General features: G+C 39.7%; 1 protein-coding gene across 5 annotated transcripts; it reads left to right on the plus strand.

Annotated features, from left to right (window-relative positions):
- Positions 1-29,325: 29,325 nt before the first annotated feature.
- Positions 29,326-96,194, plus strand: LOC124555591 (asparagine synthetase domain-containing protein 1). 5 transcript variants are annotated; one of them, XR_006968568.1, is made up of 9 exons: positions 29,326-29,735; positions 37,697-37,894; positions 49,299-49,590; positions 56,068-56,684; positions 72,036-72,212; positions 77,077-77,318; positions 91,942-92,044; positions 92,136-92,297; positions 95,983-96,119. XR_006968568.1 is itself a non-coding variant. In XM_047129557.1 (8 exons), exons 1-8 carry the CDS (start codon positions 29,637-29,639, stop codon positions 96,019-96,021), a joined length of 1,767 nt encoding a protein of 588 aa, XP_046985513.1. In that variant the 5' UTR covers positions 29,326-29,636; the 3' UTR covers positions 96,022-96,156. The 5 variants fall into 5 exon arrangements, 4 of the variants coding, with proteins under 4 accessions (XP_046985513.1, XP_046985511.1, XP_046985512.1 ...); XM_047129557.1 differs by lacking the exon at positions 92,136-92,297 and having other exon boundaries at positions 95,983-96,156; XM_047129555.1 differs by lacking the exons at positions 91,942-92,044; positions 92,136-92,297 and adding an exon at positions 90,796-90,986 and having other exon boundaries at positions 95,983-96,112.
- Positions 96,195-127,337: the final 31,143 nt, after the last annotated feature.

Here is a 127,337-nt window from a genome sequence, read left to right on the forward strand (position 1 = left end):
GATGTTTCACTATATTGACTCCATACTCTTTTAGTTGGATTGCAATGCCACTTACTTCTAATAATCCCTCTTCACTACATTGCTCAAGAAATGTAAGTTTCTTAGACTAAATATGTTCTCCCACAAAGATTGCCACACCTTCACCCTTATGCTGTTTAGTACAATAACTGTTTGCAAGTACACACTAGTATATAATAGTTGATTTCATTACATTTTACACCACGTTCAGTTAAGACTAACACTTGTGGTAAATGCTCATTTACAAATACATGTAGTGCACTGAGTTTCTCTATAAGGTACTGCACATTCAGATGTATCATACTAAGTGATGTTTGGGTTTTTTCACTGTTTATTTATCTGTTGATGTTGTAGTGTTTGGTGAGAATTGAACCAAGAATATCTTCGCTGTTGTACTTACCTTCTATATGTGTGATTATACTGAGTGCATAGGGTTCACATACATCTAGTCTGTAGGTTAATCACTGTTGTCATAGTTTTTTCCTCCAAAAAAGGTTTCAAGATTATAACCTAGTGCTATCTGTTCATTCTTGTTGGTGAATGGCGCACAGAGACAGCTCATGCTGGATGTTTTCATCTCAGTTCATTTTGCTATCATCTATTAATTTTACATAGCTGTATTTTTCACACAACTTTTGTAGCACTTAATTGTGATTTTTTTATTTCCCCATTAACACAAGAGCACTGTGGAAGGTCGTATCATACTAATACATTTGTTGTGATGACATTGGTGTGCTGTAATTGTGGAAATAACTTTCTTTAACTTCTCAGTGCTGACTAGCTTTCATTTTTGTATACATCATTGGCGCCACATATACTCACAATGCAGTCACTTTTGTTGAGCTCGTTTATTTTTCTATGCTTATTTCTTTCCACCACAGAACTGAATGTAGCTCCAGGTTTGAGCTTAGCAGACACCAAATAATCAAGTTTATATTTTAACGAAGGGAAACAGAAGCTTTTTCTGTGACTTATCAGCGAAAATTAGAAGTTTTTTGTTTTTTATACACTAGAACATTTCTGTTTAGACCTTTGTTGGATATCTTGTTGTGTGTTGTTTTGACTGCACTAATAGTTGCTTCACAGTCTGAATCTTGGGCTGAGTTCTTAGATAGCACAGGTAAAGACATACGACTTGTGTGTTCTGCTTGCTTGTGCATTTTCTTCAGTAAATCCCACTTCACTGCGATGAATGGACGCTGTAAGCTTCACTGTCGTGGGTGTTATTGGTTAAAATGTTTCTTACACGTCTGTTGTACTTCTCGCCAATTGCAAGTGATCTGGTCCCCTTTGCAGCCAATCATGACTCTGAAGTGTAGACACTTCACTTATGTTTCTTTCACGTCTTTGCACATTGTTTTACCGCGCCATTTCTGCGTAGACCGTCCAGAATTGCTGTTAGAGATTATTAAATTTTCTGCTTGTACAATACGAGAATCACGAGTGTCCGACTTACACGGATTTATTTCGTATTTCTCGTAGAGTTTTGTCATTTACTATTGTAAGACTCTAATAATTGAAATAAACTATAGGTTTTCCTTTTTAATACTGTCGAACGTCATCGCTGACTCACAGGTACACATTTCTTCACCATTAACCGTCGTTGCTTTCTGTTTACAATCTACACATTCCCCCCCCCCCCCCACACACACACAGTCGCATAGTTATCGCCACTTCTCATTCAAGGGTCGACCTTTCCTCACAGAAAATGAAATTATTGATTACACTGAATACATACTAAGTTACTTTTAACACTTTTCACACGAATGACACTTCATAACACTATTTTCGCAAAGCTCTAAATTCAAAACATCCGCTACTGACGCCATATTCTCTATACTCTGACTGTGATCTGTAATGCACAGAACACTAATTAGACGGAGTTCTGTGTATCTCTGTATCCAAGACTTTGTGACTGATGAACGTTTTGGTGACAAACGGAAAGACTTTTGTTGGTGTAATCTGTTTGATTTCTGGTACTGGTCCTTAAATTAAAATTTGAATTACTTAAGAGCATTTTTATTACATCACTTATCTCATTCCTGTTTGGTAGGGATCTGTCCACAAAGATCATCTGTGTGGGAGCTTGAAGTCTTCTTCTGCGTTGTTGGAATCCTAACCTTTCCTGTGATTGACGTGTGCACCACTTCTGTGTAAGAAGGAGATGGCTGCTGTGTTGGTGAACGAAGAAGTGTTGACAGAACATCAAGTGTGTCTTGGAGTGGCAGTCTTTCACTGACAGCAAATAACACACCAGATTTTCCTAATAATATGTAGTTCTTGTCCTTGAGGTAAATGACTCTTCAGGCTTCACAATTAACATTTGCTTTCGTATTTGCTACTTCTAAAATATTGACCAGGTAGCATCTTTGGTTGGCGGGTCGTACACATTCACAGCGCTCGTAAAGACAAGTGTGTGATTGAGTAATAACAATTAATTAAGGCAATATTACATCATAATTAAGTAAATAGATACCTATTGTAAGCTATCAATTGAAGGTTTCACATTTTGTGCGTATTTTCTGAAAAAAGAAAACATTTCATAGGCTGAGTTCTGGACTAGGATTTATTTACAATGACATATACTGTAAGTTACATGATTATTTCAATAAAGTAAAGTCTGTGCTGTTAGTGTATTCTTATACGCTATCCATTTGATTCTCTAGTAAGTAGTGGAAGCGAAAATCTCTGAAATAAGTGAAACGTTTATATAGTGTAGGCTTAGTTCTTAGTTTACTTTTTGTTTTGTCACATAAACAATACAGTTATATCGTTTTTGTTTCTCTAGAAGTTTTGAATTAGTATCTGAGCTTTATTAGGTTCCTCCCCATTAGAAACAAATTACCAGTTCATGTCACTGATGTGAGTGTGCAAAGTGTAAAAATTGTTAGTTCACCTAAACAGGTCATTCCAAAGGATTTAAATATGCATAATTTCATGTTAGTAAATTGTCGAAGTGTCTGTAGCAGGATCCCCAAGTTACTCTCCGAAATAAACAGTTGCAATGTCAATATGGTATTAGGCACTGAAAGCTGGTTGAAACCAGACATAAACAGCAGTGAAATTTTGAACTCGGATTGGACAATGTTTAGGAAGGACAGGACTGATGCTATGGGAGGTGGTGTGTTCATTGCAGTTCAAAGCTGTTTAAACGCAGGTGAGATCGATACTGGGTCGTACTGTGAAATAGTATGGGTAAAGCTGTCAATCAGATAAGGATTGACCATTGTATTAGGATGTTTTTATAGACCACCAGCATCCGCAACAAATGTCGCAGAATGTTTCAAGGAAAGTCTTGAGTACATAGGAAATACATATCCAAATTATCCATTAGTTATAGGTGGAGATTTTAATCTGGCATCCACTGACTGGGAAAACTACACATGTATCACAGGGGGCAGAAGTAAAGATTCGTGTGAAGTTATTTGAAGACCACTCTCAGCATACAACCTTGAGCAATTGGTGAGAAAACCAATTCGAGATGGGAACATATTAGATATCTTGGCGTGAAACAGACCTGATCTTTTTGAGGAAGTTAATCTGGGAGAAGGTATTTGCGAGCATAATGTCGTTATGGCTTTTATGTCAGTTGCAAAAAAACCAAAGAAACAGCGTAGAGTTTTCTTGTTTGGGAAAGCAAATAAAAGTGTCATTAATGAATATCTTCATAGTCAGCTCCAAGCATTCACCGTGGGACACAAATATGTTGAGCATCTTTGGTCGGTATTTAAAGGTATTGTCCACCATGTGCTAGAGAAGTATGTGCCTAGCAAAAAATAGCGGAGGGAAAAGATCCACCTTAGTGCAACAAACATATTAGGAAGCTGCTGAGAAAGCAGAGAATTTTGCACAGTCGTTTTAAACGTAGTCACTGCCCCGATGACAAACAGAAATTATGCTAAATGAAAGCAGCTGTCAGAAGGGCAATGACAGATTCTTTCAACGAATTTGAAAGCAATATTTTATCTGCAGATTCTAAAAATAACCCCAAAAAATTTTTGTCGTACGTAAAATCTATGAACGCTACTTATAATTCAATACCTTCTCTTGCTGACAGTATGGGTAATGTAACTGATTATGATAAACAGAAGGCCGAAATTCTAAACCTAGCTTTCAAAAACTCGTTTACGGTAGAGGACTGCAGCACCATTACCTCTTTCAATTGTCGAACAAAAGGAAAGATGACTGACATAGTGTTTAGTACAGCCAAGATTGTAAAACAGTTAAGATCCTCAGACGCCAGGAAGGCATCTGGCTCAGACGGTATCCCTGTAAGATTATATGTTGACTATGCTAGAAATATAGCGCCATTCTTACCCATCATCTATCAGTGATCATTGGAACAGTGGAAAGTTCCGTGGGACTGGAAGAAGGCCCAGGTCATAGCAGTATATAAAAAGGGTAGAAAATAGGATGCACAAAATTACCGGCCAATTTCACTGACATCGATTTGTTGTAGAATCATGCAACATATTTTGTGTTCAGACATAATGACCTTTCTAGTCTCTGAGAAGCTCATCTGCAGAAACCAGCATGGTTTTAGGAAACAGCAGTCATGCGTGCATGATATACAACAGGCTCTAGTTACCGGTTCCCAGGTTGATGCCATATTTCTGGACTTTCAAAAGGCGTTCGACTCAGTTCCGCACTGTCGCTTGCTACAAAAAGTGCTCGCGTACGGTCTATCCGATGACATATGAGGTTTGATAGAAAGTTTTCAAACAGACAGGGAGCAGTATGTCGTCCTGAACGGGGTGTTCAACAAACAAGCGTAGCTTCAGGTGTACCCTAGGGCAGCGTAATAGGTCCTCTGCTTTTTACGATTTACATAAACGATCTAGTTGATGGTACTGACAGTGGCCTAAGACTGTTTGCCGATGATGCTGTAGTCTACAGGAAAGTAGTATCACACGAAAGTTGTGAACAAATCGAGGAGGATTTGCAGAAAATTAATGGGTGGTGTAATGACTAGCAGTTATCGTCAATATTAGTAAGTGTAACCTACTGCGTATAACAAGGAGAAAATCCCCATTAATGTACAAGTACAAAATAAATGCCCAGTCTTTGGAAGCGGTAACATCCGTCTAGTATGTGGCTGTGACTATTCGAAATGATCTCAGATGGAATGATCAGATTACACAAGTAACGGGAAAGGCAAGCTCTAGATTGCGGTTTATTGGTAGAATCCCGAAGTGATGCAGTCGTTCAACAAAGGAAATAGCTCACAATATTTTAGTTCGTCCAGTCTTAGAGTACTTGTAACGACAACTGTACATATAATAATTTTTTTCTTTATGAATTTAGATAAATTAATGTAAGCAATGTTTTGAATTTTTTTTCGGTTCGTATCGTTATGTTAAAGAGACTGTGAGCAACTTTTGAAATGAATATTATTATTTATGTTAGATTTCAAATAATGTGGTAATCAAAGGAAAGTGTATTTAATGTTAAAACTATTGTAAGATGTGAAAATTGTAATTTATACACTTGGTCCATACGTAGGTAGTGCATTAGGATATGTGTAGTAGAAAACCTGTGGTGAATACCCTACCTGTAGGGGAGCGGGAAAAGGTGGAGGCAGGCGAGGCGGGAAAACGCACACTGGCGCGGTTCGGCACAACGGGCACAGTATTACATTCGGAGTTGGGCATCGTTCGGAAGTACACGTACTGTACCGAGGAGGCTACCCAGGAAAAGTGGATTCCATTGAGCTTCGGATGAACCGATTCCGACAACTACTTGGCATGGTTATATTCTGAGGCACAAAGTTGGAAAGATAACGACGCTAAGAAGAAGGAAAGTGCCGCTGCAGAGAGAGCCTTAGCCGTGCTTGCATGTGTGCCGTGCTTCCCGCTATCTCGGTGCCTGCCATCCACCGCACCGACTTGCACAGGTCAAACATTTATTTCATCTTTAGAAGTGTATCTGTGTGGACCAGTGTCGAAAATGTTTCTGACTGTTCAATAATAACGTGACTTTTACCAGAATTGCTTCAGCCATGACTTATCCTGATCACTGACCTAGACAGGATCCTTACCTCGTATTGTGCAACCCGAGTATCCTGAACTGAAAGTTTAATGTTAGTGTTAACGAAAATTATTAGCAGATTAATCTATGCTATAAAGAAGTTTAAAGTCCTGTGTGTTATTGCAAATGTTGGTAAAGAACAAAAGCATGACTAAATTGGAAGAGAGTTTTTTTGAATTGAGTTAGCGATGTTATTTAATTAATTTGAGACAGAAATAATGACAGTTAAATTATTCAGAAGTAAGACAAAAGAGTAGTTATCCATAGATTGCTAAATTTGAGTGTAAATTTGCTTTCAGTACTTAATAGTTTCAGTATAACGACCATAACAGTTTCAGGGCCCCCCCCCCTTCTCTAGTCCATTCTTTCAAACCTTGAAGTGTACTGATCAGATTTGTCCAGTAAAGCTAAGTTCTATATTAATCCTAAGTGTATTAGTGTTTTTCCATCCTTAATAGTGACATTGTGTGTGCACTTTCAAGATTGTCGATGCTAGGGCAATCTATGCCCGATTTCAGTCTGCTCAACATACAAAATGCAGTTCGTAGTAATCATTACTGTGTGGTGTTGTGTAAATTTAGCTCGTCCAAATTAGTACAAAAAGAGAAAACTTTAGTTCAGTGGATTTTTCTGGTTCCAAACTTTGCCATATAACGCATCATTACTACGTGTTACTATGCTTGTACACGCACCCACTTGTACAAGGAAAAACTTACTCATTGCCTAAGTAGGCTGGCGACCGAATTGTTAATTATAGGTAGCATCTACTGTGTGTACTTCTTGTCCATGCGAAAGAGTAATTATACTTTACATTTGCTTGACTGCATCACTGTAGTTATTGACTGAGTATAAGTCCGATCTTGCTTCTATTAGGTACACGCGGTCAACTAATGTACTAAAATCCTTGTTTATAAGGTGAAGCCCGTGAACTTATTGCAGTACAGGCTTTATAGAGCTAACGTACGTCCGAGCAGGGCGGTAGCGTTACAAGTGGCTTCCCGGTGACAGGACATCCAGCTGTTGTCGGTTACAAATTAAAGTAAATATCGAACAGTGGATGTTCAGTGGCACGAATTGCAATAAAAGTCAGTAAAATAAACTGCAGTGTGAGTCAAGTACGGTAGTGTGGTGTAGCGTACATTCAGTGTGGACGGGAAAGTAGACGGGGTAGATGTGCCGAGCGAAATGGAGAATGCGGCTGGCAGTAGCCGGAGTTTACGCGGCCAGATAACAGATGGCGTTAGCGGAAGACAATTGGCGTACATACAATACCACGAACATGTCAATGAACAGATTGAAAGGTTGAAATCGCCTCGGACACAGCAAGGAATAAAACAGGAAGTAGAAGGTGACTTTGTAGATGATAGTGGTTATGTGAATGAATCCACTGACATGTTTGATTCTCCACAGATAAAGAAAGAACCGAAAGAAACTTTTGAAGTAGGATCGGAATACACCGATTCCGTAGAACAAAACAGTGTGAAAATTTTAAGCATAAACGATTTATTTGAACAATTAACCAAACAAATTTCAGGACAGAGTGAGCAGATCAAAACACAGAATGATCAGCTTAAAACACATGTTGATCAGCAGCTCAAAATACAGAACGAGCAGCTTAAAACGCACGTTGATGAGCAGCTCAAAACGCAGGGCCATCAGCTCAAAACACAGAATGAACAGCTTAAAACACACGTGGATCAAATTAAAGCACAGGTCGAAGGACAGGGAATTAAAATTAGTAAACAAATAGAACAGGTAGAACGAAAAATGGGTAATTTAAGTTCTGTGGTAAATACACTGAAACTTGAAATTGATACCATTAACAAAAATATGGATACTATGCAGGAGGAAATTGGAAACATTAATAGTAGATTCGATGTTGAAATTCTCAACATCCAAGAGAAAGTAGAACCTCTGGTTGAAACTAAGGTAGACGAAAAAGTTTTCGGTCTTAAAACTGAGATCGTAAACGAATGTCAACACGGGATATCACAATTGAAAAAGGTAGTTTTGGGCACTGAAAGTGATTTAAGTAAAAAAGTAACCGGATGTGTTCAAAATTGTGAACAAAATACTATGAAAATTCAAGGCAGAATTTTCGACCTGGAGAGCCAAATTAAAGATAGGCCTGGTGTTGTCTGTAATGGCACACCAATTACGAAGCTATTAGAAGGCGAGGAACGCTTCGATCCAGCCAAGAAACATAACGGGTGGCATCCGTTAGATTTTATCAAAAATTGCGAGAGAGTATTTCCTGAGCACTTGTCTGATCAGGAAAAGATAAACGTAGTAATTAGCGCCTTAGCAGGTGACGCTAAGCGCTGGGGGATAAATTTAAATACCGAACGAATGACGTTCGAAGAATTCAGGCAAACATTTACGGAAGAATATTGGTCTGAACAAAAGCAGGACCATTTATGGCGGGAGTTCATCATGGCCAAACAGCATGATAACAGGGGCAGGAATTCTTTGAAAGATTTCTGCGAGCATTGGTACCGGACATTGACGCATTTAAGAGGCCGAAGATCAGATTCAGAAATTATCTGGGAGTTATATAAAAAGCTTCCAGAAGATTAAAAGAGGTATGTAGGAAGCAATCATCGCAGCTTCCAAGCATTTCTCGAAAGAGTCGAAGACGAAGATCATTGGCGCGAAAGTCGTGCCAATTATCAAAATTTTGGTAACCGTAATAACCGACACAATGACGAACGAAATGACGGCGATGGATTTCGCGTCAATGTAATACAGAGAGGAAGAGGCAGAGGAAGAGGCAGAGGAAATTATCCAGGTCGCGGTCGAGAGTATACCGCGCAAAATAATAACAACGCGGGAAACTAATTACCGCGAACGTTGCGGGCCAAACGGAAGCGGACAACACATACAGGCCCCGATTTAAGAAAAGATATCGGACCGACCGTAATGTAATGAGACAGGATAGGGACAGTCATGGAACGCCGCGACGTGTTGTGGCGAAACAAGCGTCAGGTGCGAGCCAGAATGAGTCATCTCTGCCGCACAGAGCGCTACACGTTAACAGGCGAGTGGAGCATCAGAGGGCAACGGCCCAGCCTAGCAGAACATCTGTTCGGAAAGAAGCCGCTAGCAATACGGCAGCAGTAGGTACGAACGTAGCCGTAAGAGCTGAGGAAAATTTTACGAGTGATAATTCCGTGGCAAAGGAAACAATAAATGAAACGGTGAATACACCGAGAGGTGCGGTTAGCAGTGTTTGCAATGAGATAAAAGGCGAGGATGAATTAGCAAAAGTAACTGATTGGCGTGTGCAGATCGATGATCTGTACAAGGGCCTAAAGCAATGTGAGTGGGAGGATTTTAAAAGGGAGTATGAGGCGAAGAAATTAGTTGGTGGAAAGAGAGACAGTAGGGACGTCCCTAAAGTGACGTGGCCCAAATTTGAAGAGGGGAGAATAAATAGCGCCGCGCAAAGTACGCGTGCTGCCGATAGGAGGAAGGTTAATGATAGGAAGGATTTGGAGGATGAAATCCTCAGCATTGACGAAGAAATAACTTCTGCTAACAGTCCGCCAATAGTACAAGCTGCTACCGAGAGGTACCGTGGAGAAGGGGTAGATGATTACCTGAAATTAATTAAAGTCCACGAGGATTACACTGAATATGAAGTCACAGTAGATGTAAATAAAGCTGATGATGAGGCCGTTTTGCCAAAAGAGGAGATTGAATTAAAATCCAAGCCTGACGACAATACAGAGGAAGAACTTAGTGCCTGTCTCAGAAAAGCTTTTATGTTAGAACCTGAAAGCGATCCGGAATGGTCGGATTCCGACGATAGTTCGGATGATGAAAGATACACAACTACAGACGAAAATGAATGTACTAACTCTCCTTATTGTGCAAAAGTAGCGTACTTAAGTGAATCTGATGTTGAGGAAGAGAGTAGTGGTGATTCTAGTGAAGATGAATTTTCAAGTGTAAAAGAAAGTGAATATACTTTTACTGAAAGAGGGTATGAGAAAATCAGTGAAAATAATGGGGATGCAGTTAATTGCGATATTGTACCTAACGATGACGACGTATCAAAACAGAATCCAGTCGTTGAAACAGAACAAAGAAAGAAAGAACCACCAGACGACTCAGGGTTTATTTGTCAAAGAGTTCAGGTAATTAATAACTTTGAACTTCCGGAACCCAAGAAACCGCCAGATATATGTGAATTGAATGTTAAAAGCATATCTTGGGACAATGTTATTGTCGACCCAAATTTGCTCAAGGAAGACCACGGTAATGAAAAACATTCGACGGTTAAACAAGCTATAAAACCAGTTGAAATTTATAACGTGAAATTGCAAGTACTTCTTGATACTGGGTCTCAGATAAGTGCAATTTCTCAGTCATTTTTCGAACACATTTGTGATAAGCCTGGGCTAGTAATTATGTCAGTGACAGGTGTAAAAATTGTTGGTGCAACTGGTAAGGCTAGTAAGCCGGTAAAGAACCAGATTTTGGTTGAATTTAGTATAAAAGGACAAAACTTTGAACACGATTTTTTGGTTGTGCCAGACTTGAGTACTGAAATGATTTTGGGAATAGATTGGTTGGATAAAGAAAAGGTTATTATTGATTGTAGCCAGGGAGTGATCAAAATAAATAGTACATTTAGGAATTTGGAATTAAATTTTGAGGAAAGTGGGAAAGTGTTTGATTCAGAAATCGATTCTTTGTTGTTGGAGATCGACCAAGGGAATGATGGATTGACAAACAAGTACGAAGTGTACCATGTCCAGAGATTATTAAATGAGAGTGACGAGCAGGGGCAGGAATTTAAGGGAATGGTGGAAAATTTAGAGGGAATATCTCCCGAACAGAAAGCAGAATTGCTTGAAATTTAGATAGTAACCGCCCCGTATTTTCGGACAAACCTGGCCTAGTTAAGAATTTTGAATACCAGATTGAGACCATAGAGAATAAACCTTTCTTCGTAAGACCGTTTTCGATACCCATATCAAAGAGGCAGGCTGTTCAAGTGGAAATAGATAAAATGATAGAGTGGGGGGTAATCGAACGAAGTAGTAGCGAATATAATAGTCCCCTTATCATAGTGAACAAAAGGGATGGGGGAGTGAGAGTAGTTATCGACGCCAGGACTTTGAACAAAATTGTAAAGAAGGAAATAGACAGACCTGAAAATCTGGACGAAATGCTCCAAAAATTTTATAACGTGAAGTATTTAACCAGTCTGGATAGGACAGCCGGATACTGGCAAATCCCATTAAGTAAAGAATCCCGTAAATATACCGCTTTTCTATTCGCCGGGAAATGCTATTAGTATAAAGTAGTGCCGTTTGGGCTTAGCACTTCTGTGGCAGTATTTATTAGGGCACTGGACTTTGTGTTAGGGAGAGAACTGAGTTCCCTGCTAACCATTTATGTAGACGATTTACTGATTGCTACAGAAGCATGGCAAGAGCATTGCGAGTTATTGCGGAAAGTTTTTGTTGCTCTACAAGCAGGGGGCATGACACTTAAGTGGAAGAAATGTGAATTTGTGAAATCAGAAATAAAGTTTCTGGGGCACAATATTACTACAAATGGCATTGGCAAGGATCCGGAAAAGTTAAGTGCAATATCAGGATGTCCAGCTCCTAGAAATAGAAAACAGTTGAAAGCCTTTTTAGGTTTATGTGGGTTCTATAGAAATTTCGTCAAGGGGCAAGTTTTTAATAGTCCTCATCTGAATAATTTACTTAAGAAAAATAGTGCTTTTGTGTGGACTGAAGGGTGCATGAGAGATTTTGAAAAATTGAAAAACGAACTTTTGAATGACAATATTTTGCATCACCCCATACTATCAGAACCTTTCCATAAGAGTACTGACAGCAGTGCTTATGGAATTGGTATAGAAGTTTTCCAAGAAATCTGTAAAGGAAAAGAAATCGAACACAGGACTATCGCATTTGCAAGTAGAACTCTAACAAAATACGAGAGGAACTACACTATTTCGGAAAAGGAAGCTTTAGCCATTATATGGGGGCTAAAGAAATTTAGAAATTATCTGTGGGGCCATAAGCTCATTATACATACGGACCACAAAGCTTTAACTTTTCTTAAAGATTGCCGTTTACTTAATGGTAGGCTAACTCGTTGAGCTTTGTACCTACAACAATTTGATTACGATATTTGTTATGTTAAAGGTACTGAGAATTATGTGGCAGATGCTTTATCTCGATTGCCTAATGGTATGAGTGAAGTGCCAAATGAAAATGGTGAAGAGGGTACTTTTCAGATAAGGTATATGAAAGAGGTTTCAGGAAAGAGGAAAATGGAGCAGATATGTAAAAATATGAGATACCATCAGAATGAGGATTCAACCTGGAAATCAGTGAAGGTAAATTTTGACAGTGTACAGTATCCTCAAATTAAGAAATATTACAAAATTTATAAGAGCATTTTATATAGGAAGAAAGATTTAGTTACTGAGGAATGGAGGGTATGTTGGCCAAACCAGTTTGACACTGATGTCATAGATTATTTTCATTTAGCATTAGGGCATAGTGGGCTGAAGAAATGTTTGGATAAATGGAATAATGTAATAGTGATTACTGGTAGTATAAGTAAGAAGGTAAAGGAACGAATTAAGTCATGTGATGTCTGTCAAAAGGCCAAAGTGCCGAACAAAACTAGTAGGGGACCAATGCAAAGTACGTTGCCTGAAGACACCCTAGACTTATTATCGGTAGATTTATATGGTCCCCTCCCAAAGACTTCGGGAAATTGTGCATATATTTTGGTGATTTTGGAAGTATTTTCAAAATTTGTGAAATTATACCCCTTGAAAAAAGCAACAGCAAAAGCTGTATTTAGTAGGATGGTCGAATACTTCAGGACCATCGGGAAACCCAAAGCAGTACTATCTGACAATGGACCCCAGTTCATATCCAAAATTTGGAAAGAAGGAATGGAGAGAAATGATGTGGAGGTTAAATATATCTCAGCTTATCATCCTGCTAGCAACCCGGTTGAAAGGTACATGCGAGAAATCGGGAGATTGTGTAGAACATACTGCAGTCACAATCATAGAGCCTGGGGCAGGTTTATATCGGATTTTGAGAATGTCATGAACACATTACATCATGAAACTACAGGATTTCCACCGGAAGAAATTTTGTTAGGCAGAAGTAGTAAAAGTTTAATTGAAGAAAAATTAGAGTTTCCACCTTGTACAAGTTTGGGATTGGATCAAAAGAAAGAATTGGTGATAAAAAGGGCAAAGCAAAAAGCTGAATCTAGATCTAAAAGACACAATAAAAATTTAAAAGTTTCAAAATTTAAAATTGGAGATTATGTTCTTTTAAAAACCCACGAAAAGTCTAGTGAACTAAACCATGAAATTTCAAAATTTAAATATATTTATAATGGACCATATATAATACAGAATATTCCACACGACAATGCTTACTACCTGATCTACGCAAAATCCAAAAGACCTTTAGGTGTAAGAAATATTGTGGACCTGAAACTGTATGTTCCTAGGAACGAGTAAATGTGCTGTATCTTATGCTGAACCCAAGTTATTCTAAATGTATCTAATCTTTGTAAATGTCTGTATACCCTTGAAAGTGTGCTAATGTAGTTATATGAGTTTCAGATTACCAATTGTACTGTAACTGTAAAAATGTATGGAGAAAAGGACTGAAAAGAAAGTATAAATGCTATCAGCCAGATAAAAGATGGGACTGTCAAAAATGAAAATGGGCAGTGTATGAACCATAATATGAAGGACTGCCAAATACCAATGAGGGAAGATAAATAATCGATGGAAAATTGTAAATGTGATCCAGGAGATGTGACAATATGAAGTAAAAAGGACTGCCCAAATCCGCATAATAGGCAGCAAATATGTGTAGTTAATTTTCTGAATATATGTGTGTGTGTTTTGTTTAGTAAGTAAGGAAATGGACTGCTATTCAAAGCAAGCAGCGACAAATTATCTTATAGTGTATACAAAATATGCAATTGTTTTTTGCAGTTAAATGTTTGTATTCCAGAATTTGAAATTATTTCTTCGAGAAATTTAGAAAAAATAATTAAATTGCTATTTTAGTGATGTTATGATGGGAAGTTGGACTGTGCAAAAGGCATTTGAGTAAATGACAAGTAATTATTCTTGATGTGTTAAAAAAGTGTAAACCTATATACAGTGAGTAAAAGGAAATATGTAGTGTAAATCTTTTTGGACAATTAAGTAAAGATTCAAAACCACTGTATAATTGTAAGATTTAGTGTTCCCATAAAATTTGGACTTAAGAAAATTTTCTGGAAACAGGGGCATGTGTAACGAGAACTGTACATATAATAATTTTTTTCTTTATGAATTTAGATAAATTAATGTAAGCAATGTTTTGAATTTTTTTTCGGTTCGTATCGTTATGTTAAAGAGACTGTGAGCAACTTTTGAAATGAATATTATTATTTATGTTAGATTTCAAATAATGTGGTAATCAAAGGAAAGTGTATTTAATGTTAAAACTATTGTAAGATGTGAAAATTGTAATTTATACACTTGGTCCATACGTAGGTAGTGCATTAGGATATGTGTAGTAGAAAACCTGTGGTGAATACCCTACCTGTAGGGGAGCGGGAAAAGGTGGAGGCAGGCGAGGCGGGAAAACGCACACTGGCGCGGTTCGGCACAACGGGCACAGTATTACATTCGGAGTTGGGCATCGTTCGGAAGTACACGTACTGTACCGAGGAGGCGACCCAGGAAAAGTGGATTCCATTGAGCCTCGGATGAACCGATTCCGACAACTACTTGACATGGCTATATTCTGAGGCACAAAGTTGGAAAGATAACGACGCTAAGAAGAAGGAAAGTGCCGCTGCAGAGAGAGCCTTAGCCGTGCTTGCATGTGTGCCGTGCTTCTACATCTACATCGACTACATCTACATCGATACTCCGCAAGCCACCCAACGGTGTGTGGCGGAGGGCACTTTACGTGCCACTGTCATTACCTCCCTTTCCTGTTCCAGTCGCGTATGGTTCGCGGGAAGAACGACTGTCTGAAAGCCTCCGTGCGCGCTCTAATCTCTCTAATTTTACATTCGTGATCTCCTCGGGAAGTATAAGTAGGGGGAAGCAATATATTCGATACCTCATCCAGAAACGCACCCTCTCGAAACCTGGCGAGCAAGCTACACCGCGATGCAGAGCGCCTCTCTTGCAGAGTCTGCCACTTGAGTTTATTAAACATCTCCGTAACGCTATCACGGTTACCAAATAACCCAGTGACGAATCGCGCCGCTCTTCTTTGGATCTTCTCTATCTCCTCCGTCAACCCGACCTGGTACGGATCCCACACTGATGAGCAATACTCAAGTATAGGTCGAACGAGTGTTTTGTAAGCCACCTCCTTTGTTGATGGACTACATTTTCTAAGCACTCTCCCAATGAATCTCAACCTGGTACCCGCCTTACCAACAATTAGTTTTATATGATCATTCCACTTCAAATCGTTCCGTACGCATACTCCCAGATATTTTACATAAGTAACTGCTACCAGTGTTTGTTCCGCTATCATATAATCATACAATAAGGGATCCTTCTTTCTATGTATTCGCAATACATTACATTTGTCTATGTTAAGGGTCAGTTGCAACTCCCTGCACCAAGTGCCTATCCGCTGCAGATCTTCCTGTATTTCGCTACAATTTTCTAATGCAGCAACTTCTCTGTATACTACAGCATCATCCGCGAAAAGCCGCATGGAACTTCCGACACTATCTACTAAGTCATTTATATATATTGTGAAAAGCAATGGTCCCATAACACTCCCCTGTGGCACGCCAGAGGTTACTTTAACGTCTGTAGACGTCTCTCCATTGATAACAACATGCTGTGTTCTGTTTGCTAAAAACTCTTCAATCCAGCCACACAGCTGGTCTGATATTCCGTAGGCTCTTACTTTGTTTATCAGGCGACAGTGCGGAACTGTATCGAACGCCTTCCGGAAGATAAGAAAAATAGCATCTACCTGGGAGCCTGTATCTAATATTTTCTGGGTCTCATGAACAAGTAAGGCGAGTTGGGTCTCACACGATCGCTGTTTCCGGAATCCATGTTGATTCCTACATAGTAGATTCTGGGTTTCCAGAAATGACATGATACGCGAGCAAAAAACATGTTCTAAAATTCTACAAGAGATCGACGTAAGAGATATAGGTCTATAGTTTTGCGCATCTGCTCGACGACTCTTCTTGAAGACTGGGACTATCTGTGCTCTTTTCCAATCATTTGGAACCCTCCGTTCCTCTAGAGACTTGCGGTACACGGCTGTTAGAAGGGGGGCAAGTTCTTTCGCGTACTCTGTGTAGAATCGAATTGGTATCCCGTCAGGTCCAGTGGACTTTCCTCTATTGAGTGATTCCAGTTGCTTTTCTATTCCTTGGACACTTATTTCGACGTCAGCCATTTTTTCGTTTGTGCGAGGATTTAGAGAAGGAACTGCAGTGCGGTCTTCCTCTGTGAAACAGCTTTGGAAAAAGGTGTTTAGTATTTCAGCTTTACGCGTGTCATCATCTGTTTCAATGCCATCATCATCCCGTAGTGTCTGGATATGCTGTTTCGAGCCACTTACTGATTTAACGTAAGACCAGAACTTCCTAGGATTTTCTGTCAAGTCGGTACATAGAATTTTACTTTCGAATTCAATGAACGCTTCACGCATAGCCCTCCTTACGCTAACTTTGACATCGTTTAGCTTCTGTTTCAAAATGGTTCAAATGGCTCTGAGCACTATGGGACTCAACTGCTGAGGTCATTAGTCCCCTAGAACTTAGAACTAGTTAAACCTAACTAACCTAAGGACATCACAAACATCCATGCCCGAGGCAGGATTCGAACCTGCGACCGTAGCGGTCTTGTGGTTCCAGACTGCAGCGCCTTTAACCACACGGCCACTTCGGCCGGCTAGCTTCTGTTTGTCTGAGAGGTTTTGGCTGCGTTTAAACTTGGAGTGGAGCTCTCTTTGCTTTCGCAGTAGTTTCCTAACTTTGTTGTTGTACCACGGTGGGTTTTTCCCGTCCCTCACAGTTTTACTCGGCACGTACCTGTCTAAAACGCATTTTACGATTGCCTTGAACTTTTTCCATAAACACTCAACATTGTCAGTGTCGGAACAGAAATTTTCGTTTTGATCTGTGAGGTAGTCTGAAATCTGCCTTCTATTACTCTTGCTAAACAGATAAACCTTCCTCCCTTTTTTTATATTCCTATTAACTTCCATATTCAGGGATGCTGCAACGGCCTTATGATCACTGATTCCCTGTTCTGTACATACAGATTCGAAAAGTTCGGGTCTGTTTGTTATCAGTAGGTCCAATATGTTATCTCCACGAGTCGGTTCTCTGTTTAATTGCTCGAGGTAATTTTCGGATAGTGCACTCAGTATAATGTCACTCGATGCTCTGTCCCTACCACCCGTCCTAAACATCTGAGTGTCCCAGTCTATATCTGGTAAATTGAAATCTCCACCTAAGACTATAACATGCTGAGAAAATTTATGTGAAATGTATTCCATCTTGGTGCCCGCCATCCATCGCACCGACTTGCACAGGTCAAACATTTATTTCATCTTTAGAAGTGTATCTGTGTGGACCAGTGTCGAAAATGTTTCTGACTGTTCAATAACAACGTGACTTTTACCAGAATTGCTTCAGCCATGACTTATCCTGATCACTGACCTAGACAGGATCCTTACCTCGTATTGTGCAACCCGAGTATCCTGAACTGAAAGTTTAATGTTAGTGTTAACGAAAATTATTAGCAGATTAATCTATGCTATAAAGAAGTTTAAAGTCCTGTGTGTTATTGCAAATGTTGGTAAAGAACAAAAGCATGACTAAATTGGAAGAGAGTTTTTTTGAATTGAGTTAGCGATGTTATTTAATTAATTTGAGACAGAAATAATGACAGTTAAATTATTCAGAAGTAAGTCAAAAGAGTAGTTATCCATAGATTGCTAAATTTGAGTGTAAATTTGCCTTCAGTTCTTAATAGTTTCAGTATAACGACCATAACAGTTTCAGGGCCCCCCCCCCTTCTCTAGTCCATTCTTTCAAACCTTGAAGTGTACTGATCAGATTTGTCCAGTAAAGCTAAGTTCTATATTAATCCTAAGTGTATTAGTGTTTTTCCATCCTTAATAGTGACATTGTGTGTGCACTTTCAAGATTGTCGATGCTAGGGCAATCTATGCCCGATTTCAGTCTGCTCAACATACAAAATGCAGTTCGTAGTAATCATTACTGTGTGGTGTTGTGTAAATTTAGCTCGTCCAAATTAGTACAAAAAGAGAAAACTTTAGTTCAGTGGATTTTTCTGGTTCCAAACTTTGCCATATAACGCATCATTACTACGTGTTACTATGCTTGTACACGCACCCACTTGTACAAGGAAAAACTTACTCATTGCCTAAGTAGGCTGGCGACCGAATTGTTAATTATAGGTAGCATCTACTGTGTGTACTTCTTGTCCATGCGAAAGAGTAATTATACTTTACATTTGCTTGACTGCATCACTGTAGTTATTGACTGAGTATAAGTCCGATCTTGCTTCTATTAGGTACACGCGGTCAACTAATGTACTAAAATCCTTGTTTATAAGGTGAAGCCCGTGAACTTATTGCAGTACAGGCTTTATAGAGCTAACGTACGTCCGAGCAGGGCGGTAGCGTTACATACTGTATGGGACCCTTACCAGTTGGGTCTGATTCAAGAAACTGAGAAGGTCCAAAGAGGAGCGACAAGGTTCGTGACTGGTACATTTAGCCATCGCGAGAGCGTTACAAATCTCATATAAAGTTTGAAGTGGGACACACTTGCAGATAGACGGCGCGCTAAACGGAAGAGGTTGCTCACAAAATTACGAAACCGATCTTCAGCGAGGATGTAGAGCATATTTTATTATCACCAACTTTCAAATCGCCCAATGATCACCATTGAAAGATAAGGGAAATTAGAGCTCGTACTGAGGCATTCAGACAGTCGTTTTTCCCTCGCGATCGCGAGTGGAACAGAGGGGTCGGGGGGGATTTGACTTTGGCGCTAATTGTGACCTCCGCCACACACTGCTTGGTGGCTAGCGGAGTATATACAGGGTGTTACAAAAAGGTACGGCCAGACTTTCAGGAAACATTCCTCACACACAATGCTAGTACTGTAAAGCAATGAGTCGCATGTCAACACAAGCACCAAAGTCAACATTACCTTCCATCAATTGGGCCAACTGGCGGTGAATCGAGGAAGTATAGTACATACTGACGAAACTAAAATGAGCTCTAACATGGAAATTAAGCGTTTCCGGACACATGTCCACATAACATATTTTCTTTATTTGTGTGTGAGGAATGTTTCCTGAAAGTTTGGCCATACCTTTTTGTAACACCCTGTATATAGATGTAAACGTAGGCATAAACTTTCTAAGAAATTTAATATATTAATTGAGTAGTCTGGTAAGTTGATCTTGTTTGGACTTAGAATAAAACTAAAATTTATTTGCCATGAGTGAGAGGAGTATGACTTGCCATAGGATTGTTAGTTCCAGGGTGTGCAGTTTCTTTCATGTGGATGACTGTAGCGGCTTGGGAATTGGGGAAATAAACAAGGCTCATTGGTTGTGTAGGATTTTCTGTAGAGATGGGAAGATAGTGGAACAGGAGGAGAAGATTGCTGCCCTTCAGGTGGAAATAGATAAAGCGAAACAAGATCTGGAAAGGTTAAGGGAGGAGAAGGGAAAAGAGAGGTGGGAAGTAACAACAGATTATAGAAGAAATAGGAATAGGACGTTCTCAGAGAGTGTGGTTGTGAATGTGGAAAATAGGTTAGATCTGTTGTCACAGTTGGAAACTGATGAACCGCAAATAGATGTAGGAGTAGACAGGGCACAACAAACTTTCAAAAAGTATTTGAAAAGTAAGAAGTAAGAAAAAGTTGTGAAAAAAAATAAAGTTTTGTTGCTAGGTAGTTCACATGGTAGAGGTGTTGGCCAACTGTTGCAGGATGAACTAGGGTGAGGTTACCAGCTCACAAGTTTGTTTAAACCTAGAGCGAGTCTGGGTCAGGTGATAGAGGATGTAGGTTCACTTTGTGAAGACTTCACAAAGGAAGACATTGTGGAAATAGTGGGTGCGGCAGGCAACAGCATAGACAGGAACCCTAATTATTCAATTGAGAGTGACCTGGTAAAGATAGCTTCAGCAACAAGACCTACTGGTGTTGAGTTTGTGTCTGTTCTGAGGCGCCGTGACCGGCCTCATTTAAACTCTTCTGTTAGAAGAGTTAATTTAGAGGTGGGACGGCTGCTTGGATCAGATATGGGGTCTCATCACAGTGTGTTTCCTGTTGACTCTATCAACAAGTGAGACTATACTATGCATGGCCTTCACCTGAGCAGGAAAGGGAAAGGAGAACAGTCGGGGCTAATAGCAAATAACTTAATGGGGGGCACTGTAACAAGTGATAAATCAGCAGTTTTTTTAGGGTAGGGAGGGGAGAAACAAAAGATGTTCAGAGACCGGTTGAAAATGACATTCACATTGGTAAAACAGGCAGGCAAATTTTAATGTACACAGTTCATACAGACAGCCTCTGATTAAAACTACTCAAAACCGAGGACCAATGGGTAAGCTTAATGAGTTGCTTAGTTGTGTTGAATAATTAAAGTTGAGCAAACCAGTTGATATAATCTGCCTCTCTGAACATCATGTGACCACTGGTACAGATATGTTAAATGTTACAGGATTCAAGTTAGCTTCTTATTTCTGTAGGGAAAATATGAAGAAAGGAGTAGTTGCCATATTTGTCAGAAACTGTTTTGATTTCAAGAATATTTATATTAATAAATTTTGCTCAGAGCAGCACTTAGAAGCTTGTGCAACAGAAGTAGTATTTCATAATAAGTCCTTTATTATAGTGGGTATGTACAGATCATCTTCAGGAAATTTTAACCTCTTTGTAAAAAATATGGAAGCTCTGCTGTCCCATCTCATAGCAAAAAACAAGGAAATAGTGGTTGCTGGTGATTTTAATGTGGATTTCTCGAAAAGCTCTGTCAGCGAACAATTATTGCAGTCAGTAACACTATCATTCTATTTAATTCATACTGTGAATTTTGCTAATAGGATATGTAAATGCTGTCAGACTGCTATAGATAATATCTTTGTAGACAAATCTAGGGAAAAAAGTCATATCACAAGATCAATAGTAAATGGGCTATCTGTTCATGACATGCAGCATCTTGTTTTACACGTTAAAACTTGTCAGGATAAAAAATCTATTAAATCTGAGCACAGGAGGGTAATAAACAAGTGAAAAATTTTGTTCCATCATCTTTCGACCGTGCACTCGGGACAGCGACAATTCTTCTTGCGATATTTCGGCTAGAAACCTCCCAGCCATCTTCAAGGCGAGTCGGAGACTGAGTTCATAGCGTTTGTGCATGCCTATTTATACGGAGAGTCACGTGATACAAAGCTGCTGAGGATTGAACTCAGTCTCCGACTCGCCTTGAAGATGGCTGGGAGGTTTCTAGCTGAAATGTCGCAGGAAGAATTGCCGCTGTCCCGAGTGCACGCCCGAAAGATGATGGAACATTATGTCCACCGGGAAAACTTCAAGAATCACAAGTCGAAAATTGATAAATTCAGGAAATTGCTCAAAGACATGAACTGGATAGATGTTTACAATACTCCTGACTCAAATGGAAAATACAAAGCTTCATTAATAAAGTTACCTCCACTTTTGAAAATTGTTTTCAACTAAAGGTAACCCAAATCACACATGAGTAAATAAAAAAAATAAACCGTGTGTTACACAAGGAGTAAAGATATCATGTGGGACAAAAAGGAGATTATCTAGGAACAGCTCTGATGTTAGAATTGTAATGTATTACAAAGAATACAGCAAAATATTGAAGCAAGTAATCCAGAAATCGAAGCAACTTTATTATGAGCAAAAGATAATTACATCAAGCAACAAAATAAAAACTGTATGGGATATAGTGAAGACAGAGACAGTTGGGCCAAAAAGGAAGAGGAACAGATAGCTCTAAAAATAAATGAGACTTTGGTAACAAGTACATGTAGTGTTGCAAACCTTTTAAACAAGTACTTCATTTCTGTTACTAACAGCTTGCGGTTTCGGGTTCGGCGAGCAGTGGAATGGAGTATCTGAGACCAGTCTTTAAAAATAACGCCAGTAAAATGGAAATGACACTCACATCTCCCAAAGAAGTAACATCCATCATAAAATCCTTAATATCTAAGTATTACAGTGGGTATGATAACATATCAATGAAGTTAATCAAAGAGTGCTCATGCGAGTTGAGCTCTATCTTAAGTTATTTGCGTAATCAATCTCTTATCAGCGAAACATTTCCAGACTGGCTAAAATATGCTGAAGTTAAGCCTCTTCACAAGAAGGGGGATAGAGAGACACCATCAAACTATCGACTAATTGCACTTTTACTGGCTTTCTCAAAAATATTTGAAAAGTTTGTGTGCAAGCGTCCCCTTCAGCACCTGACTGCAATTAATATATAGTCCAAGTCACAGTTTGGATTTCTTAAGGGTCCTGATATAGAGAAAGCTATTTACACTTACAGTGAGAATGATAATAAATTATAGGCTACTGACATTTTCTGTATCCTGTCAAAAGCATTTGACTGTGTGATCCACAGCAGTCCCTCGAGTAAATTAGAGTATTATGGTTGTCACTGGCAAAGCTGCGAAATGGTTTGAGTCTTATCTATCTAACAGGAAACAAAGGGTGCTGTTGCGAAATACCTGTGTAGTGAGCAGTCAGTCTTCATCTGATTGGGAATTAATTACATGTGGTGTTCCTCAAGGTTACATCTTGGGTCCATTGCTATTTCTTGTGTACGTTAATGACCACTGATCTGTTACATTGCCAGGTGCTAAGTTTTTTTTGTTTGCAGATGATACAAACATTGCAATAAGTAGCAAGTCTAGTACAAATTTAGAAATAGCTGCTAATTAAATTTTCACTGTTATTAATAAGTGGTTTAAGGCTAAGTCACTGTCAAACTTTGAGAAGACCCACTATATGCAGTTCAGAACCTGTAAGAGATTTCCTTCCAGCATGAGTATAACATGAAGACATGTTGATCGAAGAGGTTGACAGTGTTAAATTTTTGGGATTACAACTTGATAATAAATTCAGTTGGGAAGGGCATGCCACAGAATTGCTTAAGCGCCTAAACAAGTCTGTATTTACTGTGAGAATGATGTCAGATGTAGGAGACATCAATATAAAAAACTTACATACTTTACTTACTTTCATTCTATTATGTCATATGGGATCATATTCTGGGGCAACTCATCAAACCGAGCAGAAGTTTTTAGAGAGCAAATGCGTGTGATAGGAATCATTTGTGGTGTAAATTCAAGAACATTATGTAGAAACCTGTTCAAGGAACGTTGTATTCTTGCTTCTCAGTATATTTATTCCTTAATGAAATTTGCTGCAAGTAATACATCTCTATTTGGATTGTATTGGATTGTTTAGGGGAAGAGACCAAACAGTGAGGTCATGGGTCTCATCGGATTAGGGAAGGATGGGGAAAGAAGTCGGCCATGCCCTTTCAAAGGAACCATCCCGGCATTTGCCTGGAGTGATTTAGGGAAATCACGGAAAACCTAAATCAGGATGGCCGGACGCGGGATTGAACCGTAGTCCTCCCGATTATGAGTTCAGTGTGCTAACCACTGCGCCACCTCGCTTGGTCATCTCTATTTCCAACTAATAGCTCAATACATAGTATCAATATTAGGAATAAAAGCAATCTACATAAAAACCTAAAATCACTTACCTTGGACCAGAAAGGGGTCCAATATTCAGGAACATCCATTTTCAATAAATTGGCAGCAACCATTAAAAACTTGGTTTCAGATAAAGCGCGGTTTAAACAGATTTTGAAAGAATTTTTGATAGGCACCTCCTTCTACTCCATAGATCAATAGCTTAACAGAGACTGTTAGCCAGCTTAAGTAAAAATATCTGTTAGATTTCAGTTTTGACAGCACTTGGTCAAAACAGTGAAGATTAGGTATTTTGTGTATGATAAATTTATTCATAGCGCATAACAGTGTGTCATTCTGACAGCATGTTAATTCTGTTAATATTAGCTGTTCCAGTTTACCGCATTGTATTCACCTTTTTCGCCAATCTCCTGACAAATGATCAGGGTACTGAATATTATATTCAAATGTTTTATGTTTTTATGTTATATTTTCTGACATGTCCCACATCCACGGCAATCATCTCATTTTTTGGGTCTATGGAACAAAATCAGAATCTAATCTAATCTTATAAGGTTTTCTTCCTAATCTATTTACATGGAAACCAAGTCTTGTATGAAATCTCTCTCCCAGTTCGCTTATATCTACAAAAGTCACATTTTCAAATCACCTATATATATTTTGCTATCTCACTATTCGCACTTTCCATTTATTTGTTAACACAGTATCATTCTGTCATGTTGTGAGCTTATGAAACCGAAATGACGTTAACATTAGTTCTTCTTAGTTCTAATTTAGCACTCCGTCTTCAGGTCACGAGTGGCCTACCGGGACCATCCGGCCGCCGTGTCATCCACGGTGGAGGATGTGGATAGGAGGGATGTGGGGTCAGCACACCGCTCTCCCAGTCCTAAGGTGGTATTCCTGACCGAAGCCGCTACTAGTCGGTCGAGTAGCTCCTCAATTGGCATTACGAAGCTGAGTGCACCCCGAAAAATGGCAACAGCGCATCGCAACCTGGATGGTCACCCATCCAAGCGCCGACCACCCCCAACAGCGCTTAACTTTGTTGATCTCACGGGAACCGGTGTATCCACTGAGACAAGGCCGTTCTAATAGACATGGAAATCACCACTTCATTTGTAATGGTTTTATTTTTAGATTCATGAGCAGTTTCAGGCTAACAAATGCCCATCATTAGATGCAGTTACTTAAAAAAAATTACTCCTTACAGAATATAATCCATTATGGAGTCGAGGTAGCAGTTGTCGTTATACTGGTTATCACTGTTAGCATTCAACCGCAATTCTTATACATATATTTTAAAAACGCGTTTCAAGAGACAATGCTCTCATCATCAGGCTGTAAAGTCTATGTCATGAAATTAAACGGACTAAAAAGACAAAATACCATCACAAATAGTTGGGAAGTCCATAGAGTAAAACAGAATTAAAAGTATATTGGACTGTGGGTCCTCGTCTTACATTGAAGTTGTTGACACAAGTCGATGGCCATCCCATAGCTACCAAGTATGCTGTCGCACTGTGCCGGCTCGGGAGCTGTTGTGGACTGCAGCTGGGCTAGCTGTAGTGAAAAGTGAGAAAGGAAATTGTTTGCAACACCATGGCGACAACTAATAACAAAACAGAGAGACCGCCTAGATGAAGAGACATGGCATACGACGAAAGTCGGATGGACGTCTCAACCACTGTGTGTACCGAAAGCCGATGCACACTGATTTATATCTTAGTGCCCAGAGTTTATGTCATCCAGTCCACAAACATTGGTAAACAGAAGAAAAATTGTTTCTGATGAGGACCACTTGGATTCCAAAATTAATCATATGAAATGCGTGTTTGAAGAAATGGCTGTGGTTCACGTGATATCAAGTTAGGTTTCTCAATGAGAGGGGACGTGAAAATTCATGTAGTGAGGCACTGATTGTATTCGTTCCTTTCTGGAGCGCTGCATCCAGCAAAATAGACATATTCTTGGGAAGACGAGGTATAAGACCTATTTTCCGACCTCTTAAGAAGATAAAGGAGATGCTACACCCTGTTAAGGACAGTCTCGGCCTCAGAATCCCTGGGACTTACAACATTCCTCGTGAGTGCAGAAGCAATTACATTGGTCAGTCCATTCGTACCGTTTCTGATTGCTATGCAGAACACCAAAGGCATATTAAAAATCGAGAACTCGACAAATCTGCAATTGCTGAGCACTGTTTCACAAACACAAAATATTGTTTGACAAAACAAACGTTTTGTCCCAGGCTCCTACAGCCTGTGATTCTGTAATTAAAGAGGGACATAAGAATGCGTGAGAAAAAATTCAACTGTGGCAGCAGATATAATCTTAGCATTGCTTTGTAATTAAAGAGGGACATAAGAATGTGTGAGAAAAAATTCAACTGTGACAGCAGATACAATCTTAGCATTGCATGGAAGCAAGTTCTTGATACACAGAACAGGCAGAGATATTTGTCGCAATGTTTACGCTACTACAGAAGCGGTGGCGACACCAGTGCGGACACTGAGTTTTTGCAATAGCATTTCATAATTACTGACCAATCAGAAGCCGTCTATGGGCTACACAAGGCCACCACAGTAGCAGTTTTGACAGTCACTCGCTCCTGACAAATACGATGGAGGTAATCGTCAAAAGCTCGGGGTTTTACCCTGAACTGACGCGGCAAGAAATCCGAGAATGGTTTATACAACACCGCCGTCACAAAAGACTTCGTTGGTCAACTTTGGTGTGATGATACTGTGGCCATCTGTTAAGAGGACTGGAGTGAGTGACATGAGACCGACTAGCCTCACTGTTCACATTCAAATTGACAATTTTAAGATCAGAATAGGAAAGAAAATGTTATAAAATGATGTGAACAACACGAGAGACATAGATAAAAGTATACTATGACCATCTGTTAAGACGACTGGAAGTGAATGGCGTGAGACTGACTAGCCCAGCAGCCATTAGAATTTTATAAATGGTGGTCCTCATTTGCTTTGTTTTATATGTACAAGCATAGGTAAGGATTATTTTTTAGTGCACTTCTCTTGTTTTTTCAGTAATAGCACCTGATGGGCGTTTGTTAGCCCAAAATTAGTCGTGAATTTAAAATAAGAGCCTTACAACTGAAGCAGTGATTTCTGTGTCTATTATGATGCTCAACTGTGGATGTTCTCCCAACAGAATTTTTTGTACTTCTTATTCCATATAGTCTTTCTTTAAGCGAGCACAGTGAATCTCGTTTTTTGTTTCTTGCAACATCTTTTGTTTCTGAAAGGAAACTGGAACAGCCTTTGTTGCTTAATGTGCCATTTTTTCGTGACTTTCTTGCCTTCTGCAATATTACCATCAAGTTCATTACCCTTGTGTAGCCCCTTCAGAATTCCTTCCACATTTCAGTGCTCCCTTCTTTGCTTAGTGCTGGTTTTACACCTGAGCTCTTGATATTCATACACCTGCTTAACAAAATAATGAAAGAGAGAAATTTCATATTTTTATTTCCTAGCTAATGTTTGACATTTGTTAGGTTGTGTGTCTCTCTTAATAGTTCTTCAGTTAGAAATAGGCCTAATGTTACTAAAATGATGACATTTGACATTCTACATATAAAGGAGAGTCAAGTGGACCAAGACAGATGAAAAAAGTAAATAATCTGTTTATTATTTCGGAAGTAATCACCAAAACCTTTAATACATCTATCCCACAGCAAGGCAAGACGGTCAATGCCTTCATGACAAAATGTTTGCAATTGCACATGGAATCATGATTGTGACCTGCCATGCACCTATTCATCCAAAACAAATTGATGGCCATGAATGACTTTCTTCAGGGCTCCAAAAATACGGAAATCACATGGCCAGAGATCGGGACTATATGGAGAATGTGTACAGGCTTCTCACAGGACAACCCTGGCAACAGAGCCCTGAAGAAAGATATTTGTGGCTATTGAATAATTTGGAGGACAAGGTGCATGCCTAGGTAAAGTCATTGTTTCTGTAGGCAACAACAAACATTTTCCATGGAGGCACTGTTATTGTCTCACAGTGGGATAAATTTATTAACAGTATTAACAATAATAACAGTTATGACGATTACTTTTGAAATAATGAACAGTTTATGTCCCCTTTTTCTATCTCTCTTATTTTCATTTGACTGCACCTTATAATATTGGCCCAATAGATCATGTTAGTAATTTCATGGACAGTGTTGGAGTTGGTTGTGAACTCAAGCGAATGGTATGGCATGTAGTGTTTGGTGGAAAATATTAAGTTATTAATGCGCTGTCCACAAAAAGGTCGATGAAGATTTCACAGAATGGAATGGATCGTCAAAATGTTCCACAATGCATTTCAAATGGCACGATTTACATAGACTTTCAACAGAATGGGACATCAAGGGTTGGGTTGTTTGGGGGAAGAGACCAAACAGCGAGGTCATCGGTCTCATCGGATTAGGGAAGGAAGTCGGCTGTGCCCTTTTCAAAGGAAGCATCCCGGCATTTGCCTGGAGCGATTTAGGGAAGTCACGGAAAACCTAAATCAGGATGGCCGGACGCGGGATTGAACCGTCGTCCTCCCGAATGCGAGGGACATCAAGGTCAAGGTTTTTTGGGAAGAAAGTTTACTCATCTTTAACATGGAAAGTTACGCCTCTCACCCATGTAAGCTATGGTGTAGTATTTTACTCCATGCTTTTGCATCTTTCTAGATTTTATTTCATTATTTTGTTCTGTTTTCGTGACACATTTCAAATGTTCAACGACGACTGACAACTTGGAACATAGTCGTGTATAAATAAGAACATAAACTGATGAAACAGTTTACATTACTTAAGAAAGCAAGTTTTCTTGAAGGAGAAATATAAAATTATTGCTGGCTTTATTTATTATGTATAAAAAACGAGCACAGTTGATAAGGTAAACAGGCTCTATGTATTTCCTTATAAATATTGTTGGCTTAACACGTATGGCAAGAAAAATTTGTTTCATTCAGCTGTGATTAGACAGATCTAAAGCAATAATTATCAACATGAAATTGTTTGATTTGTTTATATCTACATATTTTCATTACCAAATAAATATCCATATTATGAAACTTTTTTAATTTCTTAGAAGTTTAATTGTATGATTGGTAGTTTCTTCAGTCTGATATTGCATTCTGTCTTTTTGTATCTCGGATGATATCTATAACTTCACCGTTCCGTGCTAGATCAGCGAATTGACATTTATGTTGACGCTCTTCGACTGCTTGACCATGGCCTCGTGTGACTTTCCCTTCCGTTGACGTCTAGTGTGAATCGACCTGGACGGTTCTGTAAATGACATGGTCGTTTTCCTTCCCTATTCTTACCCAGTCCGAGATCGTGTTCCATGTGCGATGCCGACTTCTTTGCTAATCGGTCACTATTTCTTCCTGCTACTGCTTGTCTCACAAAGAGGAACCGTAGCGCGACTCTCGTGTCTGTTGGCTAACCTGGAGCAACAAAGATGTACTGTATTGGCACTCTGGCAGTAATTAGTGTTTGGATGTGGTGTGTGTAGGGAAGAATGAGATTAAAATGATTGGCTATTTCAATTTCGATGTTGTGTTGGTATTATTTATGTGCGACGGTCATTTCATATGTTAAATGCAATCAGGAGAGTGGAATGTGTAAATATTTGGGCATTGTGTGGGCGCTGATGACCGCGCAGTTGAGCGACTGACAATCCAATCATCATCAAACAGTTTTGACGGGCGCTTGGGGTGCGACGGAAGTGAATATTACGATTGAAAACACTTTTAAAAAATGTGTGGTATATATTTCGCTGTTTACAGAGGCAACGACGTGTATCAATGCCAGCGGTCCAATTGTGACCATAATCAATGTGATGGATCCATATATGAGGTAATAAATAAATTATTACTTTAAAATATGTAACTGACAAGTTAGTGTCTGGGAACTGTATATAACTTTTCAGCTTTCTGAGAAACTTGTCGTTTTACATGGGTTTTTGATACAATTCACAGTTCGTTTTAAATGTGCTGAGCTGCTGTGTGAAATACATTTAGTTGCGCATGGTGGCAAGTTACATGAAAATCATTTGTTATTGCAGATAGTGACGTATTATGGATGGGGTGACGTCCTTTGTTGGGCCTCATCAGTAGAATTTAAAGCATTGATATGTATTCTGATAGTACTAATGCTTCACGCTTAAGAGTTGTAATAGTGTTGAATCTGCATATGCAGATGTCTGTAATGTAGCCAAGCATTAGTGCAAACTGGAGGCTGCTACCTGTATCTTGCTTAAGGGAATTTGCTGGAAGCTAATATTCTTACAGGGCTGGCAGATTTCTCTTGCGCATGAAAAAGAAAGTACTTTTGCTTCCAATCATGTTTCTGCACTCCGTAATAGAAAATGTTCAAGATTTACTGATATTGCAGTTTGATCTTATGCTTACATTAGAATTAATCAGACTTCCTACACTTACAGTTTGGCTCCTCTTTAATAAGTTAAAGATTCAATTCTTTCTTCTCTCCTGCCATTTATAATAATAATAATAATAATAATAATAATGACGATGATGAAAAGATAGAGGTCTGAAACCTTACAGTCCAGTGAAATTTTATTAAGTTAAAGCTTTCATTACATAAGAGATATGCAGTAAGGGTTTTCAGGCAGAAAATTTATGAGCCTGCCTCGGAAACTTTTTAATTCCTTACGCAGTTTGTCAAACAGTTCTTGCATATTGCTTTTGGTGACATGAGGGTACAGGAACTGTAAATTTCATCACCATGTTACTTACACTTATATGCAGTACATAGCCACATATTTCATTAACTTGTACCAAGTAAAAACAGGAAGGAAGGTTGAATACAACAAATTGTACCATGACTATATATATTAATTTTAGAATGAGTTTAGGCGGATAAAGTTAACATGAAGGGCTTAGTCAGAAATTAGTATATAAGTATGAACTTTGTAATATCAGTATAAAACTGGAATTAACGTTAATGTAAATATACCTACAAAATTAATGTTTTCATCCGTGGGATACAATCATGTTACAGTTCATGCAATCCAGATAAAACTTAATGATCTTGGGAGATTAGTTACTGTAAATGAACAAAAATTATCATTATTAGCATAAGGTGTAACAACTGGGTTAGTAAATTTGCCACAATACCTGAAACCTAAATTTCATTAAGTTACTTAAGTATTGGGGCAGTGCTTTATTTTGTATTGAAACAGATAGGAGCAGCTGGAAATTACTGCCTGCTGTGTTATATTTCATGATGGATGGCATTATAAAGAGACTGATAACTTAATCTGTTACTAATAGTGGAGTCCTATGTTGTTATATTGTTCAGTCTAAAAGGAAGTGCAAAAAATCTACATACTAAAGTAGACCTGTGTAGTCTTATAATACACTGTTGTAGCTTAAAACGTAAGAAGTTTGATCCTCCGACATTCATGCAACACTTCTTTTGTAATGTAAACTATTAATATATGAATTTTTTTTATTTTTGCATTTAGCATTTAATACTTTAAACAATTCTCTAACTCAACATCTTTAATGCCAAATTTTTTCAGAAATGAAATGGATTGTGTATTTAAGAAAAATACCATGTTTAACTTACAGATATGCGGCCTCTTGCTATTTGAGGTAAATCTCAAGGAGGAAAGGAAAATAATAATAATAATTTTTCAGTTTAGCAGTAAGTCATGATTTCCATAAATGTTAGTTTTATACGATATTTAGCATTGTATAAAATTATGTAGATTACAGGAAATTTTAATGAGTCTGCAGTACTGTGATACTGTGATATTGCAAAGCAGTTGATATAATACTTCATATGCAGTGGAGGGAAGTCAGTTGATTGCTTAGTTTCAATAACAAAAAACATGTAATGAACTGTTCCGGTGTCATGATCGACTACACCTTGATGGAGCTGTGAGGCGAATCAATGTGTAATTAGGGATGGCTGTGAGGACAGCCAACTTTGCTCATGTTTCTCTGCTGCCCATCGAGACTATCAACAGATGGGGTTTCACTAGGCGTGGCCTACACCTAAACACGACTGGGAAGGGATGTTTGGTACAGTTGATTCATGAAAGTGTAGGGGGTGGATCTCGGGCCACACATGGTCAAATACCTGTTGTCGTAGGTAGGTAAAGTAGGTCTTTTTTAGGATAAATCCAGACAACATGTTCCCCTGCCTAAAGAGTATCTCCAGCAGTTTAAAAAATACTGAAACAATCACTCGGAAAACAGATTTTAACACTTCTAATAACACATATACCAGATGTCACAAAGAAAAACAAACTGTTGGAAAGAGTAACATGGGGCATTTCACAGACTTAAAAATCCTGCATCAAAACATGCAATCAATAAAAAATAAAATAAAACTATTAGAATTTGAGCTCCAATCTTTGAACTACACAGTAGTTTGTATTACTGAGCACTGGCGCAGATACAGAGAACTCCAACATGTAGTATTATCATTGTATGAAAAGGCAAACCCTTACTGCAGAACTACTTCAAGAGGTGGGGGATCATGCATTGATATCAGAAAAGAAACACAGTTCAAATCAAGACATGACCTCAGTACAGTAAGTGAAGACAAACACATTGAAATATCAGCTATTGAATTAACAGGGCTTGATATCACCAAGAAATTAATCATTTTGTGTGTGTATAGATCTCCCAGTGGTAGTGTGGACACTTTTTTCAATAAGTTAACGGAAATTCTAGATAAAGTCTCACGTACAAAGGTCAACATAATTCTGTGTGGGGACATTAACATCAACACTAATATCACAAATGAATCCAGCAGCACCTTAAACATCCTTCAAAGTTTTGGCATGTCCCTATTGGTCAATAGTGCAACAAGGGTTACTACGATGACTGCATCAGTAGTTGACCATGTGATCACAAATATGGGCAGGGAAAAATGTAATGTAGCTGTAAAATATCTTGGACTATCAGACCATCTCTGTCCAATAACAACAGTAAAATTAGGCATTGAACCATTCCCTAAACCACAAGCCTACAAATGGCATCTATCAGATACCAAAATAAAAGATTTTTCAAAATGTTTCAAATGGCTGTGAGCACTATGGGGCTTAACATCTGAGGTCATCAGTCCCCTAGAACTTAGAACTACTTAAACCTAACTAACCTAAGGACATCACACACATCCATGCCCGAGGCAGGATTTGAACCTGCAACCGTAGCAGTCGCGCGGTTCTGGACTGAAGCGCCTAGAACCGCTTGCCCACTGCAGCCAGGTAAAAGATTTTTCAAAATAACTATAAAAACAAACCTGGGATGAAGTACACAAGGAAACCAATGTGAATATGAAATTCTCCACATTGTTTAATTTGAACTATGAAAAGGCATTTCCAAAAGTATGCATGTCTGTATCAACATCTCACAAAAACAGATGGATAACAGCAGGTATTAAGAAGTCCTCCCAAACACTTATAGGTTAGGTTAGGTTAGGTTGACCTCAGTTCCATGAAAAAGGTTCACAATAATCCAGAATTATTAAATTCCTGTCATAGGTACAAAAACATCTATAGGAAGTTGCTGCTTGCTGCAAAAAAGTCATTTAATGACAAAATAATATATAATGCAGAAAATAAAAGCAAAGCAGTCTGGGATGTTATAAAAAAGGAAACGGGGAGAGGCAAGCAAATGCAGAATAACATTCTGCAAAGGGAGGGGGATAAGGAAATAAATGATCCATAACACTTAGCAAACTATGTAAACAAGCATGTTTCAAGTATCACAGTGAAGTTACAGCAAAAATTCCCCAAAACAAATATAGCACCTGTAAATAATGTTGCACTAAATACAATGTTGTTACGTCCAACCACAGAGAATGAAGTCAATAAAACTGTTCAAAAACTAAAAAATAAAAAGTCTGTAGGCTTAGATGAAGTACCAACGTGTGTGTACTGAAATGATGCATAGGAATTATACAAGGCCTCTTGACAAATATAATAAATGAATCCTTCACATCAGGGACATTTCCGAAGCAGTTAAAACAGGCAAGAGTTGTACCTTTGCTTAAGAAAGGTAATGCAGAAGACATAGAAAATTACCGGCCCATCTCCCTGCTGTCAGCATTCTCAAAAATAATAGAAGCAACTATGAAAGACAGATTAATGAATTACCTGAATAAATAGGCTACAATGTTTTAAGCGAATCACAGTTTGGTTTTCGAAGTGGCAAAAATACAGAGTCAGCCATAGTAGAATTCACATAAGTTGTACTTGATGATCTTGTTGAAGATGAGTTTGTCACTGGCATATTTTTGGATCTTTCTAAGGTGTTTGATACAGTCTACCACAAGATTCTATTAAATAAATTAGAAGCATTAGGAATAAGAGGGGTAGCCAATGACTGATCTTGATCATACCTAACAGATACAGTACAAAGAGTAGAGATAAGACGTACTTCAAATAGATCCAAACATTTAGTATCAGCAAAATACATTAATATAGGGGTTCCCGCAAGGTAGCATATTAGGACCAATACTCTTCCTCATATACATCAATGACTTTCCCAGTAGTGTTACTCATGGTGAAAAAATTTTTTCGTTGATGGCATGAGTATTAAAGTCGCTGAGAAAACGAGAACTCCTTGCTGAGAAAGCAAATGAAACTGTCAAGGAAGTTTATGATTGGTCAATAAGCAATAAAGTGACAATGAACATAAAGAAAACTAATGCCATGAATTTCAGTTTGAAGAGGAAAAATGACAAATGTTAAATAAAGTGTAGATGGTACCTCTATAGACTGTGTAACACATGCAAAATTTGTAGGAGTGAATATTGAATCTTAGTTGAAGTGGTGTGAAGACACAAAGGTACTTGCAAACTGAATGTCATCAGCATGTTATGCCCTTGGAATCCTATCATCAGTGTGTAACATGCAGTGTCTTTTAGTTACATATTATTCATATGTACACTCAATACTTTGCTGTGACATTCTTTTTTGGGGAGCAAACGCACAAAATATGAACACAATTTTCAAACTCCAGAAAAGAGCCATAAGAATAATAACAAAAAATACTAGTTGAGCTCATTGTAAAGATCTGTTCAAAACACCAGGGATTTTAACTGCTCCATGTGAATAAATTTACCAGTCAGTTGTACTTATCAAAAATGAAATTGGTAATTACTGCTCAAATAGCTCTGTCCATGACCATGCAACAAGAGATAAGCTCAACTTAATTTACCAAGAAAAAATAAACATAAAACTCAAAACAGCATTTTCTATCAAGGAATAAAACTGTACAATAAATTACCAAAAGAGATTAAAGAAATTGCAAAAATACACTTATTTAAAAGGGCAAGTTATGCAAGTACCTGTTATGCAATATATTTTATACATTGAAGGAGTACTTAGATAAAACAGAGTAGGGGTGTCATAAAAAAAATTTGTGCAAATAATAATAATAATGACAGCTATAAAATATCCAATATTCCACATAACACCTTTACTTTGTTTTTTCCCCTTCTTTTTTCCTTTTTAAAAATACTTACCCCCAAGCTATGCATAGCACAATACTAACACCTCTTTCTGAGCTCAACATCTCACTCATTATGGAGGGACGCTGACTAAGATTTTCAGGGTAGCAAATGGGAAGTTGTGTTGCGGTACAGAAAATGGCCGAGAGATCACATTTGTGTGTGTGGGGGGGGGGGGGGGGGGGTGAGTGAAGTGTTGTCAAACAATGTCTGTATAGTGTGTACAGTGGCTGATAGTGAGATATGAGTGAACAGTGTGGAATTACATTATTTAATGAGTTATTTGCAAAAAAGTATTGTATGCCAGGAGTAAATCTGATGATTATCTCTAGCTAGAAGTCTGTAAATATATATGTGTATGAATTAGCTTATTTTAAATTGCTCTAACCTTGTAAATACTTTGGTATGTCCCATGTCCCAAGAGATCTACAGATGAATAAAGCTGCTACTACTACTACTACTGATAAGAATAGATTGTTTGTATTAAGTTGTGGAGTTGCTTTGAGGGTAATTGTTTTTAATGCTACCTACAGATGGGAAATACGGAAGCGTCCGATCCCGCCCGTCTGCTTTGACCCATGACGTCACAAATATGGCGGAAACAAAAACAAACACACACACTTTCCACAAGAAGCCTAATGACACTAACGGGACAAGCGCGGAAAATGGGGTGTTTTGGGTGGGGGGTAAACTAAATATAAACAAATTTATACGCCTTGCGTAGCTACAACGTGTAAGTGAAGACAGCCATGCATGAACACCCACCCACCTCCCCAGGGGTCGTAACCCCTGCAACCCATAGAAGATAAAGATGCTTCAGTAACTGATTAGTGTTTTTTGTCTTTAAAAAAAAAAAAAAAAAAAAAAAAAAAAACTCACGTGATAGAACGAACAGATCAGAAAGATAAATATAATAAACTAAAACAGAAATTGGAGGAAACAGATAATTAAAATAAGTAATAAGTGTTTTTAAATTTTAAAAAAATCTCACGAGATAGAACGAACAGATCAGAAAAGTAAATAAAATAATATAAAACAGAACTGTAGACAGCCACACTCAAACCAAACTCCGCACCGTCATGACGTCACACATGACAACACCCTTACGTCACGGGTCAAAGCCGACGCGTGGGATCGGATGCTTCTGTCGACCCTACAGATGTTATTTGAACTGTAGTTATAACTGCTAAAAATAATTGTGTTTTAAATTTAATAATTCAGGAGACACTGCGTGAAATTATTTTTACAAAATTACCATCTACTAGCAACAGATACAGCGTAAGTACATTAAATATGTTTACTGTAAGTCTATCACATAAAGGGTACTTTTTAAGTGGGTATTAGTTGAATTAGGCTTCAAGCTTGTATTAATGGAAGTGTCAACTGTCTATATTTCAATTTTTATTGACATATGCATATTTTAGAGTTAAAGCATTAGCTTCAGGGTTCAGAAATTTCAGTTTCTCCTCTTTGCCCTGGTGAACCAGTCTTGTTGGATGGTGGTTATTGATAAGAAGTGGAAAACTTATACGAAACTGTGTGAAACAAACTGTACTGCCATAAATATTTGTATTTTTGTGAAATTTTCTTCACTTTTTGTGGATGATGAATACCTTCTGCATGTTTTATCTATAGTACACAGCTGTTACTACAACAAATTATTGTAATGTTTTTTTCAAGGGTGATTTGTTGCTAAAACTATAAATGAAACTCTGTTTAATTTTCACTCTTTTTGTATCTTGCTAATGATGCATATTTGAAAGTATCCATTAGTATTCTTGGAAAATAACACATTTGTGTAGTGTGTACTCTATTTTTGTAATATAAATAATTTTTAGAACCAGAGCGAAATAAGTAGCAAGGAAGAAATCCAGAATTAAGAGCAACATGTATGTTATTTTGAGAATTATTTCTTCTGTGTTACTTACCATTGCTCCTCTTATTTCCAAGTGCAGTCTTGTAACTGAGAGTTGTCAACAGTTTATTCAGACTCATAGCAGCACAAGGTGCTCAGAATATTCCAAGTCTGTTTTTCTTCTCGATTTGTTCTATGAAGTGACTGAAAAATTCAGATTAGTACAGACGCAATGGCAATTGCTCTGAATGTCAAGAAATTTATAGAGAAGATGGTGCAGGATATACTTGAATCTTAAGTAAAAGAGTTATCAATCATTTGTAAAATTTCACGATGATCCACTGTGTGTGCACCTGCTTCATTGCACTAAATTTGATTTTGTTTGTTCTTGTATATATGTTTAGTAGCGTTGTGATCAGTTTCCCAGTATACATTTTCAGGCTTGTATTTAAGTTTATAACTGGTGTTGTAGGTTCATGTGAAAGACCAGTTGGAATCCAGAGGCCCTGACACAACTTCGGTAGTCCAGAATTATGACATGGATGGCTGGGCTGTATTCAGTGCAGCAAGTGTATTGTGGATGCAAGGGAAGCACCCCACACCTCAACCATTGGTTGACAGTGCTGGTAATATTCTGCTGTGGAATGGGGATATCTTCTATGGATCATTGGTAAAGTGAAATATCACATTTTCAGTGTATTAAGTATTTTAAAAGTTTGGCTGCTCGAAGTGCCACAATATTGTACCTTTAGATAGACAAACTAAATGTATGGTTGTTTATATGCCATCATTACAAGTGGTGAAAAATTAGGCTCCATTGCTTTCTGAGAAACCTCATTTTAGTCAATTGCAGTGTGAAACACTTATTTTTCCCTCCATCAGAAAATCTTTGTTCAAAAGCAGTTGTTCCAATTTTTTGTTTTAAGTTTTGTGGAACTGGTGAAAAGTGGTATTATGGAAGAAATATTTCAACTCTTTCAGTCAACATGACATGTAGTCTGTTTATACTAATACGATTTTCCCATAGATGAAATTTTCAAAGCAGTCATAAAATAAATCGAGACCCACACACAATGCGCTTGTGGAAACAGAAAATACGACTAATGTTGTAATGTAAAGACTGGAAAAAATCATCTTCAGAATTAAAGAAAAAAGTATTTCTCTGATGGTGGTGAATTATCAGTAAAATCAGTTTGGGTATAACAAAGCATTAGCATCAATATTCACCCACAAATCTCTTATTGAGACTTCCTGGCAGATTAAAACTGTGTGCCAGGTTGAGACTCAAACCTGGAATTTTGCCATTCTCGGACCAGTGCTCACTGACTGAACTATCGAAGCATAGCTCATGACACGCACACGCACACACACACACACACACACACACACACACACACACACACACACACACACACACTACTTCCACCTGTACGAAATACGAAGAAATTAATAAATGATTGGGGGGGGGGGGGGGGTGAAGGTGAATAATGTGCTCTGTGCAAGTACAAGCCACATGAATGTACCCCATTTTTGAAACTGAGGGCACATCATGAGTCATGCTTGGAGTCAGTGAGTATTTGCCCTTGAAAGACAAAGGTCCCAGATTTGGATCCCGATCTGACAATCTGTCAGGAAATTTGAAATTGACTCACATTCTTGTGCAGAAGAAAGAAATTCATTTGTAAATGCCTTATTGTTAAATAAGACCATTCATGTTCCGTTGTATACTTCATCTTTCTTTAGAACTCTTGTTCTGGCTGTTTTGTAGTGTTGAACAAATTACATTTTTCCATGTAACATTTATAAAATGACATGATAGTCCATATTGAAACTGTCCAAATAAAGAAAGGAAAAAAATCTACATGTATGGCTGCAGACTGATAAATGCACAAAACTCCCGCATTTATTACCCTTTAAAACCCAGCATTCTTGTGTCTGTTGTTATGGGAAAGGATTGTAGGACTTCAGGGTGTGGTAAAAGAGCAACCTAGGATTGTACCTCACTTGATCCAGGACAGGAAGAGAATATAAGCAAATAGGGTAATGGAAAACTTGGAAGTTCAGTTTACAGGACATCTTTTGAGAAGTCAGAAATAGGGGAAACAGACACTGAAAAGAGAAGCACATATGTGGCAAAACACCCTAAAGAAAGTGAAAAAGGACAGAGCCAAGTAATGGAGGGGGAAAATTAAAACTAACAAAAAGAAACAAAGTTACTCAACATGTAGAAATACGAAGAAATTAATAAATGAATTTTTTTTGGGGGGGTGGGGGGGGTGAATAATGTGCTCTGTGCAAATACAAGCCACATGAATGTACCCAAAGTAATCTGAAGAGTGAGAGAGAAGGAAGTGAAATAAAAGGAATTGATCCAGTGAGATATACAAGTAAAAGCCTGTTCAGAGCTGGGGGCAAGTTGTTGCTATTGCTATGGGAAAAAACTGCCACTTGCAAAGCCCTGAGGAGATGGGGGACAGAACAGAAAGTCTAAATTATCTGATGATGGCCATTGCTTTTAGCCATGTTGCATGTTTGTCAGTGTGATGTTTATACAGATCTTGTACTTCGTTATTTACCTGTACTAGTAAGCACAGCAACGTAGATAGTTAAACAGCACTTGTGTGAAGTATGTAAAATTTGGATTAGGACTTCGGGGCAAAGAGACTTGAGGAAGAAAAGGTAAAAGTGCTCATAAGACTAAAACATTGCTTTGGGAAAGATCACAGATATGTAAATAATATGACAAGAATTTTCATTATCATTGCAAGCTTATCGTAGTCCCTAGATGGAGAAAAAATGAAATAAATTAATAAATGTTACAAGCACATTAGCTGACAGGGAGGAAGATGATGCCGTTGAGCTTGCAATTAAATTATATTCTGGATTGAGTGGCAATAGTAGTGGCCAGGGTGATCTTCTTTTCAGGGAATGATTTAAGAATATTGTGGTTCAAGTTGAGAAGCTGATTGTTTTGTTCCAAGACAGGAAAGAATTGTGTGATGAGGTCTAAACTCTATTGTTTTGACGTAATTCATAAATTTTAAGGTGGGCGAGTAATCTTAGGAAATGTGCTTGTGACAGCAAATGTTGGAAGTGAAGATTGATACGGTAAGGGTTTAAGCATAAAATTACTATTGGAACATAGGAATTTATAGATGGCAGTGATGATGTGGGTAGGGATGAAAACTATCAAAATAAAAGTAATAGTCAATAACTTACAGGAATGCAGCCAGATAATATCTCCAAAGTTGCCAATATTTTGACAGGTGTTCATCCTGTCATTTTCAAGGCACAGAAATGAAACGAAATTGCCCTGCATGGCAACTTTTAACCATTGATTCGTGGAACTAAGTTAACTAGGAAGGCAAAGCTGGTTCAAGATCAGTAAAGGCTGATAAGAGTTTGGAGTACCACACACACCTACTAGCTGTCTGCAGTTAACATAATGAATGAACACTGTGTGATACTAAAAGTGTGTGGATGAAGCCTAGGTCTACAAATACTGCTACAAGAAATTCCGTCAGACAGGTACCAAACATATTCCATATTCGCAGTGTACACTTGAGAATTTAGCTGATGCATATTTTGTAAGCATGTAGACTTAGTACAACACTGGCTTTTTACTGTTCAGTCATCTTTATCACAGTCCAAAGACAATGGGATCATGACATGTGACTTGACGTGGTGGATGAGGGTGTGTCTCCAGCCTGTTGAGGTTGCTAAGCATATGTGGTTCTGTTGGCTGTGGGAGCAAGTGAAGTCTCTCAATCTTATTCACTGACTACAGCATCCCTCCCAACCCCACTGAGACAATACGGTCACAAACAACTCGGATGAGGAGCTAGGGGCAATGCTTGAGGTTGGGTGTCCATTTTGACGTACTGTACAGGCAGCTGAACAAGAAGAGACTCCTGTCACTCTGAGTGATCGCCCTGCATCAGATTGAGGTTAATGCTGTGGTACATCAGACATGATGTGGTCAAAAGAGCACCATAGTGAGGCGTCGGGATGAGCTGCATGGGAATAGGAGTGGGGGTTACCTCCATGGTCCCTGCTGAGTGGATGCGGTCATTATGATCATCCTTCTGTGGCTGCAGCTGCTGGAGTGGCAGGGGAGGAGGCAGAGGTGGCAGCAGTTATTGCATTCCTGGTGACAGCTGCAGGTCCTGGGGCATTTGGCTCAGGCGGAGGCCAGCACTGCGGACATTAGTGTGGCACTACAAGTGAAGCACGGTTGTCTCCCGTACAGAAGATATCAGTGTGGCAGAAAGCTGCTGTCATCGTTACCAGTGGATGAGTGGAGTGGGGTTAAGGTGGTTAGAGGTTGCCTGCCCTGTATGTACTGTAAAGGGTGTGGATGTGCTCTGGTGGAGGTTGATGGGTCAAGGTGAGTCATAAGTAGTTCAGAGGAATTGCAATCCCTTTATTACTCACGTAGTTCATATTACAAGCTCAGTCCCACATCTAGCAGCATTGGAAAGTAGGCTTTGATGCAATGGGCTGGACAGTGGAGTGTTGTAGAAGATCAGTGACCGTGCTATGATCAGCACAGCCCATTTGTGTTGCAACATTGAGTAGGCAACCACCCCAGCTGCCAGCCGAGCTACATCAGAGTTGATGCAACAGGCTGACACTGCCTGCTGAGTGCAATATGGCTGGCTGGTGGAAACTGGTGCTGGCAGGCGCCCCAGTGGCTTGATGAATAGGAAGGCCACAGTTCAAACCTCGGCGCATTGAGTGTCGGCTTGACACTCTGGCAGATGGTCCTGTCAAGGTGATGGTGGAGCAGAGTGCCCTCATGGCGGACTCTGGTTTTGTAATTATCTGGGCACTGACTGGCTGGTGGGCTGCGATACCAGTACCAATGTATTGCAACAAGTTGTCCTCTTGCCTAGAGCTGTGCTGTAACAGTTCTAAAAAACTGAGAGAGTATCTATGCTAGAAAAATACTGGGTTTGTCCCTTCATGTTTTCCTTAAAAATGCTCCACCTAGCCATTTAATTAAAGATGAAAAGAACCAATTAAGAGCTCCTGTATGCCATGAGAGTAAAAATCTCCACAAAAGGGGGGGGGGGGGGAACCTACCCTGCAAACAATTTGGCAATCTTCAGTGCTGCTGGATCTGTCTGTGAGTGGCTGTGTCCTGCTAACCAGGCCATACTACGCTGCTGTGTAAGCTACAGCAGTTGACAATTCTGGGTGCTAATGTTATCCTGCGATAACTGGTGGCATGCCACAGCCATGCGCTGCCCTCACCATGCGCTGCAAGGGATTGTGGCTGCCATTGTCACCAAGATGCTGCCACTGTAGTCAAATGAGTGCCAGTAAAATGTTTTGCCTTTTGGTGATGTTTGAGCTACCAACTGCTTGTTCTCATGACCTCGCCATACTGTCAGAATCCAACTCTCCTACACCCCCAAACTGCTATAATAATTCCCATTTTAGAATGTGGAACATGTCACTTGTGGGCGACCAAACAAAGTCGGCTCCCTCCTTTCAGGGGGCATGGAGGGGTTGTGCAATCTACACTATTTTTGCTATAAACTTACCAGAACGGTTCACCTTTCCCTTGAAAGATTTATAGTTATTTTATGTTGTGGGTGTAGGCATGTTGTCAGTAGCATGTACATGGTGTTAATCTGAAGTATCCCAGGTTTGTTTACAATGAAACTCAACTGAATATAAAAAATGACTTCTTGAAATAGCATGTTAATTTGATTTTCTATAAGGCAGAAAGAAATGAGTGCAGGTTTCAAAGATGTTCACGAGTGTTAGACCTCATGAGAATTACATCATAGAAATAGTTACAGTGAAATGTGATAGAATCACTAGGATCAGTTGTCCATTAATTTTTTTAAAAAAATGGGAGGTGCACTAGAAATGCCAAAATGGGGCTGCTGTTATTGACCAGAGTCAAACAGGGTGTTTTTGGAGTCCAGATACAGAGATAGTTGTATACACATATCTGACTGATCAATTTTACAGTGACATTTCCCACCTTTTCATTGTGAAAAAAATGTCATTGTTGTATAGAATAACATAGGTGTCAACCACTGTCAAATTCACTGCTTTAAAATCTCTCTTCATTCTGATTGAGCTGTTTGGTTTATGTAACACTATTAAAGGGAATGCCTTCAAATAGATAAGACAGGTGAGATAGCATGTCATCTTTGCAGGCAGATGAACTCTGTTTTTAATTTTCTCAGGCAGACAGTGGTGTAAAGGATGTTCTGCACAAAGTGGGAGATAGCATTGGGTCGGAGGTGTATCTTGGCCTGTATGTCAGTGGCACAACCTAGACGTAGAAAATAACTCAAAATTTTTGCAGCGGTTAACAATGGCTCGGAAGGGAACTCTGGCAACAAGCTGTGCTCTTACATCGGTGGAAATATAAACTGATTAAATGTGTTGGGACCAAAACTATTGTCTGTTGCAAGTGAACTAATAACAATAAGGGTGATGTGTTGTGGAATTTGTGTGTCACTTCCAGTTGGAAAGTTCCTTGAATCGAAAGTGTGTGCCCACTGTACAGTGTAACTTTTGAACAAGTTTAAAACACTGGTGTACCGAGCTCTGTGTATATATTCCAATTTATCAGGAAAGCTGAAGTCCCTGTGTCAACTTGAACCACAATCAGTTTCTCAGTTTTTTGATGGTTTCAATTTTATTTACAGAATCTTGTTCCTGATCATTTGCAGTCGATCTACAAATGGAGGAAATTCAGACACTGCCTATATGGTGACCGTGACACAAAAAACACTGTTAATCTTACAAGGGCCATTGGCAGTGAGGATAGTGTCAAAAACAATTGGGGGAGGACAGCAGCTGCCGTTTGTAGTTGTATGAAGAGTGTTAGGATACCTCTTGAGCCAGTTCGTCTGGAGGTTGTTTGCTTATGCCTCTGCGAGTCTCATGAGGGTCGGGGTTGGTTATTTGGAGCAATACATGATGTCAGCTGTTCTCTCACTGAGCAAGCCAGTTATATGTCTGTCCCTGTCAAAGTCAAGGAGAACATTACAGAGTGTTTTTGCCACTCTTATTTGTTTTCCTGTGCAAATTCAAAACTTTGTGCAAAAAGGATCTGAACTTTTAAAAGCCTGCTTGCAAACCTCAGAGTCTGGGGCGTACCGAATAAAGCAGTTTCAAATGAGTGTGCCTGCCTAGGATCATTTGGATTTCTTACTGGTTGATATGAAATTGAAAAGCCAACTTAAATCTTTTAGTTCTGTGATCCACTCCCGATATGACTTGGAAGTGATTTGTGATGCTGAAAAAATTCAAACTTATTGAACACTGTGTGGGTCTTGCAATTATGTAATCTCTCAACAGTTTCCACATTCTACAAGATGAAATGCTATCCACGTCTTCTAATCAATGAAGCTTCTGAAGCAAATTCAAATACATGTGAGGACAAGAACAAAAAGATACTTTGGAATTTCTACATTATTATCCTTAAACATCGTGAAGTGGTAGCATAGCTGTCGGAATTGTACATCAGTTGTTGCCCTTGCCATCTTGGAATGATGGTAACTGAGGCATGGCTGATTTCACTGAGGATGACCCAGACATGCCATTGGCTGCTGCTGAGATGGATTGCTATTACATGGTGTCACATTGGTGTTGCACTGTTATCATTAGCATTATAATTTCATCTGCTGTTGTCATTCCTCCAGAGATTTGAGGAATTTCAGGAACCCAAGATCCATCATACAACACTATGTGTACATATAACCTTCCTTTTCACTACTGGAGTGGTGCTTCTCTTTCCTTTATTTGATCAGAAACACTAATTATGAGTTTGGTACAGATTGAGTGCTTGGCACAACACAAATTTCTGGCAGTCTGTGGTTACACAAGGAATGAAAACTGTGAAATAATACAAGTCCATGAATAAAGCTCAAGTCTGTTGTACTGCTAAGAGAAATTCAGCCAAAGACAAAAGCCTGACATAGTCCAGGCTCACGATGTGGGTCATCAGCAGAGGGTAAAGGGCGCATATGTTGCAAACATGTAATGGGTAAGACGCTGAGTTGTTGGTACTGTGTGGACAGCTTTATGCTTGTCTGGAGATCCGGCATCAGGGTCGCACCACATGCTGTGTTTGGTGGAAGAGGGTGTGTCTTTGTTCCATTTTGGTGTTGCTGCTTGCTGCATGTATGTGATATCAATGATTGTGGTGAACAAATAAATATTCTCCTTATCTGAGTCGCTGGCTGTAGCATAACTGTCATATATTTTTTATATTCATTTAGTAACAAACAATAAATGAGAACTGCACTATCTCTGTCCCTCTGTTGTTTGACCGGGGGAGAACGGGAGTCCAGGCAGATTTTAAGCATAAAATTCTGTGTCTGTCTATACTACTATGTAAAGACAAGACTTTTAACCTTGTTGCCAAAAATCCCAAAAACTGCTTGACAAATTTACTTCAGATTTTTGCTTGATTCTTTAATGAACATTTGAACATGCATAGGTAATATATTTTTAATGTATGTGATGTTGTTAGCAAAAAGTTGTTGACTAATTTACTTCAAATTTTTATATAAATTCTAACAAACGTTGAGGCAGACATGGACTATATTTGTTCCTTATCTGCTGATGATTGGGATACTACTACGGAACATGAATTTGCAATAACAATAAAGAAGTCTGAAAGCTAGAGAGAGGGTGCAAGAGGAGATAAATGGAGGGAGAGGGGAGGAGCAAATAGATAGAGAGATGGGCAGCGAGGAGATGGACAGAGAGAGGGGGGGACAAGAGGAGATGTGGGGGGGGGGGAGAGGGGGGGGCAAGAGGTGGTGTGGGGGGAGAGAGGGGGGGGGGAAGAGATGGACAGAGAGAGGAGGAGAAGAAAATTATGATCTACATCCAATTCCTATCTATATTTAGCAATTGCAAAGCACTGCCGGGTTCACTAGTTTATAATAAAGATAGAGGTTTTTGCTGAAATTCTGCATGGAATCTTGCTCTGTCCCTGGTCGAACAGGATGACAAGGTTAGTGCTAATTGTTCACCCATTGCTAATAGATATTTCACTTTCAATGTCTTATGTTGAATGTCTCTGTGTGGTGGCACCATACATTAAGTGTGTGTTTCCTTCCTACGTACACCATTTTTTTTTTGGTCTTGGTTGACATAACTGTGTCAACTGTCAGTTTAAGTTGCCATGTGCAGTGATACCTTGTTTCATTTGAGCCTAGAAAATGATTGGGTATTCACATGTTGAAATATCATCGGTTTGTTGAGGATGTTACACAGCTGTATCCTGTAAGTTATTTGAACATTCAGTACACTGATATAAGCTCAACTTTCATTGTGAGATATTTTTCAGTAGGCATAAAATGTATTGGAGTTTAGAATTAGCTGTGAGAAAAATAGAAGTCAACATTGAGGAAGTTAAGGGGTACGGAAAGCATGAAACAAATCATATCTCGGACAATGTCTTCAACTTCCAAGAATGTTCAATATCTGCTGACAAGTTTTGGTGGTGAAATGTCATCATTGTATTTGAGCAAGATAATTAACCTACATTTCCTTAACTCTGATGATATTATATCTAAGTAAGCAAACCATGAAAAGATTGGCATGACGTGTCCACTCTCATTTACATGGCTGTACTCCTGAACTACTTGCATATGTGCTCCTCAAAGATTGAGTAGGCCATAGTAAATGATAACATTATTCCACAAAAGCTATTATTAAATGGAAGAAAAATTTCTTTTTACTTCATTTTCATTTACATGACAGAACAGTTATGGCTGTGAAGCCATTTTTGAGTTGGAAACCTAGAAATATATATCAGCATAACATAGTAAAAACCTAAAAAATCATATGTTGTATTATTAGGTTTGTTATTTTTCTTTTTTTTTTTTTTTTTTTTTTTTTTTTTTTCCTTTCTTTCAAAATGTGGCTTGTCGGCTTGTTCCCGACATGAATACCAGACCATTCTGCTGCTTACAGTATGCTATGTCAATCATGCAGCCTGCATCACTACAAGCAACACATGGCAGGTGGTCAAAGGAACTTTCATTCGTCAGTGCCATCTACCGTGGCAACTTTGCATTTCTGGACATGTGTTCATATGACGTCTTTTCCTCCATTTCCAGTGGGGACCCCATCCCTGCGGTTTTTCAATTTTATTAATGTTCACCCTGTATATAGTGCTGAATTTTGAAGCCGGCCGAAGTGGCCGTGCGGTTAAAGGCGCTGCAGTCTGGAACCGCAAGACCGCTACGGTCGCAGGTTCGAATCCTGCTTCAGGCATGGATGTTTGTGATGTCCTTAGGTTAGTTAGGTTTAACTAGTTCTAAGTTCTAGGGGACTAATGACCTCAGCAGTTGAGTCCCATAGTGCTCAGAGCCATTTTGAGTTATTTTGAAGAATGGGGAACAAAATTACAGAGCAAAGACTAGCACGTTGTCACAGTAAGAAAGACTTGAGATCCACATACATGATCCTCCATTTATGCTGTAGTGAACTATCAAAAAAAAAGAAAAAAAAATATTTTGCATTTGTGTCATGCTTGTAGTTTGCTAGAAAATGTGAAAAGGAAAACTTTTCTGCAATTTTTTACCCCCTCAAGAGTGAAGAGGATAATGCAGCTTCATAAATGAACAGAGAGTTCAAGTACGAACAGAAATAATGCAACTTGAGCTTGGATTGGAAAAATATAATGATATAGAACAAGGCTTTTGAAATAATTTAATGCATGCTGGAATATGACATTATCATGATAAGCAAAATGAAACACACAAACAGTCTACAGGATGATTCTAGATGTTACAAATTGAAAGGCCAGGAATTATAAAAGGAAGATAACAAGTAGTAGATCTGTCATGATTAAATTGCACAATCCTACTGTAAATTGAATGAGCTTTGGTGGATGACTAGCACGAAGGTACGTGAAAAGTGAATGCCTTAAGTAGAAACAAGGTATGCCACTTTGAGGCGAAGGAGTCGGGCTTTGTGCATTGAGACTGCAACAGGATTGAGAAGCACGATGAAGACCTAAAATTGTATTGGAACTAAGAGACCAAGCTTCTAAAGTGTTAGGCACTACATAGTATTTGACTCTCCAGGAATATTTCCTTCTTTACCTCAGTTTCTTTCAGAATGCTGTACTGTTATATGTGAAAGCAGTTTTATATTTCAGTGTCTTCAAAAATACTCATAATTCTTGCATTGCTCAGATTTTGGAGAATCTGCATCACATTATCTATATTGGGGGTGGGCGCTGGTTGAGATACAGTGTACATGCATAATGGCTGTCTGTAAATATCTGAAGTTTTTAAAGTTTAAATTAAAAAAGAAGCATTTTCAATATTTTAATTCTTCATATTCTTTTGGGTAGTGCTGGTAATACTGCTTCTTGGTATATTTATTTGGAGCCACAATTATGTGTGTTTTATGTCTGTTCATAAGTATCAACTAAGAAATGACTGTAGATTTTATGTTTTGTTGTTATTGTTGTTGAGATTCAAATTTTGCCTCCAGTTTGGTGCCTATATGTGTGTGTATAGATGTTGTTATGTGCAAGGTTTCAAGTCACTTGTTAGCTGTTCTGTGTTACTCTCAGTAAGTTACTAATAACGTTGTTCTATAATTACGTGTCATGCCTGTATTGTCACTCCACATCTCAACAGCATGGTGTAAATGAGTTGTTGAAATTTACATATGCATCTAGAATTGTAGAAAATAATTTTTTGTTATTGTTAAGTTATTGTTGTTTGTTATTACATACAGTTTTCAAATGAGTAACAGTTGCTTTGGAAAACTTCATATGCAGTGAAAAAGATGCTGAGCCTTCCTGTGCTAACTTTCTATTTCCTATATGTTTAGTAGTATTAATTTACTTGTTTAAGATGTAGCAAAGGTTTGTTAGTCCCGTTTGGACACTCTCTCTCTCTCTCTCTCTCTCTCTCTCTCTCTCTCTCTCTCTCTGTGTGTATGTGTGTGTGTGTGTGTGTGGAGAGAGAGAGAGAGAGAGAGGGGGGGGGGGATGTGGCTGCATGCACACTCTTTAGTCCATTCTGTTACTAAGCTTGAATAACAGAATATTATTGCACTTTTTTCAGGCACCTGATGATTCAACTTCAGATACTTTAAGTGTTGTCGAAAACTTGAGCAAGTGCCACAACAATGAAATGATCATTCAAACAATAAGCAAGTTCAGAGGTCCATTTTCATTTGTGTATCTGAATCCTACAACTAGACAACTCTGGTTCGGCAGAGATGTTCTGGGCCGTCACAGCTTACTTTCACACAGCAGTAACAACTCGCTTGTGATAACATCAGTATCAACAAGAGAACTGGATTGTCAAGAGGTTCCAGCAGTTGGTGTTTTCCTGGCGGAGATGACTGACAAAGGTGACTTAACCAACCAAGATAGTTTCATATTACTGGTTATAATTAAGAAAATAATATGCTAATACAGAGTCAACAGTTTGTAATGAATTTATGAAAGATTAATTTTATGCATATATATCTACATCTACATCTTTACTCTGCAAGTCACCTTACAGAGGGTACCACTAAGTTTTCTTTCTTTCCCTGTTCCATTTGTGAATGGTGCAGGCAAAGAACAATTTTAGTTAACCTCCATATGAGCTGTAATTGCTCTTGTTTTGTCTTCGTGATCATTTTGCGAGACATATGTTGAAGGAAGTTATAAGTTGCCCAACTCTTCTCCAAGTGTACTATCTTGAGGATTTCAACAATGCCTCTCTTGCAGGGTCCTCCCAGTGGAGCTCAATGAGCAGCTTTGTAATGCTGTCACGCCTACTAAATACTGTGGTGAAATGTCCCACCATCATTGGGTCTTCTCTGTTGCTTCTCTTAATTTAAGAGGTGCAGACAGATGAGTGATGCTATTGATTTGGATGAAAAAGTATTTTGGAAGCTACTTCTTTTGTGGATGAAGACAGTTCCTTAAGATCCCCTGTGTCTCTCATCATGGCATCTGCTTTTCATACAGTTTCTTTTATGTGGCCATTCCACTTAGTGTCTCCACGTGGTTAATCTTAAATATTTTGTGGTAATTATTGTTTCCAGTGATTTATCAGCAATAATGTAATTGAGTAATAGCAGGTCCCGTTGTCTATTTGTATGCAATACTTAACATTTATTTATGTCTGGGCTCAACTGCCAGTTCCTGCACCCATTTATTTATGTTCAGAGTCAATTGCCTCTTCCTGCTCCAATTGTTGATCCTCCAATACCGTAAAATACACGAAATATCAGCCTTTGTTAATTAGCTTTGCAGTTATTCAATTCCAGGATGTCTTTGTCATTCCCCCTTCCAAGGTAGTTTAAAATTGTTGATTCACTATTTTTATGGTGGCATTAGCATATGCAAAAACATAATAGCAACAATGAAAACTACTGTATGTGGACTATGTACTGATGAGCATTGTAGAAGAGAGCATAGACTGGAGAGAATGAGCAGCACCTCTGAACCCACTTGGGCGGAGTCTTTGGAAGAACACCTGTCTCGTGACCTGTAAGATTTTGGAGATAGTGCATTTGTTTTTCTCATAATCATGGGTTTAAAGGCAGAATGATCCATATCCCAGCCATTAACAAGTTGCTGCTTGATCATGTTCTGGGAAACGGTATGATTGTGTTGGACCCCCTGGTGTTTGAAGTGTTGGACAAACTGGCACACCACTGCAGTAGTATCTAGGCAGTGTGGCAAGATGCAGGTGTGTAAAATAATTTCTGAAGGCCGACGTGTTTCTCTTATTAAATCTGTAGGAAAATTGTGAAATTACGGCACATGTAGTATAATGTCTTTTCAGGGGCAACCCTCCCCTATCCAATTCCTCCCTTACCTGATCCCTCCCTCTGTTTCACTCCCCCACCCCTCCTCCACCACAGCAATATGTTCACTAGCTGGAACGGCTGTTCTCATATATCTCCTATCCATCACTGGCCAGTACCATGGTGGACAAAAGACATTTTTAACAGCTGCTTAGGATTATGAAAGGACCATGCAACATCTTGAGCAGCTTCCTACTCAGACCAGCATCATCACTTTTAAGCAGCTCTGTGGTTAGGCTCTTTATGTAATTAAACTCAGTAGGAAGGAATGCTGGGAGTGCTATGTCCTCTTGGGAATGTGTGCCTCTTCATCCCAGGTTAAGACCAAGAACCATGGTCTACTGGACCAGGGATGAACAACTGTTCAGAGTTTCCTCCTTCATAGTGGTATTTCTGCCTATGTGTTGGTTCTTGCTTCAACACCTTGCGAGCCGCTTTGCAACAGTTTTGGCATGTGCCTCTTGCCAGACTACCTGACAAATGTATAAAAGACACTGAAGACATCTCTCTGATCATCTGACACTGAGGTACATAATGAACCTTTCGATGATGGGAACTCTTTCAAGCTCCTCACATGATACAGCCCCAGGCCCTAATTTGATTCAAAATTAAATGGTCCTCATCTGAACACGACTCAGAGACTCCATCTGCTCAGGATCTTCAACTGTATTTTGCAATTTGAAGTGACTCAATGAGCAGTCTCCAGTTTATTGACTTATATTACACTTGTCACCGTGTGTTGTAATATTTGCTATTTATCACATCTCTGTGACCTAGGTTGTAGTGACTGCCCAGTTGTCTTTTTCTGTGTCCCAAGTCATGTGGGTATCCTGGGGAATAAACTGGCCAACAATTTGGCTGGAATAGATTACTCATCCAACAATCACTTTCACAGTCCCAAGTGCGGATTTGCGGGTGCAAATATGACTTCTCCTCACTCGAAGAAAGAACATCATCTGATGGGCTGTTACATCTTCTAATAAAACCCACGCTATCAGGGAGACTATTGCTGTAGACCACTGAGCCTTCTGTTCCTCCCAGAAGTAATCCACCATCCTATGTCACCTTGTACCAGATTAACCCTTAATTTTATCTTACGTAATGAGCCAACCCCCTCAGTCCCGCCCCCCCCCCCCCCCCCCCAAAGTGAGATTGCTGAGCCTCACAGACAGTAATTTACATCCTGGTAGAATGCCTCCTCATTCTGGCTTGCCGTGCTAAGCATGGTCTTCCAGATTCTTTGTTTCTAGTACTATTGGTCAAAGAGTTGAACTTGTTCTTCATTTTCTCTAAGAAAGTGGTTTTTCCTGTGGGATACACAGTTTTAAACTACTTTCAGGGTAGAGGCATGTTGGTTGGGATTTGCATGTGTCTATGTTACATGCTAGACCTGGGAGACCCTAGATTCTACTTTCTCTACCACCTGCCTTGGTCATCCCTCTTTAACTCTGTTTTAATTACTTTCAGATGTCGTTCTCTCTGTTTTCTGTGACACATTACAGGTAGCACATGAATGAAGGCAAGAACTTAAGGATTCCTTATACTGATTAATGACTTTAACAGAGCAAGGGAGGGACTGGATCTGTTGCATGCAGAGCCTTGGGGTGCTCCCCTCCCCACCTACTGACCTGGTTTTCTCTCACCTTATGTTATCATTGTCGGTCGAACTGGTGTTCATTAAATGCTAGAATGATACTAGAATGACCTTTTTTTTTTATTTATTAAAAAAATCCATAACTGTCTTAGCTTTGAATCGAATTGGCAGGGGACTCAGGAATTTTTGAAAGCATTGTGACTGACAGTATAACTAACTTCCTATAAGAAAAGAAATACTATGACATGTATAAATAAGATTAGATTAGATCAGATTCACTATTCGTTCCAGTAGATACATAGTGAGGAGATCCTTCAGGATGCAGAAAATATCAGAAAACAAGAATACACAATGCTAATGTTTCGTCCAGAAATTCCAAGTGAAATGGTCCTCAAAGATGTGGAATAATTCAAGAAGTCTTTAACATACTTTCATTTAATAAATAGTACCAAAATTGACACAAAATATGTAAATGTTCAGTAACTTAGGCAATATGATAATTCTTAGGCTACTTTAGTCATGCATCATAAGATATAAAAATCATTTTACAAGGCTTATTTATAATGATTGCATTACTGCACTGAATATGTACAAGAGTCAGCTTGTTCATAATACTTGTATTATTTGACATTATTAATAACATGAACACATCAATCTGTTCTGCCAAGTAATTAATCAGTGAAGTAGAGGCATAAATGTATCTTTCAGGCTCCTCTTAAAGTGAACTTAGTAGTTACACTTTTTATGGCTGCTGCCAAGTTATTGAAAAAGATGAACGTTTTTCTGGACCAAAGTAAATGACTTTAAATCCTTGTGAAGATTATTCTTATTTCTAATATTGGTTCCATGAACTCCGGAGGTTTGAAAAAGAGATACATTATTAATGACAAATTTCATTAAGGAATAAATGTATTGGGAAGCAGTGAGCAATGTGAATAAAACATGGAGTCCACATAATAGTCTCTAGGGCCTAGATTTAGTACCGACTATTTGTGAAGTGAATAATTAGAAGCAAAGTCTAGGTAGATGTATCCTGTTCAGTTGGAATATGCAGACAACATCAACATAAAGTCAACCTGAAGTAAAAACCTGTTCAGCATGTGGAACTGAAGGAACAAAAGACTTGCCTTATCACAGCTACAGGGACTACATAGAAAATGAAAAGAAAAGCTAAAAAATTGCAGAGGACAAATCTACATGAACAGGTTATTAATATGAAACATAAATATTGTATTGTTGAATGATTCATATCATCGTCCTTTCCATTCATTTCTTAATTGTCTAAAAGAAATAAATAAAAAAGCAATTTGTACATTTTTCTTGGTCTCTTGTAATTATGTTACTTTCAATTATAATCACATTGTTTATTGCATTTGTATAGTACACAATTAAACGAAGAAAAAACAGCTACATAAATCAGAGTATTTATTGCTGGTTATGTTCACCGTGTACCCTGCTTCCACTGTTTTACAGCTGTCTGTTGGTAGGCTCGTCTTCATCAGGGCTCTGACTTTTGTAGTCTTCTTTTTCTTCTGTATCTTTCCTGTCCTTAAAATGATACTCAAAGTGATCTTTCAGGTGTTTACAGTGTGCAGTACAGCACATGTTAGTATTAGTTTGGGAACTCTCTCCAAACAGTCTTATACAGTTACCAGTGATGGGAAATTGTTGCTTCAAGTGACCAAAAGCTCTCTCCACTATTGGTGTTTCTCTGGCAGGGACCAAACTGAATCATCATTGATCAGTATTTCTTGCTACTTAAATGGAGTGACTAACAATGGGGATGTTCCATACCTTGAATCACCAAGTAAGCGAGCATCCCTGTTGTATCCTGAAATTATATTTTTGATTGGGTTAAGTCTCCATATTTTAGCATCATGCACACCACCAGGTCATTCTACTCTTATGCTTGTAAATTTCTCACTAGTATCTATGGTGGCTTGCATGTTAATAGAGGCACATCCTTTGTGATGCATTCATCACAATGTATCGTTGATTTTATAATTTTTATTTGGGTGCAATCCAAAGCTGCTATGACAGTTGGCAGCTGAAATATTTTTTGCCATTCTAGTTTAGCCATATTAATTTCCCACATTTTAGATGGGAATCATATCCAATTGTGAGCTTTTAAAACTGTGTGATCCATAACATTGTTAATGGTTTTTACATACTGTTATCTGATCTACTCAAAAATCGTTGGCCGCACCAGTGTGGAATCCAGTATCACCCACACAACAAAGAAGTATCTGCATTCATTTTCGGGAAGTCAAGGCTCCTCCATGTGTTTCATCACATACTGGAATAACTTCTGCATGTAAAAAGTCCACACAACTCTTTCCATCTACTAACATCCCCCCCCCCCCCCCAAATCTGATAATGTTTCTCATGTCTGACCTGCAGATAGATCACCATCATGCAGAAAGATCACCGGCATGCAGACTGACAGACAGTGCTTAAAAGCAAGCATACCTCACCACCTTCTTATGAATAACCCAGACATATCCCAGTATGAAAACTAGATTCTACTCTTTATTCACAGCTTAAATCTTGCCCATCCAGAAAACACAACTTATATCTTAACAGATTAGAATCTACAATGCTTATTCACGTTAAACTTAGATAAATCTTAAAATAATGCAAGACTTATCTGAATCTTGCTTTTACTCACATCACTCGGCAAGTTACAGAAAAATTGTTGACTCGGTCAGGCATCAGAAATAGCCAGTGCCATAAACACTAGACACTCTGCATTAAGATAATCCTGAATCCACAGGTCAGGTGAACTAGCTAAATCAAAAAAAGTACATACATCCTGTCAAATCAGTGTGACTCACTGATTGACTATATCAGTATCTTAATTAAATGAAGTAATATTTAGATTAAAGTTCAGTCTTGATCACGTTATGTATGTTTTAATGAGTAACCGGTTTCGGTTTTTTCTATAAAACCATCATCAGACCCATTGGTCCCTTGGGTTGGAAGGTGGAGCTCTCCTTGCTGCTGTGCAGTCAAGGAGAGCTCCACCTACCAACCCAAGGGACCAATGGGTCTGATGATGGTTTTATAGAAAAAACCGAAACCGGTTACTCATTAAAACATACATAACGTGATCAAGACTGAACTTTAATCTAAATATAACAATTAATTGATCACTGTATTCCAAAAATGTTTACCAAAATAAATGAAGTAACTTGATAAATCAAAATTTGGTGCAGGTTATATGAGATAATGTTTGGTTATGTTCTATAGTTATTGTGTCCATTGAAAAAATTTAAGACGGTTTTGTTCATAAATTTATTTTGATCTTACCTTTTGTAATATTTCCATGAGAGAGGTATATATCACTTACTTTATTACAAATTGTCTAAATATAGTCAAAGCAAATAATTACTAGTAACAAGCTGTTACTGAAAGTTTCTGTTTATTTACAGGCAGCATATCAATCAAACTTTATCCATGGTCTGGAATTTCTGAGACTAGACTGTCTGCTGCAGTGGATCTCTATCACGTGGACTTAAATATTGATCAGTGTTTCATAGAATCACCGCTGTCAGGTTGTTATATGAATACAGACTGCATCCCATCTTCAGTAATTGAATCTTACTGGCTGAAGTATAACAGTGAGAACATACCTGATTTCTTCACAACACTACTCATGGATGAATCAGTCTGCAAGAATGTCGACAGGCTTCTAAACTTATTGAACTTTTCTGTGAAAGTGCGCTGTGGTAAACAGTGTGAGCTGTGTAAAAACTGTGTAAAGCAGTTCAGCAGTAAAAAACGCTGTAAACACTCAAAAGTTGGGATACTCTTCTCTGGAGGTCTAGATTCAAGTGTTATAGCAGCCCTTGCAAGTGAATGTATTCCAAAAGACGAACCTATTGATTTAATAAATGTGGCTTTTGAACCGAAGAAGAGAATTTGTAGAGGAAACAAAAAAGCAGCTGTGAATCGTGCAGATTATAATGTTCCTGACAGAAAGACGGGAGTTCAATCGTACAGACAACTCCAATCTCTCTATCCAGAAAGAAAATGGAATTTTATTCAGGTGAGGTTTCTGTAAAAGAATGCTAAATTTTTCTTAAACATAGCTGTGAATATAATTAAGAGAAATGCAGTGGTTTGTGATGAGAGAGAGGGAATGAGTATATAGTTTAAGGTGTGACATGAATTTGCACAGGGGCCTGTGACCCTGATGTAAATTTGGGGAGATTTATGCCACTGCTGCATAGGTTGCTATTATAACTGGTCAATTGCTGGTCAGAAACTCTTATTTACTGATGTGTTTTGGGCACAGGCTCATCAGAACCTCAAAAATAAGTCTTAATTCACACTATGGAGTCACATCTATCAGCATCGGAACTCGATTGATTTAGTTGAGCTCTGATGCTGACTTTCTATGAAGGCTTTTATTTTTGATGTTCTTGTGATGGGCTGTGCCCAAAACGCATCAGTAAGCAAGAATTTTCGAACAGCAGATGACCATTTATTCTAGCGACCTATTCAGCATTCCCCCTGCGGGTCCGGGGGTTAGAATAAGCCCGAGGTATTCCTGCCTGTCGTACAAGGCGACTAAAAGGAGTTTGACATGTTTCGGCCTTTATGTGATGGTCCCCTGTAGGGTTTGACCTCCATTCTTCAAAATTTTCCCGAAGAGCGAGCCAATTGTGGAAGGGCGCCTTATAAGGTGCATCGTGTCAATCGTGCATTGAGATCCTTAGCCCACTTTCTTGTTGACGCACTGCAGTCCTGCCCATTCTCCATCTCTTGGGCGAGGACACCTTCCTGGGTGCGTTTTCCACCATTCACTATCCAGTGTCAATTTCTGCGTTGACGATGACCGTGGACTTCTTTGCACGTGATGTCCAGCAAGGTAGCCAGTCCATTCTGGTTGGGCCGCCATGTTCCCTGTTGGTTGTAGCCCTCTGACTACACATGGATCCCTCTGCTGATGCCTGCACTGTTAACTCCCCACTTATGTCAAGGGGTAGATGCCCATCCCCCTGGGGCATTGGGACTCCCGGCAATGGCCATCCTGCCAGGTGGTCTATGCTGCGGCTGGGTGGCGAATGTGGGGAGGGCCCCTGGTTGGAGTGGGTGGCATCAGGGCGGATGACACGCGATGAAGCGTAGTCCATCTCTTGCTGGTGATGAAACACCAGCAGTCTCTAAGCAATCACGAGCTCAATTCAACGCACAGAAGTATGACCCCAAATAGTTCCCCTCCCTGGCCACACAATGGGAGGAACATCTGGCTAAGGATGGCAGCAGATCTTATTTTCCCCGGTACCTTGCATGTTCGAGAGCTGATGGGGAATCTTTCATGACAATGAAGCTTCAGGTTTTTGTTGAGCGTTTAGAGGACAAGTTCGGGGAGGTGGAAGGCTTGTCCAAAATGAGATCTGGGTCAGTCTTGATCAAAACAGCACCCTCAGCCCAGTCATGGGAGTTACTCGCTGTGACAAATTGGGGAATATTTCTGTAACCATCACAACCCATAAGAACTTAAATATGGTCCAGGGTATCATATTTCACAGAGACCTTTTGCGGTCCGACTATGATCTGCGTGCCAGTTTAGAGTGGCGAGATGTACTTTTCGTCTGAAGGATAACCAGGTAGCCACCGGTGCCTTCATCTTGGCCTTCGAGGGTGATATATTGCCCGAGAAGGTCAAGGTGATGGTCTACCGGTGTGATGTAAAGCCCTATATCCCTCCCCCTATGCGGTGCTTCAAGTGCTGGAAGTTTGGCCATATGTCTTCCCGCTGTACTTCCAGCATCACATGCCGAGATTACAGACGCCCATCACATTCCAGTACTCCATGTGCCCCGCCTTCCATCTGTGTCAACTGCAGAGAGCACCATTTGCCTTGCTCGCCTGACTGCAGGGTTCTCCAGAAAGAAAGGAAAATCATGGAGTACGAGACCCTGGACAGACTGACCTACACTGAGGCTAAGAGAAAATTTGAACGCCTGCATCCTGTGCGTATGACATAGTCTTACGCCGCTGCTACAACAGTTTGGGCACCATCAGCTCAGCCAACCCAGGTCACCTCTCACTGCCGGAAGAATACACCTGCCCCCACAATGGTGGGTTGCATTTCCCTCCCTGTTGCTCCTGCACCACATACTTTGGGAGCAACCCCCCCCCCCTCTGCCCCCCCCCCCGCCCCCACCTCAGGGACGTCCGTCCCCACTTCTAAGCTGGAGAAGCGTAGGTCTTCTTCGGCTTCTCTCACTAGGAAGGGGTCCATTGGGTCACTCCCTTCCCAGGTTTCTTCTAGTGGGAAAGACGACACCCGCCAGTGGCTGAAGAGCCCAAAAGCAGTTGGTCGTAGGGCTTCACACTCATCCTCAGTCCCGGAGACTGAGCTAGTGAAGTCCTCCCAGCCAGGGAAACCCAAGCAGCAGCGAGAGAAATCCAAAAAGAAAACCTCGAAGACCAAGGAAATTGTGGTGGCACCAACACCACCACTACCTACAAGCTCTGCGGTTGAGGATGGGGTGGAGATTTTGGCGTCTGCTGAGGACCTAGATCTTGCCATACCCTCAGACACAATGGATATAGACAGTTCAGACAATACGTCAGTGGGAGCAGGTGACTCTGAGGATTAAACTGCCTCATTGAATGTTCCATGCCTTCCCAGTCTCATGGCGTCATCCTCCAGTGGAATTGCGGCAGTTTTTTCCACCGCCTGGCTGAGCTACGGCAACTATCAAGCTTTACACCTGCTATCTGCATTGCCCTCCAGGAAACCTGGTTCCCAGTAATGCGGACCCCTGCCCTCCGTGGCTATAAGGGATATTACAGGAACAGTCGAGTGTTTGGTGGAATTTGCATTTATGTCCTAAACTCGATCTGTAATAAACCTGTGCCCCTTCAAACCCCTCTTGAAGCTGTGGCTGTCAAAATAAGGACGTTGCAGGAAATAACTGTCTGCAATGTATATCGTCCTCCAGATGGTGCAGTACCCCTGAATGTACTAGCTGCACTGATTGATTAACTCCCTAAACCTTTCATACTTCTGGGAGATTTTAATGCCCATAACACCTTGTCGGGTGGTACCATGCTTACTAGCCGAGGCAGAGATGTCGAAACTTTACTGTCGCAGTTTGACCTCTGCCTCTTAAATACTGGGGCTGCCACACATTTCACTGTGGCTCAGGGTAGTTACCCGGCCATTGATTTATCAATTTGCAGCCCAGGACTTCTCCCATCTATCCACTGGAGAGCACATGACGACCTGTGTGGTTGTGACCACTTCCCCACCTTCCTGTCACTGCCCCAGCATCAGGCACATGGGATGCCTGCCCAGATGGGCTTTGAACAAGGACGCCTGCCCAGATGGGCTTTGAACTAGGTGGACTGGGGAACTTTCACCTCTGCTGTCACCGCTGAATCTCCCCCACACAGTAACATCGATGTGATGGTTGAGCAGGTGACTAGCACAATCGTTTCTGCAGCAGAAAACACGATCCCTCACTCTTTATGGTACCCGAGGCATAAGACAGTCCCTTGGTGGTTGCTGGAAGTCGCTGAAGCAATTAAGGAGTGTTGGCATAAGTGGCACCCTTCCCTGGAGCATCTCATAGCCTTTAAACGGCTCCATGCCTGTGTTTGCTACCTTATCAAACAACGGAGGAAGGAGTGTTGGGAGAGATAAGTCTCCACCACTGGGTGCCACACGTCACCTTCCCAAGTCTGGGTGAAGATCAAATGTCTTTTCGGGTACCAGGCCCCAACAGCTGTCCCCAGTGTTACCATAAATGGCAAGCTATGTACCGACGCAACAAACGCAATTGCTAAGCACTTTGCTCAAGCCTCTGCGTCGGAGAATTAACCCCCACCCCCCGGCCATTTGCACACTCAAATGACAGGTGGAAGGGAGCGTCCTCTCATTCACTACACGCTGCAGTGAATCCTATAATTCCCTATTTACAGAGTGGGAGCTCCTCAGTGCCCATGCACATTGCCACGGCACAGATCCTGGGCCTGATTGCATCCACAGCCAGATGATTAAACATCTCTCATCTGACTACAAACTACATCTTCTTGTCATCTTCAACTGGATCTGTTGCGATGGCGTCTTTCCATTGCAATGGAGGGAGAGCACCATCATTCCGGTGCTCAAACCCGGTAAAAACCTGCTTGATGTGGATAGCTATTGGCCCATCAGCCTCGCCAACGTTCTTTGTAAGCCGCTGGAACGTATGGTATGTCGGCAGTTGGGTTGGTCCTGGAGTCACGTGGCTTGCTGGCCCCATGTCAGGGCAGCTCCCGCCAGGGTCACTCTACCACTGATCTTATGTCCATTGAGTCTGCCATCCGAACAACCTTTTCCAGACGGCAACACCTGATTGCCGTCTTTGTTGACGTATGTAAAGCATACGACACGACTTGGCGATATCATATCCTTGCCACATTGTATGAGTGGGGTCTCTGGGGACCACTCCTGATTTTTATCCTAAACTTCCTGTTGCTCCGTACTTTCCGTGTCCAAGTTGGTGGTTCCGATAGTTCCATCCATATCCAGTAGAATGGAGTCCTGCAGGGCTCTGTATTGAGTGTCTCTCTATTTTTAGTGGCCATTAATGGTCTAGCAGCAGATGTCGGGCCCTCCGTCTCACCTTCTGTGGTGTCACCGCCAGACACCACACTTGCTAGGTGGTAGCCTTTAAATCGGCTGCGGTCCATTAGTATACGCCGGACCCGCGTGTCGCCACTGTCAGTAATTGCAGACCGAGCGCCACCACATAGCAGGTCTAGAGAGACATACTAGCACTCGCCCAGTTGTACAGCCGACATTCATAGCAAAGGTTCACTGACAACTACGCTCTCATTTGCCAAGACGATAGTTAGCATAGCCTTCAGCTACGTCATTTGCTACGACCTAGCAAGGCGCCGTATTCAATTGATATTTATTATGTGAAGCATGTATCATCAAGAGAGATGTTCTACAATTGTGGATTAAAGTTAAGTATTACATCATCTATGTACTTTATTTGCTATTCTCAAGATATTAACTGTTCCAGACCTCACGGCAGTCAGCGTGTAATTAAACGCGTGCATTTCGGCCTCCTCTAGAAAAACAGTGTTGGCTCTTCTGCCAACACTACACCTTCTCTGTACGCAGACGACTTCTGCATTTCGTACTGCTGCTCCAGTACTGTTATTGCCAAGCGGCACCTCCAGGGAGCCATCGACAAGGCGCAGTCATGGGCTCTAGCCCACAACTTCCAGTTTTCAGCCTCAAGGTTGTGTGCCATGCACTTCTGTCGGTGTAGTACCGTTCATCCAGAACCCGCACTTTACCTTAATGATGATCCACTCACTGTAGTGGAGACATATCAATTCCTAGGACTGGTTTTAGATGCTCGATTGACTTGGCTCCCTCATCTTCATCAGCTTAAGCAGAAGTACTGGCAGCACTCCAATGCCCTCCGTTGCGTGAGCAACACCGATTGGGGTGCAGATCGCTGTATGCTGCTGCAGCTCTACAGAGCCCTTGTCCAATCCCGAACTGACTTTGGGAGTGTGGTTTATGGTTTGGCAGCACCTTCAGCATTGCATTTACTCGACCCTGTGCACCACTGTGGTGTTCGATTAGTGACAGGAGGTTTTAGGACAAGTCCGGTGACCAGCGTACTGGTGGAGGCTGATGTCCCTTCACTGCAGATCAGACGTGCACAACTGCTCATGAGTTACGGAGCACACATTCATAGTTTCCCTGATCATCCGAATTACTGTCTCCTTTTCCCGCCTGCGGCAGTCCATCTCCCGCATCGGCGCTAACGATTGCGGTTCGCGTGTAGTCCCTTCTCTCCGAACTGGAGTCCTTCCCTTTACCACCTCTACTTTCGGTCCGTTCACATACGCCTCCATGGTGTACGCCTCGGCGGCAGCTTCGTCTGGACCTTTTGCATGGCCCTAAGGACTCCGTTAACCCCGTCGCTCTCCGCTGTCACTTCCTCTTGATTCTTGACGTGTTCTGGGGCTCTGAAGTGGTTTACACCGATGGCTCAATGGCTGATGGTCACGTAGGCTTCGCATATCTTCATGGAGGACATATTGAGAAGCACTCCTTGCCAGTTGGCTGCAGTGTTTTCACTGTAGAGCCGGCAGCCATATCTCGTGCTCTTGAGTACATCTGCTCGTGCCCTGGCAAGTCATTTCTTCTGTGTATTGACTCATTGAGCAGCCTACAAGCTATTGACTTGTGCTACCCTCGCCACCCTCTGGTAGCGTTAATTCAGAAGTCCATCTATGCTGTGGAACAGTCCTGCCGTTCCGTGGTGTTTGTGTGGACCCTAGGACACGTTGGAATTCCCGGTAATGAACTTGCCAACAGGCTGGCCAAACAGATGACGCGGAAACCACTTCTGGAGATAGGCATCTCTGAAGCTGACCTACGCTCTGTCTTACACAGCAGGGTTTTCTGGATTTGGGAGACGGAATGGCATAACAGCACGCACAACAAACTGCGTGTCATTAAGGAGACTATGAGTGTGTGGAAGTCTTCCATGCAGGGCTCCCACAGGGAGTCAGTTGTCCTCTGCAGTTTGTGCATTGGCCATACGTGGCTAACGCATGGTTACCTACTCCATCACGAGGACCCACCTCAGTGTCGCTGTGGCTCCCAAATGACAGTTGTCCTCCTCCTGCTGGACTGCCCACTTTTAGCCGCACTGCGGCAGACTTAACTTTCCCAGCACCCTGCCTTCGGTGTTGGGCGACAATGCCTTCACAGCAGCTTTAGTTTTACATTTTATCTGTGAAAGTGAGTTTTATACTTCTATGTAGGTTTTAGCGCATGTCCTTTCCCCCCTGTTTCCTCCACCCTAGTGCTTTTAGGGTGGAGGTTTTAATGTGTTGCAGAGTGGCTGGCTTTCCATTTTTATTCTCGTGGTTGGCCAGCCACTGGAATCTGCTTTCATGTTTTACTCTCTTCTGTTTCTAGCTTCTCTCTGTTGTTCTCTTGTCCTCTTTTGTTCCTTTTAGCGTTTGTTGCCTTCTCTTCATTCTTGTGGCTTTTCCTTTCTTTCCACTTTGAGTTATATGTTTTGTCCGTTTTATTCTTGCACTTGTGGCATTGTTTTATTAGGAACAAGGGACCAATGACCTCGTAGTTTGGTCCCTTCTCCCGCCTTTAAACCAACCAACCAACCAACCAACCAACCTATTCAGCAGTGGCATAAGTCTCCTCAGAATTGAGTATTTAGCGTTTTTAACGACTGGATTCACTTGGAAAAAAGTTCTTAATGTGTGATTGTGTTCTTAGTACGTGTAAAGTTTTGTCACTGAAAGTAAAACATTTATTGCATTCAGTGAAATGTGTATGTATGCCATCATGACATGGATATGTGGGGCTCCATTAAAACTCTCTATTAACAGACAGATTAAAATCAGGTATGTATTATCACATAACAGTTATTAAATAATCAAAGACTATGACATAAGTTACTTGTCAATTCTAACCCTGTATAGAAAATAATAAAACTAATCTAAGGTTATAGTGTGGTATTACTTCTTTAGACAGATACAGTCTCATTCAGTAAATCCTCAGAACAATAGCCTTTAATTTTCAGGTATTTTCCCAGATCACTGTCAGTATGTTTCAGATTTGGGCCACCCTTCCCCTTCCATATTTTACTTATAAATTTTGTGCTCATATAATCTGAAATTATTTCATATAGTTTTATTCTGTGGCCAGGTAACTGGGGAATGTGTAACTTGGTCCACAGAGCCTATGTTATCTCGGACTCTGAGAGTTCATCAGCTGAATTAACCTGTCCCTAAGTCACCTTTCTTTGGAATGGGTATAGTGAAAAACAGATTAGATGTGCATTGTGCTATCGACCAACTGTGCACCACGTGAGTGGTGATAATACTGAGGTGGCACCTAAGTCTACAGCCTTTATGCCTTACGAAGGGAGTATTTTTAATGGTATTGGTCATATTTTTGTGGAAATATGCTTTTGTGGAAGTGTGCTTTTTGATCGTCATCTAAGATCAGTCCGTTTAGGTCCATAAAGGATGTTCTTCGTTTGCTTAAGGCGGGTGTCTAACACATTCCTTACAGTTGTGGCATGTCACATATTGGTCAAACTATCAGGACTATGGAGGACCAGTGTAACGAGCATAAGTGGCACACGTGCTTACAACAGCCGAACAAATTTGTCATTGCAGAAAATTATCTTGGCACAGTCATCTCTGGTTTGTAATGACACTACCATTTACTGTGTGTGTGTGTGTGTGTGTGTGTGTGTGTGTGTGTGTGTGTGTGTAAACTGAGGTACCATATTCACTTGGACAGAGCTTAGTTGCTGCAGTTTTGCCTTGAAAATTGCAGGGTGTGCTCCTGTTGAAATATCGGCTGTTGTCGATGTCAACCAGCTGCATTCTCGTAAGTTATTTGAAAATTGTATATGCTGGGAGAAACTTGGGTCGCATGAATGTAACTTGCTTTATGTCTAGTCTCATAGTAATAACCAGTTTCCCTAAAAAAAGTTGCACTTTTCTTTGTGAAAATGTCTCATTCATGTACATGCTTGGAATGGACGTCTTGATTTATATTTTCAAAGAAAGGTTTGTAGTACTGTTTCTTGTTTGGCTCCCACAATGGCTCAGCTGACATTTTTTGTGCAGTCTAAAAGCACTGAGTAGCTTAGTTTTCTCAGGTCCTCCAAGGAAATTACACTGTATGTAACAACTGAAACAGAATATGCATAATATACTCCCTCCTCCTCTCCTCCTCGTCCTCCTCCTCCTCTTCTTCTTCTTCATCATCATCATCATCATCATCTTTTTTCCAGTTAATCGGTGATATTGGTGGTATTATAAAAGATGTTCATGGCATAAATAAGACTGTTCAATAGACCCAGAATGCTGCCATGATTACTCCACAACATATTTCTGTTTACTGATACATCAAGGAATTTGATACAGTATGCAGTGTCCACCTTTTTGTCCATATGGTTTATTTCGTTTATACACAGTGCAGATTGTTTGGTGGTGAAATGAACATTTTTATTTTTATTTTACAAGGTTTAATTTTAAATAACTATTTTTGACCCATGTCTGTAGTTCCCCAAATGTCTGTTCAATACAGTGGATTAACTCTTCATTAGTTTCTCAGCAGACTATCGCTGTTAAGTCATCTGCATAAAGAATGGTATTAGACTGAACCTGACATGGCATGTCATTGATATAATACAAAAATAAGAAGTGCTTCCAGTATGAGCGGGCGAGCCCACGCACGCGCGCACACGCGCGCGCGCGCGCGCGCACACACACACACACACACACACACACACACACACACACACACACACTTGTTTACATTGTGCCAGCCACATGCACAGTGCCAGGATTTTAGTTCAGCAGGTGGACTGGAGTGGAGGCTGTGTCAGATGGGGTGAAAGCAGTGGGAAGCAGGAGAAGGGCTTCGGGATGGGTAGCTGGCAGCTCTTAAGGAAGCATCAGGTCCAGTGTAAGAATGCAGGAGGAAGGGGGTCGCAGGTGCACCAGAGAGGTGTGTGACGTACAGGCACTGGAGCCAGTTGGGTGTGGCACACGATGAAGATGAAGTGGAGGGGTGGAATAGGAGGTGGTGCTGGGACAAAGGAAGGGGAAAGTCATGGTTAGGAGGTGTGGAAACAGTGGGTTAATGGAGACTGAGGCCAAGAGGATTACCGTTTGTTGCAAGGATAACTCCCATCTATGTAGTTAAGCAAAGCTGTTGCTGGAGGGTAGGATCCAGATGGCACGAGTTGTGAAGCAGTGATTTCACTCTAGAATGTTGTGATTGGCATTGTGTTGTGCCACTCGGTGGTCAACTCTGTTCTTGGCCACAGTTTGGTAGTGACCATTCATTCTGGTAAACAACTGGTTGGTGGTCATGCACATATAAAATGCGGTGCATAAACTGCAACACAGTTGGTATATGATATGATTACTTTCTCAGGTGACCTTGCCTCTGATAGTGTAGGATAAGCCTGTGACACGATGAGAATAGAATGTGATGGATGGGTGAGTTCGGCAGATCTTGAACCTGGGTCTTCCACAGAGTATGACCCCTGAGGCAAGAGGTGGCATAGGGTGGAGCAGGATGTTGTATAGTTTGAGAGGGTAACAGAATACCAAGTTAGGAAGGATCATTGTTGGGATGTGGGCATGATAATAGATAGTAAGAGCCCTGGGGAAGGATATGGTTCAGTTGCTCCAGTCTGGGCTGATATTGGATGATGAGGGTGCGCGTTTTTGTAGCGAATTCTTCGGGGGTAGTGGAAGGATTAGTGGTGTGCGAGGGTGTAGGAAAGGAAATTTGTTAGCGGTCTAGTTTTTGGTGTAGTGGCTGTCTGTGAATGTCTTTGTGGAACCTTCAGCATATTGGGCGAGGGAGTTCTCATCGCTGCAGATATTCAGTCCAAAGGTGGCCAGGGTGTGTGGGAGCAAATTTTTTGTGTCCAGTGGTGGCAGCAGTCTAAATGCACATACTGTTGACAGCTGTTGACCCTACACAGGACATTATTCAAATAGGTATACTGGAATACTGTGCTGTCATAAAATTCATTAGTTTTGAAGGATTATTCCAAAAAGAAATCCATCGAAAGTCGGTGGAGGCTTATAAGGAATCTGCTCCTTCATTTTCAAGCGTTATGAAATAACTGACTGAACTAAAAACTGGCAATGCTGCTCCCATTGACTATGTGCAGGCTGCCCCAAAAGTGCTATGATTAAAAAAAGAGAGAGGTAGAAAGGAAGCCAGTAAAACTTTTAGCGATTCATATTGATTCCAAACTAAACTGGGAGTGACATATTAATCATGTCTGTAGGAAAATAGCATGAACATCCTCTCCAATATGAAAATTGGGTCACAGATCAGTATAATTCTTTCAGCCTCGTGTTCCTTATGGCTGGCTGCTATGGGCCTTGTCTGCCACCTCAGAATTTTGAGAACACAGAATAAGTAAATCCCTAGATGAAATATTAGTTACCCCCTTAAAAGAGCATACTGTTGCCTTTGGAGTGCTGTAGGTGTTGTAGAACTGGTACAAGGCACTCTTGATCCTCAACTACTGACAGGATGTTGTGTGCTGATGGATCGATGTGAATATGGCTGAAAGGAACAATCGTCTGTAGACATGCTCATGGTCACACTGTGAATAAAGTAGCGCTATTTGTTGATGTGTAAACATGGACTGTCCAACATGTGTTCAAGGAATGGTGTACCACTCATGGCTGTGCAACATGGTGTAAGAACGGATTGTAAAAAGATTCTAACTGACAGAACTAGAAGCCAGTATCACATCTTGTCAACGACAGTTGGTTTTGAACATGACAGTGATTGCTGCTGTTAGTGACGGCATTTCATCTCAACCAGTTTCCAAGTGAACTTTACTTAGGGAACTTCACACATTGGGGATGTTGACTCAGGTGCCTCCCAAAAGGCTGTTGTTCACAGTGGCACGCACAGTGGATAAACCAGAACCTTTGATACGAACTGTCGACTTTAACCAGCTAAGTCGTCACTGGCACCAAAATGCATCACAACATATTTCAAAGTGGTGACCGTTACATCGCAATCACCCTTTCTTGTGGCACAACAATTATGGAACTGTGCGAATTGTTAATAATAAATATTGAACTTATTGTGCAAACCTTGGGAAATTGGGGGTTTTGAGCAGTGACAAATTAAATCTAAAATTACAGCCACAAAATCATGAAAATACTGAAGTATAGAAACCAAAATGACCAGAAAATGCAATTGGTATCAAAGGAGTACGAACTCTGATTTCCCCTATTTTATCGTGATGATCATTTCTCCCTATGTAGGTCGGTGTCAGCAAAATATTTTTGCATTCAGAGGAGAAAGTTGGTGATTGGAATTTCGTGAGAAGACTCAGTCACAACGAACAATGTCTTTCTTTTAATGATGCCCAACCCAAATCCTGTATCATTTCTGTGATAATACAAAATGTGCTGCCCTTCTTTGAATCTTTTCGATGTACCCCATCAGTCTTATCTGGTAAGGATCCCACACCGTGCAGCAGTATTCGAAATGAGGATGGACAAGCGTAATGTAGACAGTCTCCTTAGTAGATCTGTCACATTTTCTAAGTGTCCTGCCAGTAAAACACAGTATTTGGTTAGCCTTCCCCACAACATTTTCTATGTGTTCCTTCCATTTTAAGTTGTTCGTAATTGTAATACCTAGGTATCTAGTTGAATTTATGGCTTTTGGAGTAGACTGATTTATCGTATAACCAAAGTTCAACGAATTCCTTTTAGCACTTATGTGGATGACCTCACAGTTTTCATTATTTAGGGTCAACTGCCAATTTTCACACCATTCAGATATCTTTTCTAAATCCTTTTGCAATTTGTGTTGATCTTCTGATGACTTTATTTGTTGATAAATGACAGCATCATCTGCAAAAAACCTAAGACGGCTGCTCAGATTGTCTCCCAAATCATTCACATAGATATGGAACAGCAAGGGGCCTTTAACACTACCTTGGGGAATGCCAGAAATCACTTATTTTTTACTCGATGACTTTCCGTCAGTTACTACGAACTGTGACCTCTCTGACAGGAAATCATAAATCTCCGTCACATAACTGAGACGATATTCCTTAAGCACACAATTTCACTACTGGCCGCTCGTGTGGTACATTGTCAAAAGCCTTCCGGAAATCCAGAAATACCGAATCGATCTTAAATTCCTTGTCAATGGCACTCAACACATCATGTGAATAAAGAGCTATTGTTATCAATATAATGGAAGGAAGCATTCCACGTGGGAAAAATTATATATAAAAACAAAGATGAGGTGACTTACCGAACAAAAGCGCTGGCAGGTCGATAGACACACAAACAAACACAAACATGCACACAAAATTCAAGCTTTCGCAACAAACTGTTGCCTCATCAGGAAAGAGGGAAGGAGAGGGGAAGACGAAAGGAAGTGGGTTTTAAAGGAGAGGGTAAGGAGTCATTCCAATCCCGGGAGCGGAAAGACTTACCTTCGGGGGAAAAAAGGACAGGTATACACTCGCACACACGCACATATCCATCCACACATACAGACACAAGCAGACATATTTAAAGACCTTTAAATATGTCTGCTTGTGTCTGTATGTGTGGATGGATATGTGCGTGTGTGCGAGTGTATACCTGTCCTTTTTTCCCCCGAAGGTAAGTCTTTCCGCTCCCGGGATTGGAATGACTCCTTACCCTCTCTTTTAAAACCCACTTCCTTTCGTCTTCCCCTCTCCTTCCCTCTTTCCTGATGAGGCAACAGTTTGTTGCGAAAGCTTGAATTTTGTGTGCATGTTTGTGTTTGTTTGTGTGTCTATCGACCTGCCAGCGCTTTTGTTCGGTAAGCCACCTCATCTTTGTTTTTATATATAAAGAGCTATTGTGTTTCACAGGAATCCTATTGGCTAGCATTACTGCCTCTGGATCACAAGGTGCCGGGTTTGATACCCGGCCAAGTCGGGGATTTTCTTCGCCCAGGGACTTGGTGTTTGTGTTGTCCTCATAACCTCGTTATCATTCAGGAAGTGCCGAGACTGGAAATGGAAAGATTTGGAACTTGTACAGGCAGTAATGACCACGATGCTGAGTACCGGACAACCACCACCACCACCACCACCATCATCATCATTGATATTCATCCATGGAAAATGAAACTAGAATTCAATGAAGCAATTTTCCTGTGTGAATGATGATTTATTCTTAACTTGTACAAGTGTAATAGTCATAAATGGACAGATATCTAAGGAAAAAATTTCAGTATCTTCTGTAGTCTTAATCACCTACAAAACAGTTCATTAACAGCCCAGACAATCTTGAAGGTTTATGATATCACCTAGGAATATGGTATTCCTCACTACGTCAATCCTGCAAACCAAACCAGATGGTTATATGTCACTTACAATCTCAGTTAGGAACAGGTCTGGTGATAATGTTGGCCAAGAAAGCTGACAGTAATCTTGGACTGTGTGATAAGTAATTTTATTGGAAGAGCACATCTCCCCAACATAGTAATACGAGGTGTGACACTCTGGAAACAACTCATAACATCTGTGTCCACATGACTGACACCAGAGTTGTAGGGTCACTAGAAACTGTGTCCAACACACAAGGCTCTACTACTATTACGTATGTATTCTACAACCAACCTTATATTAATGTTAGGCATTCTATGTCCTATTCCATTAGCATATTGCTTAGAGTTGCTTGTGGACGTTACTGCCTGATAAAATCGGGTAGTTGTCTGCCTCCTGTTTGATGCCATAGCTACAAATGGCCGTAAATGGGGCCACTGTAGAAGCTGTTCTTAACAGTTAACACATGTTTGCATAATTGTTCCTTTCAGTTTTCATTTACTGTACAATTGGTGATGGAATGTATGTAACAGCTACTGAGAGAGAAGTTGGCATTCAAAATCCCTGTTTGTAAACCAGATTTCAGAAAATAGTTCCTGATAGTCCTAGCTAACAGTCTGGGTGCATCATTGGTCCTAATTTATAAAGTGGTTGCAGTGAAATTAGAAATAGTTGTTTTTGTGATGTGATAATACAGATGTGAATATGTACATCCTGGGTGTCTGGAACCAGGCTGTTGAGAGCATATGTACCTTACCTGGACTGCAGATATTAGCGTTAATACACAGGTTAAACTTCATTTCTAGTGTGTTGGCCATTTCTTCAGAAGGACCATCAACTTCCTTAAGGCCATGACATGTTCTGCATCCTTGAGCACCTCCTCACTATGGATCTATGGGACAAATAGTGCATTTTATCTCATATTACCAGTTAACTGAAGTTCTGTTAATAGTTTTTGTTTATGCTGTAGGAGCATGTCACTATTCCCGGTTGTATATTTGCCTCAACAAACCATTCTTTCAAGTCGAGTACAGTTGGTATGGGTTCCGTACGTTGCTCCCATGAAGCCCACAGCATGATGATTTGAATTGCCTTTGCTGCCCTCAGTTAGTGCCCCATGCAAGTAATGTTTTTCTGTGTTGCTTGTTAGAGATGTTCATTCTTCGTTTTCTAGCATAAGTAAAGGAACTTTGAATAAGTGTCTTGGTGCAGTTTTTTTTTAAATGTAATGCTGAACATACTTTTAGTGGATGAGACATTTGCTTCTACTGTACAATAACATACATTAAAAATTTCTGTTATTATCCATGCATTGTCAGCAGTAAATTGTTAAGTGTAAACTTCAGTCAGTAAGTTAATTATTATTGTTGTTCTTTTTTGTTTGTTAATGGCTTTTTATAAGTTAATACGCCATCATACTTTTCGTAACTACGCCCACCAAACAATGTTGATGTTACAACCTGACATAGTTTAGCACTTAATTAATTTGTTTTTGTTTCTGATTGTAGGTGGATGTGACACGAGAGGAGTTGAAGAACAGATGTCTCCAAAGAATTTCTGATCTCATACATCCTCTTAAAACTGTTTTAGATGAGTCACTGGGCTGTGCTCTGTGGTTTGCCAGTAGAGGACAGGGAAGTCTGCTTGATTGTGACCAAAATATGCTCTGTTCATCACCATCCAGAGTAAATATAATTTGTCTTTTTTTTTTGTTATTATTATAAGCCAGATACAGTTAAAAATGAGTATATATTATAAGTTATGCCAAGTGCCTTTTCTGTGCGTGGGGGATGCTAACTGTAACATAACTTTAATCTGTTGGATTGGTATACATGTACTGTCCTACGACACAAGCAGTTAATAAATGGTTTAATGGAGTGACATGAACTGTTAACTTTAACTTCAGGCTACAGTGCATATCTCTCTCTCCTAATTTTAGCTGTGCTACCATGTACAAAGGATAAAATATTTCGTCCTGACAGAGAAATACTTCACTTCCTACGTAAAATGCTCGCGTTTTTAGATGCAGTACACTTTTAGGCCATATAATTCTGTAAAAGGTGCCTCCAATGAGATGATTCCATCCCTTAAGTGCAGTTCTGGGAGATCTGAAAAATATCTTCCTATGCTTACCATAACCTTTAATTGTATTTGATAACTACTAGTTACTTTAGATGCAGGAATCAGTGAAAGTCTTAAGTTTCACATCAAGTGAATAGTATGGATGTCCCAACATGCTTCTTTTGCAATCTGGGCACCTACTAACATTTTTTTTCTCCCAATTTGTGTGTACAGTAACATACAGCACTAGACAAAAACATGGATTAAGGGGAGGTTTACTATCTTTGGCCTGAAAAAAGCATGTTCTTTGAGAATTTTTTTCTTGGGATGTGTTATAGATATCAATGTCAAATTTGGTCAAAATGTTTATTGATATTTCCTGTACAAACTGGAATTTTTTTCGACTGGAAATGTCAGAGGAAAGGCGGAAGTGCCATCGGAATGAAACAAAATTTCGATTTAGACCTAAACGCACGGTATGTCACAGGTCAGTCGGCTTGTCTGAAATCAAAATTGAGTTGACATTAGCGAAGTGTATAAGATTCTTGTACCTCGCTTAAGTTATTTGGACCATAGGAAACAAAATGGCAGCCATTTGAAAAAAAAAGGGTTTTTTTCATCGATTTTTCTACTTTGTCGACCAAGTAAAAATATTTATAGTTGATGGATTGGAATAAAAGTGGCACAACTCCTAGACAATTTAGTTAGCTTTGTCAGAAACAAAGAATCATGCAAATTGGTTCCGTAGATTTGAAGTTACTATACCGCGCGATAAAAAAAAGTCATTTTGAGAAAAATGTGTTTGAAGTTTTGCCTACATATAAATGCAACATTATGCAACGTACGTTCAATCTGCTGTTCCGGTTCCATAAATTAGTCCTTCCTCTTCCTCATAGTGGGCGTTCTGCTCGATGTGAGCCATCCTGTGCTGCTCCAGAGCCACTTGTACGGCTGGTGAGAAGCGGTTGGAATCCGGTCGTCATCAGAATGCTTGGTGAACTGTGTCGAATAGAGTCCCAGGGTGACGTCCATCATTGTCATGATCTTCAGAATTGCTTAATACCCTTTGTTGAAGCTGCTCACTGACAGGAAAGCCGCAATCTCCACAGTCTTTGCACCAGAATGCAAATGCTTGGGGGCTAACTTCCAAACACACGCATTCAAATTGTCATTTGAATTTTGTGTTTCCTCCCAAGCAGCAGTACAATAACTCGTCCTCCGAAATAAAAAAAACTGGTGCATGAAAAAGGCTGATTTCAGGCAGGTGCATTTTTTTTGTTCAACCGCGAATAACAAACATGTCCGTTCCGTATTTGGAAAAACTGTTTCAGGGGTGGATTCTAAACACTTTTATGGATCCAAATATGCAATTAAAAAAAAAATCGATTTTTTGAACCAAAAGATAATAAACTCCCCCTTAATGAAGGATTCAAAATATTGTGTTCAAGGAAAAGAGAACATTATATAGTAGGAACAAACTGAATGAAGCAGTGCAGTTATCAAGACACTGACCTGATATTTGAGAGAATGGAATGTGTTCTGTCCAGCCATCCTGATTTAGTTTTCTGAAATTGTCCCAGGCAAATCCCGGGATGGTTCTTTCATCATGATCACAGCTGACCACCTGTCCTGTGCTCTTAAAAGCATTCTTATATGTTTTATATTTGTGTACTTCTAGCTTTTTATTTTCAGTGCATTATGACAACTAATTGTATGTCATTGTGAGATTATCTTTGTATGATAAATAAAATAAAATAAAATCTGAAAAGTTTAGGACAAACAAAGAGGTAGGACTAAATTCATATTGCAAGGCGTACTGTGCTGTCTTGAGGAAAGTGATTAAAAATGAAAAAAGCTCTGTATAATATCCAAAATTAACAGTTTAGATAATAAAATAAAATCTATCGGGAATAGTTAAAAAGGAAAGCAGAAAGCTAGTTAGATATTAAAGGAAACTGCCAAACACTCCCCCTCTCCCCCCTCCTCCTCCCCCTCCTCCTCCCCCCTCCCCCTCCCCCCTCCCCCTCCCCCCTCCCCCTCCCCCCTCCCCCTCCCCCCTCCCCTCCTTCCAGTTCCATATCGTATGAGATACCACAAATATTTTTCATTAACACACAACTAACCAACCAGAGAACTTTTTGTTCTTCTCCTCTGACTTTATCTATATGGCACATGATTCCAAATGTTTTCCTGTATTTAGATAGCCAGTAAATGCATGCTCCACTGTTTTAAAAACATTGAGCAATAATGGGATGCAAATTTAACGTTACTTACATTTATCAGACTTAATTCATTGGCCTTGTACTAGTGTACAAATACAAGGAACACCATCAGAATTATGTAAAGCTATTTCTAAATGTAATGCTTCATTCATGAAACAGTAAATATTTTCACACGTCCTGAAAGTTTTGCAAGTATTTTTACTTTTGTCATTACCTGGTAATGTGCTTATTTTTTCCCTTGATCGTTGTCATTCGTTTGCCATCTGATGATTTTTACAATCATTTTCTTTTCATAGTGTGAACCCATAAATAGTCCCTGTTAAGTGAAGTAAGTAAAAGGAAAATAATATGCGTAATTAGAATACCAAGAGAAAAAAATGTCATTACTCTACATTAAGGTACTGTTTGCACAAAAAGAGGTACACAATGCTGTCACCAAAGTTTTTGATTGAAGATAAAATGTCTGAGAGACAGGAAAGTTAAATTTGAAAACAAACTGAAAAAAAATTTTTCTTCACAACTCCTCCTATTCCATTGACAAATTCCTATTTTTGTAATGTATAAATGTGGTGGGTAGGAATTACTAATTCTAACTCATGCGTGTGAAGTTTCAGTCCTGTACCCTGAAATTATTTGGTGCGTGCTTTGGCATGGTGAGCTGGAGCATTGTCGTGGTGGAGGAACCAAGTATCCATTCTTGATTTCGGTTGCAGATTCTTCAAAGATTGCATGACTTTGGGCAGACACTGTTCAGTGTTCCACGTAGCTGTGACTGTCTGCTGCATGTGCAAAACATCATGCTTTACAAATGTACTTGATTTGAAAAAAAAAAAAAAAATAAATAAAAATAAAGAACAGCTATGATTTTCTTCTTTACTGATCAGGATTTTCTGCCAGCTATGGGTGTGTCGCCATCTTCAAGACCCAGACTTCGTTTTGAGTCTTAGTCAGCATGTTATAATAGTACAGCCAAGTCTCATCACCTGTCATGATGTTATTTGCATACTGAGAGTGTCCCCTAGAAAACTTCTTTAACATCTCCTGGCACCAAGTCACATGTTGTGTCATCTGCACTTCCGTCGGTCTATGTGGCACCCAGAGACAACAAACTCTCTTTACTTGCAAATGATCATGCAGAATCGAACGAATTGCTGGTGCATTTAGCCATAAAATATCCTCTGTCTGCTTATAGGTCACTCGCCTGTCTTTGTCTAGCATTTTCCTCACAGAATCAATGTTTTCCTCCGTAACTGATGATCGTGGCATTCCTGTCCTTTCCGTGTTCTCTAGAACGAAATTTCCTCTTGGAATTTTCTGTACCACTTGAATGTAGTTGTACGATCTGGACACACATCACTTAGTGCAAGAGTCATTTCTTCAAAGCACTGGCCTATGTTTAAATAAAGCATGAAGTTGTACTGCAGAACTGCCAGAGTCTCACTTCTTGACCACAATGCCATAACAAGCACTTCAAACTAACCCTGCTAAATGACTGTTGTCACAGACTGGCACAGCGGCTGCAATGAAAGTATGAAGTGTTCTCAGAACACAGCAACAATCAGCCTCTTGCGACTTATTGTTGCATCATATTGCAAAACTTTCTTAGTACCCTTTGTATTTAGATGTGAATGTGTAATGCGGGTGTAAATGACTTGTTCCTCATCATTACAATTAATTGTACAAATGATCCGCGTGACACACGAGACTAACTAACTATGGGTTTTTCATCAGTTATTTTTTCCTGTTTGCAAGGTAATCAATATGAATAATTCCTTTTGTGTTTGAGAAAACTCTGTCTGTAGTTTTTAAAAGGGTTGAAGTAAATAAATAATTAATAAAGCTGGTGATTATACCAGTATCATCCAAACATTACTCAAGAAACCATTTCCTCACCCGATTTTGTAACATAAGAATTGAAACTGAAATCGTACAATGATTTTTTCTTTCTTCCTTCCTTTCTGTTTTTTAACTGCTCATCATGCATATCTTCTCCTTTTCATACGATCATTCATTAAGGGTTGTAGAAGAAATTAAAAAATGACATTATAACACAAGTAGTGGAGAACATTTAAAAAGTGGTCCAAAATTTTTGCCCTATTAACTGTTTATTTCAGATTGAAGTTCTATGTGGGTTATTTTTTCATGAGCTTACAGAAAGTGATACTGCAAGTAACTGTGGAAAGCTAGTATGTTAAAATTATTTTGCTTACATTTTTATGTAAATAGGATGTGATTTAGACCAACAGATTCAACTTGAATGTTGCAGATCCTTCTAGTTGGCATGGGTGCAGATGAACAACTGGGTGGTTATCGTCGACACAGATCCGCACTCCGGACTGGTGGATGGCCAGCATTGCAAGAGATGTTGAAGTCGGATTTAGACAATATTTCGTCTCGGAATCTTGGAAGAGATGATCGGGTTGTTGCTGATCATGGCTGTCAAGCTCGCTTCCCTTTTCTGGATGAGGCTGTTGTTAGTTTCCTCACATCACTCCACCCGTGGGAAAAGTATGTACTTATTAGAAATCTAGTTTCTGAAACTAAGTGTAATTGTTCTGAAAGGAACACAGTGTATGGAACAAAAGTGCTTAAGAAATTGATGATCAACACTTTGGATGAAAATTTTACTTCTTTGTATTGATTTATTATATTTTTATTAATCTGAGCGGGTAAGAGGAATTTTTTTCTAGAATGGTTCATTCGCTCATGCAGTTCAGAAAGAGCATTAATGAACTGCAGGAGTATCCAAGATAATGTCCCAGAATTAATTTCATGTATTAACTATGCACACGCAGTTTTTGGAGCAGAAAATAGGCTGAAACAAGGAGTGAATAGTAGAGAATTCTTAAATTCCATTGGGAATATACATTAACAGATAGGCTAGACTCTAGTGGTGGAAACTTAATTATTGCTGTAAAGAGCCTCATATTTAGTAGGGTTTTTACAGATTCCGAAATTGAAATAATTTATCCTGCGGTATCAGTGATAGATCAAACATGGTAATAGGGTGCTTTTATTGATCGTTGGTTGAGTAGCTGTAATAGTAGCTGAAATGCTTCAGGAAATGTTTGCAGAATGCTCTGATCATGCTATGACAGGGTGTATACACCCTGGGACAAATGGGAAAAGTTCGGGAAGTCTTTCATCCGGGAGAAAACTGGGAAAAACCTGGAAGTTTATTAGAAGTACAGAAATTTTTCATTGTTTTAGTTTTCAGTTAAATTTTTGTAATTTTGACTGGTAAGGATTGATATGCTAACAACGAATTTTACTTTAGCCCACTAGTGCAGAATAATGCTGCAGCAATAAAACAGAAATCAGCAAATAACAATAAAATAAAAATGTTATGGCCATGAAAATATGCTATTTACAACAACAAAACACAGTGCACACAGAAATGTCTGTCGACAGCAAAGTGTGTCAAAGGCTTTAAGACGAAGACTGTGCAATACTTCGTAACTAGAAACTACTTTTGGTGAGCTTGGCGCCACAACTGTTTACATTAGGTTCATCTGAGCAGTTGCCAGCAGGCTCGTGAACATGCACAGGGCTGAAGTTACGTATGGGTGGCACCTTCTCCCACTTCTGGCTACTTGAAGTATGGCTGTTAGTAGCATAAGCAGTAGCAGCGAGCTGTCAGATGCCACCCACAAGTGTGTTTCTGCCGTGCCCAGTCTGCCAGATTTGCACAAGCGCAGAGCAGTCAGAGTTATAATTTCTTAATTTCTGCTGTTTATGCCTTAAATTTACAGAACACCATTCTTCAATAAAGTATAGACTGGCAGCACACCATGTTTTATCATTGTAACTCCCCACAAGGATTTATATTTACTCCTGGAGTCAAACAAAAACTGCCACTTATAGAGTTTCTTGGCTTCCCAGATAAAATTTTTAATTTTTTGTAAAGTTTGAAAAGTCATCAAAAACATTGTCCTTAGTTCTGGTGTATACAAACTACTTTTTATTTTGGCAAGAAAGCTGTATTCCTTCTTGCTATCTTTTTGCAGTGCTGTGAGGATGTAAACCGGATAGGAAATGCTATATAACAGTTATTTCAGGTTACACAAAAAAGACCCACGTTAAAGTCGCCACATAGAAAAACATTAAGGTACTGTGAGTTGTAGAGTGTAGTTTTGAAATGAATGTTATGCCAAGGACAGCTTTCTTAATTTGCATTCCTTGTCTGGATAGGATATGATAAAACAATTGCCTTAAGTAGAATTACTTGGTATGTCCCCTCCGAACAGCATGTTGCAATGGTGCACATGGTCACATGATGCACCAGTACACACGAAGAGTACATCATATTAGCTGTGTAATCGCAGTAACATCTGTTTTTTGATGCTCTCTGGCAACTGCTCAAATGAATCTATTTCTAACAGGTTGCGGGAAAATATTGCGATTGGTGATTCAAGAAGCATTACTTTCAAAGTAAATTTCCTTTTACACAGTATGAATTACATTATGTGTGAGAACATGCGATGAATTTCTTAAATCACAGATCATTTGAGTCTCTTTCACAACTTAGCACTGTTTTGAGAACCAGCCACTTAAAAAACATTTCGGGTGTAGAATACCAGCTATTTAGGTCATTATTTAAAATATTGCTGGCACATATATGTTTGATATATCTTAATGAATAATACTTGCAAGAAAAAAAAAGCAATATTACTTGTGAAAGCTTAGCTTTTCTTGTAGCTGTATTAATTTAAACGACGAACTTTTCCTATTTGTGTGTTCGTGTTACTTAACAGTAGCATTGCTATTGGATGACTACATCACGTGTCCTATGCTCTGAATATGTGCTGTCATTGGCTACAAGCTCATGTGATATGAATTACGATTGGCTGACAAAAGCACATCACAGGTGTAAAAAACCTGTACCATTTGTATGATTGGTAAGTTTTACACCACCATGGGAATGTATACTGCCACTTATGGTGGAAAAGTGTATTTTCACCCAGTGAAAAGTGTTTTTCTACCCAGTAAATCTGGGAAGAATCCAGTATTTTTTTCTTGTCCACTTTTGGATGAGAGGAGAACTCTCAGTTACTGGAAGAAGGTAGCAGTCAACATAATGTCAAGAATGGTGCTGAACTATTACATGTTATTGACCATTTGCCTTCTCTACCACAATCCTCACATGCTCATTCCATTTCATCTTGCTTCAGGGTCTTATGCCCAGATATTTAAATAATATGACTGTCAGACAGGACAATAATAATGCTATATCCGAACATTACATGTTTTTTTTTCCTGCTCATCTGCATTAACTTACAGTTTTTTACATTAAGAGCCAGCTGCCATTCATCACACCAACTAGAAATTTTGTCTAGGTGATCTTGTATCAACTTAGTCACTTATCTTTGACACCTTCCTTGTACACCACAGCATCATCAGTGAACAACTGCAGCTTGTTGCCCACCCTGTCTGCCAGATCATTTATGAATATAGAAAATAGCAACGGCCTTATCACACTTCCTGTGGCACTCCTGATATTACCACCCCCCCCACCCCGTCTCCAATAAACACCCACCTTCGAGGACAACATAGTGTGTTCTATTACTTAAGAAGTCTGGGAGCCTATTCCTTATGCACGTACCTTCATTAACAATCTGCTGTGGAGTACAGTGTCGAATGCTCTTCAGAAATCTAGAAATACGGAATCTGCCTGTTGCCCTTCATCCACAATTTTCAGTATATCGTGAGAAAAGAACAAGCTGGGTCTTGCATGAGCAATGCTTTCTAAAGCTGTGCTGATTTGAACATGAGCTTTTTGATCTATAGAAAATTTATTATATTCAAACTCAGAATATGCTCTAGAATTCTGTAGCAAACCAAATTTTGTGGGTCTGTTCTTTTACCCTTCTTATATACAGGAGCCGCCTGCACTTTTTTGCTGTCGCTTAGCACTTTGTGCTGGTCGAGAGATTCACGATATATGCAAATTAAGTGGCCAGTGACACAGAGTACACCTTGTAAAACTGAATTGGGATTCCATCCGGACCTAGTGACTTATCTGTTTTCAACTCTTTCAGTTGTTTCTCTACGCCAGGGATGCTTATTACTATGGCATCCATACGGGACTCTGTGCGATGGTGAAATGATGGTATATTTGTACGTTTCTTAAAAGTGGAATTTAAAACTTTAGCTTTCCTTTTGTTGTCTTCTACTGTCAAACCAGACTAGCCAGTGACTGGATGGAAGCCTTAGACCCGTTTAGAGATTTTACATAGGTATAGAGATTTTACATAGGTTGGGTATTTTTTGGGTTCTCTGCCAGATATTTAGTCAAGGTATGATGGTGGTAGCTGTTGGATGATTCGAACATAGATCTTTTCACAGACACATGAATTTGTACTAATCTTTGCCTGTCGCCATTTGCACATCCTCTTTTGAAGCTAGAGTGCAACAGCCTTTGCTTCCTCAGCAGTTTCTGAATTTCTTTATTAAACCATGGTGGGTCTTTTCATCATTAATTCAGTTACTAAGCACATACTTGTCCAATGCATGATTTACAATCTGTTCAAACTTTTTCCACAATTTCCCTATAGGCAACTTTCTGGAACTAAATAATTGCTGTTCATTGTCTGAGTGTGATACTAACAACTGCTTATCTGCTCTTTCTAGCAGAAACACTCTCCTAGGCATCTTGGCTCATTTATTAATTTCCATAACCATAGTTGCTATGATGCTATTGTGATCACTAATCCCAGTCTCGATACTGACACAATCGATAAGGTCCAGCTTATTTCTAGCTACAAGGTCCAAGGTACTCCTATTGCATGTGGGCTGCTGAACTAGCTGCTCAAGACAGTTTTTGGAAAATGTGTTCAAAGCTACTTCACAAGATTGTCTTTCTGTGTGCCCTGCAATGAATCCATACATGTCCCATTCTGTACTCAGTTGATTAAAGTTGCCACCAACTAATATATCAAGATCTGGGTATTTATGCACAACTGACCATAGACTTTCTTTGAACATCTCTAGAACTATCACAGTGGATTAGTGTAGTCAGTAAAGACATCCAGCAATTAACTTGGTTTCACCTAGACCTGTTGTGTGTGACCAGATAACTCCAGTATTGCATTTAATTTCAACCTCAGTAGAGAGAACATTTCTCCCAACTGCAATTTACACTCCCCCCTCCTACAGCATCTAATCTCTCTTTCCAATAAATATTCCAAGATTCACTAAATATTTTGGAGCTTTTTATTTGGGTTTTAGCCAGTTTGTCCCAAGAATAATTTGAGGTTGGGAACTTTCCTGGAGAGCAGTAAATTTGAGAACTTTGTTGTGAATACTTCAACAGTTTACTGATAAAACTTTTTCATTTGAACTGTCTTTACTCTGAATGCAATCTGATTTCCCTAGATGCGTATGGACCAGTGTGTGTTATTGAGAGTACCTCAGACTACTGCCTAGTCTAATAAACCCCTTGTGGACTCCACAAGTACTCTGCTATACGAGTAGCTGCTCCCTTTGTGTGGTGCAATCCTGACCTATCAAGGGGAGTCCTACAAATCCCCAGCCAATAATGCAGGTCCAGAAATCTGCAGCCAAGACAGTCACAGAGGTGACGAAGTCCTTGGTTGACATCGTCTACCAAAGGACCGCAATCAGCTCTGGGAAAAATGCAGCACATTGCGAGCTCTGCTTGCACCTTGCGTGCGAGGATAGCCGTCTTTACAACCTTTGCCATCCACCTGTAAGATCTGAGGATGGCCTCAGAACCCACGCGAAAGGTGTCGTCGTTGCTGCCAATGTGAGCGACAACTTGCATATGATTGCACCCTGTATGCTCAGTAGCTGCAACAAGGCTGCCTCCACATCGCAGACGAGGCCCCTCGGCAGACATACCGAGAGAACAATGGCTTTCTTTCCAGCCTTGAACACTATCTTCCTAAAGGGCTCTGTAACACGTGTAACATTGGAGCTCCCAATAAGTGGTAAACCCCTGACCACGTGTGCTTGCTGAGACCCTGCTGAAGGAACAGCCACCTGCTCTCTCACAGGGTGAATAGGCGAGGACATATGGCCATCCTCCATGTTGGCCCCCCGTCTCAAGGGATGCAAACACATTACTACCTGGCACTCCCCTGCGGGTACACTAGAAGGTGACATGACAGTAGAGCCTGTGAGCGAAACAAGTGATGCCTGAGGTGTCCCATGCAACGCCCCAGAATCTCCACCACTGCTACACCTCAAGGCGGTAGCCTGAAGGTGACTTTTTACAGTCAAAGCCACATTGAACTGTTCGCGAACTGTGTCCAGTTCTTCCTGCATCCGCACTTGGCAGGCACACATCCTACTCGTATTAACAGTACTAACTGAAGGATAAACAGTAAACGCTGGCAGAAACCTAGATAAGCAACTTGTTACCCCCCTGACATGTGACCAAGTGATGCTGCTACATCAATGAGCTATATAGCTAGCTGTTAAGAAGAAATGACAGCTGAGCTACATACTTCTTGAATTCACTCTTACAGCTAGCAAAAACCTTCCTTAATACCCAAACACAAACAAACAAATTATACTATTAAGCTAAATATGTAACTTGATTTGCTGGAGATGTGTCACTGGTGATAGCTGGCACTGAACTGGCCGGCTAACTGCTGATTACAATGGTCACAAGTCTCAAAACAAACAGCTGAGTAACTACTGCGCTAATGATTAATTGAATAAACATTTACAAAATGCGAGATTAAACTCTGACAATCTGAGGCTAGAGGTATACTGAATATTCACTGTTTGCAAGGATCATGGAATAGAGTAAATAAAGTGGCACTAGTGACTTCTGAAGCAGAAAACTACACTCGAAAGTAAACTCACTCAAAACAAAAGATTGAACAGTATGCAAATTCTTGCAACAAAAATATATAGCACTACTAAAAACTGCTAAATAATCAGTTACTGTTTACTTCTGTTCAGAAGTAAGTTAGAACAGCACCAGACTAAATGATGTAAACAAACTGTGTACAGCCGATAAGCAGCAGCAGCAGTTGCTGCTGCTGCTGCTGCTGCTGCTGATCTCCGCTCTACACTGAGGCTAAACTTTAATTTCTTTTTCAAATTTCTCCCCGGTTTCCTTTGCAGCTTGCTCAGTATACGGATTAAATAACATCGGGAATAGTATACAACCTTCACTTCGCTTTCGTGCTCTTGGACTCTAATAACTGGCATCTGATTTCTGTAAAAGTTAAGTTAGTTGCTGCCTGTATTTTAGCCCTGCTACTTTCAGAATTTTGAAGAGTGTTTTCCAGTCAACATTTTCAAAATCAACAAAAGCAGTAACCGCAGGTTTTTTTTTTCCACCGACCTATCTTCTGAGATACGTCATAGGGTCAGTACTGCTCTGCTTCTCTGGAACTCAAACTGATCTTCCTCAAGGTTGGTCTCTACCAGTTTTTCCATTTTCTGTAAATAATTCATATGAGAATTTGCAACCTTGATTATAAATGAAACTGCTGGTTTGGTAGTATTCACACCTGTCAGCACCTGCTTTCTTTGAAACAGGAATTATTGTATTCATCCTGAAGTCTGAGGGTAGGTCACCTGTCTCGTATATCTTGCGCAAGTGGAATAATTTTGATATTCAAGTTGTAGCTCTCTGTTGAGTCTGTGTTTGCTGACATAAATTTGTTTTTGGACAAGTTCTGCCTTTAGCAAACACAATTTTTTCTTGTCTTTACCCAGATATATTTCGCTGAAGTAAAGCATCACCAGTTAATTTTTTATTTTCTTCTGATTAAATATCAGGACAAGCGTTCTTTAAATTTCACTTTTTAAGAAAGATACCGAATACAGAAATCCACAAGAACCATAATGTGGCAAAACTTTCAATATAAAAAATATTGTATGTCTTCAAATTTGTGAATACTGTTCTTAAAAACTGAAATTTCTATATATATAGTTAGTAAAGAACAGTTTTCCTGTTATTTAATAGAAAGAAAATAAAATCCCAACAGATGGTGCTGTAATTTCAGTAGAACGTGTCTGGATAAAAGGATGAAAAACCTATTTGCTCAAGGTGGAACTTATCGAAAACCAAATTTATTTGTAAGCAAACATGGACACGAGAGTGCACTTAAAGCTCAAGATGAGTATTTCAGTGCCATGCCAGGGATTTCTGAGTAAGTTCTACAACAAATTCTGAAACTGCATCAAAGTGTTCTAAGCATAAGATTCAAGAGAATCTGTCTTTCATGTAGTGTAATATTTATATTTATAGATGTCAGTGTGAACAGTATGTTACCTGTAGCTCAAAAAGTCAAGCACAAAGCGGAAATTGGCTGCACTGAAACAGGAAGTTTGATGCTTACATACCAGTAAGCAGGAACTTAGTGTCCAACTGTTCAAAATTCATCTGGAACTAGGGAATCTCACCAGAATCTCTGAAATATTTAGTGACATTATGAAAACAGGCAAACAAAATACAGAAATGGTAATAAAAATAAAATGGACACAAAACAACGAAAACTAAACACACTTTTAAAACAGCACAAAATGGTTTATTACAGAAACAGAAGGCAAACAAACCACATGCATTCTATAAACATCCGCTCATCCTTACTGACATACAAGTCACCAACCAGGAACTAGAAATAGGACCTAAATACAGTGTCAGCACACACACTACACAAGAGAATGATGAAAGGAACAGTAACTTAAACTTTAATGCAGGTGTGACAAGAGAGTGAGTTGCAGAACAACTTAGATGCATAGTAAAGGAAAACATATTGACAGGAACAACAAGTGAAGGAATGAATCCAGGAGAATAATTAATAAACTTAGAAACAACAGAGCTATCATCACAAAAGCATCCAAGGGTAACACCATGATAATAATGAAACAGGAGGAATACAAAAATAAAACCCTAAAATTTCTGGAAGACAGCAACAGGGTAAAGCTAACCTCTGACCCAACACAAAATTACCAAAAAATGCAGATACACACAGACTGAATAATACTCCACTCAACGAAGACAACTACAAAGGTGAACTACAGAAAATCAAACAAATAGCTGTGGAGAATGGGTACAACACAAATGTTACAGACAAATTGAATTGCAAAATTAAAACAAAAGTGAAAGGTACATGTGACACACACACACACACACACACACACACACACACACACACACACACACACACAAATGAACACACAAACCAGAAGCTCCCACAAGAAGAAACAAAGTGGTACACTGCCACTTACCTCAACAAAGCTGCTAACAGGATAGGCAACATACTACAAATCAAGGACTAAAAATAGCCTACAGAACAGATAACCCAATGCAGAGAAAACTAAGGACAGCCAATACCAACACAGACAACACGGCTCATCTGGTATTTATCAACTGACATGTCAGGACTGCAGTTCAATTTATATTGGTCAGACAAGCAGAAGTTTCAGTATTAGGTGCATGGAAAACAGAAGAGCAGTGAAAAGTAACAGCTGTCAATTCTACATTTGCAGAATACCTCATGGGTCTTGACCAGAGACCAACAGAAATCGACACCAACTCAAAAATTCTCAAATGTGGCAACAGCCCACACAAAAAATACTAATAGAGGAAAAATATGAAATACAGGAAGCCATAGTTGAAGGAAAATAAATAAATGGACAAAGAGCTCTCTGCCATGTAACTACGTTCTCTGCCCTCAAAGAACCCATAAAACACATGCACGCATACACCCCCCCCCCCCCCCCCCCACGCACACACACACACACACACACACACACACACACACACACACACACACACACACACACACACAGAGAGAGAGAGAGAGAGAGAGAGAGAGAGAGAGAGAGAGAGAGAGAGAGAGAGAAATTTCAGTATGTATACGGATAGTAAATAGCAATTTTCCAGTTATTTAATGGAAGGAAAATGAAAAACCTGCTAATGATGCTGTAACTCCAGCGAAACATGGCTGGGTAAAAAGAAGAAAAATTATGTTTGCTCAAAGTGGAACTAATCCAGAAACAAATTTATTGGTATAATTTTGTCACAGCAGGCTCTCTCAAGGACCTCAATAATTCTGAGGGAATGTTGTCTTCTCCAAGGGCCTTGTTTCCACTTAGCTTTTTCAATGCTTTGTCAAATTCTTCTCGCAGTAGATCATCTTTTGTCTCATCTTTACATACTTTCTCTTCTTCTTCTTCTTCTTTTTATAATGTCCTCAAGTTTGTTTCCATTATATATACCTTCTATATAATCCTTTCAGCTTTCCTCTATTTGCTTGTGACTGGCTTGTCGTCTGAGCTATTGATATCCATAAAGTTGCTTCTCTCTTCTCCAAAGGTCTCTTTGAATTTTCCTATAGGTAGCATTAATCTTTCTCTAAGTTATTCATGCTTCTACAGCCTTACATTTGTTCTCTAGCCATTTCTGCTTCTGTCAGTCTTATTTTTAGGCCACTTGCATTCCCTTTTGCTGCTTCATTTGCTGTATTTTTATATTTTCTCCTTCATCCGTTAAATTCAGTATCTCCTGAGTTACCGTATTTACTCGAATCTAAGCCGCACTTTTTTTCCGGTTTTTGTAATCCAAAAAGCCGCCTGCGGCATAGTATCGAGTGCAAAGCAAGTGGAAGTTCTGAAAAATGTTGGTAGGTGCCACCACAACTAACTTCTGCCGTCGAATATATGTAGCGCTACACAGGCGTGCTTTGTAGGCACAAAGACAAATACTGGCGCCAAAACCTCCGCGTCAGTAAATAAATTTTTTTAAAAAAGGTGGAAGACGAGCTTTTTTCTCCGCCCCGAGTTTCGACCACTGCATTTTCATAAATTATCCAACAAAGTAAATACAAATTCCGTATTGTCCATCTTCGAATGTAGCAGAATTTCAGTGTACTACGAGAATCCGACATGCAAGACTGTTTGGGATGTTTGTCAATATGGCCAACTCTACTTTCTGAATTTTTTCCTACCTGTGAGAAGAGATGGTTGCTAATAGGAACCTGATGAAATGTGAATCACATGCAGTATTCTCTTCACCATAAGAATAATACGAATATCAACATTTTGCCATGTATTCTTTCGTGTTTGCTGCTCTCTCATTTAAATCCTGTCTGCCTAATAAACTACGAAACTAGAGTGAGACAACAGCAAACGCGGAAGAATATACGTATTGTGTCATGTTTATATTCGCATTATTCTTATGCCTAATAGTGATACAGTCAGAAATGAAGCACGGCAACTCACTAGATTTTTAATTCTAAGATGACTAATTTCTGTGCAGAATTTGATGTACTAAAGAAGCGGCCGCAAAGATTTTCAAACGGAGAAACATTTTCGCCTAACTCTCGTTCAGAACATGTTCTATCATAGGCAGTCTATTATTTGGTTCTTGTTGATCATTATCAAAGAAAGCAGCAGTGTAAGTAACAACAAATAGCAGTCTCTTGCCATTGTTTCGCTAATGAGATGATTACTCTCCCCTTTTTTTTTTTTTTTTTTTTTTAAAAAAATTGTAAGCGGCGGTAGCGCGCACAAAAAGCAAGCCATGCCGCGAGCGATGACAGGCCGTAAACACGCACTATCAGTATGCGACAAACAATACGTGACACAGTACAGTAATGCATTTTCAGCTTTGAGTGACGTGAACACCTATAACAAAGAAAACAGCACTTATCAGATCAAAGCAAAATAAGCAATCGATTCAAACCAGACGAAGCACGTGAAAAAGGAAGGGTACCCGTATAAATACGGACGGAGCGCCTGACGCATAGCAATGGCTACCCGGTAAAGCTTAACTGCTAAGCTTACGACTCGAACCAAACTACTGTAGCTCTGTCGTCATTCATTCGTCCTAAATTGTGTCTCATATTACAATAGACCAACTTTGTTTCGATTTGGAGGTGCGGCCTAAAACTTTACTCTCCCCTTGAATTTCGAGTCTCAAATTTCCGGTGCGGCTCAGATTCGGGAAATTTTTTTTCCTTTATTTCGAGTCTCATTTTTCAGGTGCGGCTTAGTTTCGAGTGCGCCTTAGATTCGAATAAATACGGTAACCAGGGATGTCTACTAGACCTTGTCTTATCACTTACATCCAACCTCTGCTACCTTCTCTATTTCATCTCTCAAAGCTACCCCATTTTTCTTCTATTGTACTCCTTTCCTTAGCTTCAGTCCAACGTTACCTGACACTATCTCTGAAACTCTAAGCTATCTCTTGTTCCTTCAGTTTATCCAGGTCCCATCTCTGTAACTCCTTAGCATAATGATATTTTTCCAAATTATGTTCCAGAAAATATTTTTTATTAATGAAAAACAATATGAATGACATTGTACACAGACATATAAAGAGAGCTTTTAAAGCTTAAAATAATGAGTTACAAAATTTTGAAGACCATCAATAATGAAATCCTGAGTATGCACGTTCACTGGACAGTGAATAAAATATCCTGAAACTTGAATTAATTTTTTAGTTTCTGTGTAGCAATGAAGTCTAACCATGTATTTCACAACTATTTCCTGTTAACGTAAATCTTGGAGGAGCTGGCTGGAGCACAGTGGATATATTTATTTTTTTACCACTGGTGAGCATTTGTCACTCAACTGATGAATCATTGACGCTTTCAGTCTCTAATGAAGTAACATCACATTCTTCTTCACTGTCTGAGCTGCTAAATTCAATGTCAAACTCAGGATCACTATAGCTGTCCTTTTTTTGAAAGCCTTGCCAAAACAACAATACAGGAGAGAGACAGAGTGCATTTTGTTTTTGAGTATCTAAAGCTGCACACAGTAAAGACGATACATAGTGGCAACCACCTCAACCGAAATATGGCACCTGGGGTACAAATGTAGTGCCAGATGCATTTTAGCTGCCGAATACTTGACTATCAGTATTGGAATGGTTCTAATCGGGGGTTTTATATTTTTGGATGTGTGTTCTTAAGAGTCAAAAAGGACTTTCCAACTTTGGAATAGTACAGGATGTATCAAAAAGGACTTAACAACTTCGAAAATTCATATAAATTAATTCATAGTTCCTACAGAGGTGACTGTAGTGTCAATTTGTAGGGAAGTACATCAAGTCTTTACTTGTGTAGTCCGCTTGTGCAGAATTGCACCGTAAGGGGTGCTAGTGGAAGTTGCATTAAAGATGATGCCTTCACTGGACCCGAGTGTGCTAGCTGTATGTTTTGGTTTGGAGAATCAAAGTTGGCAAAAATAGTTCAGTGTAATTTCTGTACCAAGTACACTAAAGATCCTCCTAGTAGGCCTACAATTTATGAGTGGCATAAATGTTTTGTAGAAACAGGGTGCTCGGTAAGACATGGAAAATCGTCAGGTCACCCAAGCATACCTGACAAAGTTGTTGAGCGAGTGAGAAACGTTTTGTCAACAGCCCTACGAAATCGACCCGCCGTGCATCTCATGAACTGCAAATCCCACGTATGACTGTTTGGCGTGTGTTGAGAAACTGTTTGCATTTGAAATTGTACAGATTAACGATCGTACAAGCAATGACACACAAATTTGCTCCCAAGAACTTCTGTGTGGATATGTTAAATCGATTACGTGAGGATGAACATTTCTTGTACAAAATCATCTTTTCTGATGAGTCGACTTTCCGCTTAAGTGGCAAGGTTAACACAAATAACTGTAGGATTTCGGGCGGTGAAAATCCACATCAAACATTGCAACATGTTCGTGATAACCCTAAACTGAATGTTTTTTGTGCACTGAGCAAGAAAAAGTGTACTGCCCCTTTTTTTCCATGAGAGAACCATAAACAGGATAGTGTACCTGGATATGTTACAACAAACAGTTTTTGATACCACAGATTGAGGAGGATGACCAAGAACGAAATGTTTACTTCAAGAAAGAGGGTGCACCACCCCACTATCTGGCTGACGTCATGGGATTTTCTTTGGGACCGCTTTCTAGGTCAATGGATTGGCTGTGATGCGACAATTGCATGGCTCCCTTGTTCTCCAGACCTGACACCACTCTTATTTTTTTCTTATAGGGATTCATCAAGGATACTGTGTTTGTACATCCTGTGCCAGCTTCCCTACCTGAACTTAGAGCAAGAATTTATGCCGCCACTGAGCAAGTTGCACCTGCAATGCTACAGCGAGTTTTGGAAGAAACTGACTTTCAATTTAGGATGTGTGCTGGATAATCAACGGAAGCCACATACAACATCTTTAGTTTAAGGTAAACAAAACTTGATGTGTTTCCCTACAAAAAAACACTAAACCAAACCTCTATATCTTCCTTCAATAAATTGATATGAATTTTTAAAGTTGTAAAGTCTATTTGAAGCACCCTTTATAGAAATTCATTGAGATAACTTACGGAATCAGTAAATGTGTTATTTTATAGCAAACAACCTCAAGTTTGATTCACATAGTACATCAGTACCCCATTCTGCCACAGTGAGTGCCAGAGCAGTGCATAGTTAAAATGACTACTTTAGCTGGTGCAGAGTATGCTCGCTGTGTGTTTTGGTTTTAAGAAACAAACTCTGCAATAACTGTTTAGCATAAATTTCGTACTGAATACATTAAAGAACCTCCAATCAGGCCTACAATTTACTCTTTGCACAAGAACTTTGTTGAGGTGGGTTGTTTACTGTGACATGATAAATCATGAGGTTACCCGCATATTGAGTATTATGTCAAAAAGGTTAGGAAGGACTTTGCCCACAGTTCACATAACTCGGTGCAACTTGCCTCTCGCAAGATTGGCACTCCACAAAAGACTGTTTGGTGAGTAATATGTAGATATCTACACTTGAAACCATACAGATTCACAATGGCACAGCACGTTAGTGATGCAGATGGGGTTGCTCATGAGGGAATTCTGTGCAGAAGTTTTGTATCAGATAGAGGACAATGAGACATCCGTGAACACAATAATCTTCAGCGATGAATCAACATTTAATGTCAGTGGCATAGTGAACACCCACAATTGCAGAATATTGGGCAGCAAAACTCCACTTGCAACCCAGGAAGATGTTCGTGACAGCGCTAAAGTTAACTTTTTTATTATTATTTTTTTAATTTGGGGCCTTAGCAAATTGAAAGTATATGGCCCTTTCTTCTTCATGGAGAAAACTGTCACTGGTATTGTGTATCTGGATATGCTTGAAAACTTTTTAATTTCACAGATTGATGAAGATGACCGAGATGGGATGGTTTACTACCAGCAAGATGGTGCATCACGTCGTTTTCTCATGGAAGTTTGAGGTTTCCTCGATAATTGCTTCCCAGGTTGGTGGATTTACCGTAAAGGTCCAGTTGCATGGCCACCTCTCTGGGGTTGCATTAAAGACCATGTGTGTGTTCCTCCCCTACCAAACAGTTTAGCTGGCCTGAAAAATCAAATCTACAGTGCCATTGCACAAGTTACACCCGATTTGCTGCTTCGAGTCTGGGAAGGAATTGACTACCGGTGGGATGTTTGTCGCATCACAAATGGTAATCACATTGGATCAAAGTGACACGTGACACATCTACTGATTCTGTAAGTTACCTCAATAAATTTGTACATCATTCCAAAGTTGTACAGTCCATTTTGCCTCACCCAGTGTAATCAGTGTGAAATCTTCCAATGTCCCCAGGTCCCTTCCATGTATACATCATCCTTTTATGACTCTTGAACCAAGTGTTAGCATTGCATAAATTATACTCTGTGCATGATTTTACAGGTGGTTTCCCCTTTCATTCCTTTCATCCAGTCCATGTTCTATTAGTTACCTTGCCTTCCTTTTCCTGATAACAAATTTGCCACTCATCACAGATAAATTAATGAGCGGAGTAATTTACTTTATCTCATCATACATTCTTTTAATCCCTTTTTCATCTGCAGAGCTATTGGGCATAAAAACTTGGACTACTGTGGTGGGTGTCAGCTTCTTGTCTGTTTTGGCTATGATAATGTTTTCACTATGCTGTTCATAGGAGGTTACCTGCATTCCTGTTTTCATTATTAGGCTTGCTCATGCAAATGCCCCCATCTGGTTTTGTGTTGACAATCCTGTACTAACCTGACCAAAAGTCCTGCTCGTCCTACCGAAACACGTAATTAATTTGTACTATATCTAATTTCAACCTATCCCTTTCCCTTTGTAAATTCTTGTACTCGATTAAGGGATCTAAAATTCCACACTGTGGCCCGTAGAATATCAGTCTTAGTTTCCCTGATGATGACATCCTCCTAAGTAACCATCTGCCCAGAGATCCAAATGGGGGGGACCCTTTTACCTCCATAACATTTTACCAAGGAGGCTGTCATCATCATTAAGCTATACAATAGAGCTGCATGCCTTTGGAGAAAAATGATCCTGGCTATAGTTCCTCTTGCTTTTAGCCGTTTGCATTACCAGTACAGGAAAATCATATTTGCTAGAAGGTCAGATCAGTCAATCTTTGCAACTGCTACCCTTGAAACTACTGAATAGGGTGCTGTCCCTTTTCAGGAACTGTGGGCTAATCCTTCAGGCCTCTCCAATCTGTGAAATCAATCACTGCTGCTGGGTAACATTGAATACGGCATTGTTTTACCCTGTGCATTGTAACATGTTTAGATCCTCCTTGGCACACTGTTCACAAGGTGACGATGAATGTGTAGTTAAAATATTGTTGGATAGCTGGACAATAGGTTAAGGATCTATTTCCGATACGTCAAAGCTCTCAAATTATTGTAGATATTCATGAGAGGTGTCCAACATCTGTACATGACACTAGCCCAAAACATGACTGACTTATATCCCTGCTGAGCCTGTGGGACTCTATACCTGTCATGTGCATTGATACCTGACCACTTCCATATTGTCCTGTGACAATTATCAGGTTTTGGACAAATCCTGCACTTGGCTGTCAAGGGAATCTGACATCATTGATTGAGATTTTTTCCAGGTGTTCTCTTCCCGACAGTCTTTGTGCATCATTTTGTGGTGGGTTTGTAGTGTTGTTCATGATGGACACCAAGAGGCTGAATTAAACATGTGGAACATGTGGAGATGGTTGTGTAATGTCTGGAGTACCAAAGCCATCCTATTTGCCTAAAAAAAAAGCAGCACACTTTCCTGTTGCATTCTCTTTGGGGAACATACGAGCCATTTCTGTTGCATTCTCCTTGGGGAACATATGAGCCATGATTTGTAGGTAATGGTCATCAGTGGGTGCTGACCACAGGAGACCACTATCAGACAGATCTGAAGTGTTTTGGATCTGATGAGAGTGGTTGAATGTTTGAATGAGGTCACTGTGGTGTTCACAGACTCAGCAGGCAACTTCTCATACTGACGACCCTTTCCGTTAAGTGATATTGCACGCATGATTTAAGTCTGACAGGAGCCTTCAAGGTATTATTTGGATGGACTGAACCTTGTCTACAAGCCACATTATCCCATTAATCATTGGAGGCCCACCCTACTGTACTGAACTGCACTAAGAATTCTGGTTTTCTTCTATTTCCATTACACAGGTGACTGTACATAGTGTTTTCCTATTGTCAGAAGTAAACACAAACTATGCAAGTCATGAGGGTGATACATAATTTTTCCCAGAAATTTATAATATGACAGAGAATTTGCTCCACTTCTAGCAAATGTTTATCAGTGGTTGTTGGAGCAATGATCCATTACAAATAAGAGGGAAGTAGTGGTGGTTGTTCTAATATTTTTGATAACTTTTGGGGACCAAAATTTCTCTCAAAGAATCCACAGGGATATTATAAACAGCTGTCTAGTGAAACTCAGCTTGTTCCGTCCATTCATGAGTTCGAAAAGGCAGTAAGTTGTGGCCCTGGGGTTGATGCTGTATTCCTTAACTGCTAGAATCCGTTTGATGCAGTTATGTACCCTTCTGTAATGAACAAAATAAGGGTTGACAGACTGATGGATCTACTTTTTAAGATGATTAAAGGTTCCTTACCCAGTAGAAATTGGTGTACTGTTTTTAATCAAATGAAATTGTCAGGCATGAAAGTATCTTTGGGTATACTGCACAGGAGCAGAGCAACATTGTAACTGCTCATGATATGTGTAAGTGGTTGAGTGGATAATGTCGGAAGCTCCATGATGCTTTTTTACCAGATGACATTGTTGTATATAGGGAAGTTGCAACACTAGAAAATTGTTGTGAAATGTAGGAAAATTTGTTATTATTTGATTGTGCAATTGGTATTCTATTACTGGAAACAGTCACAACCATTAAATGGCTGGGAATATGCATCAGTAGCAATGTAAAGTGGGAATATACACATATAACTAATTGTAGGGAAGACAAATGCTGGCTTGAGATTCAGTGGAAAAAAATCTAAGGAAATGTAATCATCCACAAAGGACATAGCTTACAAAACACTTGTTCAACAGTTTCTGGGACCTTTGCCAGGTAGGATTAATAGGGGAGATGGGTAAGATCCAAAGTGAATGCTTAGCAATGTTTCCCATGATTTTTAATTTAGAAAACATTGTCACAGTTTCACATGAGCTAACACTAGGCCCAGACAGACATTGTGCACCACAAGTTACACCCTGGAGGGGAAAAAGTGGTCACAAGAAGGGCATCCGACCACATCTAACATTAGCATCTCCAATAAATAATATGTTGACACTGTGAAGGCACAGGATAAGGCCAGGCAGGAGGAGGAGAAGAATTTCGCGTGATTTATTTCTAATAAACTGGAAAGCATCACAAAGTGTACATGAAACACAAGTGGCAGAAACTACAAACGAGATGTTGAGCATTACAGAGGAACTTACTGTAAGAATTATGAGTGCATGTGTTCCAAGCTAAACTTAACAATGTGTTACTTTATTCTAAAAATACCCCATGAAATTACTAAGACTGTAAAATCAGAAAAGTTTGAGCTTCTAAGTTGACTCATCGGCATTCTTTCTTCCTACACACTATCCACGTACAAAAGGAGATAAATGGTGATAATACGTAACATACAGTCTGCCACACACTTGCTGTATATAGATGTAGTTTCCTAAATGAAGTCTCCCTATTGTCTCATCTTACAATCAGATTAAAAGAAGATTTTAATTTTTTACCTTCTGCTAGTTCTCCATTAAAAAAATCAAGATCATTTTAGATGCCAAGGCATTGCACTTTCTAATTTATGTAATTTAAACTAAAATAATTGTGTAATATGTTTCAAAGTTGCAAGCAAAGCAGTGAACTTTCTTTCCATGTTTTAGGTGCTTTCCTGTGGAGAACTGCCCTCCAGGAGTTGGTGACAAGCTCCTATTAAGACTGGCAGCCTGCAAGCTTGGCCTCCATGAAATAGCAAGACTACCTAAGAGAGCTATGCAGTTTGGGTCAAAAATTGCAGATAGTAAAGAAAATGGAAATGATGTATCTCATATTTTGCTGAATGGTACTGTACAACTAAAATAAAACTAGAAGTGATGAAGGAAAGAAATTGAATTCATAGTAATTGAAACCTTACATCTTTGGCATTTATGAAACATTTATGGCATTTATCAATTTTTTTTTAAAATTACGTCCTTTAGATGGCGTCATCCTGTACGAATACATTCGTGAAATCTGCTGTAGAGATTCCGCATTGACTGCTGCAACATCTCAGCTGGGATACTGTGAATTGCATCCCGAATTCTTTGTTTTAACTCGTCCACAGTTCTTGACCGAGTTGTGCAGACTTTGCTCTTGAGGTAGCCCCACAAGAAAAAATCAGACATATAAATCTTGGCTATATGGGGGGGGGGGGGGGGTACGTTAACGAATTGAGAGATCACACAGTTTATAACACTAACCTGTCGTGACACAAACTAATGTTACCCTCTGAGAGGATTTATAATTTTGACCGTGCGTGTGTCTAATGGATAAAGGTATTGGACTGTTATTTTGAATATATTGGAACTAACAGAAAAACTAAACAGGCTCTAACTTTGGGATTTAATGAAAATAGTAAAATGCATATGTAAATGAAAATACGAATGGTCACCAGCCTAATTAGGCTCATTAATTTGGAAATATACGTTTAAGAAAACTGAACATCAGTTATTGAACTTTTTTGATATTCCCTTTGAATAGCACACAGGCTACAAATGGACACAGGGCATTCTGAGCCGTGGGTAGCGGTAGTTACTAATAATGCACATACTAGTAATCATAGAAAGAAAACTTGTACTACCAAACTCACACTAATAAGAGCTACACTCAAATGTTGTTACTTGGATCAGTACTGAAATGTTTCTGCCAGAAGTTCAGAACTAAAATTGGCCTGGAGGGGCTTCTGACTTAACCAACATGTAACAACCACTAATAATAAAAAAAAAAAAAAAAAAAAAATCGCAGTTACACTGTTTATACTACCATTGAAAGAAATATATCGGATTTATTAAGTAGCAATAATATTCCAATTATCTTTCTAATATGAGAAGAATATTGTGGGGACCCATAAACTGGTATAGTATCACTAATCAAACCCTATGATTATTTCAGTAGAAAAATTTAATTCAACTAAAATTAATTCTTAGCTTCACTTGGAATAGTTTATGTTTTTACTTTTCAAGGCAAATTGTTCAATACTGAGCTCAATTAACTTAAAAAAACCACTCATCATAGTAATCAAGGCTAAATTATGTTTCAAATAAGTTTAACTTATGTACCTTTTTCATCACTTGTGAAGCAGGTGTTTTAGACAGTAACATTTACACAGTCTTGCACTAAATTTTTGCAAAACGATACTTTGCAATAAACTGAGAGCACTTTAGAAACATTCTAACTAACTTCAACTCACGCTAATCCTTGAACATTTGACAAGCATAAATAAATCACCTACAAACCATGCCACTGTGATCCCATTCGAGTAATCCAGTGGGATCTCCAGTCACTACTCAAATCCTTAGGCCTATCCCAGAACCTCTCCCCAGAGTCCATCTCTCTACTTACCCCTACCACTCCCTGCACTCCCACGTTCTGCATGCTTCCTAAAGTCCATAAACGCAACCACCCAGGACACCCCATTGTGGCCGGTTACCGTTCCCCCACTGAGAGAATCTCTGCTCTCGTAGACCAACACCTCCAACCTATTACCCGGAACATATCCCCTTATATAAAAGATACCAACCATTTCCTCGACCGACTCTCCACAGTTGCTGTCCCTTTAACCCCCTGTTGCTGAACACTCTGCCAAACATGATATCCCTCATCTCAATGACTGCTTCACAGCCTGTGCCATACGGATCCTTCCCACCAACACCAGCTTTTCTGAATTGCGCAGGTGGGAACTTTCCCTGCAACACATCCTACGTTCCTGTAACCCTCCTGGCCTTAACCTTAGTTAGTCACTATCCTCACCCATCCAGGCGCCTCCCTGTTCCCATTCCAGCACTACACAGCCGTCATTTCACCACCACACCCAATATTTTAATGTGTGTGTGTGTGTGTGTGTGTGTGTGTGTAACACTCTTATTGCTTGGCATTGGCGGTGCGCCAGAGGGACGCGCACACCTAGAACAACTAGTGTGTGCGTCCGGGATAATGTTCCGCTGGCCACTGCGAAAACTCTAAGTCCTTATCTAAGGTCAAAGTCCTCGCACAGTATATAAGCGAGTGCGCTCTTGCGCTACGCTCAGTCTGTGTCTTTCTGCTGCACAGGCAACTGCATTGAACGCCGCCAACATGTCCTACAGGAGGTATCGTCGTACCCGCACAACAGAGTACAAAACCATAGAAAACATTGAACTTACAACAATGTCAGGAGACAAGAAAAATCGTATTCCAGTGAAGAGTGTTGCAGCCCCCGCCCTCGTCGATGGACCTTGTGTATTTCTTGGATGTTCTCTTATTTTCAGCTTGGATATAAATGATAGTTTCTCACATGGTAATGGATGGTTCACCGTTGCTATAGTAAGAGGTGGCAGCGATGTACCTAGTGCGTGTGCGCGTGCGCCTACTGCTGACAATGGCCTTAATGGCCGAAAGCTATAGTTGTGTGAATCTTTTTATAGTGTCTATCGCGACTCAGCATCACCTTATATGGTGTGAGTAGCAACTTTCCTTCTCTGGTATTGATAAATAAATCACTACTTCATTTGAAACAGGATACTCAGTTTTCTGAACACTTAGGAGAGGACCCTGCATAGGTTCATGATCAGGATAGAAGATATGGCTCCAAACACAGATTTATAGCACTTGGATTATTATTGAAATTGCTCACACAAATTAACTGGCCCATGCTCTGATACATATCTGTGTGCATAAAGTTCGTGGAGCAGTGGCGAAGTTGTGGTGGCAAGCGACATGGTGACTAACTGTACTCACGGCTCTTAATGTTTGAATGCTCTATAAAATTTCTTCTTGGAGATGGATTTTTAATGTTTTAGAGCCATTCCTTATTGCCAGGAGTACCAAGCAACAGCCAAATCCACATCCGAGGCAAACTTCCTTGCAAAGCGGCTTTCGATTGCCTCCCTTGGCACCGTCGATGTGTACCGTGCAACGGCTAGCCACTGACTGTGTACCGTTCACACCAAGGAGCCGCCCAGTTCGACAGCCAAAACCACACTTTACATCGCGCTGAGCCACTTCTGTTGCGGAGGGACTTCCCTACATCTTTTACATTTTACAATGCAAGTGCCCTAAGCATGAACCAGCTTCCAATATACACTGTTTTTCTTCTAAGTATGCGCATATTATAAAATTTCATTATTTTAAACATTGTTGAGCATTTTCCATATAAAAATTACAATACTTCAAATTTCCTGTTACAAATCAATGACCTTAACAACAAAGAATACACACTTCATAATTACAGATACACAGTTACATAATATAAAACTACTTCTAATCGATGTAAGTGTTACAGGTTGCCAAACAGTTCTCACACGTATGCCATTGATTGCTGTGCAGTGTGTGATGTCACTCTGTCCAGTTGAAATGAGGCTTCTTGAACATTTGGAAAGTTGTTCAATGCAGGTGTAATGAAAGTTCGTAACATCTCCACATAATTACCAGTATTGTCAGTTGTTGTGTTTCCCTGTTTACTTGTGAAAAAATACGGTCTGATATCCCATGTGATAAACAGCACACCATACTGTCGCTTTACTAGCATGTAAAGGGTGCTCATGATCGTCATTAGGATTTGTGTTCGCCCAGTAACGGTAGTTCTGTTTATTCACATAATCTGTGAGATGAAAATTTGCCTTATCTGACATCCGCAACTTGTTTAGAAATTTGTCATTGTTTATTTTTGTTATCATTTGTTGACAGAATCCTAGTCGTAACCTGTAATCGTTGCCCTTCAATTGTTGCACCATCTTTAGTTTGTAAGTTTGTATGAATGAAATTTTAAATCGAGATGAAGAATTCTGAGAACACTCCCAGGACATTCCAACCACTGCTGCTTGCTTATGAATTGAATGCCATAGGCTCCATAAGACAGACCCACATACAACATCAATGTTCGCTGGAGAACGCACACTTCTTGATCGTCCTGTTGGTTTCTTCTTGAGGGCAGATCCAGTCTCTTCAAAGTTATTAATCCAACATTGTATCGCGTGTTTCAACAGAACGGCATCATGATGTCCTAAATTATAAAAATGTCAAAACTCCCTCTGCACTGCTACCAAACTATCATTGTTTTTATAAAACATTTTTATGGCTAATGCGCTGTTGTCCATTCTACTGATCCATGATTCCTGAAATAGCACACTGTTTACTCGCTAACTGTCACGAACCCACAGTGCTGCCACCTGCCCATGGCTGCCACTACTTGTTTCAAACATTTATGTTATTCTCTGTCACCCTGTACAGATGTTGCATGCTTACATTAAAATTAATGTCTGAGGTGGTGAGATTAGAACATCTCAGAAGATTTAAGTGGTATAGAAGAAAACTTGTAATGAAAAATGAAATGAAGAGATCTGTTATTATGACACTTATTCTAGATTTTCTGGTGTTATCTGATGACTTGCTGATTGTCATGTCATGTCGCTGTGGCCCAACTTTGTCTAGTAGAGATCTTTGCTGTGGTGGGCTGAGGGGGACTTGGAAAGGCATGGAAAGATGTGGAGTGAGGAAGAGAACAACAATAGTGGAGGACATTGAGATAGATCATACAGGTATGGTAGTTGACATCTACTTAAAAGGCAAGGGACAAGGTAGGGACAGCTAAGAAAATAACCAGGAAGAAGGTGGAGGATTGAGAGTGAGGCAAAGAAAGGCGTGAAGAATTTGTAGGAGAGACGGTATCAACTTGACAATTCTTAAAATCTGGTGTTTTTGGGTGCTTGTTTATCTGAATGCTGTGAGCGTTGTATCAGCCCGTCAGTTGTACTGTCCTGAACAGCGTGTTCTACAGCTGGATGCTCCAGTTGTCCTTTGGCAGGACTTTGATGGTGATTACTTACATGAGCAAATTAATTTTTCAGTGATTGTAGTTAAGTTAGTTGATGATTTGACTGGTTTCACAGGGCTGCTGCTGGAGATGGACTAGGAAATGCTAGTGACAAGAAAGGACCAGGAGACGATACAACGTATGGGGTGTGCTTAACAACTGGGGCACTCCACAGTAGTGGCATCATTACATAGCTTGCTTAGGTGGCAGGAACACTACTTAGCAAGAGGTGGAGAGGGGGAAAAATCCATGATGCCAAAAGTAAGTTTTAACAAAATACCAAAGCAGTTTTCATGAATACCTATATTTCACGGAAACAACCACCATTTTACATTCGGAAACACTACAATAAAACTGCATTAAAAAAACTTACAACACAGAGTTAGTTATCAAAATGTACAGTGGTGTATACAGGGTGTTACAAAAAGGTACGGCCAAACTTTCAGGAAACATTCCTCACACACAAAAAAAGAAAATATGTTATGTGGACATGTGTCCGGAAATGCTTACTTTCCATGTTAGAGCTCATTTTATTACTTCTCGTCAAATCACATTAATCATGGAATGGAAACACACAGCAACAGAACGTACCAGTGTGACTTCAAACACTTTGTTACAGGAAATGTTCAAAATGTCCTCCGTTAGCGAGGATACATGCATCCACCCTCCGTCGCATGGAATCGCTGATGCATCCCTGGAGAATGGCGTATTGTATGTCAGCCGTCCACAATACGAGCACGAAGAGTCTCTACATTTAGTACCGGGGTTGAGTAGACAAGAGCTTTCAAATGCCCCCATAAATGAAAGTCAAGAGGGTTGAGGTCAGGAGAGCGCGGAGGCCATGGAATTGGTCCGCCTCTACCAATCCATCGGTCACCGAATCTGTTGTTGAGAAGCGTACGAACACTTGGACTGAAATGTGCAGGAGCTCCATCGTGCATGAACCACATGTTGTGTCGTACTTGTAAAGGCACATGTTCTAGCAGCACAGGTAGAGTATCGTGTATGAAATCATGATAACGTGCTCCATTGAGCGTGGGTGGAAGAACATGGGGCCCAATCAAGACATCACCAACAATGCCTGCCCAAATGTTCACAGAAAATCTGTGTTGATGACGTGATTGTACAATTGCGTGCGGATTCTCGTCGGCCCACACACGTTGATTGTGAAAATTTCCAATTTGATCACGTTGGAATGAAGCCTCACCCGTAAAGAGAACATTTGCACTGAAATGAGGATTGACACATTGTTGGATGAACCATTCGCAGAAGTGAACCCGTGGAGGCCAATCAACTGCTGATAGTGCCTGCACACGCTGTACATTGTACGGAAACAACTGGTTCTCCCGTAGCACTCTCCATACAGTGACGTGATCAACGTTACCTTGTACAGCAGCAACTTCTCTGATGCTGACATTAGGGTTATCGTCAACTGCACGAAGAATTGCCTTGTTCATTGCAGGTGTCCTTGTCGTTCTAGGTCTTCCCCAGTCGCGAGTCATAAGCTGGAATGTTCCGTGCTCCCTAAGACACTGATCAATTCTCACGTCGACGAGTTCGTACTGGGACAGTGTTATTAAGGAAGCAGTGGAAATGCATAGCTCGACGAATCTTGTAAACAGAGACACGGGCTTTCAGCTCAGTACAGCTTGGGATCCAGCAGTGGCCATATTGAATTTGTATTGAGCAGAGAGGAGTACTGTTGGTCATACGACGGAAGACAATTCACCAGCAACGTAAATATTCTGTTGATAACGGGAGGAGAGTCACGCGCCTATGCGGATGCGCATTTTTGCTTGCGGCTTCTGACAGAGGTCGCTGGGGCGGCCGATGGCAGCGCAGAGCAGCAGCGGCAGCCTCCGTGTGTGCACCGAAGCCTTTGGTTCTACATCTTGCAGGTGGCGTTTCTGTCCTTCCAGTTATCTGTTGATATCGTCGCTATTGGCCATTGAATTTGGTGCCTCCACGCATGCGCACTTCCTGCCTAAGACTGGCATAAATAGGGGGCTCTAGTCACGCCTTAGCAGTGTGTTCGTCGCACCTGAAGATGTCGGCCAGTTGCGCTGATGAAATATTGTGGAGTTTTCACTAAGGAACACGTGTAGAATGGTATTTCATAGTGTGTTGTAAGCTGGAAAAAACAGTTGCAGATGTCAGATAAGGCAAATTTTCATCTCGCAGATTATGTGAATAAACAGAACTACCGTTACTGGGCGAACACAAATCCTAATGACGATCATGAGCACCCTTTACATGCTAGTAAAGTGACAGTATGGTGTGCTGTTTATCACATGGAAAAAACAGTTTAATATGTGTAAATATCCTTGTTAAAATATGAACTCCAGTGAAAATGACTCTTAGTATTTGGATAGAGTTCATTTCGTTCAGCTGAATCTCACAGAGAGAGGTTTTGGACTGATTAAGACTGGTCCCACATTTGAAAGGATTGGCTTTCAGTTTCCCATTTAGCCGTCAAAATCAAGTTTTCTGTAGTTTTTCTAAATAACTTGAGGCAAGTAAGATCGATTTTCCTCCCTGTCTGAGGACAATCTTAAATCTTGCTCTACCTCTAATTAACATATTTTTGATGGGATGTTAACGTGTAATTTTCCTTCTTCTGTAGAATTTGGTCCTAATGCGGACTGATGTTCAATGTGGGTAAATTAAATGATCTTCTCTTAGAATGCTGCAAAACAAACAAATGCAGAGATTAATTTGTTTTGAAAAATCACACTTGTCTTCTTTTCTAACCATTTACAAAATTTTCCTCACGCCTTCCCACATAACTATACATTTTGTAAGAAATTCCTTGTTGCATTAGTTCACATTTTACTGATAACAAGCCAAGAATTTTCATGAAAGTACATTGATATATGTGTTGTTTTCTTTACTTTTTGTTTCCACTGTAACTGTGCTTAATCCCCCCCCCCCCCTCCAAAATTACTACCTACTATTTCTTTCCAATGTGGGGTGGGCCCCTGGATTCCCTCCTTTTTTTTGGGGGGGGGGGGGGTTGTCTTTGATCTTGTTGCTCCAGCCTTGTTATTTGCCTGCTTTGAGTATTTACAAACTTGCTTGTCAGAAATTCCTGCTTTTGATGAATATTTTGATAGGACTCGATGAAACTGTCAAGAACAATGTTACTTAAATCCATTTTGAACAAACGCTGCTCTAAAAAAAAGTTGCCATTGCAAAAATAAATACAAAAGTTTCCAAAAACTAAAATGAAATGCAGTTTTGGTGGAGTTTGTTAGAACGTTAGATGTTAAAACCTCTTGTGGCATAATGTAAGTGGAGAGAGTGAGCCTGTGAATCTGGACAGTGTGGACTACTGTAAAATCAGTACTTTGTAGTGACTGATAAAGCTATGATCCCAGGAACATTTTCAGTGTACATGAAATTGAGCTCTTTTTGCAGTGTACTTCTGTGAAAACATATCCTGTTTAGGAGGAAATCAATGTCTTCGACAGAAAAAAGAACCCCTTTATGTTGGGTTTCATCCTGCTGACAGCACAACTAACCAACATGTGTGTTGTACAGATGACAAAATCGTGCATAAGGAGGGAGGAAGTAATGAAACTAAGCATTTTATTGGCTTTTGCATGTTTTGTTGCAGCATTCCGGCTAGCAGCAGACTAGATTTAATTGATGCAAGGCTAGATGGTATAGAATCAGTTGTAGTTGAAGAAGACCATATTTCTGAAGAAAAATAAAACACTGTCACAATGTTTTATTTCCATGACCATCTTCTGCTGCAGCTGTTACAGTTTATTATTAGTTTCTCTGTCTTAAGCTTATTGTAATTGATTAAAGAGAATTTTACACCAGATGCATTTCACTTTTATTTGCAAAGCATCTTCCATGGTCATTGGTATGTTTCTGCCTCCTGTTCCATTAACGATGACTGAAGAAGTGATGGTTTGAGGAATATGTGAACAAGAGGCAGAAACACCAATGACCGCAAGAGATGCTTTATAAACAGCAAAATGTGTCTGGTGTAAATTTCTCTTTAATTAATTGCAGTGAGCTTATGATGGGGAAACCAATAATAATTGACTATTTGCAGTTGTTTCATCTGTTGTATTTTGGGGAATGTACTTCATTTTGTAACATCCTGACATTCACATCCTAGATCTGGCCTGGCAAAGTGTGGCTTACAAGCCATTCCCCTCCAGCGAGTGCTGCCCCATCCAACTCAGTCCATGTGCTGCCGTCCTGGCCTCGCCATAACTACAGCCTTGCCGGCCGATAGCAGTGATGACAGTCAGTCGTCTCAGATTGCGAGCCCTACCTACTCCCTGTATGCAAACATAAATTCAAATTAATTAATTGATCTGTAAAATTTGTTAGAAATGCTAATTCTGAAAAAGGAAAGAAAACCCTTAAGTTTCTTTTCAAATTCTGAAGAATCAGATTTTTACCTTTTTATTCAAAAACTCAAAAACTTGTAAAGGAAGAAGATAACTGAGCTGTTTCCTGCACTCAACTGATGGTTTTTGGAATGAAGAATTCTATCTTCATGTTCTGCATAATCTTCTACCAAAAACTGCTTAAACTTTTGAAGAAACAGTGATGGATTTCCTCAGCGAATTATATTCGTTATTTTCGTTACATTTTTCACTGCAGATGGCATTCTAACGCTTTTCTCGTGTAGCATTTCCTGATGCATGACGCAATGAAAAGTTAAGTAAGTTATTAAGTTTTTCCATAATTGACCAATGAAACTATTTATGCTACTGATCATACCTGGTGTACTACCTATAGAAACTGCAGAGCATTTTTTGAAGCCACCAATTTTGTCAACATACATTTTAACAGCATTAAAAATATCGAAAGCTAATGTTCGTAACAATGGAACTGAAGCAAGCGATTCTCCATACACAGAAAAGTAGTCTATTATAATGTGAATAAAAATCAATTGTTGAGTAAGATCTGTTTGATCAGTACTCTTGACAAACAATTTTCAGTTACATTGTTTAGTTTCCTGCTATGACCCGTATCAAAAACTAGACTTCTTACAACATTACATCACAAAGCAGCTATCTTAAATATTAGCAACGCAGTCATAACCAAATGCTTATGCCATATCTATTGGACATTCTTTCACAAGTGTGCCGTTACTAAAGCATTTCTGATCTTTTCCGAATATTGAGCATACTGCATAAGTCGTTAAACACTTTTCTCGAAGACTTGATGGTTCAGGTAGCTTTTCTATTTTTATTTTCAACTTAGCCGCTAAACCATGTTGTTCATCATGAGAGTAACACCTGTGTGTTCCTTCATGGAGTGAAGAGAAATGGTGAGCAAGATTTCTACTTCTGTTTTGATTTAAGCATTTTTTACATATTAAATGTCTGGATTTTTCATCGGAATTGTGTACAGTACAAACTTGCATCCCCCCCTCCCATCATCATTGAAAACATGGTTTTCAGTGGGTGTTTTTTGTTTTTGTGCCATAGTAATAACCAGAACTTAAAACCAGCATAATAGCTACAGTAGCAACGAAAATGACAACCTATCGCTGAGATCAACTGATGCTTGTGAAGGCGCGAGAGCGTACCGGTATGCTTTGAGAAAGTGGTCGAAGGAAGAGACAGTCCCTCTTGACTGCAGATAAACAAGCGCGGCATGGCCATGACCACACAGTGCAGCTAGAGCTGGAGGGGGAGCGCTCACTACAGGGGAATGACTTGGGAGTCATGCTTTGCCAGACCTGTCCTAGATGGACGTAAGTGAACTGGTTATGCTCTTGTGAATGAACAGTCTGAATAATAATAATAATGTCGTGTGACTAGGGCCTCCCGTCGGGTAGGCCTTTCGCTTCGTGCAAGTCTTTCGATTTGACGCCACTTCGGCTGCTTGTGCGTTGACGGGAATGAAATGATGATGATCAGGACAACACAACACCCAGTCCCTGAGCGGATAAAATCTCCGACCCAGCCGGGAATCGAACCCGGGCCCTGAGGATTGACATTCTGTCACGCTGACCACTCAGCTACCGGGGGCGGACGAACAGTCTGAAATAGTTGGTAATGGTGACAATGACTTAGATTTACTTTAGATAATTGCATTCCACCCTAGTTTATTTGCTCCATATAAATAGTTTGTGGTAAACTTGCATTAACAGGAAGGCTGCCAACAAAATATCAGACCCTCCCTGCAACGTGATGAATATTACTCTCACGAGTACTATTTTGGAAATCAGTGAGTGTTCACTGGCAGTTTTACATGTTGGTTAATTGAATGTCTGAAATAATATTATTTTAGGAAAAAAAGTGATTGGATTGTGATTTAGTGAAGTAGGAATTTCAGCCTCATTATTAATGTTTGAAAAGTCTGGCATCAATTTGATTTCAACAACTTTAGAGGTGATCCAGTTTTCGAAAATAACATGACTATTTGATGGTAATAGTTTGAATATCAGATATTTCTATTTAAATTTTTGTGAATTTTGCTGAACTAGAACTGTGTACAAATCGTTGACAGTGTCGGAGGATTGCGTTACAACACTTACGATGATTTTGCCAATAGTTTTTATGTAACCCTGTGTGAGCAAATTTCTGTAGAGCATATTTGATGAATTACTTATGTCTTGAATTTCAAAACAAATTACTCTTTGACAAAATGTTGTAAAATATATCTTTTGTAAGAAAGAAGTCAAGATATTTTTACGGCATCACTGCAAGAGGGTAGGCTGCAACAGCAGTGAAAACAAATTTCTTTGAAAAAAGTGGGGGTTTTACATTAAACTCCATTTATAAAAGGTGATGTCAATTTTTGACATTAACAATGCCATAGAGCTTGGCTGTGATGATTTAACACCTTGTTCTAAATTATGCAGACAAGGAAGTCTCTATTACAAGAACTACATTTTGTGTTTCATGTAAGTAATAAAAACATAGGACATTTTACAGTTGAACTGAAGAACAGTACCTGAGAACAGCTTTCTATCCGCTTTGTGACAAAAGAAAAACACTTGTATAGCATGAATATGAAGCATTTCATGACAGAGCCCTTGAGTAAAAAGTTCTTGGTTAACGTGTTGTGTCACGTTCAGATAAGATCCCAAGCTTTCAGGGATTTCTTCCATCATCATCATCATCATCATCATCATCTGGAGCTATAAGAATTTCACTGGGCTAGTTGATCAAGAACTTGTTACTTGTATAGCAGTTAGTGCAATATTGCGTTGTGATATGCATTGTTTGATGCTTGCAGAAGTAGTGGAACACACAGTGAACCCAGTAGACATCTATTTGTTCTGTACATGGTGTGGTCTTAACACATTAATTACACTAATATAATTCTATGAACATAAGACTTGTATGAGCATACAAATGTTTACATGACTTTTTGAATACTGGAGTGTGCCAAATTTTGTTCGCAGAATGTCAGCATTCATAGCACATGACCTCTTTCTGGTTACCTCAACAACTTTGTAAAAGTGGCCAGTTGACTCCTGCTCAGCCAAATTGTGCAGCTATCACTATACATACATTTTCATACGCACGACAAACAGCATACCATGCAAGGTCTTAAGTATGCTTTCCATTAGGTTTTACAGGTCTGGTTGCAGATGATAGAAAGTGTAAGTATTGTTAGAAAACATGACTTTCTCAATCAGACACATCAGAACCAGTTGTGAGAGGCACTAGATATGTGTAAAGGGGGAAAGGGCATATTCTACAGACCATACTTAATCTTTGCTTCTGACTGTAGGAAACTTGCAACACTGGAGATTGTTGTAAAGCTGAAGAAAGGTAGGGTAAATAATGCTTAAAATAAACTTGGGACAGTTGCTATTGGTTTGATGCTGAGCAGCCTTAAATAGGAGGCATATAGGAGCTCTTGACTAAATACCTGTGTTGTTGGATGAAATGTGCTAGAGCCATGACACAGTGCTTGCCAGAACTTATTTTATTATGAACAAATTCACATATTATTAGGGGATATATGTTTTGAAAGTTACATTGTGTATGGTGCTATCAACATAGCTGTAATTTTTTGGTAGTATGCATTTACGTTGCAACATAGATACTTGCCGGCATTGCACAGTGCTGATGAACCTGCACCATTGCTGCACACCACACTCCCAGTGATCCTCACCAGGTGAGGATATTAGCTTGTTTATTTGGAGCTGCGACCATCACCACCAATTCTGAAACTTGTGCTGTAATTGTCTACTTCAAGGTCACTCTAGTGCCACTATTGTTTAGAGGACTGTGCATAGTTAAAGTGGAGTCTCTAACACCATTCATCTACTTCCAAGTCTCCATCTACATCCGTGCTCTACAAACCAACATGCATGGCAGAGAGTTCTTCCCATTGTGTGTGTTATTACGACTTCCTCCCATTCCAGTCACGCGTGGAGCACAGGAAAAATGGTGTAAATGCCTCTTTGCAAGCTGTAATTTGATTAATCTTGTCTTCATGCTCACTGTAAAAGCAAAATATGGAGGGCTGTAGTATATCCCTAGATTATTCACTAAAAATCGGTAGTTGATAATTTATAATTAGCCTGTTGAGAGATAGTTTGTTTCTATTTTCAAGCTGTCAGCTCTGGTTTCTCTGCATTTCCATGATCATCTCCAATGGATGAAATAAACTCGTGACAATTGGTGATGCCCTTCATTGTATATGATATTTTTATTTGGTATTGATCCCACAAACTTGAGCAATTTTCTGCAATGGGTCACATTAGTGTCTTGGAAACAATCTCCATCTTTGACTGACTAAATTTACCCATTATCCTAACAATGAAACCACCTTACACAGAGTGTAAAGTTTGTTGTGAGCTATGAGATAATTTCAAGAGTGAGAAATAAAATGACAGTTTTAAGCAGGCACTTATTTCAGCTGTCTTTGCGTGTAAATCTACTTGGGACCAGAGGTGTAAAGTTCCTCACAACTGCTTCATGATGGTTATTATTTAGCATAATAGTTTTTGGAAATTAGTGTCTCTGCTTTACCTGATTTATCATTTCTTTTTTATTTTTATTTTTTTTATATATAGCATCATGCAAACCATGTTTATTCGACATTCTAAATGTTAAACATTTTGATTGCCTTGGAATTGTGTATTTAAGTCACTATGTTGTTTTTCTTGCATAACTTGAATAGGTACAGTAATTAAAATACAGTTTTTTTGTTTCTGTAGCCTATTGAATTTTAGTGTTTCGAGTGTTTATATTCATAAACTAATTCCCAGAGATGAGGAAATTAAAATAAGTAGAATAAATAGATCTACAGTTCCTTTGTATGAATATGCAGAGGATAAAAGGTTGTTTGACTTTATTTAGTATTTATATAAACCAGTTTCTTCAGAATGACCACCATAGGCTTGTTAAAAATGTGAAAACATTGTAAATACAGTATAGTTAATTTAAAATCTTTCCAGAATAAATCATTACAGAGCTTATGGATCATGCACTTGCATAAATACGATACAAATCTCTGGAAACTGAAAATGTTACCACCAGATTTGTTCGTAACGTACAGTGCTTGAAGCACAGATAAGAGATAAGTGTGGCATCTATTAGTTAAGCCGCGCGGAATTAGCCGAGAGGTCTAGGGCGCTGCAGTCATGGACTATGCGGCTGGTCCCGGCGAAGGTTCGAGTCCTCCCTCGGGCATGGGTGTGTGTGTGTTTGTCCTTAGGATAATTTAGGTTAAGTAGTGTGTAAGCTTAGGGGCTGATGACCTAAGCAGTTAAGTCCCATAAGATGTCACACACATTTCAACATTTTCTATTAGTTAAACATAGTCCGATTGCTATACATATGGGGTGATTCAGGAGCAATGTCACATAATTTGCAAAGCGATTGTAAATGTGAAAATAAACCAAAAATGTCCTGTGAACATGTGTTCGATTAATAATCATTATGGAACTGCAACGGGTTGAAGACTTCATACATACATACAGTGGCACCGACTTGGGGGGGGGGGGGGGGGGGGGGGCAAGGTACTTTGTGCCCCCCCAATAGTTAAAAGTAGGGGCCTCGCTCCCCCTCGCCCCTCCCCCCCCCCCCCCCCCCCCCGCCCCCAATATTCAAACATGCGTTTCTCACCGCTGTCTCCCCTTTCCTCATCCTTTACTGGGAAATTTGTTAAAACTTGCACATACATTTTTGCATAATAGTATGTTGTGATTATGTAGGAAAAAAATACCGATCTTACAAGCTATTGCATATTCGTGACAGGGTTTGTCCCCTGCATCTGTACTATTCACACACTTTTACTGTACGGAGGTATGTGGGAACGAAAGCTCACCATGAGCTCGCAGCGCTTTGGCTGCTAGGAAGAACTCCACTTCCTCCCACAGCAGCCAGCCTGCTGGTAGCTTGTAAAAGAAACTAATGAGCAATAGTGACACTGAATTTGATGGTGATCGCTAGAAGGACTAGGTAATGTTAAAGACTCTTCATTCATTTTTGTAAATTCTATTGACAATCACTAGGTACAACACCACTCAAATCAGCACCGGCTCCACATATCACACTCATTTGTCTCTTTGTTGTGAATATGTCTTTAAGATCAAAGCAGCAGTCAGTGATACGTTTACAGTGCAATACATTTTAAGCCATATTTGTTGGAGGAAATGTTTCTTTCGTAAATCGGAGCACACTGTTTCTGTACCCTAGATAATTTTCAATAAGACCCTTGATTTTATGAATAACTTGTATTTCCAACTCACATTCCTCCATTTACGCAAGATGGATTTGCCACCCCCAAAAATCTGCTGCCCTGGGCGATGACACGGTTCACCCCTCCCCCCCCCCCCCCTCCTCCCCGCCCCCATCCCTAGAGCCGGCCCTGACAATAATCACCCCTATTGTTACATGGCTACTTCTTGTTAGGCACACAGTACTGTTACACAGGACGCAACTAATGTTGGCAGCGAACATAAATATTCCGCAGCTGAGCATCGCCAGTGGTCAGTTAGTCTTACTGTGACTCGGTTCAGTTTTTAATCTTTCATCCTTTACTGTCCAGTTTAAAATGGACATGTTTATAATTAGGAAGAAATGTGACAATGTGGCAAGTGTTAGCGATGGTGAAGCTAGACCCAGTGTTAGTGGTGCTGTGTGTGACAACAAAGACACAGATAGTGACGGGATTGTGGCGGTGACAAAAAACAATGTTCCCAGAAAAAAACAATGCTGTTATCAGCCCTCTTGGAAACAGCAATTTGCATGGATCGATTACAATAAGGTAAAAGATGTTATTTTTTGCAAAATTTGCAGACAAATGTTTGAAGAAAATCGTTTCCAGTTTTCTCACAAAATGGAAAAAAACTTTCATGGAAACTGGTTTTTCGAACTGGAAGAAAGGGGTAGAAAAGTTGAAAGCGCATGAAGCATTGGGCTGCGACAGAGAAGCTGTACTGAAATTCAAATCCTTAAAATCGAATTTCAATTTATTGAGCCAGATTTCCAAAGAAAAACTGACACAAATGAAAGAAAACCGAGCTTTTTTTTTACTAAAAATCATATCTTCACTCTGTTATTTAGCAGTGCAGGGGCTTGCAATATGTGGGCATACTGATGAAACAAGTAACTTTGACATTTTATTACGCCTTTGATGTGAAAATAACCAGCTACTTTTAATATGGCTACAGCGCGAAACTTACAAATGGACATCCCATAATGGGCAAAATGAAATTTTGGCCATTTTAAGCTATACACTTCTTAGAAAATTATTGGAGGATATCAAGAGTGCAGAGTATTTTGCAATAATAGCAAACGAAACAACAGACATAGCCACCAAAGAGCAATTTAGTATATGTATAAGATTTGTTGATGCTTCGCTAGAGATAGAATAATATTTTTTAGGGCTATACTCAATAAAAAGTACCACAGCTAAGGCTCTGTTTGATATTATTATCGACATTTTAAGACAATTTGATTTGGCTACATCTAATTGTAGAGGCCAATGTTTTGACGGTTAAGCTAATATGGCTGGATTATATAATGGTGTCCAGGCAAAGTTTATGGAAATGGAGAAGAGAGCTATGTTTGTGCACTGCCTCGCACACTGTTTAAATCTAACACTACAAGACTCTGTGAAAGCAGTTCCAGAATGTCGAAATGCATTGAATGTTATGAAGGACTTAAAACATTTTGTGAGAGAGTCATCTAAAAGATTAGATCTTTTTATTCACCTGAAGGCAGATGCCTCTACAAGTTTGAAACCACTCTGTCCTACAAGGTGGGCCGTAAGATACTTGGCAATGTCTTCAGTTTTGTTCGACTATACAGAACTTCAGGAATTTTTTTCTTCATGTTTCAAGAAATGACAGTTCAGACACTGGGGACAAAGCAAACGGCTTTTTGATTAATATGCAGACATATGATTTCTTTTTCATGTTATCACTTTTGGTAAAACTTTGTTCACATTGATACCGTAAACATAGCACTACAGAGGAAATCCCTACACTTGGAGGAGGCCAATAAGATGATTTCCACTCTTGCAACTTCTATTAAATTTATGAGAAACAACTTTGAATCATTCTGGGGTGAATTTGCTTATTTAGGCTTAAGTGGTTGTCAGGTGGTGAAAAGTGTGAAAAAGCTATTTTACAGATAGGAGACAAGTTTCTCATATTATGGCAGTTTTAGATGCTTGACAATAAGTGATTAATTGAAAGTGGTTAAAGGTATATTGCCAAGTTTAATTTGTGAGAAAGCTTCTACTCAATAAATATTTGTTAAGTTCATCATTAGTGACATTACAACCGTGCTTCAGGCGAAGACTTGAGTCCAAGGTACCTTCAGTTCGTATGCCAGTTCTTTCCCATTGAGTCACCTTGACAAGCCTCATAGACACTAGGCTCTTAATGTGCTGCCATCTGTGTGAATTTCAGATGTTGCAGAGTCTATCCTGCTAACACTGCAATAATTTCATCCGTTGGGTAGTAAATACTGTAGAGGGAGGTAATGGCAGGTGGAAACTGAGGTGTCTATTGTGAGGTGAGGCTGGATAACTCAGTTGGTGGAGAGCTGGGTCGGAGCATCAGTCTTACATGCAGGAATGAACATATTTGGAAGGTCGAAACTAACAGCTTTTCCTATAAAATTTGTCTAGAGTTGCGCATGGCACTTGGGTGTGTTGGAACTTGCAGAAAATTGTGATAGTGAAGCCTCGGGACAAGTGAGTACACAGAGAATGCTGATAATATGTGCTTTCAGTAACTCTGGGGTGATTCATATTACAAGACCACATCTCCTGAATTGTAAGTGAGATGAAAATTGATGGTTTCCAAGTTCCTTCAACCTGATTAAGGAGATTTGTGCAGTTGATGAATGGTATGACACATTTGTATACAGTAATGCCAGTGGTAAGTGTGATGGGATTACTATTTATGTGACTTTATATGTATTGTTAGAAACCTCAAGGCAAATTAGGACCACAAATAACAAGAAATAAGTCTTTAGCTGCAAAAATCTTGTAATGGACATATCAAACTCGGGGGGGGGGGGGGGGGGGGGGTTTAGGGAAAGAATAGTTTTAGACATCTTATTCGAAACGTCTTCTTAACAGTTGCACAATTCATTCATTACTTTTGTTGGGCGTTTTGCCTGGAGTTAATGGCACCTCTTTTGTTGAGGAGGACAACGACAAAAAGACTGTTGATATAATTCGAATTCCAAACGGAACAAACAATGTGAGAGAACCTCTCACTAAATAATTTTTTTTGGTAATAAAAAACATTTTTCCGGAAATTGTTGGCTAATATATCCAATAACTCTTTGTCATTTCTGGTTTGGAACAATATTCTCAAACTTCAGTCATTTGTGCATTAGCAGCAGCGTCACCATGTTTTACAAATTTGAGCAACTATGCCTGGTGCACAGCGAAATATGCAGAACCAAAGCATCCATTCCCAATCTGTCTAAATAAAACCTGACCTGAACACATTAATTTTTCTTTTGTCCGATGTTCCTCTTGTAAGGAAAATGTTTGTTTTCACGTTTTAATAGATGCTTCGCATTTTTTGACAACTATTGGGAATAAACTGTGTCATCGTTAGTAAAATATACCTTATGAAATATTATCATAAGAACTACGAAACAGGAATTATTATAAAATGATGTACGTGTAAGAAATATTTCATTTCCACAAATTAAAGTCTCAATCAAGAGAAGTCCTCTGTAATGTAACAGCAAATAGCAAGGGCTTAATTTTTATACCCTCCCTCCCTTGCGCTAGCCACCTTTGTAAGGATTACATCTGAAGCAGTTAACCTGCAAGTTACTCAAAAAAAATTATGATATATGACACTTCTGGTACGGTTTAGTTGCTTAAAATTTGCAAGTGTGCACTCTGAATTTTTGCGCTGCACTCTCTTGTAAAGACTGCTTGGGCTCATTCATGGAGTTGCATGCAAGGCAGGAAGGGCTGTACAAACAGCTTTTGTAACCAGTTTTCACATGGCAAAAATGAGTACCTTCAACGTTTTTTAAAAAATTACTTGCAGTGCGTCTGAGCAGCTAGAATTTTGATATTGAGTTTCATTTAGTGTGTTCTTCATGTGTACAAAATTCCAGGTTAGGCTTCGACATGTCGGATTGGACCATTCCCATGTCAGTTCAACTCTATACGCAGCTAGTTTGGAGTCATTACTAATGTCAGAGGTGGCAGCTCCATGTAGCTGTGTGTAAGGATAAGTAGCAAAATTAGCTGACAGATAAGCAAGATGTTTTTGATAGATGGCAGGTGAGGAGTCAGTCACCTTTCTCATATTTAGTCACCCCCTTTTTTTAAACATTGCCAGCTTTTTAAATTTTGTAACATTTTTCGTGCTACATTGTTCTTTTAGAAAGAAAATAAATTATTTACTTCTTTTGCGAATTTTTTAGCAATTTAGGAATGTTTCTGACATTACCTGCATTAGGTATGAAGATGTTACTTGTTGCAATAATGCAATAATTGATGTTACCTGTTGGCGACACATGAAAATTTGTGCCAGACTGGAACTCAAACCTGGATTTCCTGCTTGTTGTGAACGTTCGCCTTAACCGCCAATCTGACACAAATTAACATTTGTCACCAATAGGTAATATTGTCAACCTACTGCAGCTAATATCAGAAAGATTCTAAAACTAGAAGTAAATTTAGTACAGTTGCAAGATCGTCACCAATTGCGGTTTCTTCAGACATTGTTGAAATAAATATTTATTTTCATTTCCAAGTTTATGTAATCTTGTTCATTCATTTAACTGTTTGGAATGCTCCAATGATGAAAGTAGATGAAATCTAACCTTAGGGGCTTCTGAAATTCGATACAGATTGTTCCTTTTTGATTGTTTTTATTTATTTACTTTATATTTTACACAACTGTTATTAGTGTCAAAGATTCCTCTATTACAGCTGATTCTATTTTTGTTCAGAGTATAGTTTTGCTGTAGTAACAAAGCTGTTGCTCTGATAAACTTGTTGACATGCAAATTTTATAGTGACTGACTTGAAAAGACAATTTGAAAAGTAAAGTCGCTGCTTGGGGGAAAAAGAGTTTGTAAAAGTGAAGCATTCTGCAGTGCGTGTTCTTACTCAATTAACTTTGAGACAAAAGGTTTTCAGGAAGTTTGTAACCACTTACTTTCAACAAAATATGAGTCTATCTTTGAAATTAAGTGTGTACCACATAAGATTCATTTAGAACTTTAATCTCAGACACAACCTTCAAGTTTGATATGAGCACCAACAATTCCAATGTTTAAGTAGCAAGGATTGATCTTTGTAACATTTTTAATATGATGACTCATATATTTCACGTTCCTCAAAGAAAGTGAAATACCTAATAACTGATGGACTGGCACCATATATCTGGGAACATGTTAGAAGACACATGTTCATCATATTACATATTGAGTTTTGTTTTTAAACATAGGAAAGATTGACAAACAAGCATTAAATATTGGCTGGTGTTGGGTAAGAACAAGTAATATAAGAACTTACTTTATCAGCAAAGCAGCTAGTAAAATGTTACACCAAAAATTATGTGAAGTACTTTCTAAAGCCAACTTGTCTTATCCTGGAATCAGATGGGCCTATAGTCAAGAGTGTTTCGGCTTTTAGATAGAGATGTCCAAGGAACCCAAAACAACTTATAAACATCGGAACTGTACAAATCCCGCAATGCCATTGTGAATGCTTAAAAAACTTGCAATGAGAGCAGAACTGTTCAGTAAATGCACTCAATGTTTTCAAAGCAGAACCCCTTTGATTCACAAGTTGCAACAGAAACAGAAAATGTATTTCAAAAAATATGTCCAGCAAGATTACTTATTAGACAAGTGAAAGGTTTTGTAGTTTGAAAAAAATAATCCAACTTTATATCGCAAAAGTATTGACAATTACTGGCGGCAGCACATTTCAGACGGACTCATTATCCATAGAGTTAAAGTATCCAACTGTTTCAAAATATAAGACTTCGCTTACTTTGTCCCCTGGAAATATTGACATATAGAGATGATATTCCATTTTGGAACACAAAGTAGGAGAAGACAAAGCAGCACTGACTAAAAGATTTTTAAACAGTGTTTTGACTTTGAGGGATGCTTGGGCAATAACCACATTTTCTTTCTGTCCTCAGTGACTCTCAGCTCATACGATATGGTTAGCAAGAACATGCAAATCATACTGCCTGTAAAGAAGAAAGTGGAAGGAAAAGAAAACTTGAATTAGAAGAAAAGTAAAACAAATGGCATCTTAAAGGAGAGATTAAAAATAACACGAAAAAAAGTAGATTTAGCGACAATTGCTCAGAGAGAAAAAGAACCCGAAGTATCTAAGATGGCATGAGAACAAATTTTTGAAGCTTCAGCTGAGCTGAAAAAAGCACTTGGAGAAGAAAAAAATTAAAGGCAGTAAAACTGACCCAGGGTACATACATACATACATTAATCCTTGTTCCATAGATCATGAACATGACATTTCGTAATGATTTGGAACGTGTCACTTTAACTCATGTTTTCCTTAAACAAATTAATTAATTAATTAATTAATTTATTTATTTATTTATTTTTCACAGTTACTACTTCATATCTAAGAATTCACCTATTGAGTAGAAGGAGCTGTCATTCAGAAATTCTTTTAATTTGCTTTTAAATGTTGGCTGGCTGTCTGTCAGACTTTTAATACTACTTGGCAAATGACCAAAGATTTTTGTGGCAGCATAATTCACCTGTTTTTGTGCCAAAGTGCGATTTAATCCAGAATAGTGAATATCATCCTTTCTTCTAGTGTTGTAGCCATGCACTTTGCCTTTATGACAAATGCGTGTGGGTGCATAAATTATGAAAGTAGAAGAACCAGTGAAAGAAAAGGAGGTGGAAACCATTCAGAGAAATCTTGAGAAAAGAAAATATAGTACAATTACTTCAGTTTTTGCTAAGATTCCTAAGAAACTGTAATCCAAAAATATTTTATTGATCTTTTTCCAGTATCGAAGTGTAGAAAGTCATTAGCTGTAAAAATGTGATACAGATTTTGTTTGAGAGTTATGATTACCAATGCCAGTGCCAGTACTGAATTACCAATGTACCTACATATATCAATAAATTTGTAAGAAACAAAAAAGAAAAAAAATTCCATACACCATTTGTGTACAGTTGGTTCAGTAGGTATACTATAGTGTGATACAGTTCAGTTTGGAGTGCGTTTTTGAACAAAACTTCCTGTTTTAATTGCATCCTTGTCTTGTACAAGGTAATTTATAAACTTACAGCAAAGAAAGACGAAAAACTAACAACAAAACATCATGTGTATGTGCACCATCCTTCCAGTTTAAGTTCTAAAATTTTGAATGTGAGCAAGCTGGGATATATTTACTTCTTCTCTTGTTTTGCCATCTACCCCCTTAAATTCATTTTATTTTCATTTTTGCCTAATTACCATTAAAATGTATGAATATAATCTGCATTTCCATAAAAGAGAAAGATTGGCCCTCAGGCTTAAGGAATATACCACCAGGTCTAATTTTTTGCTCACTTTTGTGTATGTAACTAATTCCCTAATGACCATTCCTAGTTAATATCCTTTACTACAGATCATTATACGGTGAAATCAGTAATTTCTTTGTGACTTAGATTCTATTGTAGACTTATAAACAAAAATATAAATTCTGTACTAATTACAAACTTTTGGAAGAAGAACTACTGGGATTCTTAAAGTATTTATTTGGGTCTATTTGTAAACGTATTAGCAAAGCCAGCCCTTAATTAATTCCAAAATAATTAGCATGTTTGTGAAAGGTATTGTTTCTATAACTATATCTGTTACTTTCATTATTTAAACAAATAATTTGGCCTAACCTTTATGGTACAAGGAACTGTTAAAAAGAAGGAATTTTTCAATGTATTTGGTTAATTGAATGAGTTATGTTTTAATTGTAACTCCTATAACTTAAACATTGAAAAGTGTATAGTTTCAGTGTCTGCTATTCTGAGGCTATATAAAGGACCGATTTTTGGTCCCGAGACAGTCAGTCCATGGCAAATTTTCAGATGTGAAACATGTATTTGTTAGATTAAGAACAATGCATCAACTTAACAGTGGAATAAGTGTAACACGAATAGGTCATGTGTTAGAATAATTAATGGCAATGTCTGTTTAATTTATTTGAAAAATAGTGACACATGTACCACATTATTCTGCAAGAACTATGAACTGTGTAGTTAGGATTGTACTGGGCATAGATGTTCAACAGCAAACTATTGTAGCAGTAAGCTGATGATGTGTGCAACATAAAAACTCGTGAACTTTGAACAGTGAACACTGCAGTTTGATTGGAGTGACTGAATTTAAAGTACGTGAGGACAGTGACACACTAAAGGACAGTGAAAAGTAATTACTGTATTCCAAAAGTTTGATCGCACATGAACAAGGAGTGCGATAGGAAGCATCAACAACACTGCATAACAACAGAAGATCATTGGCTGAGGTTATGGAGGCAGCCATTACAAATGTTGGATGCAGAAGCCAATATGGAAGCAAGCTCGTCGGAACAGCCACTATGGAGTACAGCTGCAGCAGCCAACTAGGAACCAAGCTCATCGGGCCAGCCATTATGAAGAGAAGCCTCCCCAGCTGGAGTGAACCCACCTGACGTAAACAAGCATGTTTTGAATGAGTGAGAGTAACTGCAACAGGAGCAGGAGACGAGTGAATAAAAATAAGGTAATTCATATTCAAAGACGTTACATATTAAGTGATACATAATGAGTGGCCTTAACGAACAAGACAGTGTGATGAGGGAGAATGGACAACAGGGGAGCTATGTGATTGATGACAAAGCTGTAGAGTTGAGTTGAGTTTTTAAATGAACAGTAAGACTTAACGGGGACTGATTCAGTAGGCAATAGTGGTTATTAACACACATGAATGTAACTTCGAATGATGGGGACAAAAGTCATATTGCAGATGAGATGGTAAAAGTGTCATCTACATTGTGTGGTGACGTAAGCAAAATGGACGAAAACAGTAATGAAGTGGGTGAAATCATTAAGGCTAAGGAGGAAGAATCTACACACATCAAAAAAACGTTTGCATCACCTGGTTCCGGGAGTTCCGGAACCTGTACAGAAAATTGGCATAGAGATCAACATAGACACATTTCCGCCATTTTTATTGCTCATGAAAACCGCACATTGCATGTTGCACCACCATACAGCGAGACCTTCAGAGGTGGTGGTCCAGATTGCTGCACACACCGGTACCTCTGATACCCAGTAGCACGTCCTCTAGCATTGATACATGCCTGTATTAGTCAAGGCACTGTTGGTCCGGATTGTCCCACTCCTCAACAGGGATTCAGCATAGATCCCTCAGAGTGATTGGTGGGTCATGTCGTCAATAAACAGCCCTTTTCAATCTATGCCACACATGTTCGATAGGGTTAATGTCTGGAGAACATGCTGGCCACTCTAGTCAAGCGATGTCGTTATCCTGAAGGAAGTCATTTACAAGATATGCATGATGGGGGCGTGAATTGTCGTCCATGAAGACAAATGCCTCGCCAATATGCTGCCGATATGGTTGCACTATCAATCGGAGGATGACATTCACATATCGTACAACCATTACGATGCCTTCCATGACCACCAGAGGCGTACGTCAGCCCCACATAATGCCACCTTAAAACAGCAAGGAACCTCCACCTTACTGCACTCACATGACAGTGTGTGTAAGCCATTCAGCCTGACCAGGTTGCATATAAACACATCTCCGACAATTGTCTGGTCGATGGCATATGTGACACTCATCGGTGAAGCGGACATGATGCTATTCCTGAGCGGTCCATTTGGCATGTTGTTGGGCCCATCTGTACTGTGCTGCATGGTGTCGTGGTTGCAAAGATGGACCTCGCCGTGGACGTCGAGAGTGAAGTTGCACATCACAACCTATTGTGCACAGTTTGCCTTAACATGATATTTTGTGGCTGCATGAAAGGCATTATTCAACATGGTAGCGTTGCTGTCAGGGCTCCTCCAAGCCATAATCTGTAGGCAGCGGTCATCCACTGCAGTAGTAGCCCTTGGGCAGCCTGAGTGAGGCATGTCAACAACAGATAATGTCTCTCTGTATCTCCTCCGTGTCCAAACAACATTGCTTTGGTTCACTCCAAGATGCTTGGGCACTTCCCTTGTTGAGAGCCCTTCCTGCACAAAGTAACAATGCAGATGCGATCGAACTGCGGTATTGATCATCTAGGCATTGTTCAACAACAGATAACATGAGCCCTGTACCTACTTCCTGGTGGAATGACTGAAACTGATTGGCTGTCAGACCCCCTCCGTCTAATAGGTGCTGCTCCTGCATGGTTGTTTACATCTTTGGGCAGGTTTAGTGACATCTCTGGACAGTCAAAGGGACTGTATCTATGATACAATATCCACAGTCAATGTCTATCTTCAGGAGTTCTGGGAACCGGGGTGATGCAAAACTTTTTTTTTTAAGGTGTGTAGTAGTGAAAGTCAGGAAGGCAAAAGTTTATGGCAGACAGAAAACTGGAAGTGATGTTAAGGCAAATTACAAGTAGTTTGAGTAGTATGAGTATGAAAGAAGACATTAGTAGGATGGAAAATAGTATGAAGAAAGATATTAGTTGGGTGGAAGATAAAAGTGATAGCATTGAAACTGACATGGCTAGCTTAAAGGATGAAGTGAAGAAAGAAATTGAAAAGGGAATTAAGGTATTCAGCTCTAATCTTTCAGAATTAGATAAGAAGGTTGAGGTGGTAGTGAAAGATTGTGATGAGAAGATAAAGAAAGTAGTACAGAATACTAATGAGAAATTAACATTAATGAGTAGTAAATGTGTAGAAGAGAGAAAGAAACTTTGTGACGACCATAGCTGGAGGGTGGAGGTTTCTGAGGAAAAAGTGTAAAGATGAAGTTATAGCAGCCAGGAAATTTTGTGCTGAAAATAGGGTTAAACTTGAGAACCAAATCATTCACATTAAAAATGTTATAGAAATTGAGGTAGAGACCAAGTGTGCAGTAGTGGTAGAGAAAAAACTGGTAAAAGTAAATAAAAATGTAGATTCAAAACTGGCTGAAATCGCGAAAAAGGCGGAAGAGGTACAAAATCTAATGCATAGAGTGTAGTGTCCCAAACAGCCCTTGATTTGTTAGTTGTAAGAAACTGAATAATTTTGAACCCTATGGGGAAGTGCATCCACTGGATTTCTTTAGGGAATTTAATGATTTGCCTGAAACATGGAATGTCAAAGAGAAAATGTTATTTGCCAGAGGTTTTTTTGAAAGGGGATGCTTATGGATGGGCAGCTCAGATAGTGATACTTGTTCTTCATGGCATAGCTTTAAGAAAGCATTTTTAGTTGAATATTGGTCCAAAGAGAAGCAGCAGAGAATTTTGAGTGAATTTTGGGGAGGGGAGAGATTTGACTCTAGGAAGGGTACTGTCAAAGATCTCTGTCAGTTTTGGATAATCAAACTTAAATATTTGGACAAACAGCTAGGTAGTGAATCAATAATTATGGGCTTAGAAACTAAGTTGTCTCAGAAACTTAGTGAATTGCGTGTATGTGCCTTTAGTGGTAATATTAGGTTTTTTTTTTTTAAATTAAGTTGGTTAGGCAATTTTAACATGACAACAAAGGAATGTAGGAGTGACCCATGCGCAGAATTCGCCACTGATAATGCTTCGATCAAGGAAAAAAGTTTAAAAATTTGGGCGAAAATAAATAACAACTTTTGTGGCAGTTTCAGTCGAATTCTGAGACTACTATGTTTTTAATGAAGAGCAAATGGAATGGAGACTTTACATAGGTTTTGACAATCTTATTAGCCATAGAGTTTCAGAAATCAACTTTAAAAAAAATTAAACTTCCTTTTAGCTTCAGAACAGTAATTTTAATGACTTGCAGAGCCAAACTGACTGCTCATCTAGATGGAAACAGATTATCAGTATCTTTAATGAACTTTAAAATTTTTGATGTGAAAAAGTTCAGAGCTTAGCCCTGCACAACAACTGGAACAAAAAGTTGAGTTTTTCATACACACATAAAAAAAGTTTTGCGTCACCCCTGTATCTAGAACTCCTGAAGATAGACGTTGACTGTGCAGGTTGTATCACAGATACAGTTCCTGTGACTGTTCAGAGATGTCACTAAACCTGCCCAAAGATGTAAAGAGGCATGCATGAGCAACACCTTTGAGATGGAGGGGGTCTGGCAGCCGATCATTTCCAGTCATTCTACCAGGAAGGAGGTACACGGCTCGTGCTGTCTGTAGCTCAACAATGCCTAGATGGTCAATACCGCAGTTTGATTGTGTCTGCACTGCTACTTTGTGCCAGGAAGGGCTCTCAACAAGGGAAGTGTCCAGGCGTCTCGGAGTGAACCAAAGCGATGTTGTTCGGACATACAGGAGATACAGAGAGACAGGATCTGCCGATGACCAGCCTTGCTCAGGCCACCCAAGGGCTACAACTGCAGTGGATGACCGCTACCTACAGATTATGGCCCAGAGGAACCCTGACAGCAACGCCACCATATTGAATAATGCTTTTCATGCAGCCACAGGACATCGTGTTAAGAGTCAAACTATGCACAATAGGCTGCATGATGCACAACTCCACTCCCAATGTCGATGGCGAGGTCTATCTTTGCAACCATGACACCATGCAGCACGGTACAGACACCATGTAGCGTGGTACAGATGAGCCCAACAACATGCCGAATGGACCGCTCAGGAACGGCATCACGTTCTCTTCACCAATGAGTGTTTGTTGCATATGCCTTCAACCAGACAATCGTTGCAGACATGCTTAGATGCAACCTGGTCAAGCTGAATGGCTGTCCAGCGCATGCAGCAAGGTGGACAAGGTGGAGGTTCCCTCCTGTTTGGGGTGGCATTGTGTGGGGCCGACGTAAGCCACTGGTGGTCACGGAAGGCGCTGTAATGGCTGTACGATACCGGATTGCCATCCTCCAACCGATAGTGCAACCATGTCAGCAGCATATTGACGAGGTATTCGTCTTCATGGATGACAATTCGTGTCCACATCGTGCACATCTTGTGAACGGCTTCCTTCAGGATAACGACATCACTTGACTAGAGTTGCTAGCACATTCTCCAGACATGAATACTACCAAACATGCCTGTGATATATTGAAAAGGGCTGTTTATGGTCTACGTGATACACCAACCACTGTGAGGGATCTACGCTGAATTCCCATTGAGGAGTGGGACAAGCTGGACCAACAGTGCCTTGGTGAACTTGTTGACAGTATGCCATGACGAATACAGGCATGCATCAGTGCAAGAGGACGTGCTACTGGATATTAGATATGCCGGTGTGTACAGCAATCTCGGCCACCACCTCTGAAGGTCTCGCTGTATGGTGGTACAACATGCAATGTGTGGTTTCCATGAGAAATAGAAAGGGCGGGAATGGTGTTTATGTTGATCTATATTCCATTTTTCTGTACAGGTTCTGGAACTCTCACAACCAGGTGATGCAAAAATTTTTTTGATGTGAATTTTGCAGATCGTTCCAGCGAAGAAAGAAAATCTTTGGTAGTCCACGTCCTACTGTTTGACATTACAGATTGATACTGAACTGGTTTTATACAAGGTGAAGGAAAATTCGCGGACTTGGGATTCGCAGCCCAATTCCTTACATACCAGCGATAAAAAAATGTCTGTCACAAAATTTCGTCCAGCCAGTACATCCACAGAAAAAGGACGTTAAAAAGTGGCAATCTGGCAACACTGTAACCACATATATGGTAACTATCTCTGTCATCTTATACTAGCTCTGCTGTACAGTTGGTGCAGTGAATAAAGCTGCAGAAGGTTGAGTGTTCGATCCTGGATTGTAGTCCAGATGGTACGGTATCTGGCATCTTAATCGTTAATAGCGCTTGCAGTGGGTCCTCTAGAAAACATTTGCACTTACATACCATAATCGTAGAAATGGAAGATTGGTCAGCTTTGAAAGAAGCCCTTTCCACATTGTGGGCGTGAATTTATTCGCACCATTTCATTGACTAGGTGCGAGACCTGTTTTCTTTGTACCCTCCTCCAATGGTCCCATAGATTAGTACTAACTATTATTCTTGCCTCATTCAGGTCCATTACGTTTCGTTAGTGCCTTACATTACCGGTAGGACTGCGAACATTCTTTGTGAAACATGTCCAAATTCGGTTACTGTTTGTATGTGTTATCACCATGGGCCCACTAATTATGCCTTTCAACATTGAGTCTGGTAACTGCATGCTGTTTAGTTGTATCTCACTGTATTATTATTCTATCGATGGGATTGTGGAAACATCATGTCTGTTACCGTTAGGGAAACAGTGTAATTCGAAACCGAACATTTCACAATTAGCAGTGTCGGGATGAATCATGCAGAGCAATATTTATCAAAGGTGTAATGCGTGTTAGGTGTAACAGAGTGTAGGGCTGACCGCTTCTTTATACTATATGTGCTGCCCACCAGACAGGGACTAGTTGAAAGTGGAGTAACATGCCCATGACAGACTCCAATGTACATGTATATATGTACAGAATTTTCTCATTGTAAACCTCTAAACCAGTGTGGCAGATGTATGGCATACACAAACGATGAATATGTGGATATGCTTCTGGTCGTTGGTGTATCTGATAACCGGGCTAGTGTTGCTGCTCGTGAATATACTCTTAGATATCCTCGTCAATGCTACCCAGATAAAAATGTGTTTCTTCGTCTGGAGCTGCCCCTTCGGGAGTCAGGTTCTCTCCTTTCACCATTACAAGACAAGGTCATCCACAAACTCGCCTTACTCTAGCTACTGAGGAAGCCATTCTGGAGGTCATACACCAAGAACCTTAGTGAAGTACACGTAGCGTAGCAAGGCAGCTGTGTGTCTTGCAACACACGGTCATTAATGTGGTGCGCGAGCATGGGTTGCACCCCTATCATTATGCTTTCATGCAGCACCTGCATCCTGAAGATCGCCATCAGCGGATACAATTCTGTGAATGGTTCCAACAACAACAGGAAGCCAACGATGACTTTGTGAACACCATGATATGGTTGGATGAAGGAGCATTCTCTCTTGAGGGTGTCATCAATCTGCACAATGCCCACCATTGGTGTGAGGTTAACTCGCAAGTCACCTGCAATCATGGATATCAAGTTCAGTTTGGTATCAATGTCTGGGCCGGAATATTGGGTGACGGGTGTTTGAGCCTTTAAATGTTGCCTAACTGGTTGCCTTCACGAAGGTATTATGCATTCCTATCAAACTATATGCCTGACACAGTGGAAGACGTTCCACTACATGTTTGACAGAGAATATGGTTCCAACACGATGGTGCACCTCCACACTGAGGAATTAATGTGCGACAGTATGTGCACAGGACATTTCCAGGATGTGGAGGTCCAGTTGTATGGCCAGCACGTTCACGTGGCCTAAATCCCCTGGATTTCTTCCTGTGGGGACACCTGCAGGAGCACGTGTACTCTACTCCACCGACGAATGTGGAAGAATTGGTGGTGCGTGTTCATGCTGCTCTAGTTACTGTAGATGCAGCTTTACTGCAAGGGTCGAGAGCTGTAAGATATGGCGGGTTGCACAATGTTTGGACGTGCAGTGAGGTCACTTTGAGCATCCGTTGTTCTGAGGACAATGTATTCTGTTGTGAAGGTCAATCGATCATTAATATGGACATTATTA

The sequence above is a fragment of the Schistocerca americana genome, chromosome X (assembly GCF_021461395.2).
Source record: "Schistocerca americana isolate TAMUIC-IGC-003095 chromosome X, iqSchAmer2.1, whole genome shotgun sequence".
In the NCBI taxonomy this organism is placed as follows: Eukaryota; Metazoa; Arthropoda; class Insecta; order Orthoptera; family Acrididae; genus Schistocerca; species Schistocerca americana.

What these genes read in the sequence shown, in the direction of transcription:
- LOC124555591 (XM_047129554.1), top strand. Translation starts at nt 29,637, where the DNA reads ATGTGTGGTATATATTTCGCTGTTTACAGAGGCAACGACGTGTATCAA. An exon ending in GTGATGGATCCATATATGAG is followed by an intron (nt 29,736 to 37,696) that starts GTAATAAATAAA and finishes CTGGTGTTGTAG; the next exon opens with GTTCATGTGAAAGACCAGTT. An exon ending in ATATCTTCTATGGATCATTG is followed by an intron (nt 37,895 to 49,298) that starts GTAAAGTGAAAT and finishes CACTTTTTTCAG; the next exon opens with GCACCTGATGATTCAACTTC.